Raw genomic sequence first — 144,179 nt, forward strand, 5'->3', positions numbered from 1 at the left:
AGGTCAGACTTGAGCATAAATTATCCACAGAGGACTGGGCTGAACTGGCACAGATTCACCACCGGAGGCCACCAGAGAGTCAGTTACCAACATAGACTGAAATTAACCCATGACAGACAAGACAGATAGGAGTAAATGATGACTCCTAACACACACATATGATTTAGGTTTTGAATCTGTGGAATTTTTTTCGTACCTTGGCATATCTAGATCCCAAATCAATTATTGACTATCTGGTTGTTTCAGTCCCTCCTCATATACAAAGTTCCTTTTCTTGTATATAACATTGAACTACATATTTAACAATTTTAATAATACAGAATGCACAGAGGTAGATAGAGCTTATTGGTGAAAAAACATGGAGGCCACTGATTTATTAGTTAAAGTCATTCAGATTCTTTATTTACCAGGCAGCAGGAATTGGTGGGACAGGTGTCCGGGTACTGGCCCCGCCTCTAATGTTGGATGAGTGAAATGTTTGGAAGGCAATCTGCTCCTATATTTGTGCGTTATGTGGTAATCCTTGTTCCACAAAATATGAGCTGCACCACAGATTTGTTTTGGAGTCCTGTTTATTTAATGTAACAAGAAAATTAGTACATTAATGATTTTGGGTAACAGAAACTATGCACCATACATTGTTGATTTCATTATTTGGTACTTATGTATTATCTGGGCTCCCATGTTAAATGCACCCCATTTTTTCAAACCTCTACTATCCAACTACGCATGGAGTTGATTTTATATAGCGTGGCGAGCGCAGCGAACCCCACGAGGGGATGCGGTCTCATAAGAAAAACGGGAGCCCAGATATTACATAAGTACCAATCATTTTTATGAGCATATTGGGGCATACGAGTCCATTACATTTTTACCAAGCTTTATGTGGAAGTGAATTGGGGAATGAGAATGCAGTTGCACGTTCACGATCATGGAGCACCCAGATCTCTGCCCATCAATTATCCTAAAATGTGTTATTAAAGGGTTTACTTGAATGAGATCTGAGGCTTATGTCAGAAATTCATTTGGTGCATGCACACATGGAGGAACAGCAGGGGAAGTCATTCCCATTTGCAGAAAAGGTACTGATTCTCTGGGACAGCTGATTTTTGCAACTAGCTTCTCTATGAGTTGAGATTAAAAAAAAAAAGTATGTAGTTGTGTACTTGGACAAACCATGTTGCATTGCAAGGAGAGCAAATACTTTTTTTTGTCTGTCTGCTTTTTCATGTAGCCCACACATGCTGTTTAGTGTTATGTTTACACTGCAAATTAGATACGTTTGACCATGCTCTCTCACGTCTAAATCTCTCTGCACATGTTACATCTGCTTAACCTGCTATGTAAATGGGAGGGGATTCAGATCTTTTCGCTATGCCCACCACCCTACGGAACGTCCCCCCTTCCCCGGTGCCCAAATCCACTCCCTTCCCCATCCACTTGCATGCTGCTGCACAGAGGAAATATCATTTGATGGTCCAGCCCTCCATTGAGCGAATGGCCCAGCAAGTCGTCCCTAACCAATTTGATGCCCTAGGCAAGATTTTGGCTGGTGCCCCCTAGTCCTGCCACAAGTTTTGCCTCTGACCCACCATCCCTCTACCAGCACATCACCCATCATCAGAGATCACAGCAGCAGCCAATAACACTGATAATCCAACACCATATCACTACTTATTCACATTCACACAGTATTGCTCCTTATTCACATTATACCACACTGTACTGCTACGTATTTACATTACACCAAAGCTTATCGGTCCTTGTTCATAATAAACTGCACCATATTGCTTTGTATTTACATGATACCACACTGTATTGATCCTTATTCACATTACATAATGCTATAGTTCTCCTTTATAAATGTTGCATCACACAGAAGTAGCACTCCTTACAGACATCATTTTTTTCAGAACATATTTTGCATAGCCGCTTATCCTGGGTTGCTTTCACTGGCTCTGCGGTGGTAAAGCTCTTCATGTTAACTACTGACGCCAACCCTCCAGTGAATCTATACTTTACAGTGTTGGCCCTCCACCGAGCATGCTGTGTGTGGCCAGCAGAGGCTAGCTAGGGAGAGAGAGCAACAACGGCGCTGACTTGAAGGGTGAGGTTTAGGCACTGATAGGGGGGGGGGGGGGGTGGGGGGCTTAGGGTTAGGCTACGGCAAAGGAAAGGTTAACTTGTGGGGAGAGGGGTTAGGTTTAGGTTCTAGGGTGGGGGGGTTAGGTTTAGGCAGCAGGGTGCGGGGGTTAGGTTAAGCAGTTATGGTCAGGCTGCTGCAACAGAGGTTTAGGGTGAACTGGGGGAGGGTAAATATACTTTCCTGCCCCTGTTGTGCCCGGCACACCGCTAACATAGGGTGCGTCTAGTACTTCGACGCTATAGCGTCTAAGTACAGCGCTGGTAAAGCTGCGTTATCAGTGTAGCTGCCTTACTTGTGTAGTTTCACGGCGTCAGCTTGAACTATTTCTCTGTGGAACTACAAGTGCCACAATGACCTGTCAGCGTAGTGACTCCGTGGTAACTCAGTGCTGACAGGTTGCTTCGTTATCAGCGTAGCTGCCTTACTTGTGTAGTTTCACGGCGCCAGCTTGAACTACGTTGTCAGCATAGTGACACAGCGGCAGCCAAGCGCTGACAGGTCATTGTGGCACTTGTAGTTCCACAGAGAAATAGACAACCCGGCCCACTGCTTACAAAGGGGGCGTCTAAAGTAGACACCCCGGCAAACCACTAACAAAGGGGGCATCTGAATTTTGCGTCTACCACTTAGACGCTATAACGTCTATGTACAGCGCCGGCAAACTGCTCATTTAGACGCTTTAGCGCCTAAATTTAGATGCTCCGCAAACCGCTAACAAGGGTGCATCTAAATTCAGACCCTTACAGTGTCTAAATTTTAGTAGAGTATAGGGGTGCAGCATTATCCCAAAAAATACACAGGCCAAATTTTTTTTAAAAACACTAGTAAACCTGTCGACAATGACACTTGTTTATTCCACTATCCACGCCAGGCCGAAGCGTGGTGAGCGCAGTGAGCCCCGCGAGGGGACGCGTTACGCATCCTACCGACCTTTAAATACCCCCACTATCCATGTCGGCGTGGAGTTGGTTTTATAAAGTGTGGCGAGCCCGAAGCGTAACGAGCGGATGCGGGTAATTACACATGTATTCCGCGTCCCCTCGCAGGCTCGCTGCGCACGCCACGCTTGTGCAGCCGAAGTCTACGCAGTTGCCTCTGCAGCATCACCTTTCTCTGCCTGGGGGAGCAGGGTCAGCGCGTGCAGAATGCGCTGGAAGGGGTCTTCAGCACCAAGTGTCTTCCTCCAGATGAACTCCTGCAGGTAGGAGTCCAGATGATGGCGCGCAGTCCCCCTTTGGCGCTTATTGCGCCACTTGCAGGATCCCCACAGTCTTTCTATATTCTGTAAACACCGCTCTCCGGATCCATGAAGTGGTAGCGGTGGTTCACCCTGGTGTGCTGGTACCCAGCCTGCTCCAGCTGGTCTGTCCTGTAGGCCCTCCAGCAGTCCGAATAAATCGTCGTCCCCGGTTGCACGTGCCTCTCGATGGCAGCCATTAGGGTGCTGGCATCACGCCTCTCGACTGCCGTCAAAAAGCACTCTCCGTTCTCCCTGGAGATGCCCCCGAAGATCCACTGCTGGGGCAGCATGTGGCCAACGTTACTCTTATGTTTGACGAATAGACTTTCGTCGACTTTGACAATGGTGCCTGGGCCGCCAATTTGCCGCTGAGGCTACGACAGGAGGTCAACGGTGCAGGTCTCCCGCATTAAACTGTTGTACTGTATAGTAGTGGCGTGGGAGACGGAGAGATGTCTCTGACAAAAGCGGACGCTAGTCAGCTCCTCAGCCCAGCAGAAGACAAAGCGTATGAGGGTAACAAAGGTGAGATGACACCCTCTAAACCACTGCAGAGCAATCAGACCTTTTTTCCACAGCTGCGGATATGGCAGCGCCACATCCGCTCCCTGATGCTGAGCCTCATAGGGTGCCCATTGGGGCAGGTCTGTGTGTCAGGCAGGAAATTGTGGCCCTGAAGAAATGCCACCACCTCCTCCTCAGTCTGGGGCAGATTAAATAGTGTCAGATTCTCAGCAGCCATGACTCCAATACGTGTGCCTCTCAGAGACTATAACAGCTGACTGACTACCTTAACTGCGTACCTCTCAATCTACCAGCTGACTGTACGCAGCAGCTGACTAACTACGCTAATGGCATACCGCTCATTCTACCAGCTGACCGACTTAGGCGCGAGAACAAGAAGCTGTTTCTGACAGGGACGCTATTTCTGACTACGCTAGAACTAGACGCTGTTTCTGACTACGCTAGAACTTGACGCTGTTTCTGACTACACTAGTCGCGGGTACACACACTATGCCGATTTTGACAGAGACGCTTACGCTGACTACGTACTGCCTACGCTTACTACACTATGCTACTTCTGACTGACTATGCTGGTCGCGCGGAACACACTACACTGCCTCGGGAACACGAGGCCTATTATGAGAAGGAGGCTACGTTAAGTACGTAACTGCCGCTGTGAAACTAAACAAGTACCTTATAATCATTTACTGCACACAGTATTGTACAACAATTTGCAAATTGAGTAAGTGAATATGAAATGCGCATATACTTAACTTATACTGTTATAATTCGACCATTTAGATAAAGGAGAAATGATACGCCCTTAAAAAAACACAAACTCATGTTAGTGTATCAGTTTGATTTCTCCTTTTATTTTTGTCTTTTGATTGTGCCCATCAAAGGGAATGTGGGCAGTAATAATATGCAGCACTTCAAAGGGCTTCATGTTATCAATTTTCACAACACTTAAAATACAGTTTGATAGCGCCTTTATATATTTAATGATGTCATGTGGGTCCATGAATTCATTCTTTCAGTCATATCTGTGCCCTTGAAGTTCAGTCAATATGCTGTTTTGAAATATGAAGGTTGACATTTAATGGTTTGTGATTTTTAGGCACATTCCGAAATCGCACCATATCGCACTTTTTACATTTGCATTTTTGCCTGAATTCGCATATTTAATGAGATGCAAATTCACGCCAAAAAAGTGCAATATGGTGCGATTTTTACTCATGAAAATGTGCGATTTCCGGAAACGGCCTTTTGTTGCAAAAAATAAATAAATCGATTCCTATTAAATGTCACCCGAAATGTCATTCTTGCATTCTAGTGCTTAAAGCACAATTACTGGACATCTATATTCTACCCATTTTCCAATAATGTACAAGTCATAAAAATGTCATACTGTACCTTCCTTTGTACTATTTTACATTTCTGAACAGAACAGAACACTACACATTGCAAAAGCAATGCACTCACAGAAAATGTTTTTATGCTGCTGATCTAATATTGTCACCCCCTAATAAACAATGCCACATGATAATATTTTCTGGCAGACAGGACCCTAAACTGCTGTACATAATACCAGAAGTATGACAGCCTCTATTGCACTCTGGGAATTTCTCATGGTCTCAAAGGAAAAATATACCAAGAAAGCAGCATTTTATGTACAAAAATCTGACAGGGCACTATCTTAGGAATACTAGGATGCTCCTCAGTGAACTATGCAGCAGTTAATCTACCCTTACAAAATGCCTCTACAGTGTGATATAGGGATAGCAACCTGATGCTTTACTATAAGTGCTAGAAGTTTTGTTTTAAAAGAAGAGTGACCACAATATAAGAATCATATATAAGTAAAAGCAACTCTATTTTCTGTTCCAGATTTAACTCTGGTGTTGTACTAGCAGACAGCCCATTAGGAAAAGAAAAGTAATGCAAAATGGAATTGTACATAATGTTGGACATAGGACATGTAGGGGGAAATTTACTAAAGAAAATTTGTAAAAAAATAGGTGTATTTGTATCCAGAAATACACTTATTTTTGACATTTACTATCCCGAAAATACGTCAATTCGTAGTCGTATTTATGTGCTATCAATACGAATACGAATTGCCGTATTTTTGGGATAGTAAATGTCAAAAATAAGTGTATTTCTGGATACAAATACACCGATTTTATACAAATTTCCTTTAGTAAATTTCCCCCGTATTGTTTAACAAACCAAGCATGTCAAGGATAAGGACTGACACTTTTGTGCAGGCGTCGGATTCGGGACTAAAAGTGGCCAAGGAAAATGTCATAAGTGGCCTGATGTGGGCGTCACCGAAAAAAACAATGGGCAGAGCCACTATGCAGCATGGCCCTCCTGTGATATAGTAGAAATAAATGGTGCCCGCAAGCCCCTTTACCACTGTGTGATTTTGGCCATCTTTTCTTACATTTTTGACTGTATGTAGGCCAAAATGTAGGGCGTGGGGTAGTTGATTTGCCACATAATTGTTCCAATTCACATTACACCACACATTTTGCCAGGTACAGCCCCTTAGACACACTATGCTAGGATTATGCACACCGTAATGCCAATTATACATTGTCACACATGGCAGTGCCCATTACATATTATACCACACACCGTAATGCCTATTACATATTATGCCACCCAGCGCAATGCCTATTACTTATTATATAACAAACCGTAATGCCTACTACATATTATACAATACACCATGATGCCTATGACATATTATGCCACACATGGTAATGCCTATTACATAATCTTCAACACCTTGTATCCCACTTACATATTATACCACACACCATTATACCTAATACATATTATGCCACAACACTGCTGCTTACCTACACACTTGTTGCCAGGAGTTACATCTCTTTGCCTGAGGGTTGCATGCTCCTTGCCATGGGTTTCATGCTCCTTGCCTTGGGGATTACATGCTTGTTGCCAGGAAGAGTTACATGCTCATTGCCAGGGGAGTTACACGCTCTTTGCCTGAGAGTTACATGCTCCTTGCCATGGGTTTAATTTTCCTTGCCATGGGGATTACATGCTTGTTACCAGGGGGAGTTACATGCTTATTGCCCAGTGGGGATTACATGCTCATTGCCCAGGGGAAATTACATGCTTGTTGCCAGTGTGAGTTACATGCTCCTTGCCTAGGGGGAGTTACATTCTTGTTGCAAAGGATTACATATCTTTGCAGTAAAGGTGAGTATCACAAGGATACAGACGGGGGTCGGTCCTCACTACCAGCGCTCACACAAACGTATCTACCACACCTCCCTTAGGGTTTAGTGGTGATCCTCTTCTCCAAATTAGGGATTTCAAGGGTCAATAACCTTGGACCATTTTCACACTTCAGATCCTCATAAACTCCATCCCACGATGGACATCCCACATAGGAAAAGAAGGAGAAGAATTTTGAGCAATACCACTTTTATTTTTGCACATAGTTAAAACAAATCAATGATAAAAAGCAAATCCAGGCGAGAGGAGAAGGGGTAGAATTTACCAGAATTGATGGAGAACCAGGTAAAAGGCTCTCTAATGGGCATAAGCGGTGACAGATGTTAACCCGGGTAATCACAGCATCAGTCCAAAGAGAGATAACTCCTTCTCCAAATCCCCCAGTCCAAAGGTACAGCCGCTCCAACGCGTTTCGGACACCAATGTGTCCTTTCTCAAGGAGTATGGCTGTATGTCTCAGTTCATCTTATTTATAGGGGAATCTAATCCAAAGAAAGCCAATCACTGGAGCCAGCCCGTGATCCCGGCACTGACTTCCGGTATCGGCCGTCGACTTCCGGTTGCGGTATCATGTGGATGTAAACATGCCCCACTTCCGGATCGGACGGTAACTTCCGGTTGCGGCATCACGTGGTCATGCCCCACTTCCAGATTCGGCCACGTCATGCCACACTTCCTGTGGCAGACGTGTGATCCATATCTCTAGAAGAAGCTTGTATTCGTTTCTATAGTGACCTTTACTTCCGGTCAGACGAAGTGCTCTTATTTTGCATGTTCTTTCTTTGATCAGTTTTATTTCTGGAAGTCGGGTAAATTGGCCAACTCGGTTCTATTTGAGGTGGGGTTGTACCCTTGTGAACATCACTACAATTGTAAAATACATACATTAGAACAAAGATAAATACATCGATAAAAAATTACATCCATAAAAACATATTAATAAAATGCTTGATCAATGCTGATGGAATGTAAAATACATGAAACACTCAAATGTACAAAGAGATAAAAATACCTAAAAAAACATTTATAAAAACCACTTTACTTCAAAGTCGGCATTAAGACCTTTTGGTTTTAGGGTGTCAAATTTATAGATTTGTCTCATCTCTTCTCTGGCAAGACATGTCCCTATATTCTTATTCCTAGGACCAGTCTGTGCAATCTTAATACCAAAAAACCTTATAATACCAGATATAGAAGATTTATGCACCATTTTAAAATGTTGGGAAAGGGAATGGGATTCTAACCCTTTCTTAATATTATTAAGGTGTTCACAAAGTCGGACTTTAAAAGGGCGTGAGGTTCTCCCAATATAAAACTTGTGACAGGAACATTCAATGCCGTATACTATGTTCCTAGTATTACAGGTAATAAAATCACTTAATGTATATTTTATGCCGTTTATGGTTACATCAGAAGTCTTACTGGTTCCATTGCTTCCAACCTCTCTACATGCTTTGCATATTCCACACCTATGGAATCCCTTGGTAAGTATTCTACCTGGACGTTTCACTGTAGGGAGAGAGCTACGGACCACCTTATTTTTAATACTAGGTGCCCTTCTATAAATAAAATTAGGACGGAGAGGTAGATTTTCGCACACGATGGGGTCGTGTTTTAAAATGTCCCAATTTTTCTTGAAAGAATGTTCAATGCTTTTGTACTGTGCACTGTAACCTGTTATGAAGGACATCTTAAAGTCTTTTTTTTCTGGGTGTTTTCAGAGGCCTTCGTTCCCAATAGTTCATCCCTCTCAACTAATCTGACATCTAGGACTATTGAGTTGATCTTTGTGGGATCATACCCACTGGAGATGAATTTTCTTGCCATTGCATCAGCCTGTTCAATAAATGTTTCTTTCTTTGTACAATTTTGTCTTATACGCTTGAGTTGCCCCCCCGGGATGGCATCCAGCCAGTTGTGATGGTGACAACTGGTCTTGTGGATATAGGAATGGGTATCTGTGGGCTTGGAGAATGTTTTAGTTTCCCATTTGTTTTCTCCCTTCTCAATGGTTATATCCAAAAAGTCCACCGATAACTGGCTTTTGTTAAAAGTCAATTCTATGTTGCAGTCATTATTATTAAAAAATGTGCAAAAAACATCGAGATCTTCCTCATTTCCCCTCCAGAAAAATAAAATGTCGTCGATAACGCACCCAGGACACCAGGCTCGTCCCGAACCCCGACCAACACCAAACATGGGCCTGCTCCCACTTACCCATGAAGATGTTGGCATAGCTCGGGGCGAACCTGGTGCCCATGGCGGTCCCCACCTTCTGGATATAAAAACCTGATTCGAAAGTAAAATAATTGTTGTCAAGAATGAACTCCACCCCTTCCGATAAAAACTCTTGTAGGTCAGGTTCTAAAGTGCTATTTCTGAGATAGTATTTTACTGACTGAATTCCAATTTGATGATTTATAATTGTATACAGGGACTTTACGTCCGCTGTAACTACCCACATGTTTTCTTCACACTGTATGGTGGTTAAAATATTTAAAAGATCTTTTGTATCTTTCAGGTGTGATTTATTACTTAAAACAAGGGGCTGAAGATAATAATCTATATATTCCAATAAGTTTGAGGTAATGGAATTCGTTCCAGAGATGATAGGTCTCCCCGGGGGGTGGGTCAGACTCTTATGGATCTTGGGTAGAAGATATATCACAGGAATGGTGGGTTCTTCGTTTAGTAAAAATTTAGCCTCAGACTCCTTCAAGGTTCCTTTTTCCTTATATTTGGTAAGTAATGAGGATAGTTCTTTATATATCCTCTCTGTGGGGTCTGTACTTATTTTTTGATAGGTGTTGGTGTCTCCTATTTGGCTTAAGACTTCTTTTATGTACCATTCTCTTTCTAAAATAACGATTCCCCCCCCCCCTTGTCCGCTGGCTTAATTACGATTTCATTATTGTCTTTTAGTGCCTTTAGTGCGTTCCTTTCTTTCATGGTCAAATTATAGTTGACCCCTCGGACATTAATTTTCTTGATATCCTCCTGGACCAACTGAGAAAAAGTTTCTATATAATTGCCCTTAATATATGCAGGATAAAAAAGAGATTTAGGTTTGAATCAATCAATTACTGTATCGGTCATAGTCTCCTCCGGTTCTTTTTGCAGAAAAAACTTTTTTATACACAAGTTTGCGGATGAACTTGTGGACGTCCACAAACGTATCAAACTTGTTTATGTTTGAAGTGGGGGCATATTTCAATCCTTTATTGAGAACTGATAATTCACAAGGGGTTAGGACATATGAGCTCAAATTAAAGATTTTTACTTGTCCTGTTTCTGAGCCATTTGTCTTACCCTTTGACTATTTAACTCTAATATGTTTTCTCTTTTTAGTCTTTTTGTTTTTGATGCTACGTTTGTGAATGCCAGCTCTTTTGCCTCTTTTTGTTGGCCCTTTCGGTACGCTTACCGATTTATTCTTGTTTGATCTGAACTTCCCCTAAAAAATGTACCCTATTAAGGTCTCTTCTTAGGGGAAGATACCTATTGCGTGTAGATAGAGGAGGGTAACGATTGGTACTAGAATGATCTTTTTCCTCATGGTCCCTTCGATTATTGGATCGTGGTGTTTCATGATGGTTCCTGTACCTCTCTCTATCCCTCACATCCCTTTCACTTTCTCGATCATTTTCCTGATAGGGTCTCCTGTCCGATCTCTCCTCTCTTCTGTATCTCTTTTGTCTCCCTGTTATTTGGGTTCTCCAATTATCATTATCAGTCCTGTATTCCCTCCATTGGTTCGACCTATACCTAGTTTCCCTTTGAGGGCTTATGTAACGTCTGGGTGTAATTTCTCTACGATAATGCCTATCCTTTTTGATATAAGGTTTTTTAAGGTCTTTTGGGATGTTCCGAATAGGAGATTCAGGTTTTTCTCCTGTTTCTTTGGACTCTCTTACGTCTCTTAGAAATTTACTCACTTTACTATCAATGAGGTTATTCTCTATTTTACGTACTTTCCCTATGGTTTTTGTTTCCGCATCCTTAAATTCTTGATTATCAATAAAGGGTTGTACAAGATCTTTTGATTTATTGATTTCTGTTTCTAATTTCTTTAACTCGCTTTTACGTTCAATAATAATCAATTCCATTAACCTGAAGGAATCTTTGCCTGAGGGTTACATCCTCCTTGCCATGAGTTTCATGCTCATTGCCCAGGGGTAGTAACATACTAATTGCCAGGGGGAGTTACACGCTCATTGCCAGGGGGATCTATGTGCTCATTGCCCAGTGGGGATTACATGCTTGATGCCCAGGGGAAGGTACATGCTCATTACCAGTGTGAGTTACATGCTCATTGCCCAAGGGGAGTTACATGCTCATTGCCCAGGGGTAATTACATGCTCATTGCCCAGGGGGAGTTACCTGCTCATTGCCCAGGGGAATTACATGCTCATTGCCCGGGTGTGTGCACTGTGCACCAGCGCTCCTAGTATCCACACTTCTGGGTAGCGATAAGCTCTCTGCACTCCCCTGTCAGATGCTAGAGGTGAAGGAGGGGCGCAGAGTCTCTGTATGTGAACAGAGAATTTGAGCCCCTGAGGTGCTTCCCAGCTTCTATTAACTTTGCCTCAAAATAAAAAAAATCCCACCTTTTTTTGGTTTCATGCCATCACATGGCTTTTTTTTTTTTATCACGGACAAGAATTGCAGCCACAGGAAGCTGACATAAGAAAACAACATAATCAACATCCTCCCCCTCTTCATCATTATTATTAATATCCTAAATAATGTGGGCAACCCTAGACCCTCCTTACTGTGAGCACACAGTTTGGTCGTCAGCTTTAAGCTGGGATACAACAGGAGTTGATTTTGGTCTGATTTTGTGAAATGTCTGATTTTACCACAAAAGTTGCACATTTTGCAAAGTTGGACATTGTAATTGTATCTGAGTTTATGAAAAGTTGGATGTTTTTAGCTCTGAATAAAAGTGGCCTATTAAAAGTCAGATACAGACGTTTTGCTCATGATAAACATACAACTTGGCTGATGTAATTGAGTATAGAAAGTCAGACACAGAACAGCTTTATAAAGTCAGACATAATTAGAGCATCCTATCTTATCTTATTAAGACGCTCATTAATCGAGTGAGCGCCCACACATTGCAATAGTGTGGCACTTATGGATTCAGCCGATTGGCATCAAAATACGTGCTACTTTACTAGGTGCCCCTTTCAGTAAAAATGAATGGTACATTATTATAAGATTGTATATTAGTGATTATAAGATTGAATCAAACTAAGAACAGGGTTAATATACCCCTATATCAATCTATTCTAACACTATAACACTCTTAATATTTATGAGATAACTGTTGTGGGTTTCGCTCCTGGTGAAGGAATAAGTGAAACCTTGATGCAGTACATTGAATGTATGAATACATCACATTGCCACATGGTAGTAACTGTAACGACTTTGTAGCTAGCCTATAATATCCATTGTGAATAATCTGAGTACATACATGTGCAGGAAACAAAGAATAAGATGCAGGGTGTATTAACATCTTTAATAAAATTATTAACAGTAAGAACTGGAGTCCCGCCATGATCTATTTACTCATGTTTCTTGTATAATGTTATCTTGTCTGTTTTTCATATTTGGCAGTTACTTTTAGATTAAGAATTAATGAAAGTTATTTTTTAATATAATACATAGTGCACCGCATCTGGACATTCTGGGGCAGATGTATTAAGCCTGGTGAAGAGATAAACTGGAGATAAAGTGGAAGGAGATAACGCACCAGCCAATCAGATCCCAACTGTCATATTTCAAACACAGCTGATTGGCTGGTGCGTTATCTCTTCCATGTTATCTCCACTTTAACTCCAGTTTATCTCTTCTCCAGGCTTAATACATCTGCCCCTCTGTCTCTCTTCAGTGTTCTAGTTCAAATATTGGGTCCAATTCAGGATCACTCTCACCAGATCTGGCAGCATGTATAAGGCAGCATGTATAAGGCAGCATGTATAATGCAGCATGAGAAGGTGCCAAAGGGGACCCCACTCTCACCATATCTGGCTGCATGTTTAAGGCAGCATGATGGGAACCCCACACTCACCACATCTGGCTGCATGTATAAGTAAACATTAAGGGGTGCCAGAAGGGACCCCACTATCATCACATCTGGCTGCATGTGTAAGCCAGCATGGGGAGGTGCCAGATGGGAACCCACTCTCACCACATTTGGCTGCATGTACAATATACAGTAAGCCAGCATGAGGGGGTGCCAGAATGGACCATGCAGCACAATGTCAGTAAATATCCATCCAATGTTAATAGTAATGATCTCCTTTTCTCAAAGCGAGGGTTACAAATGTCCTCTCGTACTGTATGTGAAAGGCATTAGCAACTTGGACTACAATTTAGTAGATGGTTGTGTAACATTTTTTAGGGTTTGTCAGCAATTGTAAAGCACATATAAACCTATTGGGGATAATTCCAGCTAGCTGACACCATGCAGTTTCGGGTTCATCACAGACACTAGATGGTAAAAATTGACTTTTGCCTTGGTGGGGGGGGGATGTATGTATACATCATATACATAGGATAGATACTAAATCGCTTGTAGGATGTAAGGTTATAAGTACTTGCACTGTATGGAATTTTGTGCTACACTTATGTTATAGCCATTTCTGAATGAGGTATCTCCAAAGTTCTATCAATGTGTCAAGAAGCAGGAATGGGATAATATTCTCTCTCTCAATATATCATTATCACTTGTCATTTTCATCCTAACAATATACAGTACATATTACAAGCACAAACTTTTCCTTGAATGCGCTCACAGTTTTAAGTCTGCAAACTTTTCACGCTTCAGTTAGGAGTCACAGTTATTTTGGAGCCAAATGCAACTTAATTGTTGGCATTATTGCTTTCTCAAGAAAAACGTCTTCCATAAATATTAACACAATGCAAGGAAGGTGATAAGTGGAACACTGAACAAAACTGATAAGAATAGCACCATAGAATTTGGTTGTCTGATTAGAATTGACAAGCAAGTGGAGCATGGACTCAGAGCACAGATTAATACTAGAAAGACGCAATGTGTATTCTCTCCCTTTGCTGGCAGAATCACTGATTCTCTGGATGTTATTTTTTTTGTAGTTATAAATGCAGTTGTGCTGTAATAATTTCCATGGATGTGCCGCTCTCCAAGACTGGCTCAGTATTTCATTATGCATTCCACACTGAAAAATATTTATTTCACAAAATATTTTGCAGTGCTATGGAACTAACTAAATAATGAAAATGGCCTTTTGTCCATGCGTTTCCCTTTATGAAAGAACCAAACTCCCCCCCCCCACCGCCACCACTACCACTCTTTTATGCTGTGTCTGCAGTGCTAGATATTCAAGACATCAAAAGGGATTTAAACTATGAAGCATCAAAAATATGCCGCTTCGATTTTCTGCTTTATAGCTATTTAGTATGTGGTGTAATTTGTTTCCCCCGTTCCACAGCAATTTATTTGAAAAAAATCAAAACAATCATACAATTTTGCTTTACTGTGTATGTAGTATATGGAAATCCCTTCTGACTGAATCCTTGCAGTGAAATGATGCAAGAAAGATTTTACAGTTGGAGATGAGCACCTTATGTGTTGGATTCCATAATGGAACAGGGAGGAGATGCCACACCTCTTGTGTCGGCAATGCAAGACTGTACCTCCTGTTGTGCTTCAGGAACTGCTAGGCAGTGGCTCACAGATATACAAGTGTTGCATATCAAATTAATTAGCACAGTGTCACTAGTATTTACAGATTTGTCCATGTGTTAATGGACCACGCTTTCTGTGAAATGGGCATTATTGGGTGGTAACTAGGCAGTGACCATGGAGTCATATGGAGCTCCACTGTGCCATGTGAGTATCATGGGAGTGTTGCTGGTGTGTAACTCCACTTTCTTGTAGTGGTAGATATTGGTCCAAATGTTTTTTTTAAAGGGGCAATCATATACAAGGCATGGTTTGCCTTGTAAATGATTGCCTCTTTAAAAAACCTCTGAGTTCGTCTGGCATCCCTCACAGCCGCCAAACCCAAGGGTTATTTTTTATTTGGCCCCGGGGGTCTGTTTCAGCCAGATATTTTAAAGCCAACATGGGCTGGTATAATTACAGATACTATGGGTGACAGCTGTGGCTGTAAGAACAGTGGGTGGGATAGATTTTCATATGACGTTGCACACATTTTAACAAACATGCTGCCATGGCCATATGGAAAGGTTTCAATAGCCCACTATGGGACTATGTAAAAACCGGACCCGGACTAAACCTCGGACCGCCGGACAGGACATCAAAATCTGCAGTCCGGAGCTTGTAGAGTCTGGTCCGGGGGGGTGTCCTGTCCGTGGGGTGTCTTGTCCGGGGGGGGGGTCCTGTGATAGCTATCCCCAGGGACATGGTGGTGGGGAGATTACAGCCTCCCTGTGTGCTCCGGACCGTCCGGTTTTTGGTACATGCCCGGACCATACAGGGAGGCTTTATACTACCCCTCCTCCTCTACCTGGTTTTCAGGCAGCCCCCCCGGACAGGACACCCCCGGACAGGACACCCCCTGGACCGGAGGCTACAAGCTACAAAATGCAGAGTTTGATGTCTGGTCCGGCGGTCCGGGGGTATTGTCCTGGTCCTTTTTTCACCAATACCCGCCCACTACTGCCATCACAAATACCAATTACCTTCACACCTGAATACTTCTCTAGCAGGCACTGCTCTGTGTGAGGCAGCGCATCCAGCCCTTGATATCCTCTGGTATCAGGGGCTGCCTAACACTGCGAACGGGACAGGATCCCTACCACTCACTTTTCTATTTTATTCCTCCAGCGTCTCCCTTCTCCTCTCTCACCCCCATCTGCTCACCCAATGACAGGGGTAGCAGAAGGAGCGGTGGTGTAAGTACATCCAGCATTTACACTACATTATTGGGTAATTATGTAATATCTGGGCTCCCATTTTTCTTATGAGACCGCACCTGCTCGCCACGCTTCGGGCACAGTGGCTCGCTGCGCACACTATATAAAATCAACTCAATGCGTAGTTGGATAGTAGGGGTATGAAAAAATGGGTGCATTTAACATGGGAGCCCAGGTAATACATAAGTACCCATTATTGTGATCAGTGATGTGCTTATCTGTATTGTGGGATAACTTGATGTTATTTTTGCATGGTGCAGCAGAACACATAGTTCATGCTGTGGAGCATTAACTATGGCTAACATAGCATTGTAAGAAGTCGTAAGTCATATTCTTTTGTGATTAAATATAATTCTTCTATTTTTGCTACCACTAATATCAATTACCTGTCAGCACCATCAAACACGCTCCTAAAATATTGAGTGTATAAAATATGATCATTTGTTTGTGCACCACGGAGATATTATTGTTGTAATGTCTTTATTCTTTTAATAATTCCTATTTAAGGATGTTGCTTTGACATTTCTTTCTCTTTTAAAAAAAATACATTTAAAAGTTATGTCTTAATATAATAACGTATGTAATACATCAAAAGTGTTCCACCCCAAAAAAATTAATTTGGTTGCAGCAGCAGCCAAACCACTCCTGTATCAGTATGTGTAATCTCTATTGAGGCTTAAGGGGTGTACACATGGTGTGATTTTGGCAGACAATTTTGACTAGACAAAATCACCTACAAGTTTAGCCAAAATCACCTGCTAAGTCAGTATCGATTTGTAAAATAGACTGTACAAGCAAGGCAATTTTGACCAGATCACAGACTATCATAGGGAACATAAATCAAATCGACAAAATCGCCAGTGCGTATAGTCATAATTGCTTATTCAAAATCGTCCGCTATCAACCAATAATTTTTGGTTGACTGGAAGATCTATGGCCCAGAAGAAAGACGTTGAGTGAGCCAGCTATCTGTATACTCCCTATACCTTATATTTATTTCATGGGTAATTTCCAAGTTATTTCCCAGAAACCCTTAGTCTACAGAACTCACCATTAAAGGGGGATCATTTCAAATATCATGGGGCATTAGCAAGTACTTACCAATCTATACAGTGTCTCCTGGGATTTAGGTCACCTACTTCTCTTGTCTATTTCCATGATCAGCGTTGAAATCCAGATCTGTATCCTCTTTTTTCAATCTCCCATTGAGCTGTCACTGTCTGGGAAAGGATAAGCTATAGCTGGGTGCAGACCAAAGAGAACATTTTAAGTTCATACTGTATAACTGTATTTTCCAAGAAAGTAGAGCCATGAGACACACGTTGACATATATAGAGGAATACAGCAATGAAGCTCTCAGACAATTTGAAAGTTAATGATGATGTTACCCAATAAAACTCTTCAGCCCAACAGTTTCAGCATCATGTTCAATGGATAAATATGAATAAATGGGCCCACCTGTGTTAATGGAAAAACTTACAGCTACAGAATTCCAACATACATCTAATTAGATCAAAGGCTCATCCAAAAAAGCACAAAACAGCTCTGGTAAACTCAACAGACGTGAAAAATAAGGTGCATGAAATAAAAATTGATAATGTTGATAACATCCCAAACCAGAATAGCTCACCCATCCATTAATATGTGTATCATAAGTGTACAATCAGAATATGTACATGGTTAAAAATATCCACATAAAAAAATTCAGACTCAATTCAGTACAGTATGTTGTGGCTAACGAGATAATGCCGCCGGGTACAGCCGCTAATTGTTTTGTGCTGGATGCTATTTTTGGTGAAGCGATGTCTGTCAAGCAGAAATCTGTTTTTTTTTGTTCCTTAGCACAAATATCTTCTATCTCCTATCATTACTTAAAATATATAAAACATTTACCCATTCTCACAGTCACCTTATTAGCTCTGGGATTAGGTCACTCACAGTTTAACGTATTTGTCTGTTTATGTTGAATATGCTGTCTCTAAAATCTCACATTAGAGACACCACACACTTTCTTAATATGGTTTGGAAAATACCATGGCAAAAAGGTTAATTCATCATAAATAATCAGGGCTGTTTCTAGGCCCGGGTCAGCTGTCCAACCTCATGGGGTGCTGAACACTTAAGTGTCACTCACTAGCACAGCCATCTTTTACACTTTACAGACTACCAGAAGGCTTCTGCGCACCTGAGAGGACCGCTGTGGAAACCACTCTGGTGGAGAGAGGAGACACACACTGGAATATGGATGCCGATAGTGCAGAGAGGGATACTCCCACCACCCTTAACAGCACAAATTAGACACAAAGGTTCTGCTAAGGACCTGGCCTCCGCTTAAAGGGGTGTGGTCTCACAGGGATGCCATGGCCACTAGTCACGGCCCAGTTTCTTATCACTATGGGGACATGGTAAGTGCTCAGTGTGCTGCTGGCCATGACCCCTGACCATCTGTCTCCATGAATTGATATTGTGTGCATACGCACAGCATCTATTCACCATTGCAGCGAGTAGTAGTAGTAGTAGTAGTACGTTTATTTATAGGGCGCCGCAAAGTGTCCGCAGCGCCGTACATAGCAAACAAAAAAAAATGACGAGGTAACGTACAGGGTGTGTTGAAAAATACAGTATAAATGGGGGTATAGCTGGTAGAACTAAAATCAGCATCAGTTCAGAAGTAGGTGTCAAAATTGTCAAGGAGACTAAAGATGAAGTAGAGGAAGGGAAGAACAGGACAGGAGCACAGGTGAGGTAAAGAGGTAGGGTGAGTACGTGAGGAAGGAGGGCCCTACTCATAAGAGTTAACATACTAAAAATAGGTGGGTGGACGAACGAAAAACAATAGGATAAGTAGGAACGGAGGGGAACGGAGGCAGGATAAGAGGATCAAAAGAGGTTAGGAGGAGGGATAGGCTAGTCGAAAAAAGTGGGTTTTGAGGGAGCGCTTGAAGGAGGTAAGGGAATCAGAAAGCCTGATGGGTGGCGGGAGGTTGTTCCAGTGCAGGGGGGCAGCGCGAGAGAAGTCTTGGACACGGGAGTGGGAGGAGGTGATTAGGTGAGAGGTCAGTCGGCGGTCAGCGATGGAGCGAAGAGGACGGGAGGGAGTGTGGATAGAGATCAGTGAAGAGAGGTAAGGAGCGGTGGAGGAGGAGAGAGCTTTGTAGGTGGTGGTGAGGAGTTTAAAGAGAACTCGGAAAGGAATGGGGAGCCAGTGAAGAGATAGACAGAGGGGGGAGGCGGAGGTAGAGCGGCGGGAGAGGAAGATGAGCCTAGCAGCAGCGTTAAGAATGGATTGGAGAGGTGCGAGGCGGGTGAGAGGTAGCCCGGAGAGAAGGATGTTGCAGTAGTCAAGGCGGGAGATGACAAGAGAGTGAATGAGAATTTTGGTCGCGTCAGTGGAGAGGAATGGTCTGATGCGTGAGATGTTGCGTAGGTGAAAGCGGCAAGACTGTGAGAGAGAACGAATGTGGGGGGTGAAAGAGAGGGAGGAGTCAATGATGACACCAAGGCAGCGCGTTTGGTCGGTGGAGGTGATCTCGGTTTCACCAATACTGATGGAGATAGTGGGAGAAGAGGGGATGTTCGGGGGATGGAAGATTAGAAGTTCAGTTTTAGCCATGTTTAGCTTCAGGAAGCGTTGGGTCATCCAGGCTGAGATGGCTGTGAGGCATTCAGAGACCTTGGACAGGAGTGATGGGGATAGATCGGGGGAAGAGAGATAGATTAGGGTATCATCAGCATAAAGGTGGTAATGAAAACCATAGGAGCTGATGAGAGTGCCCAGAGAGGTGGTGTAGAGAGAGAAGAGGAGAGGGCCAAGGACAGACCCTTGGGGAACACCGACTGGCTGCGGGGTAGTAGGAGAGGAGGAGCTCGGAGTGGAGACGGAGAAGGAGCGATCGGAGAGGTATGAGGTGAACCAGGAGAATACCGTGCCAGTGATGCCAAAGGAGCGGAGTGTGTTGAGCAGGAGAGGGTGGTCAACAGTGTCAAAGGCAGCTGACAGATCAAGCTGGATGAGGATAGAGAAGAGGCCTTTGGATTTAGCCGATATTAGATCGTTAGTGACTTTGGTCAGGGCAGTTTCAGTGGAATGTAAAGGGCGGAACCCGGATTGGAGGGGGTCGAGAATGGAGTTAGCAGTAAGGTGGTTTAGGAGACGATTATAGGTCAGACGTTCTAGGAGTTTGGAGGCAAAAGGGAGGAGGGAGATGGGCCTGTAGTTGGATGGGGAGTTGGGGTCCAGATTTGTTTTTTTGAGAATTGGGGAGACAAGAGCGTGTTTGAAGGAGGAAGGGAAGATCCCAGAGGATAGGGAAAGATTAAACAGGTGAGCCAGGTGAGAGCAGACTGACGGACTGAGACGACGGATAATATTGGAGGGGATAGGATCAAGCGGGCAGGTGGAGGGAGAAGCGGATTGAAGGATAGAGTGGACTTCAGCAGCAGTGGTGGGGTAAAATGAGGACAGGGGTTGGAAGGAGGGGAGTGGGGATGTAGGAGGGGAGGAGGGAGAGGGTGGGGTCATGGCAGCAGTGATGGCAGTCCTGAGAGAGGAGATTTTGGTTGAAAAGTAGGTAGCAAAATCAGCGGCTACGATGGAGGACGGAAGAGCTGGAGGAGGGGGGGAGAGCAAGGAGTTGAAGGTGGCGAAGAGCCTGCGGGGATTGGATGATTGGGAAAGGATGAGGGACTTAAAGTAGGATTCCTTGGCCAGAGCAAGGGCAGAGCTGAAGGAGGAAAGAATGAATTTGAAATGGAGATAATCCGCGAGGGAGCGTGATTTCTTCCAGAAGCGCTCAGCAGTGCGAGAGCACTTTTTAAGGAATCGGGTGATAGGCGAGTGCCACGGTTGGGGGTTGGAGCATCGAAGGGGGATAGAGGATGGAGGGCAGGCAGAGTCCAATGTCGAAGATAGGGTGTCATTATAGAAGGAGGCGGCGAGGTTCGGGCAGGACATGGTGGTGATTGGGGCGAGAAGAGGACACAGCGTGTTAGAGAAGGCAGCAAGATCAAGTGTGTTGACGTTATGCCGTGAGACAATGCGCTTGGGAGGGGGAGTGGGAGAGGGGGAAGCAGTGAGGGAGAAGGAGATGAGGTGATGGTCAGAAAGAGGAAAAGCCGAGATAGTGTAGTCAGTAAGGGAACAAGAGCGAGAGAAGACGAGATCGAGGGAGTGTCCTTGGATGTGGGTGGGAGAGGTAGTCCACTGAGATAGGCCAAGAGAGGAGCAGAGAGAGAGGAGTTTGGAGGTGCCAGGATCAGCGGGTTTATCCAAGGGGATGTTAAAGTCACCAAGAATGACAGATGGCAGGTCAGAGGAGAGGAAGTGTGGGAGCCAGGCGGCGAAGTTGTCAAGAAATTGGGAGATAGGGCCAGGGGGGCGGTAGATTGCAGCAACACGGAGGTGGTAGGGGTAGTATAGACGGATAGAGTGAGACTCAAAGGAGGAGAAAAGGAGAGAGGGTTCAGGGTGAATGACACTGTGGGTGCATGAGGCTGAGAGGAGAAAACCCACACCGCCACCTTGGCGACCATCCGGCCTGGGAGTGTGAGAGAAAGAGAGGCCACCGTGGGAGAGAGCAGCCGGAGAGACAGAATCAGAGGTGGAGAGCCAGGTCTCGGTGATAGCAAGGAGGTGGAATGCTCTAGAGATGAATAGGTCATGGATGGCAGGGAGTTTGTTGCAGATGGATCTGGCGTTCCATAGTGCACAGGAAAGAGGGGGGGTGGGTTGTGTATTTATGTGGATAAGGTTTTTGGGATTGCAGAAGCGAGGGGGGGTCGTTGGGAGGGTGGGGGTGCGGGGGCGAGTGGTCAGGATAGGTATGGGATGGGAGGGGGGAGGAGCAGTTGGAGAAAGTGAAGTTGAGAGATTAACAGCCATGAGGAACCGAAGGTGAGAGGGTAGGTTAGTGAAATCAGACAGAGGGATTTGGGAGGACAGACAGCGTCTGTAGTAGATTTGGTAGAAAACAGAGTGAGAGAGAAGGTAACAGGCAAGGAACTACTGTCAGAGAGGAGACAAGTGGGTAAAATCAGGTTGATTGAGTAATCCAATTAAGTATGAAACAGCAACAAGTGAGAGGATGAAGGGAACAGAGAAGGTCAGAAGTGAGGCAAATGTGAGCAGGCGTGAAGAGGGAACCAGAGTGCAATAAATGTGTGGCAAAGATAAGAGAAGATAATAGTGAATGAGTAAAATGAAATACAATGTTGGAGAAAATATAGATAAAAATGAATTAAATGTCAAAATTGAGCAACAGGTTGCAATACGATAGAAAGAAGATGAATATAATACAATAAAATAGAAGATGAAAATTTAGACTGTGTTCAAACTCACCTTTTTCAGTGTTCTAACTCACCTGCTTCAGTTTCCAACTCACTTAAGTAATCAAGCTTCACTTTAGTCAGAAAGCTTCCCTCTCAATGAGCCAGCTCAAAATGAGCTCTGCCCCTCCTTATATAGTATGTCAGTCAGCTGTTACACTCAGCTCCTCCCCCTAATTTCTCTTAACACCTAGATTTAACTCCTCCTCCTAGTATCAGTTCACACCTAGTAACAATACACTATACAGATACAGGCACAACCAAAATCACACTCAGATTTCTCCCTCAAAATTACAGTCTCTATATAGAAAGACAGATAAAGAATACAAGACAGAATGCAAGATAACTCACCTGCTTCAGTTTCCAACTCACTTAAGTAATCAAGCTTCACTTTAGTCAGAAAGCTTCCCTCTCAATGAGTGACAGGGGAACTCCCAACTGCCCCCCACCAAGTGACACTGCTAACCCGTGACTTCCAATTCTGATGCATATTTCTAGTCTGATCCATGCAGAGACAGTGTCGTATGTGAGCTGTGGCCGCCGAGCAGAATCTTGCTGAGGTTGGAACCTGGTGATTTGACATCTATATACGCATCTCTGTTTATTGCTATGTATTCAAGCTTTTTTACTTAGTAAAGATCTGTTTTATACTTTACTTATGGTGCGCTTCTCCGTTCTATTTTCGCATATATATATATATATATATATATATATATGTATAGAGATTGGCTGGAACTCCTCCTCCAAAGAACAATAGTACCCCTGGTGCCCCTCCACAGCAGCAAAAGAGCAAGCGTGTTAGATATGGGACAGAGACGGATGGCACTCAGCGGGATTTGCGTCGGAAATAAACAGACCACACTTTGGGTTAACTTCTGCCAACATTTCAAATCTAATTGGATAGATTTTGGATAGGGACGAAAAATCTATCCAATTAGATTTGAAACGTTGGCAGAAGTTAACCCAAAGTGTGGTCTGTTTATTTCCGACGCAAATCCCGCTGAGTGCCATCCGTCTCTGTCCCATATATATATATATATATATATATATATATATATATATATATATATATATATATATATATATATATATATATATATATATAGGGTTACCACACCATCCCTTTAAACCAGTAAACACATTAGTGTAGTAGTGTCCATGTAACATTTTACTGTTGCTGAGACAGTCATATTGTGGCACTAGCGCTGTGGTCATACTAACCCTCACAGTGCAGGTGACTGTAGCATTCTAGGAGGTTACCTTAGCCTGCACAAAGGGTACGTCATGCAGGGAAAATCTAATAACATATTCAGATGACAAATTGTTTGGTTTCTTAGCCTGTTTCCCGACTCAGCACTTTCCTTTCACTGCTCTTAGACAGGCTGTAAAGCATGGCTTGTGAACATCTGCACTGGTGCAGTTGTCAGTAAAGTGGAAGTAATTAAGTATTATTAGTGTGCATAAAAATAACGTGTATGAACCAAGCACAATATGCTGTGTTTGATCTTTTAATGGAAAGCTATATGTAAACATTACCGTCCTAAAATATACATTTGAGGCTAGTTTACATCCTGCAATGTTTTCTGAAACATAAAAATTATACTGTATATACAGCACAACATCATTGGGGCCTATTTATCATTGGGCAGCATGATAAGTGATTATTAATACATAGAACGCTTTGAGGGAAATCCAGGGCACCTGGAGCATACCCATATAGAGACAATGCTAGGGGCCATATATGGTATATTGTAGTTGATAGTGGCTGTGACTGTCACATCTCTGTAACATGCAACCTTCATTGCAGAGTGTGTCGTGGAAAGGGACGTGGTTTAGAAGGGATGCCCTATATATAATTAATTTTACCCACCCCCACCTTATAAAATATATTTGATGATAAACCCCCCTCCCCCAAGCTTTTATAAACTTACCTCTATGGGAAGCATAGACAGCTTCCTGCAAAACCTTTGACTCCCAGTCTATGCAGCTCCAGTGCCGAGCATGCTGGCATCTTGTCCACAGGAGGTGTATCAGTACATGCTGCTGCTGGGAATCTGCTGTCTGTGGGGAAACCTACAGAAGCTCTGCATGGTGATGGTGATGGGGCGGCACTTGTGTCATCACATTGCTGCTGAGAGACAACCTGTGCCATGCAGGAAGTGTGTGGGCAGGCCGGGGTTTGGGAGGAACTCTATATGGAGGGTAGCGCCACAGCTAGCATCTGCTCACAAGCATGAGCAGAGTCGCCGCTGCCATTGTGTGCATCACTGTTAGCGGCCGGGTCTAATGGGTGGTGTGGTAAACCCCATTCGCCTATGATTTACACCTGCTGGGAAACATCAAATCATGTCATTTAGGGCCTTATTCTGGTTGGTGCGGTCCGTTCCGAATTCTATCGTACAGCGTTTTTTAGCTACCTGCGCATGCGCAAGCAACGCACTCGTTCTCAGCAATACGTCTACAAATGTCCACCGAACTCCCTCGGGAAATATGGGCGTAATATAGGCGTCATGTGGGCGTGTATAAGGGCGCGGTTTCAAAGTGGGTGAAACTGGGCGTTAATCTGGGCGTACACGTGGGAGTGTACAAACAGTGGTAGGCGTGCATTCGGACCGGACACCGAGCGCAAGCGAACCAACGCGGCAGAAATCTTCAGTGAAAACAAGCAGCTTTCACTTCTCGGAGAGCACTGGTTCATGCACTAGGCATTCGGATCCAGAGGCGTAGCTAGGGTGGAGCCGGCGGAGCACATGCTCCAGGCGCAGACATGTCACCTGGCGCCAGAGCACTGCCGCCGGCTCCCCTGCCCTGCCCTAGACACAATAAACATTGGAGACACGCACATCTCCCTACTGACCACCACATATACGGCGTCTGAGCAGCCTCCAGCAATCAGTCCGGAGCCGCGTAGTGAAGTCCGACGCCCGGTGACGTCATCACCAGGCGCGCGCCGGACAGCCGGACAGACTGAGCGGCGTGTGAGTAAGCTCCGGTGAAGACCTCACCACGACCGCTGCCTGCCGGAGAAAGCGCACAGCACAGTGGCAATAGACGGCGGGGGACCAACACAAAAGTGGGGGACCTCTGCACCACTGTGGTAGCATCGCCGGGACTCTTCCAGGTACCTTTAGGGGGCGTGCACTGTAGGGAGTCGGGAGGCCAGCTCCCTGCAACACGACCCCCTCATCCACAGAGACTGCATTAACTTGCTTTACTTTGCATGGACACTCTGCATCCATTTCTGTATATTTTAGCCCCCTTAGTCATTGTGCACCATTTACTGTACTTAGATTAAAGTATTCACATAATCTATTCTGCACTGTCTATTCATTATTATAGGAATCAACAGGAGCGCTGTTTCATTCATTCATATAGAGACAGCACACAGTGCTCCAATCCGTTGGTACGGATTCAGTATTGAATCCCGGCGGTCGGGATCCCGGCGTTCAGAATCCCGACGCCGGAATCCCGACAGCCGAAATGCCGACAAGGGGGGGGACGTGGATCGCCCCCCCTTGCGGGCTTGCTGCGCTTTCCCTCCAGGAGGGAGAATGTGTCGGCATTTCGGCGGTCGGGATTCAGGCGTCGGTATTCTGAACGCCGGGATCCCGACCGCCGGGATCGTAACTGCATCCCGTTGGTACATAGGAAGGTTTATTATCATAATAGGTACATCATATTGGTACCCCCACATCCACTTATGGAAGGTTAAGGGGGCTGAGCCCCTTACGATGGTGCGAAGAGTGCCCATAGGGCGCAATGAATCACTTAGTATAGTATGTAATGGGAATCATGTGTGGCCTTATGTGTAATTGGCATTACGGCATGTGGCTTTATGTGTAATGGGTATTACGAAAATCGCTAAAATGTGCAATGGGCATTACGGTGCGTGGTATAAGGTTAGGCCGTGCCCCCTTTTCGCCGTGCAAGGGTCCCACCTACTACAAATCGGGAAGTGGGGGGGGGGGGGGGGGGGCGTGAAACATGCCCTTGCTCCGGGCGCTGTGGAACCTAGCTACACCACTGTTCGGATCGCCCAATTAGTACGCCCGCACCTTAAACACTGGCAGCTGAGTACAATACAATACACTCCTCTAGTCATTAGTGATTAATTAAACACTTTTCACAGGTTCAATTGGAAGCATTGCTGGCTAAATGGGCCAATACAAAATACTTTAATATATGCTGCAAACACAACTTTATTGTTGGTATCTGGGCCACATTTACACTGCACTAAATGGACATAACTCTGTTACCCAAATCTATATGCAAATCTGCCTATTACATTAAGTAGGAAGTAATTGATTCGATTTAAAAATAATATATCTGTTACCAGGTAGCCTAATTGGATAAGTGTGTCATGTTGCTGAAGCATGATTTCCGAATAGATTACTGAGGTTTGCGCAAATACACCAACTCGGTGCGTACAGTCAGCTTCTCGTCCGTTCGGACGCAGTATGAACCGTGCAAACTCTGTGATATCTGACCGCACAAGGACGTGTGAATGCAGTCTGAAGACAGTCCCTCTTCTAATGCAGCCCACACACGCACCGTTCCCGGCGTGCGTTGTGGGCTTAACTAGCACACATAGCATCGCATCGTATGCCTTGTGCATACGATGTGCATGCGATGCGATGCTGTGCTAGAAAAAGCTAGTACAAAAAGTATGTGCAGCACATACTTTTTGTACTGTACGATGAGGTGCCGCGGGAGCGTGCACCCCATCGTACAGCATCGCACCGCCCGCATTGGTGCGTGTGTGGCCTCCGTTAGAAAGTCCCCACGAACGGATGCGGACGACCTGTGGGCGTGTGTTCTTAGAATGTCCGCCGTGCGTTGCGTTCGGGCATTTCCGAACGAACGCACATTTCCAAAGTGTCAACCAGAATAAGGCCCTCAGTTTCTATTTTACAAACTTGTCTAATTATATGGTCCACGGAGAAACCATTTAAATGATTCATTTGGATGATTATCTAACAGACTTCAATAAATCTACCAGTTATATATATATTGTTTTTCATATTTTCTTTTACTTTCCAGATATACGCATGTTATAAAAAGCCTCCAAAGCTGAAATTGAGTAGTCATTCTTTCCTGTTGAACCTGTAATACTCACATGATGAAAATCTCTGCTGAGAGCAAATGTATGACTTTATACTGTATGTTTATAGAAAATAATTTAATCTTCCTGAATCTAATGAAGTAGACATTAATGCCTGCCTTCTATGATATTAGTTAACATTATTTTCAGATTCCAGTGTACAGTACATGATGTATTTATAGGGATGCAAGTTGCACTTTATGTGTTTTGAGCATACCCTACCCAAATCTAACTCTCTGCACCTGTTACATCTGCCCCACCTGCAGTGCAGCATGGTTTTGCCCATTAGAGAAAGATTTTTGATTACTGAATAACCCCCCTGAGCATTATATGGAGGGGGGGGGGGGGCAGGACTGTGTTGATTACACCTCCATGCCCCCACACCCACAGATATCAAAGCTCGCTTACCTCCGGGGCTGCCACAAAGTTAGCAGGTATGGTGAGGAGACTTAGAAAACATGAACTGTTTGTGGTCTTGAGTACCAAGTTTGATAAACTGTGCTTCAAGGTATTTGGGAATAGTGATGTCTACTTGCCTACTCTCCCAGAATGGCTGGGAGGCTCCGAAAAGTCAAATGTCACTCCCGCCCCCCCGGAAGAGTGTGGAAGTCTCCCGCCACCTGCCTAGCTGCACCCCCTCTGTTACACACAACCCTCCCACAGCTGGGGGGAGATGACATGATTTTACTGACATGCCCCAAACTGTACCCCTACCCAGTATCACCCACCACCATTCCAAGCTGAGAGCTTCCCCTGGAGGGGAAAGCCAGAATATGGGCAAGTATGTAGTGATTATATATATCATATTATAAAGATGTGCACTTAAGGCAGGAGATAGTGTGATATTTCATGCGCTAAACCATTTGATAAATGGTCTCATATTAAAAAGACACGGAAAGCATGCAGGAAAGTCTGTTTTGCATTACTTTTGGGGGGAGACTGCCTGATGAGTAGCTATTAATAACTTTCTGATAATAAGAAAAATTATTTCTCTGCTGCCTAATGTTGCGAAAAAAGCACATAATGAAGCAGTTGACAACTGCATGAGAGTCCAGCTAACCTGTATTCTGAGTCATCTACCTTCACCTACTACCTCAGTGTTTCCTCACAGTGGGCCTTATTCTGGTTCACTCCTTCTGGCTAATTCCTTCTTAGATGGACAAAACCATGTGCACTGCAGGTGGGGCAGGTGTTACTTGTGCAGAGAGAATTTGATTTGGGTGGGGTTTTAGTTCAAAGTGAGATCTATATTGCAGTGTAAAAAAGCATTTACCCTGCACAGAAACAAAATAACTCATTCTCTTATTCTTTCTGCACATTTTACATCTGCCCCCCTGCAGTGCACATGGTTTTGTCCATCTAAGAAGGAATTTGCCAGAAGGAGTGAGCCAGAATAAGGCCCAGTGTTCTCCACCACGAGAAGGACACAGCCAGCAATGAGGCTGGCCATGGGGGATGCGGTAGAATGGACAACAGTGTCTAGGTCGACACTTAAAAGTTCAACCACTAATGGTCAACAGGCAAAAGGTCGACACACAAAAAGGTCAACGTGCATTAGGTCATCATGGTCAGAATGTCGACACAAGTACAAGGTCGACAAATTTGAAAAAAGGTCAACATGAGTTTTTCGCTATTTTTTCCACAAAAAAGGACTTGATCATACTTTACCATCTCAGGGGCCATAGAGGGGCAACATAATAGTGTGTCAAGCGCAGCGAGGCACCGTGCCTGAGGCATGGTGAACGCAGTGAGTGCTCGCTATGCTTCGGGCACGGCTGACATAGATACACACAAAAATGACTGACATTTTCATGTTGCCTTGGGTTGCTTTAGGCAGGGAAGCCATCAGGGGAGGACTGCAGGGAATCCAGTCCTGGGCCCAGACAGAAAGGGGGCCAAGGACTGGAGTTTATAAAGTATAATTTGTCATAAAGTTCCCACTTCCCATGAAGCAATGTAGAGGTTGAGTAGCTCAGCCCGTGCTGCCGATACAGGTCTCACCAGGCATTCCAGGTGTTCTAGTAAGGGAAGGGTGGTCCTACCTATTTAGTCAGTCCCAGGCCCCACAGGTTCTGATGACAGCCATGGCTTTAGGGTTAGGGCTATTTCACACACTCCGGCTCCTGGCAAGCGGCAAAAACCCGTACGGCCAGGAAGCAGTGCAGCACACAGCAGTTTAGAATGGAGGGGATGGCCACAGCCCGGCAGCCGTCCCTTCCAGTGGTGGGACCTGGCTGCAACCGGACGGCCGAGCTGTCCAGTGTGAATGGACACAATAGTGTCCATTAACAACTACTGTGTGCCGTATGGGTTTTCGCCGCCCGGCAGGAGCCGGAGTGTGCGAAATAGCCCTGACGCTGTGCACCAGGTAGTACACACACTATAAAGGTGCATATACACAGTGAGATTTTGGCTAACAATTTAGAGTATATAGTCAAAATTGTATGAAAAGTTAGACAAAATCTCAGTGTTTCCCCTGCTTGTGACACCTGACGCATAGAGACCCATGGAGAACGAACATATGCAAAATTGTGTAAATGTGTATACGCTATATGCAAACTTTTGCCATTTTGTGTTTATACATACAGTACCTCCCAACTTGTTATATCTCCGATTTGGAACTTGTGCACGCAGCTGTGTCGGGCACTCCCAGAAAAAGGTTATAACCTGAGAAAAGGGGGCATGGTTTGGTGGCAATGCTGCGATTGCGATCCATGCCCCTCATTTTGCATCACTGCAAGGATGTAGCCAGAGCTTTGAGAGTCGCTGGTCATGCCCCCGGCCCACTCTCTCCGTGGATAGATGCTGTGGCGATGCGCACAGAATCTATTCACAACTGCTAAGCAGAATCAGTTGTATACAATACCTGGTGGCAAATGAGCACATTCTGCTCTATGGGTAATTATGGTGTACATTGTATGGTAAGATAATAATATACAGGGAGATGATCCTCTCTTGTTATATGCAAATGCTTCTGCTGTGAAGAAGCTGCAAACCATAACTAGACATTTTAATGACTATGTCCTTCATTCACTACAGTTCCCCGATTATTGGGAAATTGCCCTGCGTACAGTATGTGCAGAATGGGTCCTGTGGTAGCATTGCAGTATTTTGAATGCATCTGCCTGATTGACAGGTTCTGCATCACTGCTATTTGGGAGAGAGAATAGCGCCCAACCCTTTCCTGGTATGTACTGTGGGAGGGGCCAAATTTATTTATTAACAGTTTCTTATATAGCGCACACATATTCCGCAGCGCTTTACAGAGAATAGTTGAACATTCACATCAGTCCCTGCCCCAGTGGAGCTTACAATCTATATTCCCTACCACATATACACGCACACACGCACACACAGACATTCTAGGGTTAATTTGTTCGGAGCCAATTAGCCTACCAGTATATTTTTGGAATGTGGGAGGAAAAGGGGATTACCCGGAGGAAACCCACGCAGGTACAGGGAGAATATACAAACTCTGCACAGTTAGAGCCATGGTGGGAATTGAACCCATGACCTCAGCGATGTGAGGCAGCAATGCTAACCATTACACCATCCGTACTGCCCTATTACACCTGCCTAGTTAGGGCTCCAATAAACAAACAAAATAAGATTAAATATTTTTTTCCAAGTGAAATAAACTGGGGGTTTTATTTTGACATTTAATATAATGGAGCCTAAAATCAGTATATGTCATATTTGCCATGATAATATTTTGATTCTACTTCCCCTTAAGGCATTGCTTCAAAGAGAAATAATTACTTTGTGACAGTGTTTTTAAAATCCAGCTAGTTTATGATCTTGTCCTTTTAAAATATATAACCTAACAGCCGTTAGCTGTACATACATTTTATATGTACAGCTAAAAAGCTCAGAGAACAAAAATTTATAAATCCAGCTAATTTTAAAATGATTCTACTGTACATATGACATTATGCAGAGAGCCAGTGCCCTCTGCTGTTCACAAACTGAATGGCACAGAGTTTGCAACGAGGCCTTAATTACAGAATATAAAGAGGACCATAACAGGCCATTTATATAACTTCCTGGAGAAATTATGTAGCATGATAAAGTAAAGATGGGCTATATATATATATATATATATATATATATATATATATATATATATATATATATATATATATATATATATATATATATATGTATACAACCTGCATTATGTTTGGTGTAGTTGAGCAAATACTGTAGCTGCAGGAATGCATACAATAGCTAAGTAATCTAGAGAGTATTCTTTCCCTGGCTTATTGCCTTTCAGTACTGTAATATACAGTAAAAGTGCTAGTTGCTTTCACACTGATTAGATTGGGCTCTGTACTGTTTACTCTGCGAAATATCCTGGTCAACATGTGCTGGTTTGTGTTGGAATATTGCTGTTTGACATAGCAGTTTTGCAAATTCACACCATTTACCTGGAAAGGGTCACCCAGTGTATCTCTCCATAATTTTCGGCCCTGATACTAATACCCCTTTCACACAGCTGCTTCGACCCAGGTTATTGCTGGGTTAACCCAGGTAAATGCTCAGTGATACCACTTTTACACCAGAATACCGGATAGGACCCGGGAAATCGAACACGGGATATTGCCAGGGCATGCCCTGCCTCAGACCCCATTTACACTGCACTTCAATCCGGGTTATTCCCGGGTAAGGCCCTTTCACACTGAAAACGGATCAGCCCTGTCTTTCCTTGCTGCTGTCATTAAGAAATGGATTTTTGGCTTGTTGATGAGGTCACAACAAATGGAACATGACACTCCTCAAGTTTTTTTGCTTTATTAAGCTGAAAATATGCATAAAATCATCATACATTGGAATCTTTATAGATGTAATGTATTCTCATAAAGAAAGATGAAGATGCGTATGAATACAAACTTGTAACACACTGGGGCACACTGTGTGACAGCCAGCGTGTGTTCCCGCAGCTGAGGCTGTAAACTAACTGGGGAGAGTGCTTCCAGCACAGACTGTTGCTGTAGTGTAGGGCACAGTCGGCACACAGCGTGGTAACGCTGCTTCTGCTGCTGCTGCTGCTCCATGTGCGGGTCTCCGGCAGATGACACTATCTGCCAGAGCCGCAGAAGCACCAATCAGCTCTATGCGCCCTTCTCCCTGTCAAATAACCCGGATAATGACCATTTACACCACCCTGAGCCCCGGATAAGCCCCGTGTCCGACCCTGAACATTTGCCGGGTCAGATTCCCGGGGAACAGTACCCGTGTTATTTTTTTTCAGCCCATTTACACCATGCCCTGCCCCTGACTGGAGAGGCAATATCCCGGGTCCAACCTCTGGTGTAAAAGGGGTATGAGAGAGGGCCTAAAACAAAATAACCCAGGGAGAACCCCGGAATACAGACTGTCAGCATCACTTCTGGGGGCGGGGCCTGATAGAGACATTATCAGTCCCTGCCCCAAGTAAGGAAAATCCCTCCAATATGCGGGTCTCTGAAGAGAGGGTGGGGCTAAATATGCGTGATTTGCATATTTAGCCCCACCCTTCCACAAAAAGCCGATTTTGCCACCGGGGACATGAAGGGGGGGGGGGGGGGTCCGCCGTTAGCCGGGAGGGTTGCCCACCTTTCCGGGGGGCCAGGAAGGGGACCCAATTTTCGGGAGCCTCCTGGCCATTCCGGGAGGGTTGGCAACCCTGAAATAACCCAAATCAATGTATCCCAGAATCTACAGTATATGGGGCAATGTGAACGTGCAATACAAATAGGGTCCAGTTCACAGCATACTGTAGGTAGAACCACATTGCTGGTGCATGTCATCTCCGAGCACCGACAGACCAGTTCAACTGCACTCATGTGCAGGGTAAATGGCACCAACCTGGTTTGGAACCATGGTCTGAAATAGAGATGGTTCGTTCGCGAACGAAGCAGATCTTTTGGACGGATCCCATAAAAGAGGGAGTGAGCCGCCGATCCCAAAAAGGTGAACCGTCATTCTTTTACTTTCAGTTTTTCATTACAATGTATTTGCCTGAGCCCAGCACTGCCATCTGTGGCAGCTGAGATGTCCTAACTCTGGAGACTGAGTACAGCGCTGCGACTGCAAGTAAAAGAAAAAATAACAAGGCTGCTGCTGCTAGGGATGGCGATCGGTGCGATTATTCTGGAATTTAATATTGATTCAACCACTGTCAACCCTGTCTACCTGTTCTGTGGCTCTCGGCTTCTCCTATTCCTGGAATCGCAGCTCCACATGTCACATGTGCACCATCCCGTATCTGGCTAGTTGGCGTGCTCTCCCCTCTGTGGACAGAACCAGAGGTTGAGCCCTAGGACTACCAACTGCGGTACTGACACAAGCAGCTGCCGTCTGCCCTCTTGAGTTGGATATATATCCTCTTAGTAAATGTTCTGGCTGACCGGACATACCATATGACCCGGGAGGGCAGAAGGAGCGTGAAAGTAGCCAAAAGGACACACAAAATATACATAGGACCTCTGCACATACCTCTCAACAGTCCCGAAAACCGCGGGAATGTCCCTGTTTTCGGGGACATTCTCGCGGCCCTCCCGCTGCTGGCAGTGTCCCGCAGCGAAGGGGGGGGGGCTGTTGGGAGTCCCCCCCTGTTGGCTGGTGAACAGCGGTGAATAAACGCTGTGCGCATGTGCACAGTGTCTATTCCAGCAGCCAGGGGGCTGGGGGCATGGCTAGAGGCTCACAGAGCCTCTGGGTCATGCCTCCATAGCGACAAAACAGGGGAGTGGCCTCGTGGGTGAGCCGCGAGTATCGGCCAAGCCAGTGCCAGATTAAGGTCTAAATGGGCCTGGAGCTGAAAATGATCAAGGGCCTATTATGCGCAATAATAGGGGTTGTGGCCAGCACCTAATAATGTGGGGGGGCGTGACCAGTGTTCTGGTTGGGTGGTCTGCTCATGGGTGTGTCTCTATTTGTGTAAATACTTTCAATTAATTATATATGCCTGGAAAAGGCAGAGGGCTGGCATAGGAAAAACGTAGGGAGATATATTGGCGGGTGCACTCCAAAGGTGCACCCGCAGGACGCCGATGTCCTAAGATACTTGCAGGGTGAGGCGGCACTCCAGTCATAAAAAAAATACTGAAAGCTCAAATTTGGTAGACAGCATTTCAGCACCTTTAATGTGGTCACCTAAGTTTACCACACCATATACCCCTTATACAAATCATGCAACACAATAGTAACCCCCTTATACTGTACTTGCCTCTTACACATTATGCCACAAGGAATGAGTCAAAATTCACACTGTGGCAAATGGATTGAGTCAAAATTCATGTTATGCCACACAGATTAAGGCAAAACTCACATTTTGCCACATGGATTGAGCCAAAATAGACACTATGCCAAACCGATTGAGCAATAATGCACAACATGCTTCATAAACAGGGGCATTGCGCGCCAAAGGCCCGCATTAAACATTTATACCATAATGCCCGTTACATGTTAAGCCATACACCATAATGTCCATTTCGTATTATGCGAAACACCATAATGCCTATTAAAAATTCTGCTACATTAGTGTTATATACCTACATGCTTATTGTCAGGGGTTTCATGCTCGTTGCCATGGGGGATTACATGCTCATTGCCAAGGGGGAATACATGTTCGCGGTAACTGGGGAACAGCTGCCGCCGGGCAGAAATGACAGCCATTGACAGCCGAGCAGAGAGAAGGGGCTCACTGGCTGTATTCAGAGCAATGCAGGTCCCGGCTATTTGAAATAATACCCCTTTCACACCTGAAAATGCAGGGACTTACCTGGGAATATGGTCCCAGAATCATGCAGGGACATTCCCGGGCTGGCCCTTTTTACACCAGCCTAGTCCCTGCATTTTCTGGTGTGAGGGGGAGAGAAAACCACCCCTCCCCATTTAACCAACCAGCTATATCTTCGGAACCAACTGACCCATTTACATGAGACCAGTATCATATTGAAGAACTTTTGAGTGGACTTCGAATAATTTTGGTCCCGTGAAACTGGGCAGTTTGGTTCCAGAGAAATCTGCCCTCAAACAACATGAACAGCCATGAAATTACATTTCATAAATGAAAAAAATCGGTTTACCCGCAATATCTCTGGAACCAATGAACCCATATGGACCAGCCTGGTATCAGATTGAAGGCCTAGCAATTTGAGTCCGACTGAACCTTGAGCTTCTGTGATGCCAGAGAGGGAACTGGCAGCCGTTGGAACCAGTCTGGGGTCAGGTCCCATGTTATCATATGGGGAAAACATTCCAGCTTTGCCTGGCAGTATCTTCGGTTCCCGGGGGGCTATCGATGCGGGGCTGAGCTCGTTGGAAAGCCCAGATCCTCAGCTACAAGATGGGCCTATTTGGAGAGTAGGCCTGGAGCTGTAGCTCCATCAGGTCCATTGTTAATCCGGCCCTGGGCCAAGCCCCCAAAATTAGCCCATGCCTCCAAAATTTTCTGGTGCGCCTGAGGTGCGCAGTCCCCTGTTCCTCCTCCGACTCCCAAGAAGTTGGGAGGTATGCCTGCATCTGCTGGAATCTGGCTACTTCCCTGCCTCCCACACCTACTACCTTCTGTTTGTCTTTTACATGTTAACACTAGTAGTCCTGGAAGATGGGGCAAATTGTCCTGTCCTGGTATTTTGAAAGTTGGCATCCTAACTCCAACCTGTAGTATGTGGCAGAGAACTGATCACCCAACTCCTAGAATCAAACCAGATGCTAACATGTTAGGGCTATGGATCATTGTATAGACAGCAAGTAGGTCGACAACCACTAGGATGACATGCATGAATGTTGACATGACTGAAGGTCGACATGGGGTTAGGTCAACAGGGTCATTAGGTCGACAGTCAAAGGATCGACATGGGGTTTTCCACTTTTATTTACCCAAATTTTGACACAGTTGAGATGCATACTAAAAAAGTGCACCAGGTCCCCTCGTGCTCGCATGGTACCTTGTAAGCTCGGCACACTATTTTATATTCCCCCCATGCCCTAGTCCAGGGGTGGGGAACCTCAGGCACGGGGGCCATATGCGGCCCCAGTAGCCTGTCTGAGTGGCCCACCCACCCGTCCGGCGGTTTAGCCGGGAGTCAAGTACAGGGGAATTCTCGTGAGAGGTCGGTAGTTCTTGCAAGATTCCTCTTAATCAACAGCAGCCAGAGACTGTCAGTCCTCTTCAGCGGCAGCCGCCGGAGCGTGGGACGGCTGCAGCAGGACAATTTGTAGTAGAAATTTTTACATTTGGCCCCCAAAGGATTTTTTCCCCATACAAACGGCCCATGGCCCAAAAAAGATTACCCAACCCTGCCCTAGTCGATGGTAGGGCGTGAGATACCGCCTGTAGGCACATGTCGGCTCAAAAAAACTCCCCTATGTTAGCATGATGCTTGTATATTTGTGATGCCTACACTCAGTTTATAGCATGTTAACAAATGGTTTTATAAAAAAAAGAAACCTATTACATTTACATAGCCCTTCACCAATCACACCAGTCCACATCCCAGTGGAGACTATAATCTATACAATACAGCCCTTCAGCTATACACTCAAACACCCATCCATGAGGCATCAATTCTAAACATTATGCCACAATATAATCTACATCCTCCTCCTTACAGAGGTAAACATTTGTACATGAAAAAAGATGTATTATAAACTGGTGAAGGATTATCACAAACATAAACTAAAGCAACAGTACACAAAACCTATACAATAGGTTAGACAAAATGTAGTCATTCCAATACATCTCAGAGTGAAAGGGAGAGGAAACTTTAATCAATTGGTTAATTTAATTTCACTGGTCAAGTAATAAAACAAATAAAGGCAGGATTTTCGCAATCAAGCTGACTGCACACTATTGATTTGCTCAGCAGGGTGAACTGAGGCTGAAGCCATAGCGGGGACCGAGTATCAACAGGGCGCAGAGGTTGCTGAGAATGTAATTAGAAAACTCTGGCAACTGGCAGCATTGTGCCTTCATCCAAATACAAACTGCAAGAAACAGGACCCAATTTCTCTGTATTTCCATTTGTAAAATGAACACGTTGGGGACAGTAAGTCGGTATAAAAGTGTTTTTTTCAAAATGTCTGTTATTGTGAGACTTCCAGCCCCGCTGCTTTTCTTAACCTGGCTCTGCACAAACTGTAATGCTAGTTTTTGTGAACTGTGACAGAAATAAAAGGTGCAATGTATCAATTGGTAATTAGCAGAACTACATGAAAAGTAATGAAAATGGCAACATCTATTTACCTCAATTGTGTCTTGTGATGGAGTAGCGCCATAAGAATCCTTAAGTGATATCGAAGATGGTGATCCACGTAATAGGATGCCAGGTGGTGTGGCCATCCAGAGGGTTCATGGTGTGATCACACAGGGCAAGACTACAACTTACATGAATGAATAACAAGCAGGCACATAGGACCAGATGTATCAAGCTTCAAAAAGTGATAAAATGGAGAGTGATAAACAATCAACCAATCAGCTAACTGCCATGTCACATGCTGGGTTTGAAAATGACACGTAGAAGCTAATTGGCTGCTTGTTTATCACTCTCCATTTTAATACTATTGAAGCTTGATCCAGAAAATATTTGCATGAATATTGCCATGAATATTGAAGAAATGTATTATTAATCCTACCTGTAATTGATAAATATGCTACATAAACATGATCAGAAGTTCCAAGATTGACAACCTGATGACTCTATCAATTAGAAGCTAATTGGGCCATTTCTCCACTCCACTATCTCTCTTTGATAAATCTCCCCCACTTTTTTGGAATGATCATGTAACCATCTTTTAGGTACAGTGAAATTATATATGAGTATAGAAATGTACTTCTCTGCCAAATGTACTATTCTGCTGAAAGATACAAATGCACTTTAATAAAATGATAGGGTGAGACCCTATTTCCTCTGGTGTGAAAATTACATGTTTTTGTGGATTGAAAAACGAATGTTTTCTACAGAATGTACTGTAATTCATTTGCATTGTTATACGCATTACTGTACAGTAGTTAGTGAGTTTATGCTGAGTGGAGAGAGATCAAGGTAGTACAATAGCAATTATAGTGTAAGGGTGCGTACACACGGGGCGATATATCGCCCGGCAATAGATTGCAGGGCGATATATCAGCAAGCGACATATAGCTCAATGCCCCCTTTTCATGGGCGACCAGAGATTGTCGCTGATGAAAAGAAACCCCTGCCGGCGGTGCCGCAGAGGTAATCAGCTTGTCGCAGCAAGCTCCTGCGACCAGCGATTAGAACGGGGCTGAAAACGGGAGCGCGCACACGGCGATTTACTCCCATCACTAGCAATATGGTCGCCAGCGACCATATTCCCAGCTACATAAGCCCCTATCGCTGCCGTGTATACACGGCTTAACAGAAGCAAGAAATACCTCTTCTGCATTACCTGTCCCTTCCCACATTGTTTTAGTAATCAACCTTGTGTCTCTCCAGAGGTTATGGTCCTAGCTTCCCCCTCATCTGGACTACAAAGATTGCTGAGCCCTGTTAGTCCACAGCGGTGTAGATTATTAGATCGACCACTATTGGTCAACAGTGAAAAGGTCAACACAGGGAAAAAAAAATCACATTTTTTGGTGTCAATTTGTAGAATTGAGCACATGGACCATGTAGTAGTAGTAGTAGTACGTTTATTTATATGTCCCCATGTCCCCTCATATGGCTATACTTGCTCGCATTGCTTAGGGCAGTGGTTCATACAACGTTTTGAATCACAGCACCTCAGAGTATCACATTTTTATTCACGGTGCCCCAATGATAAAAAGTTTCTTATTGAGAAATTTATAAAACAATATTTAATTAAATAAACTGTGTTTATATGTCATCCTTAGGTTTAATTATGTGGAAAGGGACAGGATTCACTTATGTTTATTCACATAAATTATCATTGACACTGGTTTTGCCTATTAAGGTGCTATTACACTTATCCAATTTCGGCAGATTTCACCCGATCCTGACGGAGGACGGGGAGCTCATAGGAAATTAGGTCACACTTGTCCTCAGGACTAGTGTATAGGGACCTTTACAATGACTATAATTCATTTGCTTTGCTTCTGAACCCACCAACCCGAGGTACCCCTGCAAGGGTCCCGAGGCACCCTAGGGTGCCTAAGCACACAGTTTGGGAACCACTGGCTTAGGGCAAGGAACACTTTCTCTTCCAAATCATAATTGATGTGGAATATATACTATGAAAAAATGCAATTTTTTAAAAATATTGTGAACATATATGTCACATATGTCGACCATAAAGGAGTGAACCTTTTGATTGTGTCAACATATTGTTAATGGTGACATAATGCATGTTGACCAATAGTGGTCAATCTCCTTGATTTCACATTACCCACATTATGCAGCTGTTATATTTGGGGACAAAAAACAAACAGAGATGGGTGCCATTTTCCTGCTCTGTGGGTGTCGTCTCTATAATTGGGACAGTTTGGAGGTATGCTATAGTACTAAAAGCAGCAAAAAAGAAAAAAAAATAAGAATATAGGTATTGTACAGCATCCACACACAGCACCTTAGTGCATTACATTTGATGGTGCGTACACACATGCCAATATAATGAACAATATCAGTCATTTTGGTCCTTCTGAGTGATATCATTCATAATATATAATGTAATATTGCCCAGTGTGTACACAACGAGCGACAAGTGCTCATGATAACATACTTGAGGATATTGCTCATGTAGCGAATCATCAAGTGTGTTAGTGTAACACAGCATTCAGCCCTCTTCCAAGTATTACACGTAGTACACACAGCATCATAGGCCCTTATTCAGACCTGATCGCTAGGCTGCGTGTAATTGCAGCATAGTGAACAGGTAAACGCTCCCCCGCTGAACACCCCATATTACAGCCCCACTCCCCAGTACACATAGGTGTGGTATAGCACACTGTCAACCTTTAGCCTGATGTTAGAATCCCGACTGCTGGACTCAGACATCAGGCCGATCGCAATGAAACCCCTTGCGGGCTCGCTGCTCTCGCCATGCTGCTGGCACAGTGGCTCGACACCTATTCTGTTCTCCCTCTATGGGGGTCGTGGACCCCCACGATGGAGAATAGCCGCTGCCCGTCTGTCGGGGTTTTAATAGTCGATGTAAAATGTCAGAATCCCGACTGACGGTCAGTCATCCTGCACCCATACACATAGCACTCACCTGGCTGTGTTGCTCCATCAAGGAGAGTGTAGGGACCCTGCAGTGTGGTTGAAGCAGGCAGTGTGGTGGGGGGAGTTAAGCAGCATAGGGCCGTCAGTGACAGGTGCAGGGAGAGCAGGGTTGATGCATGGCGTGTGGAGGGCAGCTCCAACCTCAGGCAAGCCCTGGCTGCTGCTGACTCTCCTGCTTTTTCCGAGCCACAGACTTCCTCATCGTGACAACAGCTCGGCCACCGATACCCACAGCCGTGCGGTGGCTGGCTGTGATGTTAATGTGCAGGCATCGCTCCCTGGCAGTTCCGGACACATGCATGCGCAGTCTAGATTGGAATAGAGAGAGGGAGGTGCCAGTAGGTTTGTGGTGCAGCGGGAGGCCATACCTCCCAACTGTCCCGCTAAACGTGGGAACGTCCCGATTTTTGGGGACGTTCCCGCATCCCTTCATGAAACTCCAATTGTTCCAAAAAACTCACCCTTTTAGAACTACGGCCGGCAGTGTCCCGCTGCGGGGGGGGGGGGCAAGTTGGGAGTCCTCCCCAATCTGACAGAATAGACGCTGTGCGAATGCGCACAGCATCTATTCGCAACCGAAAATGGGGACTCTGCTTAATTTGCATAAACCGCACCCTCATTTACATACACCACGCCCCCTTTTCGGGCGCTAATGTGGCTTCGCCGCGCGAGTGTCCCTATTCTCATATTCCCAAAGTTGGGAGGTATGGGAGGCTGATGTAGAAATCGGGAGCTTACCGCTGAATGCGGGAGGGTAGGCATGTCTGTGTAAAACACAAGTATAGTAGATCTTACTTACTGCTTTGGGACTCATCTACATTTGGATGTATGCAATTTTAGGACATGCCCTTTTAGATGTAGCAGTACATGTCTATGTTCATAGGTGTTACCTTCACAATCTCCCTAACATGCTCTTTCAAGAATAGGCAAGTATAAATGCAACCGATATTCTTTTACTCCAGATTTTCATTAACACTTTTCATCTCTTCATAACAATCTGTAATTCTTTCTTCACAGTAGTGTAGCCAAGAATGAATGATAACACTACTACTACTACTACTAATAACAACAACAACAACAACATTGTTCTATTTTTATGGCACTTTTCTCCAAATGACTGTAAATGCTTTCCTTTGCATATTAAAACAACACAGGGCTGAGAATACAAAACAAAGAATTAACAAACCACATAAAATGAGCAAACGTTTGATTTTCTTCAGAAAGGGGCATTAAAAAAATTATAGAGGGAACAGGTAAGTCTTGAGAGTGGGGGCCTCTCACACTGTCAGACACTCACTGTAGAATGTTTACTGTTTGTCCTTACTGTTATCAATAAAGTTACATCATGTAAACACCATCTTATTATCTCCTCAGTATGGAGGGTGCCACCCCTGGGGCAGGTAGAAGAGGTAAAGTACAGACTGATGGGGTGACATCTGCGTTATCTTACCACATTGGTGTTTAACTTGCATGGCCATCAAATGGGCATGGCTTTATGAGACATTCCATGTGTTGTGCATCAGTGAGTGGAAGCTATTGCAGGAACTTACAAAGTTTATAAATCATGTGCATTTGAATCAACTAAACATGGGAAGTGGAGGGATGGGTGGGTCAGTACAGCCTGTGTGCATCCAGTGCTTAACTTCATAGAATCCGCTGAAGATTGCTGTGTGGTGTCCATATAATAATTACGAAGGTCAGAACATGTTATGTGATAATGCTCTATGTACAGTTATTCACTGACTCTGTCATACTGTTACATTGTGGTAAGTAATATAATGTATGGAAACATGATATGAGCTTAGAAACTTAAGGATGTCTGTGTTGAATTGAATACACTGAAATGATTTCAAACATAATTCTTATTCTTAATAATAATAATAATAATAACAACAATAATAATAATAATAATAATAATAAATATCTGATATGCTTTTACTAGCTTGCTTCTAACATAATATTCCGATTAGACTACTGTATTACCAATATAAATGCACCAATCAGTTGTGTCTGTGTATACTGTATGTAGTGAATGCAACATTTTACTTTTATACATACACAACAATCCTTTGCAGTAATATATTTAGAAATCTTCCGATTTCCATGTTGCGGGAACATCATACTGCACTTTTAAGAAGAAAAATCCCACCAGCAAGAATAAATACATTTTAATCAACTAATGTGCTGACTGATGAGATCATTTTAGCCAAAGTAATACTCTTCTTTGCATATACAGCAGTTAAAAATGCTTCTTTGATCTGTTGTTGCCTGATTCAGATGGTATCTGCAATGCTTGCCTAACTTTGCTGGATTTCAGTACATATATTAAAATAACAATGTATAAATTAAAAAAGTTGTAACAGAATGTTATATATGTATCTAAAATATAATGCATTCGTTCAGGTCTAAAGGCCCATACACACTGGGTGACTCAGCTGAAAGCCGCCCAGTTTACTCGTTTAAGTTGCTTTCATCTTGAAAGCCGCCCAGTGTGTACAAGGCAGTGATGAGCGGTGAATGATGGAGCACGCTCCCGCATCATTTATGCCCTGGCCGCTCATCTGCTGGTATTACCAGCAGATGAACAAGGGAGTGGACGGCTTTCCATAGTGTTTCCAAAGCTGTCCACCCTGGGGAAGGGAAAATTGCTAAAAACATGCTTAGTGTGTATAAACTAACCATTTTTCAGCCCAGCGATATTCCTCATCATCGTTATCCATACACGCTGGGTAAAAACACCCAGTGTGTATGGACCTTTAGTTACTTTTCTGGTAAATAATTTGAATTCCTGAGTCTCTGGAGATCTAACAATTGCAGGTACACTATCCACAGTGACAATAATTTCAATAGGTTGTTGCTGAAACAATGTGTTTTTAAACTGAATCGATCTTGTATACTGTAATAACCGTTGATCCAGTGTTATAAATGGGGCCTAGATATTCTCTAGGAAGAAGTCAGGGCCTGATTAAAGGTTCCAGGTGCCCTAGGCTAATACACACAGGGACTCACTATTCATTATGCCTATGGGCATGTAACGAAGGTTATACAACTGGCATGTATGATCTAAGGCTTGTGGCGTGTGATGGAAATGTTGTCTTTAGGCTGCCCAGCTGGCTCTGTAGAACAGAACATAAAGTAATGGTTCCTTCAACAGTAAGTTACATTGGCAAAGCCATCTGGCAACCACTTTAAGAACTTTAAGAACTTAACCCCCCCCCCCTTTCCTGTAACTTAGTGATAGGTGATAGTTAGCAATAATCAAATAAATTAGGCCTTACTTTTATTCTCCAGGTGCCACCTGTGAGATCTCCCCACAGTGTATGAATAAGATCATTCCTATGGGGTGTACTCTGCATCCCATTGCTAAAGATGCTGGTGTACTGGTATTGGTTGATGGTGGTGCTCAAACCTAAATTTGCCGGCTGCTGTGTCGAGTGGGTCCCAACTCAGAGAATTATAGCTAATACTTGGTGACCAGCGCTCAGGCCCTATCATACATATGGTGTGATATATGGGTACTCTGTGCGTACTGTAACAGACAAGTCTGTGAGCCAGTAGTAAAAATAAAATTGTATTTATTGAAAAAGGTGCACAAGATGACTGTACTGGTATGATCTGTGTTGCAGCAGCTGTTGAAAGCCGAGGCAGGGCTAAAGGACACAGCGGGCTGATGGCACAGTCACCTGTAGGGAAATGCACAGTCTGGGTGAGGAGGGGGGTGGTGGTGGGTGGGGGCAAATGGGGGGTAAGGGAAGAACAGTCTGGTAGTTCTGGGTTGGGCAGTGCCCAGATAGTCCTGGACTGAAATGAAGGGGTGGTAACACTGGATGCCCATGAAGGGGAGGACAGTCCAGGGTGAAGGAAGGTGACAGGGTGTCGTCAAAGGCTTGCGTCCCAAGCACCTCGGCGGTGCACCGTGCACGTACCTGATACCCGCTGGTTCTTTTCCCGTCTGGAGGGTCCTTCGGCGTTGTCCACGGCCTGGAGACTTTTCCGGCGTCTGTTTCAGGGGAGGACGCCGGCTGTCGATCCACGCCGCTTCTACAGCAAACAGCCGCACTTCCGGGTTCTGCAGGGATCGCGTAGTCGGAAGTGTGAGCTGGTTGGTGGAGCAGGGTGGGCTCGACTCCCGGATGGGAGGAGACTCGGAGGATGATGCTGTCGTGTGTGACCCAACGCGTTTCTGCCCTTGTGGGGCCTTTCTATCTGGGCACTGCCCAACCCAGAACTACCAGACTGTTCTTCCCTTACCCCCCATTTGCCCCCACCCACCACCACCCCCCTCCTCACCCAGACTGTCACCCTACAGGTGACTGTGCCATCAGCCCGCTGTGTCCTTTAGCCCTGCCTCGGCTATCAACAGCTGCTGCAACACAGATCATACCAGTACAGTCATTTTGTGTACCTTTTTCAATTAATACAATTTTATTTTTACTACTGGCTCACAGACTTGTCTGTTACAGTACGCACACAGTACCCATATATCACACCATATGTATGATAGGGCCTGAGCGCTGGTCACCAAGTATTAGCTAAAGATGCTGGTGATTAGACGACCAGTGCTGGAATCCAGACATCGCTCAAAGTCCTGAAATATGCCAATGTTGGTATTGTAACCGCCAGCGTCCTGGCTGTCAGGATCCTGTACCCAATCCATTCCTACTGAATAAGGAATGGATTGGGTACAATCCATTGTGTGAAATGCATCACATAATATCACACGCCTATGCAATGAGCAGTTATTCAATCATATTAAACTTCTATTCTATTTTGGGTCTATATCAAGAAATGGACACCACACCTTCTCTAAGCACGGTTGTAAAAGAAGTGATGCAGCAACAACAAGCCCAAGCCTCTGAAATAGAAAGAAACAAAACCATCCTCAGCCAATATCAAGTAAGTTACCGCATCAGATACCATTGATGTCAATGTGCATATTTTGTTGTCCACAAGTCAATGTTCGTGTATTGCAGTGGCTCTCCACAGACATTTATTTATCTACTTTTATCTATTACTGTTTCAGTATTGCAACCATGGGGGACAATCCAGTTGTAATGTAATAAATGTAATAATGTTATAACTGAAATCAGCTTCTGCAGTGTAAAAGACCATACACACGGGGTGATTTCTGCATAGCCTACATAATGAGCAATGTATACTAAGCGATTCTCCTTGTGCTTCCCAGTGGCTGGATCGCCCATACACACCTAGCAATGTGTTTATAGGTGTCTGTGCTAACTCATTGTTCTTTATGAAAATGCATGTGCTAAAGAACTGGCGAGCGATGGCGACGATTGGGACCATGCATCGCCATGGGGCATACACACGGGGCGAAGGGATCTACATAGATCTCTTAGAAAATAAGTAAAAATTGCCCCATAGGTATACACCTTTGGCTGGAAATTTACTAAGATAAAGATCTGTTTCTCATGAAATGTTGCTATGGGCATGGCTCGTCCACTGACTGCTATTGCTGTCATGCCACCAGCTCATCTGCCACCCTCGCCGGTGGAGAGATAGAGGGGGGAATCCTCCCTGGGCGGGGAAATGCTGTCATGAAGCGGCTAGTCGTGTCAGCAGTATTGAGCCAAACAGACTCATTACTACATGCTGCAGCCACTGGCCCCTGCTGGGCTGTATGAAGCAGGACGACTCAGAGGAGAGGCTCTTTCCTTCACTCTCCTCCCATTCCTGGTCCCACTTCCCCCTGTGTCTGTGCAGGCAACCTGCAGAGGTCAATGGATAGTGCATGACTCACCTTGAAGAATCATGAAGCCGAACCCCAGCCCTCACAAGCACAGGCCAGTCAGTGGGAGTCTTGCATGTGTGTATGTATACACACACACATATATATATATATATATATATATATACACACCAGGGACGTGCAGTCAGGGGAGGCAGGGGAGGCAGTGCCTCCCCTGTCATTAATGACAAACATAATAAAATAATATAAAGAAAATACTTATGACACATATTATGTGTCATAAGTATATGCTTTATATCATCCTATTCATTTTTACACCATGCTTTTCTTTTTTAAATTGATTTCGGAGGCACTGGGAGCAGTGCCGCCGGCTATCAATGTTAAGGTTCCAGAGGAGGAGGCGGGCAGGGGGCGGGGCCAAGGAGCAGGCTGAAAAATCCCATTAAAAAAACCTGTATAGGCGGCACCTATAGCGGTGCCTCAGTGACAGGGGGTGCTTTCTGCCTATATTAGATCACGCCCCTGTCACTGAGGCACCGCTATGATTGGTGTCACTCTGCTGCCAGTCAGCGCAGCAGAAGAAATCCAGCTGCTCCCTCCGCACCGCACCCCCCCTCCCCAGCCTTCCCCACACTTCGGGACCAAGACCCTCTCTGCACCCTAGGGACCCCACCCCACCCCTCTCCTTCCCTACCCAGCGGTTGCACCCTACCGACCCCACCGACCCTCTCCTTCCCTACCCGGCGGCTGCACCCTACCGACCCCGCACCGCTCCCCGCCCCCCCCCCCTCTCCTTCCCTACCCGGCGGCTGCACAGACGGACACACCGGCTCCTTCCCGGCGGGTGCGCGATAGACTTTGCATGCACCTTCCTCTCCGGCCGGATCTCTGCACCCCAGCTCCGTCCACGCTCTCAACCCCGTAGACGCCATGCCCGGAGCCTGAGGGTAAGTGGTAGCCCCAGGGCAGGGACAAGGCATACGGGAGACTAAGAGGCGGGGAGGCAGTAGCTGAGGGGATGCAGGTGCCAGGCGCCCCATGTCTGCAAGTTTGATCCCCGCTGCTGCTGAGTGAGAGCCCGGGAGCAGTCAGTGTGGATAGATGTAAGGTGCATTATGTGTGGGCATTTAATCATTTGGGGCATAAGTGTACTGTGCATTATGTGTGGGCATTAATCATGTGGGGCATGAGTGTACTGTGCATTATGTGTGGGCATTAATCATGTGGGGCATAAGTGTACTGTCCATTATGTATGGGCATTAATCATGTGTGGGCATAAGTGTATGGTGCATTATGTGTGGGCATTAATCATGTGGGGCATAAGTGTACTGTCCATTATGTATGGGCATTAATCATGTGTGGGCATAAGTGTATGGTGCATTATGTGTGGGCATTAATCATGTGGGGCATAAGTGTACTGTGCATTATGTGTGGGCATTAATCATGTGTGGCATATGTGTACGGCGCATTATGTGTATATGGGCATTAATCATGTGGGGCATAAGTGTACGGTGCATTATGTGTAGGCATTAATCATGTGGGGCATATGTGTACTGTGCATTATGTGTGGGCATTAATCATGTGGGGCAAATGTGTACTGTGCATTATGTGTGGGCATTAATCATGTGGGGCATATGTGTACGGTGCATTATGTGTATATGGGCATTAATCATGTGGGGCATATGTGTACGGTGCATTGTGTGTATATGGGCATTAATCATGTGGGGCATATGTGTACGGTGCATTGTGTGTATATGGGCATTAATCATGTGGGGCATATGTGTACTGTGCATTATGTGTGGGCATTAATCATGTGGGGAATATGTGTATGGTGCATTATGTGTGGGCATTAATCACGTGGGGCATATGTGTACGGTGCATTGTGTGTATATGGGCATTAATCATGTGGGGCATATGTGTACTGTGCATTATGTGTGGGCATTAATCATGTGGGGAATATGTGTATGGTGCATTATGTGTATATGGGCATTAATCATGTGGGGCATATGTGTACGGTGCATTATGTGTGGGCATTAATCATGTGGGTAATATGTGTATGGTGCATTATGTGTATATGGGCATTAATCATGTGGGGCATAAGTGTACGGTGCATTATGTGTATATGGAGTTTGAGCGCAGTGGCAGGTGCAGGATATGCAGCTGCTATGGCACCCTTGATGTTTGTAGGACCTGCTCGCCACACTTTATACAATCAACTCCTCCCCTGCACCAAGTCATTCTGCTGCCAGTGCCTCACCAACCACTGTCCTCACCGCACGTCACTGATACACACACATACAAAGAGTCCAGTAATTGCGCAAGTAATTCCTTGTGGTAAAAGTCCATCCCTATAGTGGTAAACCATGCAGTGCAGCTGAATTCTGGAGTGAGGTTCACCAAGACCTCACGGAGAAGTACATGCAGGAAAAAAAAAACAGAAAGCGCACGATGTGAGTATAAAAGTAAACAGCACTTTACTATGTAATAAGGTCACATACATGTAAGTTTAAGATAGACGGTAAGCAATGGTATATTAACCCAGACAGAGTTCATCAGACATCCACACTTTTATGCAAACTCCAAGTCAGCGGCTGAGACTCACGGCCGGGACCAGACAGACCAAAAGACGATCACAGCGTCACAGAGTCAACATCATCAAAGGACCCCACCAACGCGTTTCGTCAGAAGATGACTTCCGGACAAAGTAATCTACTGACGAAACGCTTTGGTGCGCTGTAAATAATATGGCTAGAACCCCTAAAAAGGAGCCGAAGACCCCACAAACAGTAAAGCTGTCACCTCGCTGGTGCTTGCCTCCTTTTAATGGGACCAGCCTTGGTGCATAAAGAAAACCCCATAAAATGCTATGAATGTGCTGAACCAGGGCATGTGAGGCAAACTTGACAAAAAAGAGTTGAACCAATAAACATTAGTGTTGCTAGTTTGGGACCAGTTTACCCGGTTTCCTATACCATGGTACATCCGACTATGCGACCTTCCCTATTCTGGAAAACACTTATGTAAGGTGGTCGCGAATTTACTGCCTTAGTAGATACAGCCAGTGAGTTGTGCCTGAGGCTGTGTTGCCTAGGGTAACCAAGAGAGAACCAGGTTCTGTAAAAGTGCTGTGTGTCCATGGTTCCACTGAGAGGTTCCCAAAAGTATGCATTAGGATTGGCCTAAAGGGCTGCTGGTATGGTGTAATAGCAGCCATCCTCTAAATCAGGCCCTATCTTATAAAATAGGGTGTGACTTCACTTATCACCACTGTATACTGTTTTGTACATCTTAATATTTAAGCAGGTCTGATTTTGGCAGCACAATCCGTACAGTGTTGAGTGTAAACCATGCAATAAGCTCGTTTGAAATGTTAATTCCATAAAACATATGGTGAAAGTCTTTCTTTGTACGAAGATTAAGCTGTCTGTTGAAGAAGGAAAAATCCAGATGGATAAGTTAAAGCCGCAATCTGTGCTGCTTGCTTTTTAATTATTGTTATTCATGCATCACCAGAGAGTACCTGAGAAGTGATTTGTGATCTCTTAATTTACATGCCCTAATTTTGGTAATTTTACCACTTACATGACTTGCTTATCCACTGGACATAAAATACTTGCTAAACCCTTAAATATCTCTATATATTTTTTAATTAAACTTTCCTCCTCTGTATTTTGTGGCAGTCAGAATTGCTGTATGTCTACTGCATGCAAAAATTATCATTTTAAATGCGAGCTTTACTAGTATTTTACAAGATGCTGCATAATCTGAATATTTACCAGTCTGACAAATGTGAATACTATAATTTATACCTTTTACCCCAACCTACCTGATATTAATTGTAAAGAAAAATATATGTATGTCAAAATTGAAACTGATCCCAAAATGTAGTGTTCTGCTGAGTTCCATTGATTCAGTTCTTGTGTATACTTTGCCTTTCTGCAGAATGTGACACTGATCTGTGTTTCTAAACATGAATTTCCCATCATTTACTTTGGGCTAATAGCTGGGATAATGATAATTAATTAATCTTGCTGTGTGGAATATTTGGAATAGGAGTAGGGACACTTTAGGCTAAATTCCACTAGTGAACATTCCAAAATACACTATATAAATTTAAAATCAGGCAAATATTTTGTGGAATTTTTTATTTTTTATTTTTGCTTATTAATAATTGAATGTATATAAATTGGGAGAATAATTTTACTTTGCATTTGCTGGTTCTGAGGATTTTTTACTATTATTATGTTATTTATATACCGCACAAATATTCCACAGAGCTTTACAGAGAATATTTGAACATTCACATCAGTCCCTGCCCCAGTGGAGCTTACAATCTATATTCCCGACCACATATACACAAAAACACAGACATTCTAGGGTTAATTGTTTTGGGAGCCAATTGACCTACTGTACCAGAATATTTTTGGATTGTGGGAGGAAACCAGAGTACCCAGAGGAAACCCACGCAAGTACGGGGAGAATATACAAACTCTGCACAGTTAGAACCATGGTGGGAATCAAACCCGTGACCTCATTCCTGTGAGTCCGTAATGCTAACCATTACACCATCTGTGCTGAATTTAGAACTGCTCATCACATGAGCCATCTATTTGTAATTAGGATGCTCCAATTAAGAATTAAGGTGAAGATAAAAAAAGATCACTACTTAGATTTGTATGTGACTAATATTTAATGATCTTATGCCTATCCTGCCTCCGTTCCCCTCCGTTCCTACTTATCCTGTTTTTCGTTCGTCCACCCACCTATTTTTAGTATGTTAACTCTTATGAGTAGGGTCCTCCTGCCTCACGCACTCACCCTACCTCTTTACCTCACCTGTCCTCCTGTCCTGTTCTTCCCTTCCTCTACTTCATCTTCAGTCTCCTCGACAATTTTGACACCTACTTCTGAACTGATGCTGATTTTATTTCTACCAGCTATACCCCTATTTATACTGTATTTTTCAACACACCCTGTACGTTACCTTGTCATTTGTTTTTTGTTTGCTATGTACGGCGCTGCGGACCCTTTGCGGCGCCTTATAAATAAACGTACTACTACTACTACTTATGAAATTTCTTATCACTTTAGACAGAACTTTATGAGCTTGAAAGAGAACTGAAGTCTGTTCTATTGGAAGCAAAAGAAGTTGACAAAAAGCTTTCTGAAGACGAAGGCGCAATAGAAAATTTAACGCATCAATGTGAAATCTTGGAAAACCAAATCTACTCAATTCATGCAGAGAACATCAGGCTTAAACTAGACTTGGATACTCAGAAAGAAGATTTTGAATCTATTGTATCAAGTAATAATGGCTACAGAAAGAGAATTGCTGAAAATTGCCATCAATTTACAGTGGTGGAAAATAATTTACCATATATGATTGAACTTATTAAAAAAAGAGACACAATCCAACTTCTACAGAGGCAGAAGGAGGAAATGATCCTTGACATGCATAATCCAGGCAGTGCTGCAGTAAAACAAGTGCAGGTTAGTAATAAAGATATTAATTGGGCCATAATATCACACCTCTGTAATGTTGGATTACATTCTTTACAGACAAAATATCTGGAGAACTGAACTGCACATCTTAACTTTGAACTTTGAAGCTGAGTATACACTAGATGACGGGCAAATGAAGAAATGTTGTAAATGATTGCAGTTCAACTCCTGGACCATGGGTCTTCAAACTGTAGCCCTCCAGATGTTGTGAAACTACAAATCCCAGCATACCTTGCCACAGTTTTAACACTCCCTTATAGCAAAACTGTGGCAAGGCATGGCATGCTGGGATTTGTAGTTTCACAACATCTGGTGGGCCACAGTTTGAAGACCCATGTCCTGGACAAATTATATTGTACATACACATTGTGCAATATTACAAACGACCAAATTATATATTGGGCCTGATTCAGGTTGACTCCCTAAACAGTATAAATTCACTGCTTAGCGAGCCATCTAACGCCCCCTGCTGTCATGCCAATATCCTTGCCACATTGCAAATGAATGTTTAGCATAAAAATTTGGGGCGGGAGCTGACATCATGCGGTGTCAGCTGCCGGTCCTTGGCAGGCTTCATCATGCCTGCGTTTGCATGGAGATGCCCAGCGGTTTCCTGGGCGCACCTACCATTTTTGTAGGCACGCCCAAGAAATGCTGGGTGTCCCCATGCCACAGCCTCCTGCCCGCCTCCATCCCGCCCCCCCCCCCCTGTGCAAACGCCCCGGCGACTGTGCAAATCACTGAAGGTGTCTGCTCAGAAGCCCTGCACATGCGCATATGAGAATATATGCATGAGCAGAGCGATCAAACGGGAATTAGGCCCATTGTGCGTTGTTTATTGTTTGGTTGTAAACGATATAGCAGGTATAAATGAAGGTAGTGCCTACACACTGTACCATGTGCTAAACATTGTTAACAACATCCCCAGATTGAGCAGCATGTGGGACACACAAGACACCACAAATTACTTTCTGGATCACGCAATAGTGCACACAAGCTGGATGATGTGGACCATTTATTGTTATGATTTGCTGCTGGCAACTCAGCCAAAATAATTGTCTATTGTGTACCCAGCGTACACCTTTTCCGATAAAGGAATGGAAAACCCACCATCGTACTGCTGAAGCCACGGAATATACAGTGCTGTGAAATCAGACAAGTTTATCACCTTGCTTTTGTCTTATGCATATGAGTGACTGACATCATTGTCTGCCTGTATACATATGATTCACAGACTCTACAGGACATGCAGTCAGACTCAGGGCAGTATTTAATGAGTCTGATTCGCCATGTTCTACGGCGAATGTGTGCTATTTTTGTGCTGTAAGGTGAATCATTTTACCGTAAAAGTGATTCACCCTATTCAAAGTGCAATATTCGCCGACGGCGAACAGTGAATGATGGACAATTCGCCGTCTGATAGTCACCGCAATTTGCTGTGGTTTTTCAATGGGTTTTTCAATGTGATTAGCCGTGAGTGTATTCAATGATCAGATGGCGAATTGCTTTCTAAGTGATTTTCGCTATTTGTCACTGTGTAAATTTGGTGTAAAAAAATCTGAACTTTTATTATGTGAATTGGGCATGCTATTTTTATTCATGTGCTTACAGCACATGAATATATATTTAATTTAAAAATTATTTATTTATTTTACACATAACAGCCGCAGGGGGCGGGAGCCGAGAGCCGCTCATTAGATATTCATATATTCACTGCTCCCGATCATTACATATGCACGATCGGGAGCAGTGCTAGCATCTCACTACCCGGTCCCCTGCTAGCTCTCACGGGGGGCAGCTTGTGCTGCCTGTGTCTCCGGGAGCCCTGCTTCTGCCCCACACTGTCCGGCGCAGGCAGGGAGGCTTCCATCTCCCTGCCTGCCGCCGTCCGCCAGCTCCCTGCGGCATTCGCTGCAGGGGTTAAGAATCTCCGTTAGGGGCAGCGAACCCCTGCAGCATTAAATATGGTGACAGGGAGGGCTGGCAGCGAATGCTCCAGCCCTCCAGAACACGGTGATTGTGCAGCAAATCCTAAAAAGGATTTGCTGCACATGCCGACTATTCTCATTGAATACTGCCCTCATAATACTGCTTTTATTTTAAATTAAAAACATAAAAGAATTGCATCTTACATTATTTTTTAAAAGGTTAGACCAGTGGTTCCCAAACTGTGCGCCTAGGCTCCCTGGGGTGCCTCGAGACACTTGCAGGGGTGCCTCGGGTTGGTCGTCCAGGACCAATTCAAATTATTTATGATCAATTATTTCTGGACAAGACCAGTGCTGGTGGCTGCCAATCATAAAATGTGTACAATCAGAATCAAATCCTGCCCTTTACCACATAACTGAACCTAAGAAGCACATATAAACACAACCTACTTAACTTGATATATATTTTTTGGGGCCTAGGGGTGATACTCTAGGGTGCCGTGATTAGAAAAAGATTGGGAACCCCTGTTATTTTTCCACAGTCTGTAATTTGGTTTAGATTGTGATAGTCTGATTTTACTGAAGGATGTTGAGTTTTGACTAAACACCTGACTTTGTAGTGACTGCACGGTGTCTGGAATGGAATCCCATACAGCAGATGCTTCCTTTTTCTGACCTCCCTGTTTTGCTCTTTGAGCAATTTTGTGGTTGCACTTAAATATAGCCAGCAAGATCCTACCATTTTCTTGTGTGCAGACTGCAGACCTGGTATATTGTAACCCAATACACTTATATTATGCTGTTTAAGGCACAAGGGAAAAGGTAAGGTTATAGGAAGTAAGTTATTTCCATAAATATATTCCAGCAGTAACAGATTGTATAGTTTCATGTGCTTATTATACTACACTGGCAAATAACTGTCTGAAATATCTTCCTATATAAGCAGTGATGATTGCATTGTGATGTGTAGTTAATAAACAGCAAATTTTATCAGACACTTTGAGATCCCTGCACCCTCTTTGGATTTAATGCCACTGTACTCCAAGCAGCCCTCAATGCCCGAATGCCAAATTAAATAAAGTTTAGAGTGGGCCTGACTAAGGTCTACTTGTGACAAGGCAACTTAAAAGTGTCACAAATTACAGATGACTGGTACATTACACATGTGCAGGAACTTTCCTGCTTATATGTACAGTGCAGATTCTGCTCTACATCTGCCGATGTCAAGTGATTGACTGTCTGCAGTCATTTGGTGGTGAGGAGGGGCAGTGATTTTCTCGCACCCAAACACCTTCAGACTGTCAATCACTGGATGTCTACATCACCAAGGCCTGGATATCTGTCTTCCAGTAGCCTGAGGAGGAAAAACACACACACACCACTACCAGGGTGTTGGGAAGCCAAAACTCACTGATGCACGGAGTCAGTAAATTATACCTGTTCTGGTACAAAAATAAACAGAAGGGAACTGTGACACAAATCACAGAATATTGGATGGCAATGGGAGTAATGAGCAGTGGCGGCTCCAGAGAATGGGCTGCAGCACAGTTCAAAATTCAAATTGGGGAAGCCACACCAACTGTTACCAACTGTCATTCCAAACTGGCTCACTGGCAGTGGGTGTTTCTCCCCTATTTGAATTTTGAACTGTGTGGCAGCCCAGCTGTGAGTCATGGCACAGAGTGCATCAAACCCTGCTACCTATGTAAAAATATAGCCATGGGCCAGTTAGAGTGGGCATGCAATGGCCAGACTTTTGTTCAATGAAAGAAGGTCATTTGGTCCGATACTGTAAATCCCGGTTTTTGTTGATCACATGGATGACTGGGTACATGTGTGTCTTTTACTTAGGAAAGAGTTAGAACAGGATGCCATTGTTAGTATCCATTATAAATCTTTGCCATTGCAGCTCATTCTCCTGTGAGCTGAATTATGCACAAGCCTGACCTCGTTATCTCAGCCTGGGAGTTGGGCTGGATTATTCACAGGTGTTTTGATCACCTGAGCCCTTCATTAGGCATTCTGCCCGGCACTTCCCTGCCGGTTATAGTTCCTAGTGGAGTTCTTCTCTAGTCTTGTCTGAGCCTTGCCTTAGTCCTGTCATAGCCCTGATACAGTCCTGTGTACTCCAGTAAACACTCCTGCCGAGCATCCTGAACCCCAAGCCTTGTTTGCGCTACAGTGGCCGTGTTCCTGGTCCCAGTCAGCAGTCCTGTCTGCCTGCCCTGCAGAATCCTGAGATCTGTCTGCTGTTATACCATCATTCCAGATAAGTCAGGGCTTCTCCCTGCAGCTCTTCTTTTATTTATATTGTACTGTACCATCTCTGCATTGTTGCAGCAGCTCACACTGGGGCTTAGGTTTGTCCTGTTAGGTTCATTCCTTCCCTGTGCGAGTATTTAAGAGTTTGTTTGTTATTTACCACCTTAGTCCATTGTTGGACCCGTGGGGTATATTTCTCTGCATTTTGGTAGACTGGGTGTGATCGCCAGCTCACCCTGTTTTGCTGTGTGTTCTATCTCCTGCGGGCCACCTTGTCACACTAAAGACCAGGCGGCATGGGTCTGGGGCTGGACTTAATTCGGCCCCACAAACGTGGCTGTTATTGGCGAAGCCTTAGCCCGCAGGAGGCCAGTAGGACCATAGAGTTACAGCTATCGGGTCCACACACCCAGTTCTACTTTACAGCCATGCAGTAAACTGACAGACATATGTTTGTTTTGGACATTGCTCTGCTGGGAAACCCTGGGTCTGGTTATTCATGTGAACTTATTATGGACCAGATACATTATTATGGACCAGATACATCCTTTCTATTTGTCACATTCAGAGTATTATTTGGTCTCTGGGCCGGTATTACTGGTTAGAACTGACAGAATTAAGTTGCGTGGAGACATGTCTCCTCTCCTTCAGTTCCAGCTTCTGGATAGTTACTGAGCAGGAAGGAGAACCGATAAAATACTAGGCTGAAGAACTGATATTCTACCCTGCAAAGGTGGCAACACTAACGGAAGACTTGAACACATGTGTCAGCAACATAGATGTATGAGTACAGTCAGTATAATACACACTAGTGATACAGTGGGGTAAATTTACTAAAACCTCTAAAAATGAAAAGAGATGATGTTGCCCATAGCAGCCAATCAAATTAAGTCTATCAATTCTCCATTGCGTGCTTGAAAATAATAGACAGAATCTGCTATGGACAACGTCTCCATTTTTTTTTTTAAGCTTTAGTAATTCCACCCCTGAATGTGCACTCTGATAATAATAGCAACATATGCTAGAAACTGCTGGCTGTGATAGTTACTGCACACTAGTATCAGCAAACTTTAATGTGAACTGCATGCTGGTATATGCAGACTGGAACTGGAACTGCATGTCTATGCAGACTGTGGGGGCGTAATCAATTCTTGCAAATATTTTTGTCAGGTGAAAAATCTTAAAATCTCAGCTGGTTTTATGGTGAATTGGATTCACCCTATTTAATGACTTTGCAGATTTTTTGATTAATCAAAAATTCCAGTATGGATCGACAAATTTGCCACCGATCCACGTGTTTTCCACGGGTTTAGGTCCATTTTCACCCATTTCAGTTCTCCCTCACTAAGGCCCTTATTCTGATTGAGTCAGACGGCTGCATGTGCGGCCGGCCGGCGTTTTGTGTTTGCGCATGTGCAGAGACGTTTCAGCGCATTTGCGATGCCTCGCACGTCCGAACACGGCGTGAATTCCGTGCAGAAAATTATCGCATGGAACCATCCAAGCAAGGGGTGGAGAGGGGCATGAAGGGCTGTTTGGGCTCAATACCATATGCGTATGCCCCGCGTTTCATGGGTGTTCCCATGAAAACGCTGGGTGCGCGTATGGTAATCCGGTGGTGATGCACGTGTGGGGGCGGACAGCTGACATAGCCGGATGTCAGCTCGCGGGCTCACTGCGCTAGCCACGCTTCGGATTCACGTTTATAGTTGGGGGGTGGCGTGGGGGTGCATTTAACATTGTAAGCACCCATTAGGGTGTTTAAAAGCACCCATGCTATACAAGTTATAATCGCATCCCATCGCATTGTATGGCATTATATGCCATATACAATGCCATACAATTTTAAAATTGTATGACATTGTGAAACATCGCGCGATATCGCATCGCATGCGATATGGTCTGCGATGCGATGGGCGCCGTGATAGTACACAAGTACCATTTTTTTATATATAGCTCTCCTCAAACAGGAATCAAGGTGCTTTACACTCTACATAAAAAACAAAAAACCTAGTATAAAAGTATTATGCACTATAGCAATACGCAAACCACACAGAAATTAAAAAGAAAGAAAAGAAAAACTAGAGAACATAATTAGCATTCTGCTGATTTGGTCCAGACATATATATTTTTTAAATGTATTAACAGTTTCTTATATAGTGCACACATATTCTGCAGCATTTTACAGAGAATATTTTAACATTCACATCAGTCCCTGCCCCAGTGGAGCTTACAATCTGTATTCCCTACCACATGTACACGCACACACATTTATATTAGGGTTCATTTCTGTTAGAAGCCAAATAACCTACCAGTATATTTTTGGATTGTGGGAGGAAACTGGGTACCTGGAGGAAATCCATGCAAGTACGGGGAGAACATACAAACTCTGCACAGTTAGGGCCATGGTGGGAATCGAACCAATGACCTCAGTGCTGTGTGCCAGTAATGCTAACCATTAAACCATCCGTACTGTCTATGGGCAATACTTTGTATATGATTATAAACCACGAACCAGGGCAGGCAGCCATGTTAAGTGCACTATGTAGGATTACCCTGGGTAGAATAGGTCACACTAACCTAGAAGAGATGACACAAAATGTGTGGTTGCAGCTTCCTAGGAGCAGGCCCAGTGACAATGGGGGTCAAAAGGGACAGCTGACCCAAATTCCCAAATTCAGCATAGCTGCGGGGCCACTCAATCTCTGCACCCAGCCGCCCGGCAGTCAATTGTTATGGGTGGCTGGCACTGAATTCCCCCCCAACGAGAATTTTTGCAGCTGTGGCAGAGAAGGGGAGGCCTTTGACTGTAGTGGCGGGAGCTGCCTGGGGACGGACGGTTGGGAAAGGCAGATCCCGCAGCTTACACACACACTACACTGACAAGTGCCGGTGCTGCTGCGGAAGGCTCCCAGCAGCCGCTTACACACACTGACATGAGCTGGTGCTACAGCGGAAGGCTAGAAGATGCCTTTTGCTGCAGCATTGGCTCATGTCAGTGTCTGTAAGCGGCGGGAGCTGCATGTCCCAACAGGCTGTCCCCAGGCATCTAAATTCCCACTGGCAAAGAGCATTTATCCCCCCTAGGCAATGAGCATTTAAAACCCCATTGCAACTAGCATGTTATCTACTGGGAACAAGCATTTAACCTCCCCGGCAACAGCATGTAATTCTCCCCACTAGGCAACAAATATGTACTCCCCCATGACAACAAGTATGTACCCCCCAGGGCAAGGAGCATGTAACCCAGGCAAGGAGCATGTAACCCCTGACAAGAAGCATGTAACCCCCTGGCAAGGAGAATGTATTCCCTGGCACCAAGCATGTAACCCCCTGGCACCCAGCAAGAAACCCCTGGCAATGACCATGTAACCCCTGGCAATGAGCATGCAACCCCTGGCAAGAGCATGTAGGTAAGTGGCATGTGGTATAATATATAATGGGCATTATGGCATGTGGCCTAATGTGTAATGGGCATTACAATGTGTGGTATAATATGTAATGGGCATTGTGGCATGTGGCCTAATGTGTAATGGGCATTACGGTGTGTGGCATATTGTCTAATGGCCATTACGGCATGTGGCATGATGTCTAATGGGCATTATGGTTTAAGGTATAATGTGTAGTAGGCATTACGGTGTGTGGCATAATGTGTAGTAGCTATCAGTTCAGAAGTGATACTGTCTGCACTGGGGGCAGCCATTATATGGGACTTCTTGCCACCACTAGGACCACCATATATCCCTGCTCCACACAACTAATAGTGCTTGAGGGGGTGGGGGGCCCCCAGAAATATCAGTGTATGTAGCCCCAACATTTCTGTTGCTGGCCCTGCCTAGGAGTAGGGTAACAACAGTCAGGTCCATGTATTTTCCATCCCGTCCATGAGGATGCCAGGTGAGACTGCCATGCAGGGTGGATTCCGAAGGTTACACTGCGGGAGATAAACCATAAAAAGACATGGTCCCTTTTTATAAACTTGATCCCAATTGCGTTTCCACATTATATAAATATCTTGCCTATTTAAGATTAAGCTTAATTAAGAAGATATAAGAGTTGTCAATGAGGGGAGTGTTTATGATTAGGCAAGTATGACATTAAACAAATGTGTATTGTATATTGTACTGCATGATGCAGAGCAATTATTATTCCAAGGGCATATACTTCCTCAAAACTACTGTCAACAATGATGAATTGTACTGAATATTGTAGATTATTCATGAAATTTATGTTGCTAATTAGTTCTTAGCTCTTCTGAGGTGTTCAAATTTCCATGTTTGTGCAATGTTCTCTCTCATACCCAGACATGCAGTTTACTGTAGTAACATGTTTTTCCTGTCCATAATTTTCCTGCAAATGAAGTAATTCTGTACACGGTATTTGTTGGTTTCAGTCTATCTTTACTATTGATCTGCAATGTAAGGTAGTGTCAACAACAGTGTATCCATTACATTTACATGTTTTTATTACATGTTCATAAGTTTTATACCTTTCAATTTATGGACGGTATTCAATCTGTGTTGCTATTTCCCCACAGGGGGAAATATCGGCACTCCCCTATTCAATGCTGCCATTAACGACAACATTGAAGGGTGTCAGATCCAACTTTTTAAAAAGTCAGATCTGTTTTGTCGGAAAAGGCCGCGGATTGTAGAATTCATGGGCGTCTTTTGACAATCCGAGGCTGTTTTCACTGATCCACAGACTTTCCGTCAATCGACGGCAGAAACATTGAATTCCGACTGTTGAGTTACAGCCGGAACAAACGAATATGCCGACAGTTGGAATCCCGGATTATATACCCCCCCCCCTATGTATGATTTTAATTTATATCAATATCATCTAGTAACAGATCATCTTTGCAATTGCTCAATATGGGATTTGTGATAACCTGGTGCTGGCAGAAAAGATGAGGTAATCGGCAGTAGAAATGATATTAGGTTAACAAAGTGTAAATGATGTGTAAAAAAATTCTACTAAAATAATAGCCAATTTGTGGTATATACTATATAAGGTGGAGACATCACAAAGCCATGGCAACTACAGTATGCACAAAGAAACAGGAAGTCACACTGGGCCTTATTTTGGTTCATTCTTTCTGACAAAATCCTTCTTAGATGGACAAAACCATGTGCACTGCAGGTGGGGCAGAAGTTACTTGTGCAGAGAGAATTAGATTTGGGTGGGGTTTTACTTCAAAGTGAGATCTATATTGCAGTGTAAAAATAAAGCAGCCAGTAGTTACCCTGCACAGAAACAAAATAACTCACCCAAATCTAATTCTCTCTGCACATGTTACATCTGCCCCCCCTGCAGTGCACATGGTTTTGTCCATCTAAGAAGGATTTTGACAGAAAGAATGAACCAAAATAAGGCCCCTAAGCAGGAAGCTAAACAACAAGGCACGAGCAAATCCAGGCACACTTTTGTGGGGCAAGTATGTTATTTAGGATTAAACATTATTATCATTACCGCTGAGCGGTTGTGGTCAGGGTTTGTTACATTTTTGCAGAAAATATATAGATTGCTTCTAAAGAATAAGTCTGTAATAGTATTTCAGTACATACTACAAAGTGTCAGCAGTATCATTATTTATTTTCCAAATGTAATTCAAACAATTCATCTGAATCACTAGGAGGAAATCCTTAATACAAGTGAGCAAGTCAAAGCCACAGGACAGACTATAAATTCAAAAAAGAAGATATATGAAAAGGAGAAAGCCAGACATGCTGTGCTCAAGAAAGAAATAGAGGTGAGTATAGCAGAAGGCAAGTAAGCATATTTACTCACAATAGCTGTCTATCACTTTGGGGGGAAGCCGGTGAAAGGTCTACAGCAGGGCTGGGCAACACCGGCCCTCCAGATGTTAATGAACTACACATCCCAGAATGCTTTGCATTAGTATTGCTATGTGGCCATGCTGAAACTGATGCAAGGCATGCTGGGATGTGTAGTTCATCAACATCTGGAGGGCCGGTGTTGCCCAGCCCTGGTCTACAGTGTCTAGGTAGACAGTCAATAGGTCGAAAAGGTGAGTCAAAAGGATGACCAAGGGAGAACATCCTTTCTCCCTTGGTCATCCTCTCGACTCACCTTCTCAGTTATTAAGCTGAACCTTGTTGGGAGCACCACAAACCAGATACCGCAAGTGATTGTTGTTAACGCGGTCTTACGTTGGTCTTATGTGATTAATAATCTCATTGATATCCTTGCCAGTGCCAATCCTCACCGATATTATACACAGTCAATAGATCGACACAGGCAAAAGATCGACCTTGACTAAAGGTCGACATGGTCAAAAGTAGGGTGGCCAATCCCGGGATCGGCGGGATCCCGGGATTTGCCCCCAATATTGCCGGGATTTGAATCCCGGGATTGAGTCCCGGGATTTCGGGATTAGACTAGTTTAATGCTGGGCAGCGTCTGAGTGCTTGCTCAGACGCTGCCCGGCTGCTCCTGAGCCCGGCTGCTCCTGCTCAGACGCGCAACGTGATGTGGTCAGAGGTCACGCTGCGCGTCACACTCTGCAGCCAGCAGAACACGCCCCGCACCGCCATCGCTCTCTACAACTGGAGGCTGTTCGCTGAACTCACCTGTGCTGTGACCAGAACCAGGCATGAATGTGTGCGGCCGGGAGAGGTCAGACGGTGAGCGAGTTGTGACACCGTGGGTGCAGCATTGCGGCCTGCGCAGCGTGACCTATGGGTCACGCTGCGCAGGCCGCAGCACTGAACCCACTCCCCGCCTGACTACTCCCGGCTGCACAGTCTAGTGACACACTGACCTCCCTCTGGCATCACAGCCTGCCTCCATTCTGCTGCCGCCTGCCCCACTTAAAGTAAGGCAACGTGGGGGAAAGAGGGGTGGATTTCTTTTAAGGATGTCAATCCCGGGATCCCGGGAATCCTGGGATTGAGCATTTTTCAATCCCAATTTCCGGGATTGAAAAAATTCCCTGGGATTGGCATCCCTAGTCAAAAGGTCACCATGGGTTTTCACAATTTTTGAATGTTTTGGGACTTATTCATACTTTATCATACATGTGGACTACATTGAATTGGGGAAGGGTACACGTTACGCTAAATGGGAGTCCACGTCAACAGGTGTCAACATTAACAATAAAAAACTGAAAAACTCATGTTTACCTTTTTTATTTTCGACATTTTGATTATGTTGACCTATTGCATGTTGACCTTTGGTGTCAACATACTGAATGTCTAACTAGACATCGTAGACCTTTCAATCCACATCTCATTTCAAGTCAAAATACAGTAGTTTGGAAAAAGTTTAGTTATTTATTTGTTTATTGATCTCATAAATAGATATACCAGATTTGGAAAATATCGATTATGCTATAATTTACTTTATCTCCTTGCCCAATAGGTAATAGATTTTGATTTCACACAATGTCCCATTTTTTCAGAATTTAGTGTCTTTTTTATTAATAGTTTTGCCTTTTATACCCCTTTTACACCGCTGCAAAAACCCGGGGTCAGACCAGGGTCAGCAGCAGTCTAAATGGGTCAACCCTTGTCCATTTACATGGGACTTCTACCCAGGTCCTGACCTGGGTTGAACACAGCTAGGACCTGGGTAGAGGGCAGTGTAAACAGGTACGCCGGGTCATCCGACCCGGCTCCCATTTACATCAATGGGGTAGCCCAACCTCCGGACCGCAGCATCCTGCAGACAACATGGACGTTGTGCAGAGGGTGAACACAGCCTCAGCTGCTATCTGCTGTACTCTGCAAACAGCAGTGAAGGCAGGGAGTAGGTGAATGGATGCCTGTGTGCGGCATCCATTCACCTCGTGGATGGGGGCTGGGGGGTGCACGGAGGCTGGGGGCAGCCCAACAGCTTACCTTGGTGCTGGGCTTGCCACCAGTGCGGCGCTCCCGGCGGGGGTGATCATGGTCCCGGCGCTTGAAGATGATGTCATGTCCATGCGCCGCCTCCGTCTACACTGCGGGAAGGCACCACAGTGCAAACGGTGCAAATCCTGGAACTGACCTGGCTTGGATCCATGTTCCAAATGCCGGGTCGGATCCGGGATTTTTGGTGTAAAAGGGGTATAAATAATTGCAGCTAAATTGTTGTAAAGTTGCCTAAACCATACTCCAGTGAAATCCCCGTAACACAAACAGATCAACGGCATTGCGCTTTGGATATAAGCGCTTGTTGCTATAGCTATTTGTGCAGGGATATTGTGACCTGGGCCCTTATTCTGATCGGTGCGGCCAGATCCGAATATGCAGCCAGGACCGTGCGTGCGAAACCCCGCCTTCCATACGGTTCACCAACTCCGTCCGTATGCGGTAAGAAGCTGGCCGAACGGACCGCATGTGTATTTTTCACGGAATACGCCTCCTCCATCTCAGGGAACCTCCCCCATCATTCGATGGTCGCAGACCATCGAATGCAGGACCGAGTGGTCCACCAGCTCCCGCAACCTCAGACCACACGGACATTTTTCTGTGCAAAAGCAGGGATCTGGGCGGGCAGCTGACATCCGGCGATGTCATATGTCCGCCCCCTACACGTGCGTCACGACCGCATTACCATACGTACGCCCAGCGTTTTCATGGGAACGCCCATGAAACGCGGGGTGTAAACATATGGTAATGAGCCCAAACTGCCCTTCACGCCCCTCTCCACCCCCTGTTCGTAGTGTACACATTTCATGCGGAATGTTGCCGTGCGTCCGGCTCGCACATGCGCAGAGACGCCTCCGCACATGCGCAGAGACAAAACATCGGCGGCACGAACGCACGCGGATATTACCGCACCAACCAGAATAAGGGCCCTGGTGATATAAATATATCATGATGTGGCTGAGTATAGGGGGGATTTCTTCAAGCTAGATCTAAAAATTAGAAAATTAGAAGGGAAGATGGAATGTACTGCAGACGTGCTGCTGAGTATAAAAGCCCATACACACTGTGCGACTTTGAGCTGAAAGCCGCTCAAAACAGCATGATTGAGCGGCTTTCTGCTCAAACCCGCCCAGTGTGCACTGAGCGGCTTTCCCCCCAGCGATAAACGCTAGCATCGCTGTCCATACACGCTGGGCATAGTCGCCCAGTGTGTATGGACCTTAACATAATGAAAGAGGATTTTGATAGGTGTAAATGTCCTATAAGGTTTCCTGCCACAGTGCCATCCTTGTTGATATGTTCCTAAGCAATTGCTATGAGAGACACCCAATTTTTGGGTTAGTTCCCTGTAGTGCCAGAAGAGAAGACAGCTCTCCCTTCACTAGGAAGCAGGCAGGATTGTTATGTTACTCACTGGCAATTGCAGGAGTTGCAGGAAGGAGGCGGGGCCAAATTATGGCATTGCATCTTTTAGCTCTGTCCCTCACCATTGGCCTATTAATCAAGGGTGAGTCTACATGTTTTGTATGGGGTGTAATAGTGAGATGAGTTCACCCCTCCTCTGCTCTCCAATGTCTCCTCTCTGGCTTCTCCCGGAGACTCACAAAGCTATATAATGGATGGTGAAATAACCATAAAAATGTGGGTTAATTATACTCTATTGAAACATTGACAATCTGAACTGAACAAGATAGTTTTGTGGTTTGTGGTTTATTTACAAAGATTCGGGTTCAAAAACCTAGTGCTTCTGATCATATTTATGTCCAAAATTGACAAGGGCAATACTGTTCTGAATTGTGTTTTGCCTTTTTAAATTTCGGGTATAACACATAACACACATGTAATGAAGCCCGAGTTCCTGCGTCTGTGTTGGTGCCGGCTGAACTTAGACTTTTTTTTAAAAGGGGCAATCATATACAAGGCATGTGTTACCGCCAAACTCAGGCGTCATTTATTTAGCCCGATGCGTAGTAAATAAACCCTTTAGCATTGTATTAGTTTTGGGAGGAATATTAGATCCTGGTGATGTATATGACCATACTGTATGTAGGAGGTGTGGTACATATATCTTTGTGTGATAATATTTATGTCATACATGTTCATACTATAAACAAACAAGTAATATTTGACTTGTCAATCTATTTTGAATGATGATTTCACATGATATAAAGAGAACTAATTAAAATTGTTTTAAATAGAATCTAACCACATACAGTATCTTAATTATTACAGGTGCAGAAGAAGAGGTATGAAGCAATACTGAAACGTTTGCATTCCCAACTGAACAAGGCACGGCTAAACAGAAGGCAATGTCAGTGGAACATAGAACAAATGGAAAAAACAGCATTGAGCCTAAGAGAGAGTCTTGGCATGATGCAGTGACATTTCCTTGCTAGTATGTGTTGAGTCTCTCCATCATATTCTGTTGCTACTGTATATGTTTTTGTCAGGAGTAAATGGCAAATGTCCTTGGTCCTGAATACCATAATTATTGCTGTTCCATAATGTTGGTTACTTTGGGTGGTATTCAATCTGGGCTTCCGACTGTTGGAATAAATTGTTAATATCTATAGTATATTTGAAGTAAATTAAAGTAACAATTTCAAAATGTAACTGACTTATCTTTGCTAACTGGGGCACTTCTGTTATTGTTACACTCACCTTAGATAAACATGTTCTTTCCACAACAGTAATTTCACACCATGATTCTGTTACCTTAAGGATTACTACAGTGTCAGTCAGCAGTAACCTGTGCATCACAGATAAAAAACTACAGCACAAATGTTTTCCGTTTATTTTTTGTTAACAGCACATGAGTACAATATTTGTTTCTGCCATTTACTACCATTCCGAACACTGTGCATATTCTGAGTTCCTAGTGTTTTTCAAAGTGTATCATTATGGATAAGTGTATCCTGTATCAGTTCTTCCAGAATAAATACCATGTTATGCATATTACTATTTTGGGGAATAAAAGGGACGTATGAAGATGGCTCACTAGCTGCATATGCCAATGCCTTGAAGCTTAAAAGGGGAACATGGAGAAGTCTGACATAAATAGTGGATGTATAAAAGGTGCACTTGAAGGAGTATGGTAGTATCAAAGGGACATGTCAAGTAGTATGATGACATTTAGGGCAATGGCCTATTACATACATCTTAAAGTTTATCTTTCTTTTGCAAGGTCTTAGGTTTGGGGATGTAAAATGCAACCTACAGTATTTACATTGTGTGCAAAAAGATGTTATAACAGAAAGTGAAAGCATTTTCTTCAGGGGCACTGATCTCAAACTCAAACTTGCAGGATATGGAGAGCAGGAGCTGTGACTGCAAAGATTGGACCCCAACTACCATCTGGTCCCCCCATACATGGAAATATCCTCTTCCCCCCCCCCCACCCCCCGCTTACCTCTCCTGTCCCCCCCCCTTTGTTTCACCCCCCCCTCTTTTTTCGTCTACTCCACTTTCAATCTATGCAAAAATTTGGATATTTCTTTATTTATTTATTCATTTATTATTTCCCTCTATTGTCACGTCCCTCAGTGGCTTTACCTATACGTGAAAATAACCCAGACCCCTTCAGGTCACTTATTTTTAGGGACCATTTGCCCCCCATCAGAATGCATATATGTTATATATCCAACAACCCGTTTTCATTATTATCACTCCATGATCACAACTTTAATGCTGTACACCGCACAAGCATATCCTTATTAGCACTTAACTTCGGCTACTTTTTACTCACTTTACATACACCTATCATGATTCTGGACCTTCAAAAGAGGTCTCCTGGTATTAGCATACACTCAGGCACAACTCACACTGTCAGTAGAACTGTCATTGAGTCTCACCTGTTCTCACGTTTTAGTTTAAGTTTCGTTCCAGCACCTTCACCTTTGTTAATATTTTTCTTTATTCAGTGCACATCTGACAATATTGTCACCCTTGAGTCACTCATGTTACCAGGGGCCCACAAATTAGCTAGCCTCTAAACACCGTCAACTCCGGATTGCCAGTCCACTTTTTGACACTGGAATCCCACCCCCCCACCTTTCCAGTCCTGCACTCACACTCTTACGGCCCAGACTGGCCCCACAATTCCCAGAACCCTATACAATGTAAGGTTGACATGTAAATATACGACACATAGGTCTGCCACTGTATGTCGGACGACACAATATGGCCTAACTTTTTATTTGAATCTGGCTGGATTTATTCAACAAACATGCAACCGTCCATCAGACTTGACATATCGCAGTGCCGACATGCTAATGGACGACACATAAACTCGCCACAGCACGTCAGAGGACTCAATGCGGTCACTCTGTTATTCGTAAGCTGGCCAGCTTTACACTGGCAATAGACAATCACCGCCCAGACATGACATACTGGAGTGCCGACAGGACTATGGACGACACACAGGCCTGCCACAGTATGTCGGAGGACAAAATGCGGTCACACCGCTCATTACAATTGTGTTAGACCAGTTTTACAAATATATGACCATCCCCTTCCCACAACGCAACCCCATATCCTCTCTCTCCTTTTTTCTCTTCCCCGTTCCCCCCCCCCCCCCCCCTCTCTCCATCCCGTTCATCTCCCCTTTCTTCCCCTCTTTTCCATGATTATCACAGGGTATAACCCCTTACCTCATGAGGGTCTCTCCTCTCGACTGCGAGTGTTCAATTCCAGTGTGACATTAGAAATATTCTGGTATGAGTGCCCTAGTCGGTACTACCGGCATTCTGCCTCATCCGGAATATGACAAGATTTCACTCATGTCCAACGGTACCACGTTTTTTCCTCCCTCCAATCCGCATAGGGAGCACTAGCAAAAGAGGGTATAATTTAGCACTCGCTACGCTACCCCTTTCCCCTCCACCCACATTTTAAAATTCATGCTTAATCTCCCTCTTAACAGAGGTGTTCCAATATAAATACTAACACACACATTCTCGTGGTATATATTTAATTATTCTTTCATTCTTCCCCAATCTTTGAAGCAGTAAACAATAAACCTTTTATATTGGCAAGACTTATACCCTCTGAATACTAAGAGGGTTAAATAAACCAGATTTCTGATAATGAACGCCCAGACACCTTAACACCGGTAACTAATCCGACCCAATTAACACTAATGGACAACATGCAGACTAGTTAAAAGGCGAATACACGCCCAACTTAGCCACACACTGACCCTGAAGAAGCCTGACCCCAGGTGAAACGATCGTTGGTGCTAAGTGGAGGGACGCCCTTACAGCGCGCCTCCCTACAGCAGCAGTAGCAGCAGCCAGCAGCGTCCTAGCCTCTCCGGGTAAGACGCTCCCATCCACACACACACAGCAGACGGGAACAGACGGCCAGCAGTGATAGCGGGTAATCAGCGGTGTCTCAACCGCAGAGACACACAGGTAACGGGGGACTAGCGAGGGTGGACAGCAGACGGCACACTAGCTGACAAAGGCAGTAGCGCACCAAGAGGTATCCTCCTCAGCACATGCCTGGTACCGGACTACGCTGTCAAAATCCCAGTGCACCCCTACCCGCTATTTACAACTGGCACACACTAGCGGTGGCATTTATGCTAAATCTCTGCCCAGCGCAGTAGTATACTTAGAGGTACCCTCCGCAATTTATGCCCCCAAATCCGACCACACTATTAATGTCAGTGTACCCCTTACCCGCCACCTAAAACGGGGACCTATCAGCATTAACACTAAAAGTGACTGTCTGCCTAAAACTCCAGGAATCATATCCTGTCGATTCTGACAGTATCTATCGACACCAGGACCACTACTACCTCTCTAAAGAATTTTCTTTTCTGAACTAACTTCCTTCTGTCGGACTTTCCTTCTAGTATCTCTCACCCTCCACCTCTGCACTTTTCTACACGTGGAGGACAGCAGCATACGAACCGACACTACTCCTAAGCCCCTCTTAGGGCTCCTCTCATTTCAGGGGTCACTCACCCAGATTCTATCCCTAAAAAACCACCCTGCTCGGGAATTATTTCGCCATACAGGGTAAATCAGGGATATCACAGGGCAGCAGTACCCCCCTTTCTCTTTTCTCTGGCTCGATAGCTAGGAATCCCCTCTACGTGCATACAGGCCCGCTCACCCGCCATACCCTAAGGGCCCACCCCAACAGTACGGGTGGCAGCCAGTCAGCGGTGTTGAAAGCATTTCTGAAGAAGGGAGACCTCTTCAGAAAATTCTGTATTAATTCCACCCTGACGGAGAGGTATACAAAGCTGGGCAGCAGCCGCCGGGCACTGAGGGCCCGCTGAGCCATCTATACCTTCCCTGAGGATCCCAGGGGGAGGTGTTCCCCCACAATACCCATAAAAGCCCACTTAGGTGGCAGCTTGACCATTGGACGAGGGACCTGCCTGACGGTAGGGGAGACCTTTCCTGTTAAGACCAGGCCCCACAACCTTTTTTGCTCGGGTATATAAAGTCGGTTTGGGAACACCTCAGTACAACCCCATGGGACCAACAGATCTTCTCTTATTTTCTATTCTCTGAACCACCATAATCCTGGTATTTTGACAGGCGACAACCCAATAGTATAACATATTATATCATCTCTTTTGCTGACAACATGTCCCCATGATGGAGTAAAGAGGTTAACAAGTACACAGTAATTAAGACAAATAAACGGTGAATACCAGGTGTGGACACCCCCGTAAAGTGTGTATATTATTGCTGTATATACTGACTGCTCTGCTGGACTGAATATTGGATATAGAATTTTCAGTAGATATTTTATGCCCGCCGTGGCAGCAACAGAACCACCATGTGCAAAGAAGGCCTGATACCACAGTGACAACTACCGAATGTTTTAAACACTGAGATCTGAATACTGCAATGTGTACAAATTGGCCCTCTGTGGCATTAACGTGCTGAATGTTTTAAATACTGATACCTGAATATTGTAGTGTGTAAGAATTGGCCCTCTGCGGCAGCAACGGGACCACTAAGGTAAAGGTACATTTTCTGTGTGTACAGGTGATGGGCGTATTTCCACCCATTCAGACCTAACTGTATCAGCAATTTTGTTGCAATAATATAACAACGTATGTAGAATGTGTCAAATTTACCACACACATTGGGCCTTAATCTGGTTCACTCTTTCTGTCAAAATCCTTCTTAGATGGACAAAACCATGTGCACTGCAGGTGGGGCAGATGTTACTTGTGCATAAAGAATTAGATTTGGGTGGGTTTTACTTCAAAGTGAGATCTATATTGCAGTGTATAAATAAAGCAGCCAGTATTTACCCTGCACAGAAACAAAATAACTCACCCAAATCTAATTCTCTCTGCACATTTTATATCTGCCCCCCTGTAGTGCACATGGTTTTGTCCATCTAAGAAGGATTTTCTCAGAAAGAGTGAACTAGAATAAGGCCCATTATCCCTTAGCAATTGGTTGCTAGTTATTTAAGACTTAAGATACTGATCAGCGGCTGAGATAGAGAGCGAGTGGGAATAGCTGTGTTAAGGGGTTCATATACCCAATATATCCCCTCCATACACACGGAGATCTGCATAATAACAACACAGGAGCCAAACTGACTATCGTCACCAATAGCGGTATCAGATTTATTGCACTGTAAGCACACAGGAGCTAAACTGTGTATTGTTACTAATAGCGGTATCAGACTGTGTTGGACTATAATACCCTGTTGCATAAATGTTTGTCTATATGTATACATGTCCTTGTCTTGTCTACATGTTTGTCTAGTATATTTTAAGAGTTTTTCATTAAAAATTATATTTTAATACCATTAATACTCTCATGAATAGGACTCAGAGATAGCCCCGTCCATGGGTGCTTCAGCTCTGTTTTCCTAAATACTTTGTTATCTAGCATTTACAACCAGACACTTCCCCTTTTTCTGGGCTTTACACTGGCAAGTGGTCTGTGTGGTTGACTCACCACCTACATATGTGATAGTATCATTACTGTTTAAACCTTAACAATCCAAGAGTGCCCCAACAAAGAGAGAGTCTTTTCTCTTCTTCCTCCAGTAACCCATTTACTCTCCAGGGCGCACCTCCACCTGAAAAATTGTGTAAATAATAGGGAGACTAATTATCCCCTTAAATTATTCTCGATTGTGGACGTTTCTCATTTCTCTCTAATTAATTGAAATATAGTTTTACCTCTTGTGCACCGGTCACCACCCCTTCCCCTTTCCCCATAAAGCATGCAAAGATTGGAGGTAGGAGCAGATAGGGACTTGGGGTATGGTGTAGAGTTTGTGGGCTAAAAACTGTCACAGCTCAAAGTGAAAGTAAAAACTGTCGCAGCTCAAAGTGAAAGTACATAGCAGAAGCCATCATTTTGACAGGCTTTTACCTACAGGTTGAGTATCCCTTATCCAGAAGAATTTTGGATAACGGATTATTCCGTATTTTGTAATTTTTTAATATTTGAATGAGATATCTTGAGGTATCTTGTATTTATGTTGTATAAGCACATCAAACACATTTTGTAAGTCCACTTGGTCTTTAAATATTACAGCTATGGCAAGGAAGACACAGCAGTGGTTATTTTTTTTTTTAGAAAACTCTGCGCTGCAAATTTTACACAGATAAAGTTGATAAAGTTTTAAATTGGCGTTATTGAGAGTATTTTGACATATTGCATTGCCGTTTGATATGGGAACAGTACTAAGGGAGATCATAAGCAATTGGAGCGGGTGGTACATACCGCTGCAGGTATTATTGGCAGTGAATTTCCGTCCATGGAGGAAATTTATATTAGGAACAGTCGCCGGAAAAGAAACAGCATTGTTTATGATTGTTATCATCCTTATCATAACAGCTTTTCCTTCCTTCCGTCACACTGACTGCTCAGGTTTATTAAGGCAAGGACGTCTCGATTGAAAAACAGCTTTTTTCCACCTGTAATTGTTGATTTCAATCAGAATTGTTAACTTACAATTACTTTGTGACATGGGTTATAATTTTGTTGTTTTCTACAATTACAATAAAGAGTATCTTACCTTATCTAATTATATCACATTGTTTTGTAGGGAAACACTGTAGCAGAAATTTTTTATGCAGATACAGTCGCAATTACATACAGAATATAAGCATGCTGCATATCATTTTAATCTGATTAGCATAGTGATGCGCATAAAATGCATTTAACATGGAAAAATGAATTTAAACATTGGCGATTATAAATCACCCAAACAAAACAGCTCTAATTATGTCCGAATTTTAGTGAACTCGGATGCAATTGCATTAGCCGACAGTAAAATGTCTGATTTTTGTAGAAACATCAGACTTTTCACAAAATTAAACCAACATCAGCTCGCATAACATCGACACCTAAATTACAGTAGTCTATGTGCATTCAGAAATTTTCCTCAATGGATGTGTTTCCTGCATATAGGATCACAGTCAGTGGCTGATAGATGCCCAAAGACGCTTCATACTGTATCCATATTTTATTATCTGCTTCAAAATGGCCGCTCCCTGTCCATTACTTGACCATAATCCCAATTAATTTGCCACACGCATTCGCACTGTGGCAGTGAGGCATACACAGATCTGCATATACACACTGATGATAATGACTGTTTCCACCCATTATCCAGCTAATACCATTTTTGTGGTTTTGTGATTGTGGATATAATAGGTGATTATATGGTTATATTGCACATGATAAGGAAGAGTAGAAGTGCGCTTTTTATAGAGGTTTTATTGTTAAAATCAAATCTAATAGCAAAAATTTTTTCATTATCAAAACAAATCTTAAAAAAATTATTTTTGCATAATCTCTGGATGGGAGCAAATATAATGTGTCACACCTGGGGCATATACAGTACTACTGGTGCAGAGCTGGATGCATCTTGAGATGTTGCTGACTTACCATATGGCATAAATGTGGGTATGGAGGCGAGTCTGAGTTTGACGTGTCCCCACTGAAAAAATGCTTCCGGTTTAGGAGCAGTGGCATTTAAACCATCCGTTGCTGCAGTGCTTCTATTGCAGGTATAAGTGGGGTTCCTGGAACAGAAACGATCAACACAGCAGACATTCCACTGCTAAGTTGCAGTGGAAAATCATCAGTAAATGGGAAGATCTTGCAGCCGTCAATTGTGATTTGGAGTCAGCTCTACTTTTTCCACCCTGCCCTGGCTCTCTGGAGGTCATTCTGATCTGCTCACTACCCAGTGCGCTCGCACAGGGGAGCGATGTTTTGTCTCTGTGCATGCGCATAAACATTTATGCACACGTGCCGGCTCTATTTGCGAATGGACGTGGCGACTTGCATAGTCGCCGGCCCGATTACGCGGAGTAGTGTGGGCGGGGGGCGTTTGGCGTCGGGCATGGGTCGCGCCCATGCGAACGCCCAGCGTTCCATGGACATTCCCATGCAAACACTAGGCATTCATATGCTAATGGCGGTGGAACGTGGGTGCCGGGGGCAGGCAGCTGACCGTAGATAGGAGCTGCAAATCTGAGTCACCTAAGAGGGCGACCACCAAATGATTTCCATTCGCATGCATGTGGGGGCATTCACCATGCGAGCGGGGCATGGACCTCCGTGCGGGTGGTGTTTAGTTGAATTGCAAAGCTGCAAAATTCACAGCTTTACGAGTCAACCAGAATAACCTCCTCTGTTTGAGGCTGGTTTTTAGGAAGGATTTGGGGAGGTATTAGCCAGGATTGGGGCTATCATGAACAGAGTCGCAAGATCACTGAAGGACAGTGTGTGTCTAAAGAATCCCTTTCAGCGCAGACGTCTCCATTGCCTCTGTCAGTTCTACCCCTGTATATACAGTATACATCTTATTGCTGCTATACAATGGGGTCCATATCAGTAGCGCACGCAGGGGGGGGGGGGGGGGTTCTGAGTTTCCAGAATTTTAAAAATCGGCCCTTGGGAACCGGAGATATTTGACTTCAAAGCAGTGGTCCCCATCAAAGCCTGTTAATTGCACTTCCCAGTCAGATATCTCAGGTTCTTTCTGACTTAGAGTTTTTCTGATGGTATATTCCAAAAGCTGGGACTCTCCCCCTTTGATGGACACTAGTAGCTTGTCTCTACTTTTCCCAGAGCCAGAGATATGAGCCTTCCAGCAGCTGGTTACTGCTCCAGCTCCACACACCTGGTATGTAGTTTTATATACTCATTGGCAGATTGCTCTGCCCCCTGAACTCTGATCCTCTAGTCCCCAATACCATTTGGTAGGTGGGATTCTCTAGTTTTAAATCTAAGAAATCTATTTCTGGGAACTGGAGATATCTGCACTCAAGCAAGCTGTCCTCCCACCAGAAAATTATGAATAATAAGCCCACTCCACTATACACCCCTTCTCTGCGTATTGACATCCTCTACCACCCTGGAAGTTATATATCAGGACCCCTTCATTCAGCCCAATGCCCCATTCTCCCACCCCATCTCTCACCATCTGTGCAGTAAAGGGGTAATTAGTGAAAATGACTGATCCAGGCCCTACATGCTAAGCGGTTGATATAATACCCCCTACCCCTCGCGGGACATCAAAGCTTCCCCCACCCCCTGGAGGATCGGTAGGTGCCCCAATACATTGCTATGCTCAGGGGTCTACACTGCTGTTGACGCCCCCGTATATATATATATATATATATATATATATGTATATATATATATATATATTATTATTATTGTTAATAGTATTATTATTTATATACATTTGGTCTATCTATAATACTTTAACTGACCCGGCATATAGGGTCACCTAAGTGTCCATCTCTGTGCTTTGCTCCACTCCTCTGGAAACCCCCTTCTGAAAATCCTGCATTTGCCACTGCATATGGCTGACAGACAATGGGCAGTATTCAATGTGAAAAATTCGCCGTGCATGGCGAGAGATTTTTTCTCTCGCCATGCACTCGCCGTGTTCCGGAGGGCTCGATGCCACTACTGCTCGCTCTATTCAATGTGGTTAAGACTCGCCGCCACTCGCGGCGAGTCTTAACCCCTGCAGCGGACGAGCGTCCGCGGCAGGGAGCTGGCAGGGAGCCGTGGGACGGTGGCAGCCAGGGAGATTAAAGTCTCCCTGGATGCCCCAGAACATATGTGGAGGGGAGGAGGCTCCCCGGGACCCAGGCAGCACAAGCTGCCCCCCCCTATAGCCAGCGGGGACCCAGTATTCACTGCACCCAATCGTGCATATGTAATGATCGGATGCAGTGAATATATGAATATCTAATGAGCGGCTCGAGCGCTCCGGCCCCCTGCTGGCTGCTCTGTGTAAAAAAAAAAAAAAATTAAAAAAATATATATTTTTTAAATTAAATATATATTCATGTGCTATAAGCACATGAATAAAAATAACATGCCCCTTCACAGAAAAAAAATCCTGATTTTTTTTACACCAAAAAAAAAAAAAAAAACTTTTAGTTTAAAAGTTCACATTCCAGATCTCCATCAAAAGATGGAGAATTGCTACACGGCGAGAGACGGCGAAAATCACTTAGAAAGACGGTGAATATTTCACATTGAATAGGGTTGCTCGCTTTTGGAGAGCAAAATGCTCCGTCCAAGGCGAAAAAAGCACAAATTCGCCATAAAACAGGGCGAATTTTTCTCATTGAATACTGCCCAATGACTAGTCAGACAATCCATTGGGCGACACCAAAAGATAGATATACATTAGTTCAACAACCTATTGACTGTCTGACTAGACAATGTCTGCGAGCTATACCGCACCCTTATAAAACATGTAACATCTCTAAACGGAGGCTAAACAGGCATTAGACAATTTTTTCAATGTACTGTATAGTGCTTTCAGACATAACCAAGGAAGTGTGCGAATGTTTAAAAACAAATTTAAGTGGTTTTAGAACTAATGCAATTTTAGAAATCGAACCTCTTACATCTACAGGAATTATATACTGTATGACTCACACATTTGTGTGTGCACTTTGGAATTTCCCCAGCAAAATGTGCAGTCAGTGCGATAAGCAGTGGTGACTTCCCAGTAGCACTATTCTTACAAAATACAAACAATATAATTAAAGATAATTATTTTAGAGCAAACACAACCTTATCATTGCATCAACTGATTGAACAATTATATCTAAAGATAATTTCACTGAATACACTTAAAGTGTTACAAAAATAGCATAATGTAATTTATGAACAAGTTGATTATATGAAATAATTGCAGGAATGCATTTAAAAACGGTGTTGCACATTGGAGCACTGGGAGTTATTCAGTAAGGATCTCAAAAAAGTAAAATCTTTCTCTAATGAGCAAAACCATGTGCACTACAGCTGAAGCAAAGGTAACATACTGTATGCAGAGAGGGAACTTTTTTGCCGAAGGTAGTTTGATCAGTGGCGTATCTATAATGGGTCCAGGAGGCCCACACTGCACCCATTTTGGTAATACTTGTCCTCAGGAGTCCAGCGGCAACAGCAGGAGCACTGTAGATATTGCAGGTAAAATGGTGCAGCATCTGAGCGCTCTAGTGCTCACAACGCAGTGGAGGTTCATGCATGCGCAGTAGTGTCTGAACAGTAGAGCGCTCAGAAGCTACTGCTCCCGACAGAGAGGAGGGGGCCTGGCTATGGAGGCTGCACAGGGGGCCCGGCCTCCTACTCTCTTAAGACACCTCTGATTTTGATATATGTCACTAGGAATTCTTCACACTATTACAACATGAGGACACGCACTGAAACTGTAGGGAGGTTGACGGTAGAGGACAAATGACTTCATAGAAAGGGCAGTGAACAAGAGGAAAAGCCTCCTGCCAGAGGTTGTAAAAGCTAATATAGTAGAACAATTTAAACATGCATGAGATAGACATAAGGATATCATTACAAAGAAATACAGACCAAATAGGGTATGAGGTAACAATATGGGTAAAAAGGGGCAGACTAGATGGGCCAAGTGGATCTTATCTACCATCAAATTCTATGTTTCTATGTAACATAGGAGCTGGTTAGGAGATATCCCATCATGGACAATTGGTGAGGTTATGCATACAGTATATGTGCCAGAGTAACGTCACACATGCATACTGTGGCCCTTATTCTGATCGGTGCGGCCCGATCAGAATATGCGGCCAGGACCGTGCAGGCGAATCCCCGCCTTCCATACGGATCACCACCTCCGTCCGTACGCGGATATGTGGCGGTCCGCATGAAAGTGGACGGGGATACGCCTCCTCCATCTTGGGAGCAGCCCCTGCATTCGATGGTCGCCGAACATCGAATGCAGGGCCGCACGCTCCACCAGCGCCCGCCACCCTAGACCACACGGACACTTGTCCGTATGAAATCATGTATGGGGGCGGGCAGCTGACATCCGGCGATGTCAGATGCCCGCCCCCTACACAAGCGTCACGGCTTCATTACCATGCATACGCCCCGCGTTTGCATGGGAACGCCCATGAAACGCGGGGCGTATGCATAGGGTAATGAGGCTAAGTAGCCCTACACGCCCCTCTCCGCCCCCTGTGCGGCATATAAAGAATACGTGCGGCGAAACCGCTTGCACATGCGCAGAGTGACCTCTGCACATGCGCAGTCCAAAAACATCGGCGGTACGACCGCATGCGGAGAAATCCGCACCGATCAGAATAAGGGCCTGTATGTCTGTCCCATTTCCAGCTGGATACAACTTTACTGGATCAGTCTTTCCATGAAATACGGCATTTTGGGGAGAACAGGGTGGTGGCAAAGCTATTGCCGGGAACCACCTTGATTTGTGGAAGCAGCATGGGAGTTTAATGAGAGTGTCATGTGAGTGTCATTGGAGCATCATGGGAGCATCACTGGCATGTCATATACAGATGCAGCCCTCTCCATCTAGCCCTTTAATAGGATTAAGTGAGTAATAGGATTACTCTGCAAATCCCCTACTGTATTGCTCTATGTATTGTATTACTGCTGAGAACAATAGAATAGCCATAGCTAGCCATGGAAAGCCCCAACCTAAGGAAGATAGTTGAGAGGGGCTCTATCTGTATGTGCTGGATGGATCCCTTGGGGATGGGCAGCACTGTATGTAATGGGCACAATGCTGTGCCTGGGAAGCCATCACACACACTTAAGCCCACCCCCAGACTCCTGTGAAGCTAACGAATGGGAGTCCAGAGGTGGGAATAAAATGAGTGTGTGAAGGCTTCTGCTGATTCCCGAATGCTGAATGGCATCCGATGCGTACAGCACTGATGACGGCATGGACACCGTATACGTGTTCTGCCTCCCTAGCATGGCTTTCTGTGCTCGCCATGCTTCGGGCACTGTTATATACGCCCGCTATACCCACTGGTAAGTGACGTATGAACAAGTCTTTTTTACAAAACAAACCATGAAAAACTCATGTCGACCTTTTTCGATGTCAACCATTTACATGTCGACCTTTTATCAATGTTGACCTAAAGCATGACGACCATGTTCATGTGTTGACCTATTGCGTGTCAACCCATAGTCGACCTCTTGACCGCATACCGACCAGAGATAAACATTAACCGTTTGAGTGCCAAGGAAATTTGTAAAAATAGGTGTGAAAATGACCAAGCAAACATTTTTATTCATCATAATGACCTGCAATGGTTACATTATATAGGAAATATCATCTTCTTTTACACAACATATTTTATTTTAATTAATATAAGAAATGTGAGAGACGCTGGTATTTTTAGCGGATATTTTGTGCATCTCTCCCAGAGATGTTGGCACTCAAAGGGTTAAGAATCAGCCGGGAGTTTCCAAAATCTGATCCATAGTCACAAAGCTGATACATAGACATAACATTGGTTTTGGACATAAATGATAAAAATGCTAAAAAAAATAAAATGATGATCCCCATACTTGCTTGCTGTTTTATATCATTACATTTATTTATTTTATTCAGTATTGATAGGGAAATACAGAATGTCATTCTGAAGTGCTAGCAAAGGAAGTCAGAGAAACATTTATGCACTGCTCTGTACATGTAAAAGTCAGGGGAAATCTTTAACCTCATGCAAATAGTTTTAAAGCAGCCAGTGGTGTCTGTGAGGAATAGGAGGGCGGAGACTAATCTACGTACTTATTGCTGGGTGTCATTGTACATAAAGGAAGTAAAGTCAGAATTTACTGAGGGCTCACGGGGTCAGCAGCAGGACCTGCTAACATCAGTAAGTTATGGACTTTTTCATGCAGTTTTCGTGGCACCATTGTGGAACTCTTTTCAATGTTTCAGTATGTTATAAATGTATTTATTTATTTACAGTTTCTTATATGGCGCAGCATATTCCGTTGCACTTTACAATGGTAGACAGTGATAAAACAAACTGGGTAACAACAGACAGACTTGGAGGTAGGAGAGCCCTGCTGCAAGCTTAAAACAGGGTTGCCGACTTGCAACAAATCCTCTCTGGGAGAAGCCCGGAGAGGAAGCTTTCATTACGAGTTTGGGGGACGGTGCTTAACGGTGACGTCATTAAGCTCCGCCCCCATTACGGCAAATAGCCGAAATAACTGATCTCCATGGAGGGGGCAGGGCTAAAATGACACGATTGTGCCATTTTAGCTCCGCACCCTCCTCTGAGACTCGCGGATTGCGGCATTTAAATGCCGCGATCGGGGGGGCTCAGTGGGGTTCCCCCTGATTCCGGGAGGGTTGCCCACCCTTCCGGGGGCCAGGAGGGGGGACACGATTTTCGGGAGACTCCCGCAAATTCCGGGAGGGTCGGCAACCCTGGCTTACAATCTATTGGGTTATAAACGTTCAATAGCTTACAGTACACAGGGCAAGGACATGCACACTTCTCCATACTGTATATCAAACATGATCTTTGCAAACAAATTGTTTTCAATACTTGGGGGCCCATTTATCAATGGCCGTATTTGCAATGCGATCTAGATCAGGGTTGCCAACCCTCCCGGGAGTCATTAAAATGCCGCAATCCTCGGGTCTCAGAGGAGGGGGCGGGGCTAAAATGCCACAATCGCGTCATTTTAGCCCCGTTCCCTCCATGGAGATCCCTGAATTAGGGCGGGGCTTAGTGATGTCACGCTTAAGCCCCGCCCCCTGAGCAGCTGCTGAATCTCTCCTCTCCGGGCTTCTCCCGGAGAGGAGAATAATAAAGTCGGCAACCCTGATCTAGATGCGATTTGAGCACCCAGAATTGCATTGCTGAATGCACTCACTTCAGGTAAATGTATAACCCAGCACCTGCAGGGGCAGGAGCTCTGAAAGCATGCCATCCTTTCAATATGCTGAATGCATTGGATCTAGATTGATGGAATCGGACCCTTGTCGTCCTGGTGTGTACCCAGCATTAGTTAGTGCAGGTACAGTGTGAGGCTTCCAGGGGAAGGTTCCTCACACTGACAGCGCAGCAGAGGCTGACAGAAGAGCGTTCTGTCAGCTCCCTGTGTGCTGAGAGACGCTGTCTGGTCTCTCAGCACAGTGCTTAAAACTCCTCTCAGTGAGGTTTCCTGGACCCTGGGGGACCACAGAGCCGGCTCCCTGCATAGGGGGATCATGGGTGACGGGCACCCTGCGATGGCGGCCGCCATTTTGAAAGGGTTTGCAGGCTGAACTCTGAGGAGATTTCAGCCTGTTACAGGAGCTCAGTGCAGCTGGGCGATTCCAAGTGATCCCCACTGAAGGGGAGACACAGGAAACCAGAAGAAACACACAGTAGGAGCAGCTTACAGGGGGAAAGGCGCCAAACCTCCCACCCCGCTGTAGCAGGGACTTTGGTCTCTTCCTTCACTCTGCCCTGGTGCCCTTTCATCACATACAGGCCCTTATTCTAGTTGAATCGGACGGATGCATATTTTGGATGGGCACCGAGTGTTCTTAGCCCCGCCTACCGTACGGATCGGTCACACCGTCTAAATGCGGTAAGATGCAGTGCGAATGGACCACAAGTGGATGTTTCATGCAAACACCTCCCCCATCTGTGGGAACCTCCCCCATTCTCCGATGGTCACCGACCATCGATTGATGGACCGAGCGGTCAGGCAGCACCGAGTGCTCCAGACCACTCGGACATTTTTCCATATGAAAGCAGGGATATGGGTGGGCAACTGACATCCAGCTATGTCAGATGTCCGCCCCCCACACGTGCGCCATGGTCGGATTAGCATATGTACACCCAGCGTTTTCATGGGAACGCCCATGAAACGTGGGGCGTACGCATATAGAAATGAGCCCAAACAGCCCTTCACGCCCCTCTCCACCCCCTGCCCGGATGGTTCCGACCGATCATTTTCTGCACGGAACTCACTCTGTGTTTGGACGTGCGAGGCGTTCGCACATTTGCAGAAACGCCTCTGCACATGCGCAAACACCAAACGTCGGCCGTCCGACTGAGGCAGCGCTTTCCCCGGTGACACAATAGCAGACAGATAAGTACACTGGTATATATTAACTTGGTACAAACGCCTGGCTTAGTGCACTGTGATAATAACATGACAGAAAGGTGTAATGCTGCTGTACTGGGGAAGGAGCGCCGGCCATGTTAATTAACTGCACATTTTTGCGGGCTTAAATGAACTCTTGAACAGATGGACCGTGGGGATATATGCCCTACATGTGAATCTGTCCCCAGTGGGTGGCAAGCCCAGAGGGCTGAGCAACCTGAGCCTGTGTGGGCAGCTGCTCTGGGAAGGTCTGTGTCTGCCTTAGTACAGGCTTTAAACAGACAGAGGGAGGAGTTGGTTAGATCTCCCAGGCCATTGTCATCCACACAGACTTCAGGGGGCTCTATTCCACCCTCTCAGGGGGACCCTGCAATTATACAGGCAATACAGGACACTGCTCAGAGTGTGCAAAAGATTAATGCTTTCATGGAGCAGTTTACTAAGGAGTCTGAGATTTCTCCCAGACACCCTTTAGGCACCCCACCTATCCCTAATATAGACTCTGAGGAGGACGGGGAGTGTGTGGAAGACATGTCATGGGAACAGAGGGAAGAGGCCGAATCCTCTGTTTCTGGTGTCGATGATTTAATTTTGGCTGTTAAGCAGGCATTGAATTTAAGGCTCCCCAACAAGGAGTGTTCAAGAGACAGCGCAGAGACGCAGTCACTTTTCCTCCTGATGAAGGTATGCAAGAATTGCTAGGAGGGGAAAACCCCTGATAAAAGGCGACTTATGCCTAATAGGTGTTTGAGCCTGTACCCCATGCCTGAAGAGCATGTAAAATTGTGGGAAAAGTCCCATTGGTAGATGCCCCGGTTGCTAGGCTGTCTAAAGCTACTGCGCTACCTGTGCAAGGGGGTGCTGCATTCAAGGACCCTGTGGATAAAAAGTTAGAGGGTTGTCTAAAAGCAGTTTTTGAAGGTGTTGGGTTTACTCTGAGACCTATTATTGCTTCTTCCTCGGTCTCCAAGGCCATGATGACGTGGGCTACTACTCTGTGTGCATTACTGCAGCCGGATTTCAGAAGCTTTTGCCTTGGCTGAAAAGCTAAAAGGCGGCAGAATACGCCTGTGAGGTGTCGCCCTTTTCCGTGACAGCCAGAAGGGCCTTGTGGCTTAAGGCATGGCATGCCGACAATGAATCCAAGAAGTCTCTGGAAGCATTGGCTTTTAAAGGGGAGTTGCTTTTTCGTTCTGAATTGGAATCCCTAATTAAACAGGGGGGGGTGTACATTTCTTCCCACGCCGGCAGCCAAACAGGGAACTTCCATATTTGCTGCTTTTCGCTCGTCCTTTCGTCCCTCCTTTAGAGGGGGTGCATCATCCAGAAGGTAGTCTTGTAGAGGAAGATTTGTTGCTTGAAAAGGTAAAGCTCCTAAGTCCCATTTTGGTGCCTTTGCAAAAAAGCAGGCTTCCAAGGGTGAGGAGAAACCCTCCGCATGATGGGCCGGAGGCTCCCCAGTCTGGAATCAGAGTGGGGGGGGTCACCTCTTACTGCACTTGGGCTCTATCAGCCCAGGATCCTTGGGTTCTCAATGTGGTTTCCCAGGGATACAGGATCAACCTGAGGGGCATTCCTCCAAGGAGGTTAAAAGACTGGGCGGCCGCTTTTGAATAGGATTTCTTCCTATTCTCCCGCTGTGCCCCTGGTCTCTGCTCTGCATCTGCGGTCCCTGCCTACTGCTACATCTCCTGCCACTCTCAGCCTGCTCCTGCCGCTCCCCGAGAGGGGGGGTCATGCTCTGCTGCCCGCGGCCACACTGACTTCAGCAGCAGGGGAGAGGGGGGAGTCAGGCTCTGCTGCCCGTGGCCACACAACAGCAGGGGAGATGGGGGGTCAGGCTCTGCTGCCCGCGGCCGCAATGACTCCAGCAGCAGGGGAGAGGGGGGGGGGGGGTTGGGCTCTGCTGTCTGCGGCCACACAACAGCAGGGGAGATGGGGGGTCGGGCTCTGCTGACTGTGACCACATTGGCTTCAGCAGCAGGGGAGAGGGGGGTGGGCTCTGCTGACCGCGACCACACTGGCTTCAGCAGCAGGGGAGAGGACGCTCCAGACTTGAATCTGGACGCTGCAGCTGCTTTTTCCTCTTCCTGTCTCACTGCCTCTTCTCTCCCGTCGCGCCTGCCCTTTCCGGTAATATTCCGGCTTCTGCTACTGGGGGAGCACCAGAAGGAGGTACCCATAGATATATCGGATATGAAACATTGTGGGTGCTAAAAAGCACCCACGATGTGCCCATGATGTCAGATTCAGATATATCTTATGTTCAGCAGGTCCGACGCCCTGCCAAAATCGGGTGAAATCGGCTCAAATTTGCATAGTGTATTGGGGGCCTTAAAACCTGTAGTCTCAGCTGTGCACTCTCCCACTGCTACACGTATACCACCCATAAGCAAAAGACTGTGCTGCGGCAAATATTCATCATCACAGAAAATGCGTTCAAAGTTTGCTATAATGATCACTAAGCAAAAGCGTACTGTCCTTCTGTACTGGAATATCAGAGAGACTTCTGAATGTGAATTGTGCCATAGCACATTGGGGCATGTGGTTGCTAAGATATGAGTCATGTAAACATCCAAACAAAAATAGTTGCTATCTAAATTTACTAGTGGACTGGATCAGAAAAAGGAGTCCGGCTTCTCCTGGCTATTAGCTGTTATGGTATTACTGTGACTACTTATGTGCTGAACAGTTGTCAGCACATAAGTATAAAATAATGTTGTAGCTAAGTCAGCGCTTACATGATCCCCATAGCATGACTATTACCTTTTATCATTTGTGAATTTAGCACAACATTATCGCTCTCCCTCATCATGCCACTGCCATCCACAATTTAGGGGTTCCCAATTACCAAAGCAACACTAACCATACCCCCTGTCCACTGCCACAATTCTTTGATCACCCCACCACCACCACCACCACCAGTGGCGTAACTATAGCTCCGCAGCCACAGCAGTGGCGGAGGGCGCAGAGAAATTGGGGGCGCCGCTGGGGGGGCTGCGGGGCTATAGTTACCCGCAGTCTGCGTCTCGCCCGGCTCTCTGTCGGGACCTTCCTGACGTCACGGTCCCGGCCGGCTCCTGCTGCAATGAAAACTGACAATTAGAAAATGGCTGCCCCCATACTGCAGACAGTTTTCTGTCTGCAGTATGGGGGCAGCCATTTTCTAAGAGTCCGTTTTCATTGTAGCAGCAGGAGCCGGCCGGGACCGTGACGTCAGGAAGGTCCCGACAGAGAGCCGAGCTAGACGCAGACCGCGGGTAAGAAGGGGGGGCAGGTTAGGTGCGGCGGGGCGCCCCTTCACGTGCGGCGGGGGGGCGCCAAATAGTTAGTTACGCCCCTGACCACCACCACCTGATACAAATTATAAAGTTAAATAGTAATGACCCCCAAAAAACACCTGGTCATCAGCCTGTCAGGCCTCTAATGCAACTGGGCATGCTGTGCAGCCAATTCTCCCACCTCCCTTCCCCAGCAAATGTCACCCCTAGGCACTTGCCTCACATGCCTATTGTGAAATCCATCACTGCCTTGTGATGACAAAGATGGTGTAATCAGACTCTAACTTCCCAATGAACCTCCTGATTGGTTGGTCGGACAATGCCACTGTTCTCTTTGTGCACCGGTTCCATAACTGTCCCCCATGGTTTCTTCTATGTATTACAGATCCAGAATGATTGAAGAAACCAGCAAGGTTGATGTATTGCTGGTTGATCTGTTTGAATCAGAATGTCATATAGACTTCCACAAGGAAAAAGCATTGCAGCATGTCTGGAGCATCATTGATAAACGGTATAGCACGAACGTTCCCTTCACATACTTCATGTACCGCCAGGATTCATCAGCCAACAGCAATAATTCAGATACATCGCCTGATACCAGAGCAATGTGCTTGGACATTTTGAAAAATGGATATAGGATTGTAAGAGACTCAAACATGGCAGCAATACTTTATACCATCAAACAAGAAATTGATGCACGGAACATGAGCACGATTCTGGTCATCCTGCCACAGCACAGGAAAATGCAAATGGATATATATTTATACAATCTGTTTACTGCTGTATACACAATCACATTGGAATGTGTTAATATACACAGTGAGAAGGACAACAGTATAAAACCAGTAGATAACACATTTGCTGGTGAGGACCCTGCAGAGCTGGCGAGAAGGAATATACGGACGTATTTAGAAAGTCTTCCAGGTCTGAAAGGGGAACTGGTCATCCTTACATCACATCTGATCCCAGGTAAAATATCATATTTCTCTGCAGTACGCACCACATGCTTTGAGGGTCCCACACCTGTGATGCTATTTCCAGAAATCGGACCCTTAATGGGTACTGATGTCTCCGCAATAAATGTTAAATGGTAATGTTCACCTTGAAAAGGGCCTAGAGTGCTCTGAAATTTTTGCATATGAGAAATATCTATCTATTTAACTATGGTCATTAGGTCTGTAAGCATTAGGTCACAGGTATTAGGTCGACCACTATAGGTTGATAGGTGGACACATGAAACAGATTGACATTGTCATTAGGTCAACATCGAAAAAGGTCGACTTGAAACAGTGAGAATATAATAGTGCAGAGGCGTAACTATAAATTTTGCTCCCCCCTGCCAAAAATGTTACTACGCCTCACGATATCTCCGCCCCTGTAATAGTGTGCCCACTACCCGACTCCCTGCAACGGGGGCAGCAGGACCCGGGCCCCTCCAGCAGACCTGGGTCCGGGTAAAAAGTACCCACTCCCCTCTTCTCGACGCCTCTGGATTGATCCCATTGATTGTGGTTTTAGGTTCCTGGTGAAGAAACAAGATTTGTGTACTCCCACAAAGGTACTGTATAGTGGATACCTTCCAACTTATAAGAAAAACAATTTAGAGCCCACCCCGGTTAGGAGAGGGGTCTGTTGGGGGTGCTCGGCAGGAGTGGCCTCTCAGCAGCTGCTATAAATAGGTTAGTTAGTCCTGTGTATACAATAGAAAAAGAGAAAAGAAAGTAGCAGCGCTCAAAACAATTAAAGGAAAAATTGAATGATCTTTACAATAATATTAATTTCATGTAAACATGAAATTCACAGCAATAAAATAGCGCATAAAAACAAAAACAATTGATAAACGACACAATAGAAATGAATGGGTTAAAAGCCCTTTTACCACACTATAGCAGCAATGTAGCAGAGTATTAAGCTGGAAACATAGTTCCCGCTCCCGATCGGATGGATGAATTGGTGGTATACAGTGTCCTTAGGTGCAAGTGGTCGGTCCTGGATGGCACAAATTACCGGAATCCACTGGAGTTGGTTTAAGGACAGTTAGATAGATAACCACAGGTATCCAGATGATTGGCGTTTTTTGGGGAGCGGTAATTCAAAGAGTCCTTAAGTACCCCAATGGTGCAATAAGGGGATCATTTGAGGTAGAATCCTCTGCTGGGCTGGTTCGGACTACAATCCAAAATTTGAAACAGCACTCCTGTTTCGTCTAGCAGTTTTATCAAAGGTACCTTTGATAAAGCTGCTACACGCAGCACGCTACACGCTACACGCAGTAACCCAATAAAATGTACTTATAAAAAAAAATGCGTTGCTCACATTTGTTATATAAATTAATATAAAGAATGTTGTGTAAAAAAAGATACTATTTCCTATGTAAGGTAAACATTACAGGTCATTATGATCAATAAAAATGTTTGCTTGACACTTTTCACACCTATTCTGACAAATTCACTTGGCACTCAAAGTTTTAACAATATTAAATGGAATTGTGTGCAGCCAGAAATTTGCAGTGATGGCCAGTAGCATATACAGTAGCAATTCATTCAATGGCTCCAGCTGCCATGGAGAATGTGCCCATTGCAGTTTTCTATTTATTCACTAGATGGTGCTATGCAACTACAAATGATTTTAGTTTAGTGTTAAGTGTTTAGTTTTACTACATTAACTTAAGTATGAGCTGGGCTATTGCAATCCAAAATATGTTGTTTACTCACATGTGTTTACTAATTGTGAAGTATAGCTTCCTATGAAAGTCATATGCATGTGGTAGGGGGATATAGGGCCTTATTCAGAGCTGTTCGCTAGGCTGCGTATACTCACAAACTATCACCCGGCCCCCCTCTGCCTGCATCCACTTGCTAGCATGTTTGCCGACTTTTGAATGATTTCTCTCCCTGATGGTAATAAAAGTCAGTATGAACTGCGACGTCAGCCACCTGCCCCAAGCAGGCACTCTCTAATGGACAAAGCCATGTTGCGCTGCAGGTGGGGCTGATGTAACATGTGCAGAGAGAGTTAGATTTGGGTGTTTTATTGTTTCTGTGCATGGTAAATATTGGCTGCATTATTCTCACACTGCAATATAGATATCAGTTTGAAGTACAAACCCCACCCAAATCTAACTCTCTCTGCTCATGTTACATCTGCCCCACCTGCAATGCATATGGTTTTGTCCATTAGATAGGGATTGTGCCTTTCCGAGTGAATCAGAATAACCCCCTAAATGTAGACTTTGATAATAACATAAGTACCAACATATATTATATGTTACTATGTTTTGTGCATGTTTATATGATACAGTATGTTATATGTTACTATGTTATATGTTATATGTAACTATGTTTTGTGCATATTTATATGATACAGTATCTGTAAATTCTGCTTGGGAAAATCTTGGTCGGTATAGTTAATTTAAGTGTTCTTCTCCCATATATCTGTTATATTGGGTATGCAACATGGGTTATACAAGCTGACTGTCCTGAAATGCTACAATTTTATCTTGGAAATACGGCAACTTACCAAGTGGGAACATTTGTGTAAAATTTGGCCAGTGGTACTATAACATTAGATATGTACATTGTATGTATTATAGAAAAACTGTTTAATGCTTATATATTTAACATTCACAATAACCACACATGTAATGTGATTGGTTTATACTGCTGTATAATTCCTATGGAATGCTGGTGATGGTAAACAGAGAAGTGATTGGTTTGCAGTCTCTTTATTATGAAAATAAATATCTGTAGAGATTGCTGAATTCAGGATCGGGCCAGTGTTCTCCGTCCCTGACAGATCGATCAGCGTCAGGTCAATGTGCAGCGATCTGAGCATTCTGAGTGATCTAGCATTGCTCAGAACACTCATCTCCCCTCATCTTCCCGCGTGTAGGCCGCTTTAGATCACATTTACCGTTTTTCTAAATTAAATCTTAATTTTATTTGGTACTTGTTTCCTAGAACGGCGCCCAGATTTCTTACGTACGCAAACGTAGGGAAATCGCATCACATTGCATGGGCCATATTAGTGCCATGCGATGCGACTTTTTCATGTAATTTATTCACTGCTCTGTGTGCCCCAGGGGATCACATTGCATCGCACCTCCCGCAAAATCGCATGCAATCGCATGCGATTTTATAGGGTGTGCGATGCCATTACATTAGCTATACAATAATATCATTGTATGACATACAATGATGTTTTACGCACCCCCCCCCCCCCCCACACACACACTATCCACGCCACCCCGAAGTGTGGCGAACGCGTCCTCTGACTTTTTCCTACCCCCACTATCCACGTTGGCGTGGAGTTGATTTCATATAGTGTGGCGAGTACAGCGAGCCACCGAGCCCGAAGGGTGGCGAGCGCACGCAGATTACTTTACATGTATTCTGCGTCCCCTTGCGCTCGCCACACTATATAAGATCAACTCCATGCTGACGTGGATAGTGGGGGTATGAAAAAGTCGCAGGACGCGTACCACCGACCCTCGCGGGGATCGCTGCACTCGCCATGCTTCGGGGTGGCGTGGATAGTGGGGGGTGCGTAAAACCTCTTTTTATGACATACAATCATATTATTGTATAGCTCATGTAATGGCATCGCACACCCTATAAAATCGAAAGCGATCGCATGCGATTTTGCGGGAGGTGCGATGCGATGAGATCCCCTGGGGCACACAGCGTCCCTGTACACCCACATGCAAAACAAGGATAATTGTTTTGTATGTGGGTGTACAGGGACGCTGGACACAGGAGAGGCCGATATCCACCCTACCATCAGGGCATCACAGATTGTTCCGACTCATTCCGGGTGAGGACGAATAATATAGTGTTATTGGTCTATACCTGTGAATAGCTCCCATTTTTTACTACATTTTTTTGTATGTCTTTTTTCTACTTGGAAATTAAAACGTGCTTTGGAGAAAAAGCCGATTATCGTGTATATTTGGTCCAAAGAAAGGAGTGAGCGACTAAAAGAACACGCTACGTGAACATAGGGACCTATATACAGGTCAGTTTGGTTCCTTATGCCATTGATGTGCTTTGCTGGTTGACTCTGGAGTCTATTTGAAGAACGTACTTTGTCCAAAGATACCTTTATGTGAATATAGGGACCATTTCCCAGGTCAGTCGTTGGAATTAATTGTGACGTGTGGCTTGGTGATTAAAGGAATTTTGGACAAAGAAAACGCTATGTGTACATAGGGACCCACACTCAGGTCAGTGTGGTCCAACCAGTGAAACCCATTGGGATTCCAGTAGGACTTGTGGAGACTAAGGAGGAAATCTACTCACAAGTCATTTTTTATAATCAGCGCCGGTTATTGTTCTTTTGTATTTGTGACTAACAATTAAAGAAGCTAATTCATATGGGAGAAGAAACAAAAACCCTAGTAAAGTAATGGAACGCCAGAAGTTTCACCCAAACTGCTATAAAACCACCATAAAACAAATTTTAATTGGCCTCTTCCTCATGTGTCACTTCCTAGTCTTTGTTGTTCTGTATCTGTATCTGGTGTAAGCAGGGCCCTGTCTGCTTCTGCCTTGATCTGAATTTCTCAGCAAAGCAAATTATTAGTGTACATGGTATAACTTATAGGGTGTGCTAATGTTATTATATAACAAAATATTGCATTCATTTAATAATCATGTTTATTTTGGAGGGTTAAAGATTTTTTGGTACTTATGTATTATCTGGACTCCCATGTTAAATGCACCCCATTTTTTCATACCCCTACTATCCAACTACGCATGGAATTGATTTTATATAGTGTGGCGAGCGCAGCGAGCCACCATGCCCAAAGCGTGGCAAGCGCAGCGAGCCCCGTGGGGGGACACGGTCTCATAAGAAAACCGGGAGCCCAGATATTACATAAGTACTGATTTTTTTGCTAAAATATAGTCAAGCTTCTTTTAAAGCACTGCGCTAAATCATACCCTTCTGTAGTATAAAACAAATCTGACAGATACAGTGCTGTAGCTCTAATGTGAAATATTAGCTATCAATTGTCCAGAAAGTGTAATATCTTACAATACGATAGGTGGCGCTGCAGGTTTACACTGGCCTGCGGTGGTCTCCAGATCCAGGCTTAGCTGCTGCTGATGTGATGGCAAATTACTCATTATCATCTGTTTTCATGATATGCCTTATGTTCCGCGTGGCTTCATTTTGCTTACTTTAACTAGGCCACCATTTATGATCATTGTCACAATTACATTTTACTGTAGATTTTTTTCTAATATACATACATAGCTGTGACATTAATAAAATTACAGAAGTCATGATGTCACCCTTTTCATTAATAAATTAGGTAGTGATTAATGGCTTTATAGCAGTAGGTTATGACTAAAATCTATAAAATATTATACAAATAGTGCAGCTTTTAGAGTCTCAACACAGCTAGACGCTAGAGCAGTGGTGGCCAACCTGTGGCTCTTGAGCCTCATGCGGCTCTCCCCCTTGTAAAGTGTGGCTCCTGCTCCCACTGCTGCCTACCGCCCACCGTCTGTCCCAGTCCCCCCTGCTGCTGGTTCCCTGAATCCCTTCTCCTTCTGAGGGGAGGAGAACGTGCATCGCGCATCTCTCCTACCCCTTACTGTGCATCCTTGTGACTGGGCCGTCCGCCAATCAGAGCTCGTGGGCCAGCAGCCAATCAGGAGCCGGCCAGCGAGCTTTGATTGGTGGGCGGCCCAGTCACAGGGAAGTGAAGGGGAAAGAGACGCGCGGTGTGCTGTGCTCTCCTCCCATTGGTGACATGACAGGAGGACTGCAGGGGGACACCAGACTGTCCTCTCCCCGCCTGGCAGCAGCAGCAACAACGGTGAGTGCTGCTGCTGGGAAATTTGCACTGTGGGGGCATAGCAGTTTGTGGCACTGTGGGGGCATAGCAGTTTGTGGCACTGTGGGGGCATACCAGCTTTTTGGCACTGTGGGGGCATAACCGGCACTGTGTGGTGCATACCTGGCACCGTGGGGGGCATATGTGTATCTGGCACTATTGGGGGCATCTGTATATATGGCACTGCACTATTGGAGGCATATTTATATCACACCCACCCAAGGGGTCAAAATAGACTACGCCCCTTTTTTTGGCGCATGCGCCTTCGGTGCGTGCATGATGTTGGCTCTTTAGCTTGACTGCCGATATTTTTCGGCTCTTTACCTCTGACCGGTTGGCCACCCCTGCGCTAGAGTAATACTTCCAACAAAATCATTAGGACTATTGTAGTCCATCATTCCCTGGTCAGTAAATGTAGATTCACCCAGGGCCATCTTAACACCTAGGCTTACTGGGCAGCTGCCCTGGGGCCCCACAATTCTATGGGCCTTTGAGCAGGGGTTTGCTGGTACCTCTGGAGGTTCTTGTGAGGCTAGTAGAGATTGCTGCCCAACTGCATTGGTTGTGAATTACATAAAATCAGATCTGCCGGGAAACGTTCTCTATTGGCCTGCAGCCAAATAATAAATGGCTATAAGCATTCTAATTGCTGGATGGATTATAGCAGGTGGAGAGACACCACAGGAAGTTATGATTTTTAACTTAAGTAGGGGTATTGCTTTGCCTAGGGCCCACAATGCTGTTAATGTGGATTCACCTACCTCTGAAGTAGTCCCTATTAGAATAGCTCCATGCTCCTCTGTTAAGACTCTGCTAAGCAGGGCCGGATTAAGCCTTCGCGGGGCCCAGGTCACTTAAGACAGGCCTATCTCTCATGTCATCACTGGTTGCAAATTGCATATCTCAAGGATTTAACTACATTAGAGACTTTACAACGTAGTTACCTCCCCTCCTGCATTCTGCAGGAGACTCCCTGAAATAGCAGCAAACTCCGTCTCTCCCTCATTAGTCTAGCAATCTCCCTCATGTCACCTAGCCCACATTACACTGTTACATTTTTGGGGAATAAAAGGAATGAGAGATAGATACAGTTATATAGAACACAATGATCCCACAATGAAGGCTACATGCATTTCTTGTGGCGATTTATATGGAACAATCCCTGACAGTGACTTTTATAGCAGCTCTTACTAACTGCTTTGGGGCTCATCTACTGTACATTTGTATATAATGTAAGTTGTTTTTAAAAGATTCCTCTCAGATATAGCAGTACACATCCAGGATTCTAGGTGCCATGTTTCACAATCTCTCCATATATGGAACTAGACACGCCCTTTGGGTGGAGCATGACACACCCCCTCAATGTGGCGCTGTGAAAAATTATACTACCAACTATAATCTCCTTGAAACTAGTTTTCAAAAGTAGGCAAGTATGCTGTACAATGAAGGGCAACTAAAATGGTGCATGGCCTACATCACAAACCCTGGAAAGACTAAAAGATCTTAATATGTATAGTTTACAGCTGAGAAGGGAAAGGGTTTTGAAGAGGAGCAACAGAACACTGAAACTAGAGGGAGGAAGATTCAGGGGGAATTTGAGGAAATATAACTTCACAGAAAAGGTAGTAGATAAGTAGAATAGCCTCCCATCAGAGGTGGTAGAGGCAAATAAAGTAGAGCAATTTAAACATGCTTGGGATAGGCATATTGATATCCTTACAAAGAAATAAGGATCAAATATGGTTTGAGGTAACATGTTTAAAAAAGGGGCAGACTAGATGGGCCAAGTGGTTCTTATCTGCCGTCAATTCTATGTTTCTATGAATATTACACTGTCAGAGCACAGAGTAAAGGCAGTATAAACTTAAAGACCATAGTCACTAAAATACTGTAGCAATATTAGCAGCAAAGCCTTGCATGTAGATCATACATATGTGTAATGTCACTGACTAGTTCAAATAAACTAGGAGGCAAGTTCAAATGTAAGGACATGTTTTAAACAAAAGTAGGGACATTGTGCTAACAGAGTTCATGTAAACTCCAAAGTTACTCCAAAGTTGCTGGGAGAGTACATGTAAACTCTATGGGCCTCCATGCTAATCAGGGCATCTGGATTATCTAAAAGTTGTACCTATAATATATGTGGTTTTCAACTGGAAGTGGTCAGAAAGAATAGGGAAAAATTAGATAGGGAGAACTACAAACCTGCTAGTATTAGATGTCTTACAGGATCTTGGTTGTACTGTACAACAGTTTTGTAATCTGAAAGCTCTAATGGGAAAGTCCCATAAAGGGCTCAGATTAAAGCAGGGCTGCCATCAAAAATTGTGGGGCCCAGGACTGACAGAATGGAAGGGCCCCCATAGGGGAAAAGTGGGGTGCATAGGTAGATGGAACTACAGCAAGTGGGATATATATATATATATATATATATATATATTATATATATATCCTTTAGAATAAATAGCGTCACTCCAGGTACTTGTAAAATGATTTTACTGTAAAGTGTCTACAGTGTTTCGGGCCGGAGCCCGTCTTCAGGGCAAGAACAGTAATACTGTATTACTGTTCTTGTCCTGAAGACGGGCTCCGGCCTGAAACACTGTAGACACTTTACAGTAAAATCGTTTTACAAGTAGCTGGAGTGACGCTATTTATTCTAAAGGATATACAAGCACTGGAGTTTGGCCAAGGTGTATAGTGGAGCAGGAGCCAGCGGGGAGTGACAGACTTTCTTGTATTTTATATATATATATATATTTTTTTTTTTTTTCCAAACAATCACGGCGGCACTCTCGGACGAAATAATGCAAATTGACACAACTGTTAAGTGTCCCTGTTAACTGAGACCCTAAGCAAGGGTCTCAGTACAACTAAGTCAATTGGAGAACCCAAGGTTTATACTTTCATATTCAAATAAGCCTTTTTTCTTTCCTATTGCAAGCAGTATTTGACAATAGAGGGAAACCTTTAGAGCCGCCCACACAGTGGGGGCCAGTGACCTATCACCTGTCAGCTTATTTGTATCTGTACATAAATTTGTTCTATTTTTATCTTTGTGTTTGTGTGTGAAAAAATTATTTTTCTGTACACTTTCGGAGTGTAATTTATTTTACCTGCAAACATTAATAAAAGTTATGTCTTAGTATAAACTCAGATTACAAATACTTTTCCTTAAAACATCCAAGGGTGCCCCAAAAAAGAGCTTTCTTTCCCTTTTTGCAAATTTATGGTATGGCATGGAACAAGGAATGTCTCTCTGCTTCCTGCTGCAGCCCGATATGTGCACATAGGCTGGCGCTGAAAACTGACAGCACGTGCCTGGCTGCTGTGTTCTCCCACTTGCGGCTCAGGCTGATGCCGGAAAATTACAGGGAGCTTCTTCCAACTTCTCTGCTGCTGGGGGATGGGGGGGGGGGGGATGCAGGGCAAGGGACCTTGTAATAGCGGCAATGCCGGGTACCATGCTCTAGCCACTTTCTCTTGGAAAAGTCAAATACACTGGCATCCCGGTAGTTGCCGTATAGCTGCCACCCGGGCCCCATTTCTGTCTGGGCCCTAGACCCCCCTGTTGGCGGCCCTGGGTTAAAGGATAAATGGGGGGAATATATATATATATGTATATATATATACTGCTGCACAAGGTCCGGCACTCCCTAACGTTTCAAAAACACTTTTGCCCAGGTGCCCATCAATGGGGGAACGGCTGCTCGCCACCACTTATACCATGCAAAGAAAAGATGTCACTCCGGGTCTTTAGTGAAAAGTGCAAAAGCTTTACTGTAGAATGTCTACGCCGTTTCGGGACTCGCCCGTCTTCAGGACATATATATATATATATATATATATATATATATACACACACACCACAATAATAAACAAAATATAAAATTTCAAATACATGCCGACCAGAGGGGCCCTAGATAGGGGGGGGGGGGGGGCGGCAGGAGTACTGACCCCACTTAATATGGCTCTGCTGTTAAGGGAACAGCTGCCTCTGCACATCCATGTATAGCATTTGTATTGCTCACATGGTATCAAATACTCTAAGTGGCCATGAGAAACCTTTTTTTAAAAATGCATGTAGGCTTAGGAGTCATTGGCCCTGTTTCAGACCTGCTTGATAAGCAGTGTATATTCGCTGCCTTGTGAGCAAGAAAATGCCACCCCACAAAAACAGGGACACTGTGCGCCAGTGGCATGCTTTCAAAAATTTAGAGTGTAGCTACATAATAGTATCAATTCACATTACACCACACTATGCCAGCTAGAGCCCCTTAGACACACTGCACCATTACACATTGTGCCACACACCATAATGCCCATTACACATTGTGCCATGCACCATAATGCCCATTACACATTGTGCCGCACACTGTAAAGCCCACTACACATTGTGCCACACACTGTAATGCCCATTACACATTGTGCCACACACCGTGATGCCCATTACACATTGTGCCATACCCTGTTGTAATGGCCATTACACATTTTTGATCAAATCCCTCTATTGGCCACACCTCTTTTTTACTGGGACTCTGCTTTGAGCGGCCCTGCACGCAGGACCATGTGCTGCTAGAGAAGAAGCTTAGTCTTGTAGAAAAATGTGGAATGAGGCACAGGAGGAAGATCTGGCTCATCTTTATAGATAGACAGAAATAGGGTTATTGGCCGATTTATAGCATAGCGTGTACCTAGCATCACTTGAATACTTTGCTGATTGGTTGTTTTGAGTTCATTCAAATACAGTAGGCAATGTTAGTAAATAACTTCCAATAAATGTAATTGTAATTACTACACTTCACATTGTAACAGGCAGCAACTTAAATGTAACTATTGTTTTGTTAGGCTGGAAAGGGACACTGCTAGGGATTGCAATGTCCACAGTAAATGCAATGACAACAGAGTATGGGAGTGATATGAAGGACATACGAGTTGTACTGGGCCCATCCGTGGGACCGTGCTGCTTTACCCTAACACAAAAGGATGCCCGAGCCTTCCATAACATCGACCCACAGTGTGTCCGGCAGCTTGAGTCCCCAAACCCATATGTGGATATCAGAAAAGCCACAAGGTGAGTGGTTAACATTTTTCTTATATAAAATTTAGTTTTGTTAAACTTTAAATTATTGCAGAAATAAGCAGCTCAATAACCTGCACTTTATGCGGATGAGTGTACTGAAGGTTTTTATGATTTAACCCCTTCACTGGTAATCCTGACAATTTTCCGGGCTATGCTTCAGTGCCCAGACTGGGAAGCCTGGAAAATGCTCAGGATTGCCGTTGCTTAGCGCTGGGCATTGCCGCTGAGCCTGTCACTGAACTCAGCTACCTTCAGTGCTGACCCGGCTCCGGCTGCTCGGCCGCTCCTCCTCCCGCGACCCCGGCTGTTGTGCGACAGTCTGCTACATGCCGGGTTGCGACACAGTGGGTTGCCGGGGGCAGGGACGGGCAGTGGCTGACATTGTGCTCAGTGGCGCTGCCTGGCCCCGGGAGACAGAGTGGTGTTTTTTTTTTCAGGGAGCGCTAAAAAACTCGCCCAGTGGGGAGCGCTACCTAAAAAAAAAACCACCACTGAAAGGGTTGAAGCAATGTACAGCAAGTCTAGTATGAGGTTATTATGTCACATTTTTTGCAGATTCAGTGCTTGTACTGTACTGTACCTACAGGAAATTTAATTCCAATTTAACTAATTTAACTGGTAGAAACAGTGGCGGATCCTCCCTCATTGAAGGAGGGGGGATGCCAAACTTCCACCCCACCCCTCACTGCTCACTGATGCTTTTAGTCCCTGCCATTGTTCATGGTCCCAGCGTCTGTACAATGCATATGACAAACGCCGGGTCCAGCACATGCGCAGCATTGGTGATGGTACTGCGCATGCGTCTACCCCCAGCTTCTATGGGTTGCAAGGCTGCCTGCAGCCCATAGAAGCCAAATTGGGCTGCATGGCAATGCAGAGAGTAGCTTCCTACACAATGCCAGATCTCTGCTTATCGGAGCCCAGAGTGGCAGTCCGAGAGGGAGTGAAAACCTTCCAATGGGACTGTCTGTCATGGGGGTGACTGGCAGGTAGAACTTCCAATAAAGCCACTGCCAGTCACATTGAAGCCAGTGCAGCCCCGCAGACTGCATCTTGCTTCACTAAAGGTGCCCATACAGTAATGCAATTTGTTCCGATTTGACCCAATTCCGAAAGAATCAGGCCAATAAATCAGATCAAATTGCATGTGTTTGACCCATTCAACCCAATGCGCGGTCCTGTGCGCATATGGTCAGACACTACAAATTTGAACCTCCGGCACAAAGGATTTATCGGATCGGACCCATTTCGTAGGTGTGATCCACCGATTTTGTAGGTGCGTGCCAGCGGTGAAGCACCACTGGCACACACCTATGTGCAGACAGGAAGCTGTCGTGCCAGGCTGCAGGTTGGGCAGCGTGAGTGGCGGGTGTCGAAGTGGGCAGCGGTGAGTGGCGGATGCTGGGCAGTGGGGTGGGCAGCTGTGAGCGGCAGCAGAATTTTTAAAAATTATTGAAAAGACTGTCTGGCCGCTGATTGGCTGAGAGAGTTCTCTCAGCCAATCAGCGTCTGCCCAGATGTCTTTTGACAGTTTTTTTTTTTTATTCTCTTGCCCCTGCCACTGCCACAGCTCCCCTGGAGTCATTACCAAACTCCCTTTGAGCTCCCCAGGCAGCGCTCACCTACGATTTGGCACTTCATGTGACAGTTTTACATTGGAGTTATTTGTGCTTAATTTCTAAGCGATTTAGACAGATAACTTTGAATATAGCAGAAAATCGTGTGTGTGTGTGGCCCCTAAGGGGTAATTTAATAAAGCTTCTAAAAATAAAAAGAGGTGATGCTGCCGATAGCTACCAATCAGATTCTCAGCAAGATGTATTAACATACATCGCCGCCCCTCGCCATTCCCCTGGTTGACATAGGCCCTCCGTGATACCTGTGATGTTGTGTGCGGAGGGTCTCAGTCACCTCCTGGGCTCTGCGGCGGTACCCGGCGTCTCCTCCTCCCCCTTGCAGCTGGAAGGACATCCCTGGCTGTGACATGCTGCTGGAGGAGGAGGAGACGCATGGAGGACAGGGAGGGGGGTAGGAGTCTGCGGCTCATGGCGGTAACAAAGGTGGTGATACCCTGCCCTGCGATGACGCGGCGGACGGGTATTACTACATTTGAAAATGCTGTAAAATGGGGGTTTTACCGCATTTTCTTCATAGTACATCCCGTCCTCTGTCTGGGAATGCAGGCAATCACATGACGTCAGCGCTCGCCCACTATTCAGCGATGAGCGGGGAAATAAAAATCAGTTCAGACTGACTCTAATTTCTGAAGGGGTGAAAAGTCATTCTATGGTCGGCGATCATCAAATGGTTTGTCTCCCCGTCTGCCTCGGACACATCCCCATCGGACACATGCTAGCGGGCGGCGCTGACATGCTCGCTAGGCCGCGAGAAAACTGCAGGGACTCCAGTCCTGGGCCCAGACAGAATGGGGACCCATTACTTTAGTTTGTATACTGTGTCATAAAGTTCACATTTCCCATGAAGCACATGATTACATCCGTTTCATCACCAAATGCTTTTACTGTGTTAGACAAACGTCAGTAAATAGGTTACGCAGCTGTGGCGGGGATATAGGAGTTATATTCTTCTTCTGTTGTCAAATATTCATGTAGAGAACGTCTCCAGAGGGAGCTGCTTAGTGTGCAGCCCAGTCAGGGCAGCCTACTGTACTGTACTTAGCCATGTACTGTATCTACATCAGTGTGCTAGCACTATGCCTTTAGTCCTCCTGTACAGCGTGCACTGACATAACCCTGGACATGGCACACAACAGTTTCACCTGATGTGACTAGAAAACGTCTCCAGAGGAAGCTGCTTAGTGTGCAGCCCAGTCAGTGCAGCATACTGTACTGTACTTAGCCATATCTCCATCTGGACGAGATGTACTAAGCATTAAAAAGTGATAAAATGGAGAGTGATAAACCACCAACCTATCAGCTCCTACCTGTCATTTTTCAAACACAGCTTGTGACATTGAAGTTAAACACTGATTGGCTGGTTGTTTATCACTCTCCATTTTATCACATTTTAAGCGTAGTACATCTGGCCATCTGTGTGCTAGCACTATGCCTTTAGTCCTCCTGTACACGCTGTGCACTGACATAACCCTGGGCATGGGACACAACAGCTTCACCTGATGTGACTAGAAAACCTATCATTTTCTCTCTGATATACTGTACTGAGGGCCTGATTCAGACCTGGTCACTAGGCTGCATATGTGCACAGCCTAGCAAACATGTAAACGCCGTCCGAATGTCTACACCCTCGCTGCATGAATCCCTGCATTTGCTGTTGGCTCTGAGCAGACATCGACCCGCCTGTGTCCGCAGGGGAACGGTCAGCGTTGTCATGGGGATGCCCTTAAAATGCTGGGTGTTCCCCTGCACCGCCGCCTGTCCGCCCTCTTCCCTCCCCTGCCCATGCGGATGCCTCATGAGTGTGATATTATCTGAAGGTGTTCGCACAGGGAGTCTGCACATGTGTATATTTGGACATGCGCAGACCCCCAACATTGGAAACGGGGCCAAAGTCTACCTCTTATTGGGCAAGATATCACCAGATTCGGATGAATTGGGCCATGAATCGGCCCAAATTGCGCATATAGATATCACGTCCAATTCAATGCACGGTCCTGTGCGCATCGGAGGTCGGGAGGTCGGACGGGCTGTACATAAGTTTTGTTAAATCTCATAAGATTTTCTGAAGCTTATGTGCAGTCCTGGAGCGGGGCTAGGGATGGCAGGAGGGGGGGGGGGATGCCAGCAGTGAGTGGAAGCAGCACCAGCGGGAGCACTTAAAAATAAAAGCCCATACAAATGAATAGGAAGCCACTGATTGGCTGCTGAGAGAGGTCTCAGCCAATCAGTGGCTGCCCATTTCTGGCTCCCTGGTTCCCTCCGCCACCTCCCCTACTCCCTCTGCCCGGCTCTGTGATCGCGGGCATCCCCATCCCTCGCTGGTGTCTGCCACCCCTCCGCTCCCTTTAACTGCAGCTCCTCAGGATTTGCATGTGATAAATCGGACTAATGTATTGGGGCCTTTAGTTTGGGTGGTTTATGAGATTTTTGTAATATTAGTTCAGTCTCATAACAAGCTACTTCATGGAGTATAGTAATTGTGGAAGTACTGGAAATCTTGTGGATATTGTTTATTTTGATTTTTAAATACATATGAGATATAATGACATTTCCTGCACCCACAAATGAATATTCTAGGTGACCTGAATATGTCTGAATTTCTTTTCTTCTAGGATTCTGCTGGAACGGGGTGGCATCCTGCCGCAGAATATCCAAGATGACACCATTGTGGACAAGAGCAGAGATGTCACCCTCTGCACCTCCTGCCACGACGATACATTTTTCTCTAATGTTCGGGATGGCAGTAACTTTGGAACACAAATCTGCTTCATATCTATTAGAGAATAAAGGTGCATACAAACGTAGCGGAAGCTGTGGAAAGCCGCCCACCCCATCTCCCATCTGCTGGACTCCCAACTGCCGCCTGCAAGCAGCAGTGTCCCCCAACTGTCAGACACCGCTGCTCGCGTGTGGGACAGTCCCAAAAAATTGGCATGGTATGGCTTATCTCCTTAATACTGACTACACAATCACAATCTTTACTTTTTTAAATTTATTTTTATTTTTAAACTATTTTCCATTTGCTCATAGAATCACTGTATCATAGCGCTCCATCATAGAAAAAAAATTGTCCAGTCCTTCCTAGGTCTGCCACAGTAATTGCTATTTGATTCATGCATCCATATATGTGTGCAATAACGTTTATGTGCACAAATGGCTACATGAAATCATAAAAATAAAAAATTGACTGCACCGATTCAGCACAAAATAAAAAGGAAGACTGTGTGAAATATATTCTTCTTTTCTTTGTAAGATAATTCTGCTCTGCAAGGGGAAGCCTCATAAGCTTCTTAGTGGCATCATAACGAGGATTTCCTCTTGTGTTTTGTTTGATTCAAATAATCAAATAAATCCAAACCTGCAATCTCTACTTCTTATAAATTACCAAAACTAACTGTGCCCAAGTTACACCATCTTAGATATTTTCCAGTGCCCTCTTGATCAACCAACTGTCATCAATGGATTTTAAGAATGCCCCGAGTCCTAATTTATCTGTTACTTTTTTCAGTCTATAGGTGGCACTGTGATGTCATTCTTTATTACAGGAATGTCTTTGCATGGATGTAATTACTTACATATTTAAGATCATAACATTATATTTGTGGATACATGATCATAACATTTTATGTGTGGATACTAGCAGTTATGTGTGTTACAATATAGCAATCCATCAGTTTTAGAGGAATATATTAGTGTGTGCATAGTGCCCCGTTTAGGAAACACATATAGCAGCAGCCGAAGTACAATGCAGAGAGCAGGAAAGCACAATATACCCTTTGTCTGAAAGAGCAATAAAAACTGGGCAGGTTACCTAGCAACATTATAAACAACATTATGTTATCAGATCCCGGGCATTGATATCGTGCATGGCCAGTGATTGTGCGGCACAACATTGACCTAGTTGTACGGTTTAGTGCTATAAGGAAGTCTGGTTGTTTTATAATATTGAAATTGTAGGTAAACATCTTACATTACTCATAATTTATGGCATAATTAAAACACAACTATGATATTATAATTAGAGATTTAATATAATTGGTTTCTAACCATAGGCATAATGACATGAATATACGTGACCGACAACATGCCCTTCACTTAAACTGATAAGAAACTCACAGGTGGCACTGTCATTTTATCCTCTAGTTTGTATCTTTTGTTCTGTTAGATTTATGCTATTGCAATGTGCATTTAGCTAATTAGAAGGTGACGGAAGGAGGGTGGCTGCAGAATGAACGTGCACATTTACTGACATGGGGCCTGATTTAGAGATTTATGTAAATCCGATATTTATGCAAATCTCTGATGTTTAATGATCTACGCATGTGCAGATCGGGACCTGCAATGTCAATCACAGTGCACCAAAAAGCCACATCATGCTGCTGACGTTTTGGGGTGTTGATGGTGAGCGTTCCATAAAATGCGGACATGATGGCTCCATTTTCTTTGCGTGCCGAAGCAAGGGGTGGCTTCCTATTATGCAGTGTCACTGGCCCCAGAAGCGTAATTTTGTCCTCCGGTTACGCAGATATCTGATGATCAAGTAGTGAGCCGATGCTGCGGTTTTGGATGTAGCAGTGGATAGAGCCGTCTACCATTAGGCAGCTGCCTAGGGCTCCAGAATCTGGGGGGTGTCCATGAGATAGGAGTCCTTGTTGAACCTCTAAGACGACACCTCCACACATTCACCTGAGGTTCTGGATAGTCGGTATTGGTGTGTGCGTGCTGGTGGGAGCAGTAAGCTGAAGTTTTGCCTAGGTGCCGAAAAACCTTGCACCGGCCCTGGCAGTGGGTCAGAGTTGGTCAGTGGGCAGCTCTTTAGAAGACTGTTGTGGCTTTTGCATAATTTCATCATAACAATCCAGTTGGAATGATTTGGATCTAATGTGCCTGATTCTGAGCCGCACCCAAAAGCACATTGAGTGGTGCCTATTGGCGATTGCCTGTCCACGACTTTATGATAATGCTGCTGCCACCTCTTCCCTGTGCACATCCATGTGGTCAAGTGTGTGCCGACTGAAACACCTACTTTCCTTCCCGCTGTAATACTGATTAGTGTGTCCTTAGATTCGCATCATAAAAACTTGCACCAGCCCTATGCATACTTTCCTGTTTTTGAAAACTAGTTTCAGGGAGATTATAGTTGGTAGTATAATTTTGCACAGCGCACCATTGAGGGGGCGTGTCATGCTCCACCCAAAGGGCGTGTCTAGTTCCATATATGGAGAGATTGTGAAAAGAGATTGTGAACGTGGCACCTAGAAGCGTGGGTGTGTACTGCTACATCTGAGAGGAATCTTTTAAAATTACTTCTATCCAAATGTAGATGAGCCCCAGAGCAGTTAGTAAGAGCTACTATACTTGCTAAAGTGCTGGGAATTCTGATGATTCAATGTAAATGTATCTATCCCTCATTCCTTTTTTCCCAAAAAATGTAACAGTGTAATGTGGGCTAGGTGAAATGAGGGAGATTGCTAGACTAATGAGGGAGAGAGGGAGATTGTACTAGTACATTTTGAATAATAAAAAGAAAGAAATTCATGGATATATACACATATAAAAATTATCTAGACGTAATGCTCACAGTTAAAAATAGGTAGCAGTGCTATAGTGCTTCTACCTATTTTTAACTGTGAGCATTACGTCTAGGCAATTTTTACATGTGTATATACCCATGAATTTCTTCCTTTTTATTATTTATGTACTAAATGTACTAGTTTTATTAATATTCCCATAAATTCATTGTTAAGCCAATCCAATTGTAAGTCATTTTTATTTCATTCTTCAGGTGCTGCTTTGTGTGTTTTTTCTTATAGAGTTGGGGAGCAGATACAGATTATGGGGCCAATGTATAATATGGACTGACAAAAGGCAGGGCCCCCCTACTGTTTCTCAAACACCTGGAGTACCTGTGTCGGCAGCACGGGCTGCACTACTCAACTTCTACATTGCTTCAAGGGAAATTTGAAATTGGTTAATAACAAATTATACTTTATAGACTACAGTTCTGGGCCCCCTTTCAGTCCCCCCTTGATAGCTGCCCTGGCGATAAATACCTACATATATAGCAAACATCACAAAACCTCTGTCTTGTAATTGAATAAAATAGAAATGAATATTTTTCTATGCTTCATTCAAAAATCACATATATATTGGATTTTCTTGCTCCTGTTTATCACATGCCTCAGATGGCATAGAATAGCTTTTCCCTAAGAAGGAGGTGAGAGAGAGGGATCTGAGAGTCCACCGAAGACCTCCCATGTAGCCCCTCCTTTTCCTTGGTCTACTTGTGAGTGAGGAGCCTTCATCACAGATCACTTTATCTGAATCTTTAAGTATCACTGTTTTCTAAACATGCAAGTCAGTGGATCCACAATATATGATATATCATAACTGAGTAATTGTAAAACTCCACAAAGCGATAAACAAAGGAATTGGGTACTTATGTATTATCTGGGCTCCCATGTTAAATGCACCCCATTTTTTCATACCCCTACTATCCAACTACGCATGGAGTTGATTTTATATAGTGTGGCGAGCCACCTTGCCCGAAGCGTGGTGAGCGCAGCGAGCCCCGCTAGGGGACACGGTCTCATAAGAAAAACGGGAGTCCAGATATTACATAAGTACCGGGAATTGTTTGTGGCTTGGATATCTTGTGCATGGTTTACTACAGTGGGTATTGCGAAAATGAAAACCATCTCCAAGTGCTCTTTGCATCACAACTGTATTTTTGTTGTATTCTGTTAATATTATTCAGATTTTCTTATTGTGTAAAGCAGTAAGGGGTTCTTCTGCAGTGAATCTGAAAGCTTTTATCATCTCATCACCTGTACCCATTCAGCACAGAGGACCAATGGCGGATCCAGAGGTGGGGCTGCAGCCAAGTCCAAGGTTCCAATACGGGAGCCACAACCACTGCCAGCAACTGTTATCCCAAGCTGACTCACTGACAGTTGGTGCGGCTCCCCTATTTGATCTTTGAACTGTGCTGCTGCCCCACCTCTGGAGCCACCACTGCAGGGGACCTTTACAATTTGAAGTCGCCATTAACAATTTTCTCATGGCAGCTGAGAGTCACTCAGCTAATAGAGGTATAATGAAAAGCTCAGATTCAAACATTACCTTCTTTGTCTCGGAGAGATGAATAATATCAAACCAGTGCCAGATCCTACTGTAGATCAGTAAATACAAATTTCATCGGGAGGGAGAAAGATTCTAGATGCTTTACATTTTTAACACTATTAAGAGGTATGAAACAGTCTCATTGTGTATTGTTCTCTCATGTTACCTGGAAATGATTGTGGTGGGAGTATAGTGCACAAGACGTGCTTTCAATTACATTACCTGCTAATCCTCAAGTGCTTAATACAGTAATATAGTTTGCTGACTCATAATGATGTGAGATACTTTACAAGTTTAATAACAGTTACTGTAGAACACAAAACTAATAAACTTATGACAGGCAGAAATGTTTTAGTGCAGGGGCGGCCAAACCAGTCCTCAAGATCTACCCCCTCACTCCCTCTCATCTCTCTTTTCTACATGCCCCCTCTCTTTCTATCAACCCTCTCTCAATCCTCCACTGTCTAACCTCCATTTATCTCTTTACCCCTAATCTCTCTCTTTCTTCTCCATCTATCACTTAACCACCTCTTTCCGCTCGCTTCCCCTCTCTCTCTCTCTCTCTCTCTCTCTCTCTCTCTCTCTCTCTCTCTCTCTCTCTCTCTCTCTCTCTCTCTCTCTCTCTCTCTCTCTCTCTCTCTCTCTTTCCTTCCTCTCCCTCACTGTATCTCTCTGACAGTCTGTAACTTGTGCTGTCTCTCTCTCACTCCCTGTCTCGCCCCCTTTCTCATGCTTGCCCCCTCTCTCACTCTCTGTCTCTCCCTGGTACTCTCACTATCTCTTAATCCACTCCCTCCCTCCCTCCCTCCCTCTGACATTCTCTCTCTCTATGGGGCAGATGTATTAAGCCTGGAGAAGAGATAAACTGGAGATAAAGTAGAAGGAGATAACGCACCAGCCAATCAGCTGTGTTTGAAAATGACAGTTGGGAGTTGATTGGCTGGTGCTTTATCTCCTTTCACGTTATCTCCCCTTTATCTCCAGTTTATCTCTTCTCCAGGATTAATACATCCGCCCCTAATTCCTGTTCACATCCCTCCCTCTCTTTCTTGCTCCCCCTTTCTCTCTCTGTCAACCTCTTTCCTTAATTCCCTCTTTCCATGAAGCCCCCTCTTTCCCCGACAACCCCTCTCTCCCTCTTTCTTGCTCCTTTTTCTCTATCTGTGAGAAAGCTCCTGGGGCTATTCATATCGGCACATTGTGACTAGCTCTGTGAGAAAGCTCCCCGAGGCTATTCAAATCAGCATGCTGCTAAGTCTAACTAGAATTTCTGCTCACATCACAAGAGGGAATTCCAGCAGAAATCCAACAAAACTATTTGGGTAAAGCTGATTGTGCTCTAGTGCAGCGCAAACAGCATTATGCCGGGGCAGTTTGGTTGGAGAATAATGGTACTTGCGAATAAACTCCTGTATTGGCATTCTCTGACATACAGTAACAGTGTGCTAATTTGAATAGCTTGGTGAATTAAATCGTCCCTTTGTCTCTCGTTGCCCTCAAACTCTCTTGTGTCCCCCAATGGCCGTTGGTTGTAGTGATAACTGGCGGCGTGGGCAAAAAGTACTAGTTATGGGCCTGGTCTAATTAATCATTTCCATCTGTCTGAGGGCCTGCCTGTCAGCACCCCGGGATGGATTAAATCTTTTGGGGACTTAGTGGGCTAAAGAAAAGACACTTCTTTCTCTACATACACAACCAAATCAGAATACAAAGGGTTAATTGTTGATCAAGGAACTGCTTAGTCACATTATATTTTGTGGTACATAAATGTGTTGTGACATTATATTGTTGTTACTTATTATACCAACTATGAACTCAGAGTCTCACAACCACCTGGTGCAGGGGCTGGCTGGCAAATTTTAGCCTGGGGGGCAAGTCCAGAGCACTGGCCCAAAAGTAATAGCGTATTGTTCATTGCAGGTTTTTAATTAAAAAAATATGTATGAATTAAAAAAAGATTAGGCCTGGAGTTGATTATATCAACTCCAGACACCACAGGCTGCTCTCCTGCATAAATAAAGAACAGGATACCACAGGCTGCTCCCTTGCGTAAAGAACAGGACACCACAGGCTGCTCCCTTGCGTAAAGATCAGGATACCACAGGCTGCTCCCTTGCGTAAAGAACAGGACACCACAGGCTGCTCCCTTGCGTAAAGAAGAGGACACCACAGGCTGCTCCCCTTGCGTAAAGAACAGGACACCACAGGCTGCTCCCCTTGCGTAAAGAACAGGACACCACAGGCTGCTCCCCTTGCGTAAAGAACAGGACATTACAGGCTCTCCCCTTGCATAAAGAACAGGATATTACAGGCTGCTCCCCTTGCATAAAGAACAGGACACCTCAGGCTGCTCCCTTGCATAAAGAACAGGACACCACAGGCTGCTCCCTTGCATAAAGAACAGGACACCACAGGCTGCTCCCCCTGCACATTAACAGATCCCTTACTCTTCAGTCTTCTGAACTAATCCGGGATCTGTCCATGTGTCTAGCAAAATTGGACAAAGTTCTCAGAATTCAGCCCAAAAGGACACATCTACGGAAATGTCCATAGCCTTCTATATACTTGTGGAATGTATGACGTGAAATTTGCACCCTCCCAAGGTTGCATGCTGAAAAAAGGTATATAATGCCCATAGTAGTAATGCCTCAGATACACATAAGGTGCCCAGTAGAAGCAGTGTTGTAACAAAACATTTTGGTGCCCTGTGCCTAAAAAAGAATCGCTGCCTCGCACACTCACTAAAACAGGGACAGTGCGTGCCGAAGGCACGCCACAAAAAAAGTACACAGTAAAGCCCATTACACATTGTCACCCACCATAATGCCCATTACACATTGTCACCCACCATAATGCCCATTACGCATTATTCCACACATCGTAATGCTTATTATACATTATGACGCACACCGTAATGCCCATTACATATTATGCCGCACACCGTAATGCCCATTACACATTGTCACCCACCATAATGCCCATTACGCATTATGCCACACATCGTAATGCTTATTATACATTATGACGCACACCGTAATGCCCATTACATATTATGCCGCACACCGTAATGCCCATTACACATTATGCGGCCCAACACGCATTATACTGCACAACGTAACGCCTATTACACATTATGCCTCACATCGTAATGCCCATCACACATTATGTGTAATGATGTAGAACACTGCAATGCCCCATTACTTAGTCCCACACACAATACTCCAAGTTGTGGCATTTACATTATATTCACTGCTTCTGCTATTCCACCATATCCCCTCCACATACCTGCTGCTGTGACTGTCACATTCAATCACATCCCCTGCTGATTATGATGGCAGACTTGGAGATGAGGTGAGTGGAGCGCATTCCTGCTAATCTCTCAGCAGACCCGTGCGGCCGGGAGCACACATACTAGACGGCTGGTACATACATCAGGCAGCCGGGTGGCTGATGCAAGTGCCATATTCTGGGGCCGGTCACAGCTGACCCCCTCCCCCTGTGCCCGGGCCTGCCTCCATCTGTCATCATCAGTCCCACTCCTCCGTCCTCCTCCGGCACAGAGCGCGGCCGCGGGCGGCGTCATCATGACGTCCCACTCTGCACGCATTTTCTCTCTCAGCGCCGGCACCGGGCATCAGGATCAGGAGGAACAGACGGCCATGTTCCGGTAGCCGCGGGCATGTTCTGAACGCTGGCGGTGCGGGCTACAGGATCATGGCGGCCCGCCGGCGGAGGATCAGCTGCCTGCAACACACTCTGATAGAGCGGCCTGGGGGGCACATGGCACCCTGCCCCCCGGCCCAGCCCGCCCCTGACCTGGTGGTCACCTGTTGACAGACCATAGGCAAATGTACCATCATATTCACAAGAGAGAATTGCTGAAAACATCTACAATTTCTTTGTAGGGTTGTTGGTGTCTCAATGTAAATCAGACACAAATAGCTGCAATGCAAAACCATGCAAAATAGGACACATAACACTGGCCCATCCTATTGGGAAGACATCGGATCTGCTGGAAATTTGTACTGAATTTGTGTAAGGGACAACTACACGTGTCATACTTTATATCTACAACAAACCCAGAGAGGTTACAGTGAACATATGCAATAATGCAAATAAATGTGACTCATTTGAATGTGTAACCCTCTACTAAGGGTGGGCAATAAGCAACCCTCCAGCTGTTGATGACCTACACATCCCAGCATGCCTTGCCTTAGTTTTTCTATTTGGCCATGCTGAAACTGATGCAAGGCATGCTGGGATGTATAGTTCATCAACAACTGGAGGGCCGCTTGTTGCCCACCCTTGCCCAGGGGGGTTTAATTGCTCAAAACTAAAATCCTGACAAGAACCACAACTCTAGACTTGTACATGTGGATGGATTGGAAGCTTTCCTTGTAGTGTGTAAGTTTGCAGGCAGGGCCCTCATAGCTCTTGTCTGTCTATTATTGCACAGCCTAGTTTTATTACTATTGTATTACTCTTTTGTTCCTAAATATAATGTGCAAAACCTAGGCTGATGCTATAGAAGTAAATGTTAGTAAATAAATACATTTTCTATTTCCCTTTAGTCTGTGCCAGGCCCACTAGAGACCACTGGTGGTCCCTATGACACCATGCCATTTTCGATGCCAATGTTATATGATGTACTGGTTGCCAAATCTGCTAAAGCTTTCAGATGTCACAAAATGACACAAAAATACAGACATTGTGATCTGACAGCACAGTAGAGGAATATAACTGCCTTGAGACCTATTCTGATTAATTAACTGTTACCCAAATGACTTCAATTTATTGTCTCCTTTCCCTTATATCTACCATTGTGCTCTATCTAATGGACCAGTTGACACCCACACAGAGCAGTGTCAGCCGCCACCTTGTAGTCCTGGGTCCTTACTGATGTGGACACTTCTGTAATTTGTGTCACATTAAGTCAGTACTTGTCACATCCAAAGAATAGCTGGAAGGAAAATGGAAGACACAACCTACAGTATTCTCTTTGTGCAGAGAGAAGGATAGCCAGGATAACTGTATCATCCAGTTGTTTTACAGACAGAAGAGTTCTCCCATACCCTCCCACCCCATTGCTAACTATGAAATACCCACATAAATCCTCTTTTATGTACTGTAAATAGTATGTAAATAATCTTATTAAGAAAATAATTATCTAATTAATGTATGCCCTGATCTGCCCAGTTTCTCTCATCAGAAGGTGCTAATTTTGCACTTTGGCTGCAAAACCCCCTTGTCAGCCATGTAGAGATGGAAGCACTCACACAAAAACCAGAGTAGAATTGTGCACTTTCAACCTATAAAATCCTACTAGCAACGTACAAGGCATCATTTTATTTCTAGCAGCAGACTGTTTCAGGCACGACTGTATATCACTGTATCAGAATACAAAGGGTTAATTGTTGATCAAGGAACTCCTTTTAGGGGGTTATTCTGGTCCGTTTGCAAGGATTCCTGCGTATGTGTATGCGCCGGGTGCGTGTGGCCACAGCAAACAGATTGTTCGCTGGGTGCACGCATCCAAGGCTGTGGCCGGGGGGCGTGAGGCGGCGGATAGTCGCGCCCATGGGAACTCCCATGTTAATGTTAAACATCCATTTGCAGCTGCCATATATGTCGGGATTCGCAGGGCGGCGTCTGGTGGACTTGCAAGGCTGCAAATTCGCAGCCTTGCGAATCAACCAGAATAAGGTCCATAGTCTAAAGAGAAGGGAAAGTTTCGGTCCTGGTGCGGACCTTTGTCAAGGCGATGGTAATATAAGCTGCAGTAGTAAACAGCAAACCAGCAATGGGTAGGAGTACTGGCACACACCTTTCTAACTTTCTACTAGATAATTCGAATTAATAATGCTAAATACCACTTTCATTATCTCATGTAAATATTATGTTAATTCCCAAGTAAATTTTTCCTTAAAACAAGCAATATAATGCCGCTGCTTTGGGGGTTGCTGGCGCATCCCCGTTTGCACCGGAAGTTGAGACTTTCGGGTTAAGTCCCTTAGCAGTTTATATTGAACTATCCTTTATATTGCTTGTTTTAAGGAAACATTTACATATCTGAGGAACATTGAAGAAGCCAGGGATTATTTGATGTATGTGACCCCCTTACTACATGAATGAACTTGTCCTGAGTGAGGCCAATAAAGGGTACGGAAGCTGAACTTATCACCTAGATCACATATAAACGTTCCACAGTATCACAATCTGCACCATGAATTTTCTTCTCTTTTGTTTTTGAGGTGAACACAGTGAACTAAAACGAGGAAAAACCAACATTGAATCATCGAATCAGGACACTGAGTGTATTTATTTACCTCAATAGGAATCGCGGGTTCCGTTTTTATTTTGTGCATATTGTTGGCAGAAGGTGAAACTACCGGTGCCCAGCTGCATCCGGTTTGGATTTTACACTTAAGGCAAATTGCGGCATTTTAGCTCTGCTCCCCTCCAACGAACCACAAATCATGCTGCTGGTATGGCATGGGGACAGGACTTGGTGACGTCACCTCGTCTCCGCATCCCTGATATGCTGCCTCTGTATCTCCTCTTTGTGCTGCTCCCGGAGAGGAGATAACAAAAGTACGGTAGGCAAGTATGCCTTACATGAGCCCTGCAGAAAGGCCAACCAATACTTCTCAATGTTACAGCTCTTGCAGTTTTGTCTTAATATCGGTTTATTTGGAACACGATTCAGACATGATTGCATGGCTGCGTAGTCGCAGGTGATTAACAGGAAGTAGACATCTAGGGGTGGAAACTGTCCATTCAGTGGGACGCTTCTCAGATAAAGAGTAACATTTTGTAGTTTTTACATTTTGATTGACTGGAATGTCACTATGAAAATTGCTTTCCTATACAGAATATACAGTATAGCTAATGTATCTCTGGGCTCCTGAACTGTCTTTGCTAACAGCTCATGTTCCTCACTGCCCTGCAGCACTTTCCTATTTTATGCCTCTTGCTGCTTCAAACTCAACATAGTTAAAACTGAACATGACATTTTCCTCCTACGTCTGTTCTACTACCTGACATAAAAATAGCTGCTGGTTGAGGTGATTTTTTGTTCTTTTCTTCTTTTGTACCTTGTCCACGTATTTACTGACACATTTATTCTCTGCTGCATTCAGTTTAACACATCACTGGCCTATAACCCATTCTCTTACATGGTATAGCTATAACTTTGAGGCATATTCTAATTATACTAATGCTGAGGTTTGTACAAGGAAGCAAAGTGTAATGCTGTTCTCTGTCATTTTTATAAATGAGTTCATCAAGAACAGCCATCCTGAGACTCGTAAGCGGCTCCAGCCACCACTGTTAAAATGCAGTGGGGAAATCAATATGCTCGCCATTCCACAGGTAATCCTCCGCTTTTGTTAGTGGTGGCCACAGTCCCAAGGTAATAGTAGTTGGACAGTCATCAAGGAGACCTGACAGTTCATGTAACCACTGCACCTTGTCGTCCCATCCCCCTTCACCCATACACACACACACACACACTGTGGAGGTTATTCTAGTTCACACGCAAAGCAGCTTTGTGTGTGGTACCCAAGCCCCGCCAAAATGATGTCAGCACTAAGATTAAATCTGAACAACATCCCGGCATTCCCCAGGCTTATACTCAGCATAACAAGGGAAAAATTACCAAGAAAACGTTCAGCCACTGATGGAAAGCACAAACAGCATTTGCACTAATGCCACCCTAAAAACTGGCCCTGTCAAAACCCTAGTGCACGCCATCTGCAATGGTGAACAACTAACCTTATCTTGAAACTCTCCCTCATGCTCAACCGCAACACCTAGTAATAGCCATAATGGCGTAACAGACAATATCCGCAGTCGGTGGAAGTCCTGATGGACCCGAAGAACCCTACTTCCATTCCTTACCTAAAGGTCACGCAAAAGCCTAGCCCACATATCCTGACGTTTGTGCACAATTGAAGCAATGCTATTATTAGTCAAAGTAGAAGAGAAACATCGGAAACACCCACTCCATCTCCTCCAGCTGCAGGAATCACTGTGGATGGTGTCCGCTGTCCTGCACCAGCAGAAAGATGTCCAACTACAATCTTGGGAGAAACAACAACAGCAGGTGATGCACTTACACATCAACCCGACCAAGGCACAAGATGTGAGGGCGTAATACGGTGAAGATGGTTCCGAATCCCCCCCCCCCACACACACACACACCTCTGGAGCTCTGGTGCTGGCTTTCTGTGTCTCTAACACGCTGGTAACCTCCTCTCACCAGACTCCATAAAGCAGCAGGGCAGACACAGCAACAGTCCAACCCTGTGGGGAGGAATTCAGCATGTAGTAGATTCATATTAGAAGCTGATCCCTCTCTTGGGCTGCCAGTACATGGAGCAATGACAGCAATAGCTTCCAACAGGAAGCCCTTCTGTGCAAATTGCCAGAGTTACACTGCTTCTATGGGCTGTTGTCTGTGAAGCCCAGTTGCAATTCCTCTGCAGTGAGCATGCCCAGACTTCAGTGAGTCACTCAGTGTGATGCAGCTGAAGGAAGGTATGCTTTTCACTAGAGGTGCATGGAAGTTTATTTTATTTGAATAATATTTGTGTGTAGATCTTTATAAAGAGTATAATTTTGTGTACTTTAAATTTAATTAATATTAAAGTTATTAAAAGTGTGTATTTTGCTCTGTACCTGTGTTCCTGTGCATATGAGTACATCATTTATTTACAGTAAATGCACACAAACACTAGTACAGCGCAAATCAAACTAATAACCTGCAAATAATAAATGACTGTTTGCAATGAGCAGTACCCAGGAAATTGCAGCCCCCTTAAGTCTAAAGGCAGGAGCCGCCACTGATTACAGTACTTGCTGTAAAAGTATTTCATGAACATAATGTTTCAAATGATTCATATTTTTGTCTAATAATTGAACTCACAGAAGCCTACAGCTGTGTGTTTTTAGAGTTGGGAAATGTGAAATATAATCAGCTCTTTTCTTCCTATTTCCCAGACCATCTGCAATCTTCTTTTTCATCTCATCAATGCTTTTCAAAGAAATTCTAATTCCAGAGCCCATTTTTCCTAAATATAAGTTCCTTACAGACTAAGTTTGCATTCCAGATAATGCTTTTTAATAATACTGCAACACAAGCAATCACACTGCAATATTTTTTGTTTTTAGTTCTTATTACTTTCTACTTATTTAAATAGCTCCAATTGCTCCAATGCTTTACCATACCTCCCAACTTTCATATTTTCCAAATCGGGACCTGCCCAAAAAGGGGGCGGATCTATTTTTTGATCCTGGTTTCTGGTGAAGGGGCTTGGCCTAGTACCGCAACTCCCATTTTTATGCTTTTTTGGGGGTTTACCAAGCGCTCACCTAGTGCAGCCCCCAAATCCACCCATGCCCTTCCTCCCTCCTGCACATGGCATGTCTTCAGCGATCACCCTCCTGTGGGATTTTGCCAGCCACATGAGGCACAGCGGGGCAGTCTTCAAATAGCGGGACAGTCCCATCAGTGACAAACAAGTGTTGTGGCTTTTGGCTATATTGCTAACAATCTCAGGGCGGGATGCTGTAACATCCGCACCCCAGCTCCGCCGCACATCACCGGCTACCGCACACCTAATTATCGCATATGCTGTAACATATGCGATAATTATGGCAAAGGACAGCTCTTGCGTTAAGAGCTGTCCTTTGCGATCTTGCCGGCGATGTGCGGCGGGTCCCGGCGGCTCCCCCCTTCCTCCCTTACCTGGGGCTGCTGCCAGGTGGACTCTCCTCCTCCCTGCAACCGGAAGAGGATACAGTGCAGGGAGGAGGTCACAGGTCCAGGCAGCACACGCTGTGCTGCCTGGACACAGCAGGTGTGGGGGTGTCAGCGCAAGGCGGCGGGGGTCCGTTCGGGCAGCATGGGTCGCGTTAAGAAGCCCACAGGCTTCTATGGGGTATCGCCAGCTTTTGCTGGTGATACCCCTCGCAGCGAAAACCCATCGTGCGGGTTTTGCTGCATATCAAAATGCGGTAAAAACCCAGACAACGGGGTTTTTACCACATTCTTGCTTTACAGAATCTCCCCCTCAGGCTGTAACACTATTACCGGATTTACCTTTGGAGAGGACCCTATGAGTGACATGTAATAGGGTGCAATTTTTTAGAACATGCAATTTTATTTTGCAAAAACGACCAAAATCGCACGGTTTCTGAAAATTGCACGTGTAGTAGTGTAGCAAAACACAAACAAACGTGCAACACAGTGGTGATTCCGAAATATTATCCAAACACCTTTTACCATATATTACAATACTTCCCTTGTAATGCATAAAATCTGTAATGACACAGAAAAAAACAACATAGTGCAAATATGGTTGAATACAAGGAAGATCTTTTTAATTTTCCTCGCTACATATATTCGTATATTTCAAAGCGTGTAGCAAGTTCTTTTTTTAAAAGAAATATACAGCTTGAATATCCTCTATTTCTTTTAGTGGGAAACTTCCATGCTGTGAAAGACTCCAAAAGATACACACATAGTGCAACTCAGCTACATAACAAGGGAACAATTTATTTTAAAAATACACTCACATTTAATACATGTTAAAATCGCATATTCTGCGTTCCATTATGCGGTGGAATACTGAATATTTTGAATATTATAGTAATTGTTGATTCTAAAGCTTTATACAGTCTAGACCAGGGGTGTCAAACTCAAATTCATCGGGGGCCGCAGCAGCAGTTTGGTCACCCTCAAAGGGCCAGTTGTATCTGTAGGACTATGTGTCCACTCTTTATTATCATAAATTATTGTCACTGCATTCAATTATTGTATACTCAGCAGTAGCATTTCCCTCCTGCTATTGCTGTGAACTGCAGTGCATTAGGGCACACGCTGCCTGCACAGGGGGGCAGCACTCAGTCTTAGGGCATATGTCCCACTTATTATCATGGGACACAGCAATTAATGATGGGCTGCAATGTGCCAGTGCACACACACACACATAGGCAGAGAGTTTGACACTTACAGTACCCGCTCTGATGCGTCCACTCCAGTCTGAGCTGCTCCACCACCAAGTACACAGCTGCGCTCTCACACAGGCGCATTTCCCCCTCCCTCCTGTGAGTAGCGCTCCTCGCACTATCTATCCAGGAGTGGGGGGCAGCGTGCTCCCGGTCACTGTGCAGTGACCGGGAGCGCACAGCAGCAGCACCATTCACCACGACGGACCTGCTCTTTCCTCTCTCCGGCTCCTATACAGCAGGTGGGAGCGGAGGAGGGGTTGACGACCGGCGGCACTGCGCTAGAGGGCAGAAGTTCTCTGGCTTGTAGGCTGCCGCGCATGCGCTGAAGAGGCGGCTTTCTTGTTTAAAAAAAATCGAGAATAAAAGGTGAAGGCTGGCGACGGCTGCGCGGGCCACATGAAGTGGTCTGGCGGGCCGGATTTGGCCCGCGGGCCTTGTGTTTGACACCCCTGGTCTAGACTACCACGCATGAATGATCTAGTGCAGGGGTCCTCAAACTATTTTTCTCTATAATTTTCTAATAATAATTACAGGACCCCACGAGTTACTGTAGAAGGTCATCACATGCGTAGTCAGCAGACAGCACATACATGGCAGCATTGTGGAGGCATAAAATGATGAGAGGAGTCTGAAGTACTGTAGTAGACAATTCAACAGATATCCCAGACTCCTTGAATCACTGACTGAGATTACAAAAGTCATCAGCAAAATGGTCAGCAACATGGAGTCGCGCCCCCATGCTGAGATGGTCAGAAGCCGGACCCACAGTTTGAGAACCGCTAAAAGAGTGCATACTGTACACATTAAACGGTACTTGTGTAATATCTGGGCGCCCGATTTTTTCATTGCATCGCATTGCATCGCATGCAATATAGTGGCATACAATTCATGCGATGAGATTTTTCATTGTAAAGACACAATTTTTAATTGTATAGTCACCCATGGGTGATTTCATACCCCCACTATCCAACTACGCATGGAGTTGATTTTATATAGTGTGGCGAGTGCAGCGAGCCACCGAGCCCGAATCGTGGCGAGCGCATCGAGCCCCGCAAGAGAGGACAGAAGGAGATCCCTGAGTGCTGGAGGCCATTTGAGCTGAGCTACTGCTGTTGCATGGGGCTGCACCTGCTCAGCAGCTCCCCCTGCTGGTGTGCATGTGTTCTGTACTCACTGCAGAGAGCTCTGCTGTCTCCAGAGCTCTTTGCATTGTGCTGCTCAAGGGGCCCTCAGAGATGGGGGGCTTGGGGGTACGCCCCCTAATCTGGCTCTGGGATAAACCCCTGGGACTGACTATCCAGGCAGAGATGCCTGATATCATGCACGATATACTGCCCATCTTTCCTGGATACCCCCCAGTGAATACTGTTGTGTCTGAGATTTATGAGGACAGAATAATGGTACTCAGGGTTTCGTAATTAAGGGAGAGGCCTATTAACAATTCCTAATAATGTATGAAATGCAGTACCCTAGGACGTCCATGCTCAGATAGAGATATATTACATTTGCATATATAACATTCGGTCAGCTGCCTGATTGCCCTTTCTGAATAGTATACTGCAGATGATGTAGAAAAACCCTAGGATAAGGTGTCTCACCACATAGCACTCCAGGACTTAGTGACAATCAAAGACGTTTAGTGCAACGTTTTGGTGTGCAAACCCCCATCGTCAGGGTACAGTGAACCAAAGACACACAAAACACCTACCTCACTTTATACTGAATGTGCAGATGATCTTCACAGCTGGACGCCAGTGTGCATGGACCGCGGACTGGAAGTCGCACACTGATGATGTCATGTGCAACTCAATGGGTTGCTAAGCCACGATGGGCATAGCATCCTGGCACTAGGCTGAGAAGAAAGATAATGGTGAACACATACATTAACCATCAAAAACTCATGTTGACCTTTTGCCTGTCGACCTTGCCTATGCCGACCATAACCTTGTGTCGGACTTTTGGCAGTGTCGAACTAAGGAATTTCAACCCTTTTTCAGTCCAGACCTAGTCACTGTCAACCTAGACATTGTCTATCGATGCTGTAACCACTGTACACAATGCACAATACACTTATACACCCCCTTAGGTGCTGTCTGTAACCTTTCACCAACAATATATGCAGCACAAAATCAATTCTGTGAAATGTCAATTGGCAAATGAGGAGGGTTGTCACTGTACCTGCAAAAATTTGGAGTCAATGTGTTTGTAGGCCCCAGAAGCAGAAGTATGTAAGAGCCCCTATATACAGTACCAAGCAATGGTGATAAATGTATATAACACATGTAGCTTACACAGGGAAGATGGGCGCCCTCACCTCTGGGCACCATAGCAGCTGCAGCCCCTGCATCTATGGTAGTTATGGCCTTGCTAATTGCCATGACAGTGACTTTTGATTTAAATTGAGTTGTAGAAATGCACGCAGTTAAAGTGTCTGTTCATCTACATCACAGTATCACACTTTACTGAACATTTCCTCTCAACAGTTTATTAAGTTAATAGTTTGTGGAAAGAGAGTACATGGAACATGCAGGATTTTAAGACTGAGATTTACTTGTGCCAAATAAAACAAGAAGCCAAAGGCACACAGCCGGCTAACTGTAATGTCCTGTGTGGCTGTAAGGGCATATTAGGTCAATGGAAACACACTGTACTTTATATTCTGCAGCTCTTAACTCAAATAATTTAAATACGTAAATATAATATATGAATGAGCGCACTTGTACAATCAACAGCCGGCAAACATCAAATCCTTATTGGGCTGCAGGAAGTGACTTGACTTGCAAACATTTTCCAAAGCATTAACAGTACGATTCTTCATATGCCTAGCACGATTTGCTTTTACTGTCATGTGTCATATGTAGCGTTTATTTTTTTAACCCCCTCGCATCTGATGGGAAGTGGAACGCATCATCCACATACACTTTAATGGTCGCTGATGAAAACATCCATTGCATGGCTGGTCGCTGGTTCTCGTTCCCAGCGAGAGTCACCCAGTGCGCACAGGCATATGGTTGTTCAGCGACAATTTCCCTGGCGATTCTTTTTAGAATCATCCCGTATGTACGGGGCTTAAAGAAAACTAGAAAAGCCGAGAAAATGGAGAAGGAACGAAAAGTCATTCTATCTCCCTAACCATACCCAAAGAAAGGCACCTGTGATAATAACTGGTGATCTGTATTGTCACAAAGACATAAACCTCCTTCATTATGTAACAAACATGGAGTCCAAGAATGGTGGAAAATGTCCCCCAACCTGGCTTTCAATTTTTAGTGGGTATGCGTTTTAGAAAGAGTGGAGTTCCCACTTTTATATAACAGGGCCCCTTAGCAGTTATTGCCAGATGGTCACCTGGGTACTTATATGTTAGTTGGGCACCCACTAAGCTATTTTCTTAGTTTTACACATCCCCTCGTGGGACTCGCTACGCTCGCCACGCTTTGGGCTCGGTGGCTCGCTGCACTCGCCACACTATATAAAATAAACTCCACGCGGACATGGATAGTGGGGGTATGAGCATACTAACTATAGTGGGCGCCCAACTTACATATAAGTACTGTCACCTGTTATCACCAGACAATCTTACCCTGCACCATGAAATATGTACCTTTTCCATGGATAGGGGGATGGCAGTTCATGCCCTTTACCCCCATAATAACACCATCATATTCTTTTCCCTTTTTATCTATATCCTGACGATATGATTATCATACTATTTCCCCCTCTTTTAAACAATGTACCCCCTTAGTAATTATACAGTAAGTGGCGGCTCATACCTTTTGGCAGGAGGGGAGCTGTCTCCTCCCGGTCCCCGTCTAGGCGCTGCGTTCCCGGTACCTGTACTATGATGACAGGCGCCGGGTCTGGTGCATGCACAGTACAAACCACTGTACTGCGCATGCAACCAGATTTTATGGGCTGCTTCGGCAACAGCCCATAGAAGGGGAATCATGGTCCTGGTGCCTGTGTTATACAGATGACAGGCACCGGCATGTGCTCAGTACCGATGTAGGTACTGCGCATGCGCAAACCCCAAGTTTTATGGGAGTATGCTTGACATCCCATTGAGAGGCGTCCCGGAGGGAGGGAAGACCTCCCAGTGGACTGCCTTCGTGACTGGCAGGTCAGACTTTCAATAGGAAGTCACTGCCAGTCACAGTGACTGCATCTGGCTTCACTACAGTGGCGGATTTTACCTGGGGTAGCTGCAGCCCATTGGTAAAAACCACCACTGGTAGTTATTGTCTTGTCATCATCAGTCAATGGGGTCTATGTCAGGGCCAGGTTAACAATGGGGCGGATGAAGCTGCAGCTGCAGGCCTCGACATAAAAATAGGCCCAACATCATCACATGATGATCACCAGACAGACACCAGCTGGCCACATGGTTGGCCATAAATCATGAGTATTCAAATTCCATTTTTATTTTCCACATATTTATGCAATTTTTAAACTTATTTAAGGAGACATTGAGGCTTATGTATGGGGTCTACAAGCCTACAAGACATTTACCTCACCTCCTCCAATTTGCATTATAGGCCCTCAAATATTTTCAGCTCCAGGACCACAAGGCCTTTAATCCAGCCATGGTCTACCTAAGTTTAGAGAGAGAGAGATAAAGTGGACAGAGATAAAGTACCAGCTACCATAACTGCCATGTTACAGGCTGTGTTTGAAAAAAAATCAGAAACTGATTGTCTGGTACTCTATATCCCTTTGTCCACACACATACAGGGAAATGTAATAAGGACCGAGTTTGCCGGAGGTGTGGGATGTTGGGTGATATCAGTCACGTCATGTGACGTCAGCTAAAAAATCAGGCATCGACATGTGTCTTCAGGGGAATGCCCAGCATTTTTATGTGCATGCCCATTATTGTGCCCTGCCCTTTTCCCGCACCTCCTGGAGCAAACAGACCGGCGAGTGTGCACATGCGCATATTCGCCCCGACCATCGGAGACATGGCCAAATTTGGCCCACTATGAGCAGGGTATGAATCGGCCCCTAAATGAGATAATGTAGATTACCTGTTTTTTTTTCCAAAATATTTTTTATTGAGCCTCATAAAAACAGAGTAGTAATGCAACACATTCACTCATGAATGATGACATTAAGGTAGCATCAATGATGATCAAAAACTTTCCAAACATTTTCTACAACAGTTCACTATACAGGTATAGGGGAGAGTAGTTTCCCGGAACATTCGGGAAAATATAGCTGTGAATATTTCTGTTGATGATTCTCGACAGATATCTCTGGGATAGGTTCTCCCTCTATTACTTTGGCCATTTCATTAAATCGATATAGTGATCAATAACACAAATAAAAATAAAACAAAAAATAAAACAAAAATAAAACAAAATATGAATAACAGCAAATTAACAATTTAACAGCCTGGTCTTACCCTAACATGGCGGGTGACCAAGTGTTGAATCACAGTGCCAGCCCAGCAGCCTTCCCGGACCACCGACCCATCTATGGAGAGATCCGATCAGCACGCAAGTGATGAGGAGAAGAAGGATCAAAGACATGGAGTAGAAGGAAGTGTGGAGGAGCTAATAAGAAAAAATGGAGTGTATATACGCCTGTATCTGGGAGTCTAATTAAAGATAACGGGCGGGGTATTCTGCAATAGTTGAAGGGAGTACCAAGACGTATTTTGAAAGCAGCCCTGAATGGCTAGTTTAGTGCGGGAGGGGAGGGATTGGATAAATTTGTTCCAGCAGGCAAATAATTTGGGGGTCAAGAGTTCCTTATGGAGCGAAGTCTCTAGCCAGTCCATTGTGAATAGAAAGAGGAGGCGTGAAGTCGCCATATCTAATGAGGGTGAAGAGGTTTGTATCCATTGCTGTAGGATTGCTTTTTTACCTACTGTTGAGAGAAGTACAATCAGTTTTTTGTCATTTTTGGGTATGTTAGATTGGTCAGCAATGTGCCCAAACAGTGCCCAGGAGTCAGTGCAACTAAATGATAATTTTAATGTGGTTGTAGCATAATTAATCAGGGCGTGCCAGAAGGTCTGTATATGTGGGCATTGCCAAAGACAATGATATATATCGGCCTCAGACGCGCGACATTTAAAACAATCCGACCTTTCAGCTGTGCCCATCAGGTAACAGCGTTTGGGTGAAAGATAAGCTCTGTGGAAAATTTTATACAACATTTCCTGGTAGGAGCTGGCCGGGATAAGTTTGAGATTGATTAGGAAAGTGTCCAATATGGTTTCGGAATCAAGGGAAGAGGACTATGAAGCCCATTTAGTTAGCGCCGGCAAATTTGTGTCAGGGTCTAGCTCTGGACGTATGCGCCCATATATAATAGAAACAGAGTGTGTTTGTGTACGAATAACCGAATCGAAAGGATTGGTGAAATCCTGGGGTTGTAGTTTGGCCAGGACTGATTTGAGATAATGAATAGCTTGAGCATATGGGAAGGCGTGATTGGGCAAGAGGTTGTAGCGTTGTGTTGCTTCCTCAAATGTGAGCGGGACGTTTGAGGTATTAAGTAGGTGTCTTAAGCAAGAAATTCCTTGGGATTGACAAGCCACAAAAGGTGACCCAGCACCACCCCCATGGAATTCCAGGTTGCCAACCAATGGGAGTGATAAAGAACAGAAGTGTTGTAGGCCTAAAGACTTTCTCGCACGTCTCCAAGCGTTTATGGTAGAGGACAGTATGGGATTGTCAAATTGTGGGTCTTTTATTTGCGATGGGCGTGCGTGTAAAAGGAGCTAAGCTATAAAGGAGCACAGAGCTGTGAGTCTAAAGCTGCATCGGTGAAGATGGCAGTGCCATTTACCTAGTCCACCACGAAGCGGAGGATACATGCCAGGTTGTAGTACTTTATGTTAGGCAGATTGAGACCGCCCCTTTGGACCGTCTGCATCAGCTTAAAAAGGCTGATTCTGGGTCTTTTTGCATTCCAAATAAATTTGGTGAGCATAGAGTGAAGTGAGGATATATCTGATTTAGTAAGTAGAACTGGTGTCATCTGCATCACATAAAGTAATTTTGGGAAGCTGGCCATTTTAAAAGATTGCATCTACCCAGCAAATTTAGCGGCAGGTTTTGCCATAGATTAAGCTCTGTTTGAATCTTATGAATTACTGGGGTGACATTGTATGTATATAAATTGTGAGGGTGAGGAGGTAAAGCTATGCCTAGATATGTGATATATGTAGAGGCTCATTTAAAGGGAAAAGGAGCGGTCCAATCTGACCTTATTTGGCCGAAAATGGCCAGCGCTTCTGATTTGGCAAAATTAATGGAAAATCAGGCAAATGAAGAGAACCGGATGATGATATTTATAAGATAGGGTACCTAGTGCTTAGGATTAGACAAAAAGAGAAGAACGTCGTCAGCGAAGGCGACGACCTTTAATTCCCTATTGCCAATTGTTATACCTGAGAGGTCAGGGGAGGAGGTGATATACCTAATAAGTGGTTCAAGTGCCAGATTAAAAAGTAAAGGCGAGAGGGGGCACCCCTGCCTTGTACCACGTTCAAGACAAAAAGACGGGGAGGCTATGCCATTCACTATCACCTGAGGTGTTGGGTGCGTGTACATCGCCTGAACCAGCCTCCTGAAGGGTCTTCCAAAAAGCTGCCTAGAGAGTATGTTATGTAGATGTGACCAAGAGATTTTATCGAAAGCCTTCTCGGTGTCTAAGTTGAGAAGTATATTATTTTGGAGGTTGTGAACGCCCATTACTGATTGTCTACCTTTCACAAATCCCAACTGGGCTGGTGAAATCAGGCGAGGTAGGCATTTTTGTAGGCGGTTGGCCATTAATTTAGTTAATATTTTAAAGTCCTGATTTAAAAGAGAGATTGGGCGGTAGGAGCCCATTAAGGTGGGATCCTTACCCGGTTTTAATAAGACAATAATTCTAGCTTCATTGAATCGAAGTGGCATTTCCCCAGTAGTTATCAGGTGATTGTATAATGATGTAAGGGTGGGGGCTATGTCTCCCTTCAATAGTTTATAAAATTCTGCTCCTTACCCATCCGGGCCGGAGCTTTTGCCATTAGGCAAAGCTTTGATGGTGTCTATCACCTCCTCCTCCGTAACTAGACGGTCTAGGAGGTCTCTTTCCTCCTGGGTCAAAGTAGGTAGCTCGGTTTCCACCAAGAATGCCTCACCTTCACTTATGTTGGATGGTTCTTGGGAGTATAGGGAGCCATAAAAGTTAGAAAATTCATTACATATTTGGTTAGGATCAGTGATAAGGACGCCTGAGTTGTTAATAGTCTTGACCCATGTGCGGGAGCGGGGGCCCTTCATCAGGTTAGCTAATAGTTTTGCCGATTTGGTACCAAATCTATGTAATTTGTTACGATAGTAGTCATGTGAGGATTGGGCCTGCTCAGTGAGGAAAGTGTCGTATATTTGCTTTGCAGACAAATATTCCTCTCTGTGGATCGGGGTGCCTCTTGTATGTGTTATACAGTATGCCAGGGTTAGCGCAGTACTAAGGGTATTTAGCTGAGTTGTGAATTTTTTTCGTTTGGAATGAACGTACGACTTAATGTGGCCCCTAAGAACCGCTTTTGATGCGGTCCAGTATATGAGGTGATTATCTGCCTGAGCTGAATTATCAGTAACAAAGTTGGACCAGGCGTGTTTGAGATGTAGGAGAAAGTCTTCCGAGTGGAATAAATTTGCTGGAAACCGCCAGCATTTAGTAAAAACTTGGGGAAGATTTAATTGTAGGGTTATTATAGGTGCGTGATCAGATATTATTATATCCCGTATGGCCGTATTTGTAACCTTAGGGAGGAGGTGGTCAGAGAGAAAGAGGTAATGGTACTTATGTAATATCTGGGCTCCCATTTTTCTTAAGAGACCGCGTCCCCTCGCGGGGCTCGCTGCGCTCGCCACGCTTCAGGCACGGTGGCTCGCTGCACTCGCCACACTATATAAAATCAACTCCATGCGTAGTTGGATAGTAGGGGTATGAAGAAATGGGGTGCATTTAACATGGGAGCCCAGACAATACATAAGTACCGAGGTAATCTATTCTAGAGTGTGTTGAATGTGGGTGTGAGCAAAATGTAAAGTCGTGTTGCAAGGGGTGAAAGATGCGCCAAGGGTCACTAATGCCCAACTGGGAGCATAAATGAGAGAGGAGAGTAGGGGAAGTCTGAGATCTGCCAGCACTTACCCCGGATCTGTCCATGGATGGGTCCATGACTGTGTTGAGGTCTCCGCCTAGGATGAGGTTGGTACACCCCCAAGACAGCAATTTCTGTAGTAACATGACAAAAAAAAGAAGCATCAGGGTTGGTTGGAGCATATACATTTAACATTGTATATTGGATATTGTCTAGAAGTAAATCAAGAAGAATAAATCTACCCTCTGGGTCTATAAATCGTCTGGTTATGGAGTATTGAAGGCTTTTGTTGAACAAAATAGCTACCCCCCGGTCTTTTTGGTGAAAGATGCTGAGATGCATTCCCCCAGCCATGGGGCTTTGAGAGAGGGGTGAGGGCCCTCCACCCAATGAGTTTCCTGTAGGAAAACAATATGGGGATTTATTCAGGTGAGGTGGGACATGACCTTTTTGCATTTAACAGGGTGATTAAGGCCTTCTACATTCAATGAGACTATGTTAAAAGTAAGGAGTGGGATATCTTCTCCTGTAGTATTGTGAGAGGGCAATTGGCTGGTCATATCAGCCAATTCCCACTGGGTGGATCATATTAAAGTGGTATAAAATCAAAAAGAGGGGCCCCTCTCTGTCCCAGTGAGCAGAGGAGGGTGATCCCATAGTAGGACGGGGTGCGTTGAAAGGACAGGCAGGCACATAACATAACATTAGAACATATAAACTAAACAAGAATGTCATGAGTCTAAGCCTAACAGATACTCAGCGGCCAAAAAGATGTACTTCCTCAGCTAAGAAAAAACATATAATGCAACATATGGTTACGATAGTAGTAGTATACATGCAGTCGTCAGCATGCCCCAATGCGTCCGGGGACGCCAGGCCCCCCATTCAGGTCTCAGGAATTGAAAAATGGGCCCTGGCTTTTGCAGGGTCATCAAAAAAGAGGGTCTGGCCATCCCCAAACACACGAAGGCAGGCCGGATAAAGCAATGAGAATTTGATTTTAGAATCAATTAGGTGCTTGCATATGGGAGCGAAGTCCCTGCGTTTAGAAGCCACCAGGTTGGAAAAGTCCTGGAAAATGAGAAGACGGTCTCCTTTGTATGTGATACTGTCCGTTTTACGATAGTATTCCAAGACTTTTACTTTATCGGCGTAATTTAGGATACGCATGATGACTGGCCTCAGTCTGCCGGTGGGGTTAGGCCTGTCCGGGCCGATCCTGTGTGCCCTCTCGATTGCCAAAGGCGATCCCTTTAGGTCTAGTGCTAGTTGATCTGGAATCCAGGAGGCTAGGAGATCCTTAAGCTCATATCCTTTAAATGACTCTGGTATGCCCACCACCCTTAGATTATTACGACGACTTTGGTTCTCCAAATCGTCCAATTTTTCGGATAGGATGAGGATTTCCTTGGCGTGTGAGGCCACTGTAATCCAGGGTTGCCTACTTTTGAAAAATAATTTCAGGGAGAAAAGTAAAAGCCAGGGGGTGGGCCTTGTGTCGTCAAGGGGTGGGCCGTGCATCACCAGGGGGCGGGCCTTGCATCTCATTAACAACATTAGACCACAATTCTCCAATTATAAGGAGGTGCTTTAGGGCATGCCTACAATTAGTTTGGGTACAATAAATGCTGAAAACAAAAGGTGTATTCCCTTTTTGGGAAATCATAGACTGAGTAGTAAAGGTGCGTTTCTGGAATTGCAGCGCAAGCAGACAGGCCCTGTGCAAGCAAGAACATTGGCACCCCCCATATGGAATACAGATAGCCCCAATAAAAGAGGAATGGTCTCATTATTAGCCAAATATCATGCAAAAGGCTGTGGGGCTGTATTCACAATGCAATCTGGTCCGAATTAGCATTAAGAATTATTGTAATTGCAGTTGGTAGGTGTAGGGGGGGAGGGGGGACTTTGCATTAATATATCTGGGGAGAGGTCAGGTCACAGATGATACTTACCGCACGATGACCCATAAGCTTTCTCCCGCAGCCGCTGCCGCCGATCCTCTGTCCCCTCTCACTGCCGCGTCTCTTCCGGGATATCTACTGCGCATGCGCAAGATAACGGCGATGCCGCCGCCAATGCGATGACACTGCGTCATCATGTTGGCGACGTCTTGTGGTTATCTCGCGCATGCGCAGTAGCCATTGCGGCGGGGGAAGCTCTGCTCCGGGAGAAAGGGGGGCTCTTCCCGCTGAGTCCGTGAGATTACCCACAATTCCGGGAGTCTCACGGACATTCCGGGAGAGTCGGCAACGCTGCTATAATCTGTGTGGCCTGGAGGTCATCCTCAAGGGAGGAAATTCTCTGTTCGGTGGTGTCTAGGCGCTGGGAGTGTTGGGTGATCTGAGCCAGGGTATAGTCAATAGAAGACTTGAGGCCTGCCAATTTTTCATCCAGCATTGGGCCTATTACAGCTGCAATATCTGCTGGTTTCATTTTGGAAGATCTGGGTGTGTAAACGGGTGATGGAGCGGTCAGAGTCTGACGAATAGCCTCCTTGGGAGTCAGTAGGTGGAATACGAGAAGAACCTGTTGTGGACATTGAATAAGGCACTAGGAATTTTTCCATACATCCGTCCTAACAAGTATACTGTAGATGAGGAGCATTGGCAACTGCAGGAATGAATGAGTTGAATGTTGCAGGTAGTAACAGGCTTAGAGAACAAATCACATTTTCCTGAAGAAGTAGTATTTACATGGATGTGTAGCAAGCTTCCGCATTAGCATCTGAGGCTGTTGGTATTGCAGTCACATTTTAGAGCATCAAATGGACAGCGTTTGGGTGACTGGCATAGTCAGCCATGTTAGGCCGATCTTGCAAAAGTAATGTTTATGTCTTCAAGTCAACTACACAGCACTTCTCCCCACAGAAGGAGGGAGAGAGATAGAGTAAGAAAGCTGTGTTATATGAAGGGGGGCAGCCGCACTGAGTTGGAGTGTCAGGATGTTTTGCAGCACAATTCAGTTTTCAGGGGGTAGCTATAGCAAGAAGCTGTGTTTAGGTAAAGTCTCAACCCAGCAGGGTAATATAGTATTGGAAAGGATGGCCCAAGTGGGGCAGGGAGTTATTCCCCCCTCCAGGACCCACCCGAGGATAGAGGTATACGATGTGCCCTCAGTGTTCACCCACCTGGGTAGTATCCAAGTGATTCTAACTGATATTATGCACCCATGTATGGTGCAACACAATGGCGGGTTACTGCGCAGGTATCAGCGTGTAACTGTGCCGATGGGGGAATCTGTGTGGCAGAGGGTTAATCTGTGTGTGCCCAGTTTAGAGTTTTGACGAAGGTAAAGCTGCGTGCGGGGTCAGGATGGAGCAGAGGCTCGATGTTACCTGTAGCTAAGATGGCCGCCGCTGGGGTCTTTCCTCCTTCTCCTCACTCCTTCTCCAGCGCGTCCAGCACGGTGATGCCGGAGCGCAGGGTATGGTGTGTCCCCAGGTAAACTGGCGTGTAGGTCGTGTAGGTTGGTGTCGGGGTGGGTGATGGGCAGGGGGGGTAAGAAGGTATTTTAGGTCGAGTTTGGGTGTTTGGGCTGAGGAGCTGGCTTTATGTGCGTCCTGTCTGCACGGCTGCCAAGCCACCAGATTACCTGTTTTAAAAAATAATATTAGGCCTTGTCTGGCTGTGATATTATACAAGGCTAACATTTACATCAAGATGGCTAAAATCAAAACGTATTATCATTTTCCAGAACAGATTTTTGTATGAAAAAAACAGTTTTTTTAAAAGCAGCAATCATTCATACTGCTAAATCAGTTTGATTTTGCAGTATGAATGATTGCCACTTTAAAAAAACTGGAGAATTATTACCAAATCTCTCACTTTCTGAATCTCTCATCCTATTAAATCTCACCCATAGAATCCTACTGCATGCCATATTGAGAATATAAATTTGATGCAAGAACAAGAAGAAGTATTATTAAGATGTGAAGTTAAAACAACATATTTGCTTTTTTGTTTTGTTTCAATGAATTTCAATAAAAGATACTTTTAACTTAAATTTTATTTGATCTGTTAGAACGAGTAAAAAGTCTAATGACGTTCTGTGAAAGTTCAGTCTTCTGGAAAAATGCAAGGCATAATTTGTACAGTTACTGGATTAAAACAATGTGAAATTGAGGTTGGAACTGATCGAAAAAAGCATCAAAAAAATTGCCTCAGCTCAGCGGTAAGAAGGCTAAAATAGGGCTGATGTATTAAGCCTTAAGAAGAGATAAAGTGGAGGGTGATAAAGGGTGATACAGGACCCGTCAATAAGCTCCTGACTGCCAGTTCGCAAACACTGCCTGTAATGTGGCAGTTATGAGCAGATTGGCTGGTCCTTTATCACTCTTTGTCGGCATCCACTTTATCTTTTGTTAAGTCTTAATTCATCAACGCAAACCCACTCAGCCAAGAACATTGTGAATTGCACCTCCACCAATGCTGCAGCTGTGTAGGTACCAACAAAGCCAAACAGAACCAGAAGATGAGGAGGGAGCAGGGCTTAAAGTGGTCATGCAGAGGTGGGGGAACTCATTTCTCTATGCCACTTAATTACCCCCCTCAAGACAGAGACAGGGCCAGTGGTAGGGTTTTTGACATCCCCCTGCAAATTAGAATGCTTTTCTTTGAGATCTACTGTGCAGGGCCAATGTGGAGATTAAAATGTTCCACCTCACCATTAGAGGTGGTGGAACTCAGTTCCACCCCATTCCTCCTCACTTTAAACCCTGGGACAGACACACCAAAGACGCACACCCCAATGACAGAGGAGCCTCTTATCTAAGCAGCACAGCAAGGGGTGAGGTGGGCAGCAGCATCAGCGTAGTCACGGCAGAAAATGATCTGGAAGCATCATAAATACAGGCCATGGCTTTGAACCTATCCAGAAGTACGGTCAGCATGGACAGTACACCAGAGGTTGGTGGACCTCCTTCACCTTGTGTGCCCGTGAACACTTGCCAGTCTATCCACCCTGTAGTTACGCCACTGGTTTGGTAAGACAGTCACAACACAATTTCAATGAACTCCCCTACCGTCAGTCAGTTGGCACTTTCTTCCCAGATGTGGGAAGTTGCTATGTATTTCCATTATGGTGTACAGGCGCCTATAATGTGTGTAGCAATTCATTGGTGCATTAGGAGGAGGAGAGAGTGATTGGGGGCAACCTAAAACTGCAGGGTCCCCCATGTCCCAATATTGAAATTGGAAATGTTGGCTGTTGGGAGGTATGCTATTCTAACCCGTTTACTGTCTATGTAGAATGTATGTTCTTCCATGTGTCTGTGAACCAATTTCATTACCAAGCCCAAAAACATATTGTACTACTAGGTTAATTTGCTTGTGGAAAAGATTGTGTGTGTGTGTGTGTGTGCAAATGCACGTGTTTGAGATAGAGATATCACACAGTATGCAGGGGGCCATTGGCTTATCTATAATGAGTGCAGGGTGTGCAGTATACATGGACTCAGACTGCTTAGTGCAGAGGGACCCACATCACATACCGTATTCCAATATAATTATAACTGTCTATCCACCATCTCAGGAGCCTTGCCAGAGTCTGTTGTGCTCAATGGTTAATGCCAGAGATTAATAGATAGAATTTTATAATTCTATCAATAAAGCATAATAGTAATAATAAGTACAATAAGTTAAAAATACATAAATACAATAAGTTACAACTGCTGGAAAGTTCACGGTAGAATAATTACACTGATACTGATATGTTAACACCACAAACATTATTTGTATTCCAAGAGGAATTTCAAACACTTTAAATTCCCACCAGGCACTCCCCAGACTTTATAAATATATGACAATAATAAGCTTACCTAATAATAACAGGCAATTACTGGTGTGTGTGTGTCATCTTTTAGACTTTGGTAAAGTGTCTGATGCTCAGCTCACATATTGTTAGTGTTGTGCAAACATGATCTTTTTTTAAATGTCAAGTTTCTGGGAATGCCTTGTGTCAACAATGTAGTATAGTATCACGCTATACAGGTAGTCATGCTTTCACTCCGCAAGATGCACACAGATGTCTAGTGCAGACAACAATCGTTCTTGTAAATTGTGTTTGCATATGGCATTATTGCCATGCAGCTGGTACTAGAACACAACATTGGTATATTTTTTTAATGTTTCTTTTTCAAAATGTGGCCAATGCTTATCCTGGATACTGTGTCTCCAGCCTATACAAACCTCTCATTAAAAGAGCTGTGCCAGGGACCCAACATATGCTACCACTCAGGATGCCGGAATACAGGGTGCACCATCTGGAGCAACCTGTCAAGTTTACCACACAGTCATCGCTCAAATGGGCCCTTCAGACCGATATCTTTTACTATCTCGTCTAGTGTGTACATGCAATATTGTTATCGATGGGCACTCCCACGCATTATTATCGACCCCCTTCCTTGTCCTGCATCTACAGACAAAGAAGGTCTTCGATACAGCCGTGCTGCAGCTCCCCCTGTCGCCCCACCCCTGTTGTTCCCTCCCTGTTGGCTTCAGAAAGTGTGTATGCACTTGCTGATGCCGGCACCCCTCTGGGTTTCTGCCAATACCGATGTTGGCAGGATTTTCTAGTGTGTATGGGGCTTAATTCTCTAATTCTCCATCTTCTCTGATTTGCTTCATTTCTCTCCCATATACTCTATGATTGGCTCCATTCACCTCCCCTTTTCTCACTGATCATCTTAAATTTCCTCCTCTTTAAACACTTCCCTTCTCCTCCCCATGGTGCTTCATTGGATTCGACTGTGGTCCTTCTAAAGCAGGGCTGGGCAACACCGGCCCTCCAGATGTTAGTAAACTACACATCCCAGGATGCTTTGCATTAGTTTTGCTATGTGGCCATTCTGAAACTGATGCAAGGCATGCTGGGATGTGCAGTGCCGGTGCAAGGCGCCGGAGCGCCCTAGGCGGGTGGGCGCCCCGGCGCTCACCTGCTCTACGGGTGGGGGGTGGGGAGGAATACGGCCAACGTGCTGCTCCTGGGGGGGGGGGGTGATGCGTGATGCCGCCGGCGGCGCGCTGATCTGGGGGGGGGGGAGGGATACAGCCGCCGTGCTACTCACCCTTCAGGAGGAGCTCGGGTGATGGTCTAGCTCAGCGGGCGGGAGGGAGAGCTGGAGGTTTGGCTTAGCGGGCAGGAGGGAGGGCTCGCTGCGCTGTGTGCAGTTCAGTCCCGGTGCATGTTAACTGACATTTTCCTCCACCCGCACCGTGTACAGCCGCTCAGCCGGGCAGCGTCTGAGCACTTGGCTCACCCTCAGACGCTGCCCGGCTGAGCGGCTGTACACTGTGCGGGTGGAGGAAAATGTCAGTTAACATGCACCGGGACTGAACTGCACACAGCGCAGCGAGCCCTCCCTCCTGCCCGCTAATCCAGACCTCCAGCTCTCCCTCCTGCCCTGCTCCCAACTACCGCCCCCCAGTGGCCGGCGCCCTAGGCAAATGCCTAACACTGCCTAGTGGTGGCGCCGGCCCTGGGGATGTGTAGTTCATCAACATCTGGAGGGCTGGTGTTGCCCAGCCCTGTTCTAAAGCAAAGTGCCATTCACTAATCCCTAACTAGTTGTAACTTTAATTGGATGAGAATACAAAATCTTCATTACAGTACTTTGATAATTTTTCTGTGGAGAAAAATGAGTTACCAGCAGGGTTGGACTGGCACACAGAGATAAATGTGATTACCCCATAGGCCCCATGGCCTGGCAGCCTATGTCCTCCTCTAGGGATCAGGTTCCACACTATGCAATGATTTGTACATTATACGAGTATATGTTACCTCATACTGCAATAGTGTATTCTTTTTAGTGCATTGCTGTTATTAATCTGGAACATTCAGTTCAGGGTACTTAGGTTCTAACCCAGTGGTAGCCAACTCCAGTCCTCGAGAGCTACCAACAGTGCACATTTTCCAGGCAACCTAGCTGCTGCACAGGTGCACTCATTACTCACTAACACATTTTAAAAGATCCACAGGTGCAGCTAATTACTTCACTTGTGATTCTGTGAGGAGATCTGCAAAACATTAACTGTTGGTAGCTCTCGAGTACTGGAGTTGGCTAACCCAGTTCTAACCTATTCTAATCCTTTCCCATTACACTCAAAATTTAAATTACCTTTTATTTTTAGTTACCATGGAATAACATACTATGCAAAAAAATCTAAGCTGCCATGTTCCAGCCAAATTACAACTTGGCTGGTTAAGAACGTCATTGGATGTATTTTTTATGTTATGCTAACTAGATGTAAAAGCAACAGTCACACACCTTTTACCCACATGGTATTAGTTATTCTCTTGCTATATACTGTATCATTTTGCTATTTAGGTCTTATTGTTTCCTTGAACACTTAAAATTCCCTCTATCAAAGGCATATTTTGATACTTTATTTAGCAGCATAGAGGCACGAGGTACCTGGCTGTGCCTCATTTTCCAACATTGTTGAATTAATAATTGCTTCGCCTTTGGATATCATTATCACTTACAGTATACAGACATTCCTCACTTAACGACCTACCTGTTTACCGACCACTCGGACTTACGACCCGGGCCTTCGTTTAGCGTCCGTGCTGTGACTCCTCGGACTTACGACCCTGCCTGCTCTGATTTACGACCTGCCCGCCTACCCTTTCGCAGTTACGACCTGCCCTGCCTGTTTAACGACCAGCGTCTCAGAAGTTTTATACATGCTCGTTTAACAACCAATTCACTTAACGACCGGGTCGTAGGAACAGAACCTGGTTGTTAAGTGAGGAATGTCTGTATACGTAAGTGATAATGACACAGAATTCATTATTTCTGGCCTATCACCTTCCATTGCACTCTCCCCCTTTCATTCAAAGATCTGACACATATAAAATGTATTTTAATGTATACCAATAAAGAACGTTTTTAATAAACGACAGTATCTTGTTTACGCGTGTCCCAACAAACAGTCTTCTTGTTTTATTTTCCTTTACATATAACTGAGCAATGTAAGAGAATCTGACAACTGGACAGTATGTGTATCTAAATGGATAAATTGAGCAGTGTTAGCAGCCCGTTTCTGTGTACTTTGAAAAAGTTCTCAGCTTTAGACGACGAAACGCGTCAGGAAACAGGCATTTGCCAAATATATTTTGACTTTAAAGCACACCAGCTATACACCCTGCTGTGACCTGTAGTCCAATAATTTGTCCAAGGTCCGACTTCCTCCACTGGAACAAAGTAATTGGGAAACCACCACCTGCTCAACTCTTGAGTTCCCCTTCCATCTGCCTGTGAGCCTGCTCCAAGCAAGGAGGACAGAGTTATCATTACACAGTGCCAAGAACCCAGCCAGGTTTTATGGATACCCACCATAACAAGTTCCAGTGATACATAAAAACAAGGAGGACGAAACAAACCATAGGACCAATACGGACACAAGCGGGTGAAAAGTAGTATACTGATAAGTATACTGCTCAGTCCGATATTTTAATTCATTTCATTTATCTATTTTAGTATTTCAATTATTTGGCTAATAACAAGTTTATTCAATATTTTAGAATGTCTAATACATTTTTCATATTTTTGTGATACCCAATTGATCTATTTATCTTTATTAATGTAATTTTTAAATTGATTGATACCTAGCGCTCCACTTCCCCTTTTTCTTGTGTTTATATCTTGTTTTAAGGAACTGACTATTCCTTTGTATGAGCTGCTTATACACATACACCCCATTCCTGGCGCCTACTTTTTACCGATTGGTAAATACCCCATTTTATTCCGTTTCTGTGTACTGTAATGTCCCCTTACTGATATTGTCACTTTCACAGCAGAAAGTGGCATACTTGATAATGACTTTCCAGCAGGGAGTAGTGGTAAGTCTGTGAGGAATAGTGGTAAGTCTGTGAGAGACCACTCTGCGACAGAGCAGGAGACACCTGTGTAACTCATTGCTCTGCCAGTGTGTATTTATCTGTGGCTTTCTGTTCATTCTCTGGGAATGACTTTACCAGCAAAAAGCTAGCTTGGCTGAGGACTGCCATTACAATTCTGCAGACTGGAAATACCGGAGGGACTCATAAAATAGAAAGGAGGCTACAGTACAGTAAATCAACAGCAGAGTTCTATAACACTGACTTTCACAGCCATTGATATACACTATTTTACTTATACTTACCATTGCTGTCCATTTATAGCCATGCAGGAGCAGATGGAGATGTGGCTGAGGTGTGTACAACTAAATCACCTGTCATTTATCAAGGTCGTGTATTCCCAGATAATTAGCAGGCAGAGCACATTAAACTGCAAAACCTTTTTACTAAATATTCTTATATTGTTGTTCTTAAGGCCCCCCATACACTGGTTCAACTTGTCTGATGCACAAGTCGGACCAGATTTCCCTTAGCATGCAATTTGGCAGCCGGGGGGGGGGGGGATTGGATGCCATACATTGTGGATGCTAAAAAGCACCCGCAATGTGTACCTGACGGCTACACTTACAATTATTGTTGTGCGTTGCACGTTCAACCTCCTGATCCGATACACACGGGACTGCACATCGGATCAGATGGGATGTCAATCACATGTGATTTTGTCAGATTTCACCCAATTCCTTGGCCCGATCTATCAGAATCAGGTGAAATCGGCCAATGTATGGGAACCTTTAGGGTATATAACACAAATTCTATATCCCATGACACTCACTCTGTTACCTTTCTAACCTCTAGCCTGCTTCATTAAAATCCATTAGTAAATAAAAATGTAGCTACTGTAGGTTATATTTTTTCCTTTAGTAAAATTTATTTTACTCCATTCCACACCCAACAAATTGATCACAATGAAGTATAGTTTTAATCACCTGTAGTTTTTAAACAAACTTTAAATGCCCTACATACCACTTTATATGCCATCAGAGCCTTCCAAAAGGCACTTACATGCCATCAGACCCCTAAACATTGCTCTTATATGCCATAAGACTGGGTGGCGAGCAGAAATGCTTCAAGCCCATTAGTTTGGTCAAATTTAACAGCTATACATAACTAAACCCAACCTTAATGAGCACCATATGTGCATTAAAAATGGCTATTTAAATATCGGCCCGATATCTCCTGTCAATTTACACAGGAGATCGGACGCGATGACACATTTCAATACAGTCCATCAACTTCAAATACTGAGTATTCACATATTGCTTAATGTGCAGTATCCCATCTGGTGACAGGTGTGGTTGTAATGAGATAAATAATGCTATTCCCTTCACATGCCAGTGACTGAACCAGGTATAGGGCTGGTGGAAATATGCGCTGGGATGACCAGTACTTTCAGAAGATGATAAATAGACCAGTTAGATACGTGCAATTCTGAATAAAGATGAAGAGCCATGTTTTTTTCCAAGCACCTAAAGTGGGCACAACTGAGGCTGACTTGTGTGAAATTCTGAAGCAATGCCATATACTGCAAGCCATGAAACTAAGGTACAGGAGAGAGTAGAATGGAACTTTGGACATAATTGTGACTCATACCTTTCTCTCTCAGCAGTTACATTATAACAATAACCTATTTTATCATAGTTTGTATTATGAACTTATTGCGTGCCACTCCCAAGTGGGATTTATGGGGGATGATGACATAGATTTTGTTTTCCATCGCTTTTATAACTCTGTGAAGTTTATGAAAAGGAAATCCTGTAGTTTATTTGCCTATGAAAGTGATTCAGCAGTGTAAACAATGTCAGGCAGAGTGACGTGAGTGGGGACACACTGTTCTGCTGCTATATTTAGACACGGAATGGCTTTTGTGGTTTCAAGATAATTTATAAAAAAAAATTGTTTGGATTAGTTCTCTTTGGAGACAAAGTAAACGTCTGTTTTGTTTTACATATAAGGCGGACGCTATTAAGGTAATAACAAAAATAAAGTCAGATAAAAAAAATGTGGTGACAGTGTATACAAATACCCGCGAGTGCTGCAGAAATAGCATGTATATGAAATATAGGCCAATGACCATTATATACAGACACTTTTTAAACAGTCTCAATGGACAAGCCAGTATCTGTATATTATGACATAATATACACCCACCATTGTTAACTTTACTCTACATACTGTAGATTATAAATGATCAGGGCTGTAACTAGGTGTGTGCCAGTGGTGCCTTGAACACAGCGCATCTCCACTGCTGGTGCATCCACTGATACACACTAAGTATCTCATTCAGGTCCATTCGCTGCCATGTGTTCATGTAGGGGAGCGATGATGACTGACTGAGCATGAGCATGCATGCAGGAGAACTCAGCGTGTGAGGGGCGGATGGGCGGCCGTGCGATTGGCATTTCAATGACTGGCAAAGCTTTGCAAGTCAACCAGAATAAGGCCCTAAAGGCGAGATGTACTAAGCCCGGAAAAGTGATATAGTGGAGAGTGATAAACTCCCAGCCAATCAGCCCCTAACTGTAATTTGTCAAACCCAGCCTATAGCATGGCAGTTATAAAATGTTTGGCTGGTGGTACATCGGGTCCATAGGGGGGTATTGAATCCAGGGTTCCGACTGTTGAAGCATCCCCACAGTTGGAATCCCAGCCATTTTTAATCTGATCCGACACAAACTCCACAGTCGGAATTCAATGTTCAATGTCGGAAAGTCTGTAAATTGTCGGAAATGGAAGCGGCTTGTCGGAAAATGGCTGTGAATTCGACAATCCTTGGTCATTTCCAACAATACAGATATGACTTGTCACCCTGAAGCCACCACATTAGAGGATTGCCAGCCTCCAAAGAAAAGAAAAAAATGTGGGGCACTCAAAGGTGCACAAAATAAATTGGTAATTTATTAAAAAACAAAAACAAACACACTTAAAAATACCATTACATGAGTTAAAATTAAATTCATACACAGTGGATATGTATACACATACACAGTAGATCTTTGTTGTGTTGTAGCCGCTTAGTATATATTGACCTTATATCCTTTAGGGTTGCAATGAATTATCAATTAGCAGGCCAATTTGAGATACAATTAAAGTTTTTGTTGTAAATCATGTTTCTTTTTAAACCATGAACCATCCAATTTCTCGGTCAGTGTACACAATGTCAAGCTCAGACAGTACCACAGTGTCTCTGTGCAAGTGGATATGTGTAGGCACACGTTGAAATGAATGGGAATTACCTCCTTTTTTGCAAAGTGATGTTACCACAGCAACAGTGTGTCCACCTTGCATTTGCAGGTAACTCCTGTCACCCTGCAGGGCTCACGCGGCTCAAAGGCAGTTTCCAAGTGTGAGATGAGCCACGGCACCCGCTTCGTCCCGTACCTCTCGGCTGAAGCTTTGTGATGTTACAGTCGGCTGTGTTACTCCAGCATGAGCCGTCTCCTCACCGCGGCTTGATCCTGCTGTACACTCCATGCAATGCTCTTCCACAGCATCTGCCGTGTAGCTGTATGGCTCCGTACATGCAAGGCGGACACTGTTGCTGTGGTAACATCACTTTGCAAAAAAGGAGGTAATTCCCATTCATTTCAACGGGTGCCTACACATATCCACTTGCACAGAGACACTGTGGTACTGTCTGAGTTTGATAGTTTGAAATTGGATAGTTCATGTTTTTAAAATAAACCTGATTTACAACAAAAAATTTAATTGAGCTCAAATTGGCCTCCTAATTGATAATTCATTGCAACCCTAAAGGATATAAGGTCAACATATACTAAGAGGCTACCACACAACAAAGATCCACTTTGTATGAATTTAATTTTAACTCATGTAATGGTATTTTTAAGTGTGTTTGTTTTAGTTTTTTTTAATAAATTATCAATTTATCTTGTGCACCTTTGAGCGCCCCATGTTTATTCTTTTCCTGCTCTACCATTAGGCAGCTTTAGGCAGCTGGGATCTGGAAGGGGGGGGGGGCGCCCCCAGGTCTGCCTATCAAAAAATCAAGGATGTCTATGAGGATCCTTGTTGTACTTAATAAAGGTGGTTGCTGTGGAACTTCTAAGACCTCACTTCCATACTTTCCCTTGAGGCATACTTCCCTACTTTTCTGCCCTCTCCTCCTTGTACTCTATTGTGGGTGGCAAAGGGAGACCTCCAGGGAAAGCAGGGCACTTGCCCACCTTCCTGCGGGGCTGGGAGGACCACCTGATTTTTGTGAGTCTCCCTGCCATTCCGGAATGTTAAGCAGGTAAGCCTTAATGGGTTAGAAAGTGTATATTGGTGGCAGTATTGGGGGGGGGGGGGGGGGGGGGGGTCAGTAGGTTGAAGTTTTGCCTAGGGTGCAGAGAAGCCTTACACCGGCCCTGGGTACTTACCTGCCTTGATACTCAGCTACTTTTATTGAAGTCTGCACTATGAGCGTTCTTTCTGCTTTTTCCCCTGAGGTTGACCTTCATAAATAAGAAGAATTCAGAGCCGGGACAGTTTCAATATTTATGAAGACTTTCCCCAATAGGAAGCACGGGTTCCTATCTGTTTATCTATGTATCCCAGCATGTAGCCAACCACAATACTTGTTGCTGCAAGAAAAAGTAGCCCTGCAATGCCTGCTCTGGAAACACCATCTTATAATGCCATTGCCAGGGCAAGAGCAATAACACTGCTTTATTCTGGGCATAGGATTTGTCTATGTATTTGTTTATTTTTAAAGAAATAGGGGTATTCTAGAGTTATTTGGGACTATTATATGGACACAAATTATATATAAGTCCAGTACAACCCCCATGCTCCACTCCCCCCCCCCACACACACATACTGTATATACACACACACACACACACACACAAAAAGGCGGAACTCTGGGAGGCAATGGAGTCATCTGCTGCCAGTCTCCTGTTTCCAAGGGGGCACCTCTCCTCCCCTGTAAGTATGAATCAGTTAATTGAAAGCCATCAATATTGCTTCTGTGGCTGAATCCTTCACCTAGTAGGACCTTAGACATCACACTCTCTTTTTTGTAAACATAATATCCATAACATACATGCATACATATATGTATATAAAGGTGCCGTGTGGGTGTGCGCCAATATTTATCTTGCCTCCGGGAAACTGGGAGGAACTTACAGTACACGACTGCACACACGTGCGAATGAGACTCGTTCTATAGAGCCAAGGAGCTGGAGATCAGATACAGCACATGTTGGACTTCTGCTCTGTACCAATAGTTTTCATTCAAATGTATTAGCTGCAGCTAATTAGATCTGTGGCCGCTGGCAGTGTGAAAAAAATGAAGATGTCTCTCTTTTAGAGACTCGTTATCATGTGCAGATACCTTCAGTGCCGCCCCCTCAGTGCTGGTGAAAATAGGCAGCTGCCTAATGGTAGCACCGGCCCTGGGTGCAGGGTAAGAGATGAAAGGAGTGTGTGAATGGTGCAGGGGTGATAGAAGGAAGGAGGGAGTTCAGTGTAAGAGATGGATGGAGGGAGTGAAAAATGCATTGTTAAAGAGGGAGAGAGGGTATAAGTGGTGCACGGAGTAAGTAAGGAAAGGAGGAAGTGAGAGGATTTTACATGATCAAAATCCCTAAAGTTTATGGCATCCGTTTAAAGATTCTACTCATCCGTACACTGTTATATTTTGATCTCCCAATCTAGCCCACAAAGTTACCATTTGGTCTACATCACATGAGCCTTATTCGATGGCTGAATCACCGTCTGCTGCTTTATATTCTGCAAAACTGACAATCTTCAAGGGCAAAGACACTAAAGGCTTTATGGAGGAAGAGGGCATGGAGTGTATGTACCGCTACCGATGCCTGATGTGCTCACGGAATAATATCCTACTGTCTTTGTTCTAGCGTTTTATAATAGTCTTATAGCGTTTCATATATTTCAAGTGTTACCTCCTATGACACCTCAGCTATATTATAAGATAAAAATGCTTTTACTTGTGCCAGCTAGGGTAATCTGGCGATTCCCAGCGCTGGCTGAGAGGCGCTCCATCTGTACCTACAGTAAAACACTGCTATCAAATATTAACTATCATTATCTCTTTATAAAATGTAGGTCCAATCAAGCTGCCCATGCACTGTTAGATGTTAAAGCAGCAGCTGGCAGATCTACACCAAGGGGCCAGCTTCCCTCCATAGGTGAGTAACATTACCAATGCTGTTAGCAGGTCACACAGTCAGTCTATTTACAGTAGGTGATGAAGGTAAATCTGCAGGCATTACACCACTCGTATTACTATATAGCAATCTACAATTATTCCCAAATATCATTTAGCATACCCTCCAATTGTACTTTTTTTGGCAGGTACAGTAATGTTTGTTTTCATGGCCAGTACCATTTTTTTGGGTCTTCAACAGCCCATTGTAAGTATAGGAAAAGGCTGCACTGTACCCTTGGCCATGCCCCTTTCCGAATATGTATGGTTTTTGTCTTCAGATGTTGCAGGGTATGCTTGGGTAGAAAAAAAAAAAAAAGCTAGGCAGAACAGCGGGTAACAAAGGGACTCCCAACTACCCCACCCCATTGCGGGACACTGCTGTCATTGGGTGGGACTGTCCTGCAAAAATCGTGACAGTTGAGAGGTACTGTATGCTATGGCTGCCAGCAGCAATGAGAATGAGTGCAGCATCACTAACTATCCATGTAATAATATTTCCTTATAAATGCAGCATTGTTTCCTTACACTGCGGTGTTATAGCAGCACATGTTGTTGATAACTGACAGATCTATTCCAGCCAGTCTCATTCCACAGGTAAATCACATTACAAAGGCTGATTATGATGTTAGCCAGTCACATCATTTTTTAGGTGGTATTCACACACTGCTACTGTCTGCCTTTTACCAGTGATATTTATCACTATTTCTCCATCTAATGTTATTTTCAAGAAACATGTAGGTTCATATAGGTTAAAATGAGGTTATGTTAGCCTGTAAGATATCACATCAGCCGATTCAGCTGATGACTGACAGATCTATACCAGACAGTGAGTTGCATACCAAGCTGAGTGACATTGCAAAAGATGTTTATGATGTTAGCCAGTCACATGATCAGCCAACTGATAGACTACATTTCAATATGAAATCAATTCACTATGGCTATCAATCACTACCCTCCTTACATTATTTCCAAATAACATTTGGGTTAAAATAAGCTTACTTTATACTGTGAAATATGTGATAAGCAGATGCAGCTGATAACTGACAGATGTGTAATATGGAGTCGGTTTAATTCCAAAGCTGTCTGACATCACAAAGGCTGTTTATTATGTTTGCCAACCATGTGGTCAGGCTACTAAGGTGGTTAATGTGAAGCTGCCTGCATTACATCACTGTCATATATCATTACTTATCTGTCTAACAATTCCATAAAACATTTATGTCAAGGGAATACAGGTAGCTAGCAGAGGTGCAGGGAGTGCGGCTGCTATGGGGCCCAGACCCTAAAGGGGCCCAGCTTCCCTGTCAAAGATACATGTGTTATATAAATTTATTACCATTGGATAATATATCAGGGCTCTAGCAAACCTTTTCCTTGGGGTCTGCAATATACCTGATCCTGTAATATGCTATAAAAGGCGGACGCTATTATATTGTGACACTTAGGGGGAAATTTACTAAAGGAAATGTGTAAAAAATAGGTGTAAAAATAGGTGTATTTGTATCCAGAAAATACGGCAATTTGTATTGATAGCATATCAATACGAATTGCCGTATTTTTGGGATAGAAAATGTCAAAAATAAGTGTCTTTCTGGATACAAATACACCTATTTTTACACCTATTTTTTACACATTTCCATTAGTAAATTTCCCCCTTAATATGTTACA

At 44.6% G+C, this 144,179-nt stretch overlaps 2 protein-coding genes and 1 long non-coding RNA gene across 4 annotated transcripts; 2 read left to right on the forward strand and 1 right to left on the reverse strand.

Annotated features, from left to right (window-relative positions):
- Positions 1–7,367: 7,367 nt before the first annotated feature.
- LOC146059088 (uncharacterized) lies at positions 7,368–110,000 on the reverse strand. Its single transcript, XR_014470147.1, has 3 exons — positions 109,606–110,000; positions 17,187–17,326; positions 7,368–8,024 (listed from the first exon to the last, which is right to left on the reverse strand). It is a non-coding gene; the product is annotated as an uncharacterized LOC146059088 (long non-coding RNA).
- On the forward strand, positions 37,381–66,803 carry CCDC122 (coiled-coil domain containing 122). Of its 2 annotated transcripts, none has more exons than XM_083171211.1 (5): positions 37,381–37,547; positions 45,490–45,599; positions 51,502–51,900; positions 61,738–61,854; positions 66,209–66,803. In XM_083171211.1, exons 2-5 carry the CDS (start codon positions 45,492–45,494, stop codon positions 66,356–66,358), a joined length of 774 nt encoding a protein of 257 aa, XP_083027337.1. In that variant the 5' UTR covers positions 37,381–37,547; positions 45,490–45,491; the 3' UTR covers positions 66,359–66,803. The 2 variants fall into 2 exon arrangements, with proteins under 2 accessions (XP_083027337.1, XP_083027336.1); XM_083171210.1 differs by lacking the exon at positions 37,381–37,547 and adding an exon at positions 42,056–42,112.
- On the forward strand, positions 80,086–102,432 carry LOC146059085 (purine nucleoside phosphorylase LACC1-like). The gene is made up of 4 exons (XM_083171209.1): positions 80,086–80,117; positions 86,023–86,606; positions 97,327–97,552; positions 101,811–102,432. The coding sequence occupies exons 2-4, from the start codon at positions 86,030–86,032 to the stop codon at positions 101,983–101,985; spliced, it is 978 nt and encodes a 325-aa protein (XP_083027335.1). The 5' UTR covers positions 80,086–80,117; positions 86,023–86,029; the 3' UTR covers positions 101,986–102,432.
- Positions 110,001–144,179: the final 34,179 nt, after the last annotated feature.

This window comes from Crinia signifera, chromosome 2, assembly GCF_055691185.1.
Source record: "Crinia signifera chromosome 2, ASM5569118v1, whole genome shotgun sequence".
Classification (NCBI taxonomy): domain Eukaryota; kingdom Metazoa; phylum Chordata; class Amphibia; order Anura; family Myobatrachidae; genus Crinia; species Crinia signifera.

Excerpts from the sequence above, each read along its gene's own strand:
- CCDC122 (XM_083171210.1), top strand. The coding sequence starts at position 42,079 with ATGGAGGGTGCCACCCCTGGGGCAGGTAGAAGAG. Across the intron at positions 42,113-45,489 it reads CCCTGGGGCAGGTAGAAGAG|AAATGGACACCACACCTTCT; the intron begins GTAAAGTACAGA and ends GTCTATATCAAG. Across the intron at positions 61,855-66,208 it reads TGCTCAAGAAAGAAATAGAG|GTGCAGAAGAAGAGGTATGA; the intron begins GTGAGTATAGCA and ends TAATTATTACAG.
- LOC146059085 (XM_083171209.1), top strand. The coding sequence starts at position 86,030 with ATGATTGAAGAAACCAGCAAGGTTGATGTATTGCTGGTTGATCTGTTT. Across the intron at positions 86,607-97,326 it reads TACATCACATCTGATCCCAG|GCTGGAAAGGGACACTGCTA; the intron begins GTAAAATATCAT and ends TTGTTTTGTTAG. Across the intron at positions 97,553-101,810 it reads GATATCAGAAAAGCCACAAG|GATTCTGCTGGAACGGGGTG; the intron begins GTGAGTGGTTAA and ends CTTTTCTTCTAG.